This window comes from Oncorhynchus gorbuscha, linkage group LG17 (assembly GCF_021184085.1).
Source record: "Oncorhynchus gorbuscha isolate QuinsamMale2020 ecotype Even-year linkage group LG17, OgorEven_v1.0, whole genome shotgun sequence".
In the NCBI taxonomy this organism is placed as follows: Eukaryota; Metazoa; Chordata; class Actinopteri; order Salmoniformes; family Salmonidae; genus Oncorhynchus; species Oncorhynchus gorbuscha.
Genome location: NC_060189.1, coordinates 278255 through 422433, shown reverse-complemented (window position 1 = coordinate 422433; position 144179 = coordinate 278255). Strand labels below are relative to the sequence as shown.

The following is a 144179-nucleotide window of genomic DNA, read 5'->3' as shown; positions in this document are numbered from 1 at the left end:
AAACCCAGACTTGGACTGAACAGCAGGCTAGTCACTGCTTTTAAACTTGGAAAAGAGACCCTAAACCCACTGAACAGCAGGCTAGTCACTGCTTTTAAACTTGGAAAAGAGACCCTTAAACCCAGACTTGGACCACACACCCACTCCACTGAACAGCAGGCTAGTCACTGCTTTTAAACTTGGAAAAGAGACCCTTAAACCCAGACTTGGACCACACACCCACTCCACTGAACAGCAGGCTAGTCACTGCTTTTAAACTTGGAAAAGAGACCCTTAAACCCAGACTTGGACCACACACCCACTCCACTGAACAGCAGGCTAGTCACTGCTTTTAAACTTGGAAAAGAGACCCTTAAACCCAGACTTGGACCACACACCCACTCCACTGAACAGCAGGCTAGTCACTGCTTTTAAACTTGGAAAAGAGACCCTTAAACCCAGACTTGGACCACACACCCACTCCACTGAACAGCAGGCTAGTCACTGCTTTTAAACTTGGAAAAGAGACCCTTAAACCCAGACTTGGACCACACACCCACTCCACTGAACAGCAGGCTAGTCACTGCTTTTAAACTTGGAAAAGAGACCCTTAAACCCAGACTTGGACCACACACCCACTCCACTGAACAGCAGGCTAGTCACTGCTTTTAAACTTGGAAAAGAGACCCTTAAACCCAGACTTGGACCACACACCCACTCCACTGAACAGCAGGCTCGTCACTGCTTTTAAACTTGGAAAAGAGACCCTTAAACCCAGACTTGGACCACACACCCACTCCACTGAACACCCAGCTTTTAAACTTGAGACCCTTAAACCCAGACTTGGACACACACCCACTCCACTGAACAGCAGGCTAGTCACTGCTTTTAAACTTGGAAAAGAGACCCTTAAACCCAGACTTGGACCACACACCCACTCCACTGAACAGCAGGCTAGTCACTGCTTTTAAACTTGGAAAAGAGACCCTTAAACCCAGACTTGGACCACACACCCACTCCACTGAACAGCAGGCTAGTCACTGCTTTTAAACTTGGAAAAGAGACCCTTAAACCCAGACTTGGACCACACACCCACTCCACTGAACAGCAGGCTAGTCACTGCTTTTAAACTTGGAAAAGAGACCCTTAAACCCAGACTTGGACCACACACCCACTCCACTGAACAGCAGGCTCGTCACTGCTTTGCTGTGCTTGCACTCATTTCTTCCAAACCACTTATTGTTGAATTTGCGATTTCCAACTTGTGTAATGTTTATGGCCGATGAGCACCGATGCAATTTATCTATCAGTTCACTTCATAAGACAAGGATGGAAAAGTATTTGCCTGCAGATTGTCGACGTGATTCATGTTGGTGACTGCTTGTCTAGTTAAGATTTTGAAAGTATGATTCATCAGTCCAATCAAAGCTACGGTAGCTATAACGTGATTTGACTATTTTATCTGTGGTCAATTACCTTGAGCCTTCTTGGATGAGAATTTCTAATGTAACTCTATGGCAACACCCAAGGTGCTTGAATTGTCGAGCTCTAGAACAATCCTCCTGTATTCCTGACCCTGAGATGGCTCTAAAACATTCCTCCTGTATTCCTGACCCTGAGATGGCTCTAGAACATTCCTCCTGTATTCCTGACCCTGAGATGGCTCTAGAACATTCCTCCTGTATTCCTGACCCTGAGATGGCTCTAGAACATTCCTCCTGTATTCCTGACCCTGAGATGGCTCTAAAACATTCCTCATGTATTCCTGACCCTGAGATGGCTCTAGAACAATCCTCCTGTGTTCCTGACCCTGAGATGGCTCTAAAACATTCCTCCTGTATTCCTGACCCTGAGATGGCTCTAAAACATTCCTCCTGTATTCCTGACCCTGAGATGGCTCTAGAACAATCCTCCTGTATTCCTGACCCTGAGATGGCTCTAAAACATTCCTCCTGTATTCCTGACCCTGAGATGGCTCTAGAACATTCCTCCTGTATTCCTGACCCTGAGATGGCTCTAGAACATTTCTCCTGTATTCCTGACCCTGAGATGGCTCTAGAACATTCCTCCTGTATTCCTGACCCTGAGATGGCTCTAGAACATTCCTCCTGTATTCCTGACCCTGAGATGGCTCTAGAACATTCCTCCTGTATTCCTGACCCTGAGATGGCTCTAGAACATTCCTGACCCTGAGATGGCTCTAGAACAATCCTCCTGTATTCCTGACCCTGAGATGGCTCTAGAACATTCCTCCTGTATTCCTGACCCTGAGATGGCTCTAGAACATTCCTCCTGAACCCTGAGATTCTAAAACATTCCTCCTGTATTCCTGACCCTGAGATGGCTCTAAAACATTCCTCCTGTATTCCTGACCCTGAGATGGCTCTAGAACAATCCTCCTGTATTCCTGACCCTGAGATGGCTCTAGAACATTCCTCCTGTATTCCTGACCCTGAGATAGCTCTAGAACAGATTGGGAATATGACTGAATAACAAATAGGCCTTGGAACAGATTGGGAATATGACTGAATAAAGGATAGGCCCTGGAACAGATTGGGAATATGACTGAATAACTAAAGATCTTTAAAAAAAATGTAAATGCTTTTTGAGTAATAGGTAGATTATATCAATTGTAGTTGCCCTGGCAACATCAGCAATAAAATGGTACCAACGTCTGTTCAATGTGACGCTGACGATGACAGATGACCGAGAAACATAATGAAGAACACTGCAGAATTCAATTATTGGGCTTCAGCTGTAATCTTCCCCACTTGTTATGGAACCAACCACGGATATAATGGGAACCAACCACGGATATAATGGGAACCAACCACGGATATAATGGGAACCAACCACGGATATAATGGGAACCAACCACGGATATAATGGGAACCAACCACGGATATAATGGGAACCAACCACAGATATAATGGGAACCAACCACTGATATAATGGGAACCAACCACAGATATAATGGGAACCGACCACTGATATAATGGGAACCAACCACAGATATAATGGGAACCAACCACAGATATAATGGGAACCGACCACTGATATAATGGGAACCAACCACAGATAATGGGAACCAACCACAGATATAATGGGAACCAACCACAGATATAATGGGAACCAACCACAGATATAATGGGAACCAACCACAGATATAATGGGAACCAACCACTGATATAATGGGAACCAACCACAGATATAATGGGAACCAACCACAGATATAATGGGAACCAACCACAGATATAATGGGAACCAACCACAGATATAATGGGAACCAACCACAGATATAATGGGAACCAACCACAGATATAATGGGAACCAACCACAGATATAATGGGAACCAACCACTGATATAATGGGAACCGACTACGGATATAATGGGAACCAACCACGGATATAATGGGAACCAACCACAGATATAATGGGAACCAACCACGGATATAATGGGAACCAACTACGGATATAATGGGAACCAACCACTGATATAATGGGAACCAACCACGGATATAATGGGAACCAACCACGGATGTAATGGGAACCAACCACGGATGTAATGGGAACCAACCACGGATATAATGGGAACCAACTACGGATATAATGGGAACCAACCACTGATATAATGGGAACCAACCACAGATATAATGGGAACCAACCACAGATATAATGGGAACCAACCACAGATATAATGGGAACCAACCACTGATATAATGGGAACCGACCACAGATATAATGGGAACCAACCACAGATATAATGGGAACCAACCACAGATATAATGGGAACCAACCACTGATATAATGGGAACCAACCACAGATAATGGGAACCAACCACAGATATAATGGGAACCAACCACAGATATAATGGGAACCAACCACAGATATAATGGGAACCAACCACAGATATAATGGGAACCAACCACAGATATAATGGGAACCAACCACTGATATAATGGGAACCGACCACAGATATAATGGGAACCGACCACGGATATAATGGGAACCAACCACAGATATAATGGGAACCAACCACTGATATAATGGGAACCGACTACGGATATAATGGGAACCAACCACGGATATAATGGGAACCAACCACGGATATAATGGGAACCAACCACGGATATAATGGGAACCAACCACGGATGTAATGGGAACCAACCACGGATATAATGGGAACCAACTACGGATATAATGGGAACCAACCACGGAAATAATGGGAACCAACCACTGATATAATGGGAACCAACCACAGATATAATGGGAACCAACCACAGATATAATGGGAACCAACCATGGTTTATAATGGGAACCAACCACGGATATAATGGGAACCAACCACGGATATAATGGGGAACCAACCACGGATATAATGGGAACCAACCACGGATATAATGGGAACCAACCACTGATATAATGGGAACCAACCACAGATATAATGGGAACCAACTACGGATATAATGGGAACCAACTATGGATATAATGGGAACCAACCACGGATATAAAGGGAACCAACCACTGATATAATGGGAACCAACCACAGTTCTGGGCGACTTTAACCTCCCCACGTCTACCTTTGACTCATTCCTCTCTGCCTCCTTCTTTCCACTCCTCTCCTCTTTTGACCTCACCCTCTCACCTTCCCCCCCTACTCACAAGGCAGGTAATACGCTCGACCTAATCTTTACTAGATGCTGTTCTTCCACTAACCTCATTGCAACTCCCCTCCAAGTCTCCGACCACTACCTTGTATCCTTTTCCCCCTCGCTCTCATCCAACACTTCCCACACTGCCCCTACTCGGATGGTATCGCGCCGTCCCAACCTTCGCTCTCTCTCCCCCGCTACTCTCTCCTCTTCCATCCTATCATCTCTTCCCTCCGCTCAAACCTTCTCCAACCTATCTCCTGATTCTGCCTCCTCAACCCTCCTCCCCTCCCTTTCTGCATCCTTTGACTCTCTATGTCCCCTATCCTCCAGGCCGGCTCGGTCCTCCCCTCCCGCTCCGTGGCTCGACGACTCATTGCGAGCTCACAGAACAGGGCTCCGGGCAGCCGAGCGGAAATGGAGGAAAACTCGCCTCCCTGCGGACCTGGCATCCTTTCACTCCCTCCTCTCTACATTTTCCTCCTCTGTCTCTGCTGCTAAAGCCACTTTCTACCACTCTAAATTCCAAGCATCTGCCTGTAACCCTAGGAAGCTCTTTGCCACCTTCTCCTCCCTCCGGAACCCTCCTCCCCCTCCTCCCTCTCTGCAGATGACTTCGTCAACCATTTTGAAAAGAAGGTCGACGACATCCGATCCTCGTTTGCTACGTCAAACGACACCGCTGGTTCCGCTCACACTGCCCTACCCTGTGCTCTGACCTCTTTCTCCCCTCTCTCTCCAGATGAAATCTCGCGTCTTGTGACGGCCGGCCGCCCAACAACCCGCCCGCTTGACCCTATCCCCTCCTCTCTTCTCCAGACCATTTCCGGAGACCTTCTCCCTTACCTCACCTCGCTCATCAACTCATCCCTGACCGCTGGCCACGTCCATTCCGTCTTCAAGAGAGCGAGAGTTGCACCCCTTCTGAAAAAACCTACACTCGATCCCTCCGATGTCAACAACTACAGACCAGTATCCCTTCTTTCTTTTCTCTCCAAAACTCTTGAACGTGCCGTCCTTGGCCAGCTCTCCCGCTATCTCTCTCAGAATGACCTTCTTGATCCAAATCAGTCAGGTTTCAAGACTAGTCATTCAACTGAGACTGCTCTTCTCTGTATCACGGAGGCGCTCCGCACCGCTAAAGCTAACTCTCTCTCCTCTGCTCTCATCCTTCTAGACCTATCGGCTGCCTTCGATACTGTGAACCATCAGATCCTCCTCTCCACCCTCTCCGAGTTGGGCATCTCCGGCACGGCCCACGCTTGGATTGCGTCCTACCTGACAGGTCGCTCCTACCAGGTGGCGTGGCGAGAATCTGTCTCCTCACCACGCGCTCTCACCACTGGCGTCCCCCAGGGCTCTGTTCTAGGCCCTCTCCTATTCTCGCTATACACCAAGTCACTTGGCTCTGTCATAACCTCACATGGTCTCTCCTATCATTGCTATGCAGACGACACACAATTAATCTTCTCCTTTCCCCCTTCTGATGACCAGGTGGCGAATCGCATCTCTGCATGCCTGGCAGACATATCAGTGTGGATGACGGATCACCACCTCAAGCTGAACCTCGGCAAGACGGAGCTGCTCTTCCTCCCGGGGAAGGACTGCCCGTTCCATGATCTCGCCATCACGGTTGACAACTCCATTGTGTCCTCCTCCCAGAGCGCTAAGAACCTTGGCGTGATCCTGGACAACACCCTGTCGTTCTCAACTAACATCAAGGCGGTGGCCCGTTCCTGTAGGTTCATGCTCTACAACATCCGCAGAGTACGACCCTGCCTCACACAGGAAGCGGCGCAGGTCCTAATCCAGGCACTTGTCATCTCCCGTCTGGATTACTGCAACTCGCTGTTGGCTGGGCTCCCTGCCTGTGCCATTAAACCCCTACAACTCATCCAGAACGCCGCAGCCCGTCTGGTGTTCAACCTTCCCAAGTTCTCTCACGTCACCCCGCTCCTCCGCTCTCTCCACTGGATTCCAGTTGAAGCTCGCATCCGCTACAAGACCATGGTGCTTGCCTACGGAGCTGTGAGGGGAACAGCACCTCAGTACCTCCAGGCTCTGATCAGGCCCTACACCCAAACAAGGGCACTGCGTTCATCCACCTCTGGCCTGCCCGCCTCCCTACCACTGAGGAAGTACAGTTCCCGCTCAGCCCAGTCAAAACTGTTCGTTGCTCTGGCCCCCCAATGGTGGAACAAACTCCCTCACGTCGCCAGGACAGCGGAGTCAATCACCACCTTCCGGAGACACCTGAAACCCCACCTCTTTAAGGAATACCTAGGATAGGATAAAGTAATCCTTCTCACCCCCCCCCCTTAAAAGATTTAGATGCACTATTGTAAAGTGGCTGTTCCACTGGATGTCATAAGGTGAATGCACCAATTTGTAAGTCGCTCTGGATAAGAGCGTCTGCTAAATGACTTAAATGTAAATGTATAATGGGAACCAACCGCAGATATAATGAGAACCAACTATGGTTTATAATGGGAACCAACCACGGATATAATGGGAACCAACCACTGATATAATGGGAACCAACCACGGATATAATGGGAACCAACCACGGATATAATGGGAACCAACCACTGATATAATGGGAACCAACCACAGATATAATGGGAACCAACCACGGATATAATGGGAACCAACCACTGATATAATGGGAACCAACTACGGATATAATGTGAACCAACCACGGATATAATGGGAACCAACCACGGATATAATGGGAACCAACCACGGATATAATGGGAACCAACCACAGATATAATGAGAACCAACTATGGTTTATAATGGGAACCAACCATGGATATAATGTGAACCAACCACAGATATAATGGGAACCAACTACGGATATAATGGGAACCAACCACTGATATAATGGGAACCAACCACTGATATAATGGGAACCAACCACGGATATAATGGGAACCAACTACGGATATAATGGGAACCAACTACAGATATAATGGGAACCAACCACGGATTTAATGGGAACCAACCACGGATATAATGGGAACCAACCACGGATATAATGGGAACCAACCACGGATATAATGGGAACCAACTACGGATATAATGGGAACCAACTACGGATATAATGGGAACCAACTACGGATATAATGGGAACCAACCACAGATATAATGGGAACCAACTACGGATATAATGGGAACCAACCACTGATATAATGGGAACCAACCACGGATATAATGGGAACCAACCACGGATATAATGGGAACCAACCACGGATATAATGGGAACCAACCACGGATATAATGGGAACCAACCACAGATATAATGGGAACCAACCACGGTTTATAATGGGAACCAACCACGGATATAATGGGAACCAACCACGGATATAATGGGAACCAACCACGGATATAATGGGAACCAACTATGGTTTATAATGGGAACCAACTATGGTTTATAATGGGAACCAACCACAGATATAATGGGAACCAACTACGGATATAATGGGAACCAACTACGGATATAATGGGAACCAACCACGGATATAATGGGAACCAACTACGGATATAATGGGAACCAACCACAGATATAATGGGAACCAACCACGGATATAATGGGAACCAACTACGGATATAATGGGAACCAACTACGGATATAATGGGAACCAACCACGGATATAATGGGAACCAACCACGGATATAATGGGAACCAACTACGGATATAATGGGAACCAACCACGGATATAATGGGAACCAACTACGGATATAATGGGAACCAACCACGGATATAATGGGAACCAACCACGGATATAATGGGAACCAACCACGGATATAATGGGAACCAACCACAGATATAATGGGAACCAACCACTGATATAATGGGAACCAACCACGGATATAATGGGAACCAACCACAGATATAATGGGAACCAACTATGGTTTATAATTGGAACCAACCACGGATATAATGGGAACCAACCACGGATATAATGGGAACCAACCACGGATATAATGGGAACCAACCACGGATATAATGGGAACCAACCACGGATATAATGGGAACCAACCACGGATATAATGGGAACCAACCACGGATATAATGGGAACCAACCACAGATATAATGGGAACCAACCACGGATATAATGGGAACCAACTACGGATATAATGGGAACCAACTACGGATATAATGGGAACCAACCACGGATATAATGGGAACCAACCACGGATATAATGGGAACCAACTACGGATATAATGGGAACCAACCACGGATATAATGGGAACCAACTACGGATATAATGGGAACCAACCACGGATATAATGGGAACCAACCACGGATATAATGGGAACCAACCACGGATATAATGGGAACCAACCACAGATATAATGGGAACCAACCACGGATATAATGGGAACCAACCACAGATATAATGGGAACCAACTATGGTTTATAATTGGAACCAACCACGGATATAATGGGAACCAACCACAGATATAATGGGAACCAACCACGGATATAATGGGAACCAACCACAGATATAATGGGAACCAACTATGGTTTATAATTGGAACCAACCACGGATATAATGGGAACCAACCACGGATATAATGGGAACCAACCACGGATATAATGGGAACCAACCACGGATATAATGGGAACCAACCACGGATATAATGGGAACCAACCACGGATATAATGTCATGTTTTGTCATATATTGTCATGTCTTGTCCTTGTGCTTCCCCTTCTGTTCGTTTCCCCCTGCTGGTCTTATTAGGTTCTTTCCCTCTTTCTATCCCTCTCTCTCCCCCTCCCTCTCTCCCTCTCTCTCTCTCTCTCTCTCTCTCTCTCTCTCTCTCTCTATCGTTCCGTTCCTGCTCCCAGCTGTTCCTCATTCTCCTAACTACCTCATTTACTCTTTCACACCTGTCCCCTATTTTGCCCTCTGATTAGAGTCCCTATTTCTCCCTCTGTTTTCCGCTTCTGTCCTTGTCGGATCATTGTTTGATGTGTGCTGTGCTGTGTTCTTGTTCCGTCGTGTTTTTGCCTTCTTCAGATGCTGCGTGTGAGCAGGTGTCTATGTCAGCTACGGCCGGTGCCTTCCCGAAGCGACCTGCAGTCTGTGGTCGCGTCTCCAGTCATTCCTCTCTACTGACGAGTGGATTTCAGTTTTCCTGTTTTGCTTTCACCTAGATAATATCCAGGATTATCGCTTTTGTCTAAGACTGGAATAAAGACTCTGTTTTCGTTAAGTCGCTTTTGGGTCCTCATTCACCTGCATAACATATAATGGGAACCAACCACTGATATAATGGGAACCAACCACTGATATAATGGGAACCGACCACGGATATAATGGGAACCAACTACTGATATAATGGGAACCAACCACTGATATAATGGGAACCAACCACGGATATAATGGGAACCAACTACGGATATAATGGGAATGTTATTATGCTGTTATCACAAAGAGCCTCAAAGGTTGACATGAAATGACAATAACTGCTTTTCTGTGAAAAAAAAGTAGTACTTTCTTTGAAGAGAAGTCATAGGTTAAAACCAGAACAGGACACATTGATTTCACTACAATAGCCTAACTGTCCTCAATCATTTAGGGCTCAATATGTGATATTTTGTTTCTGTCTGACGGTCGTTTCTCATTTTCTGGTTGAGACCAGATGTATGTTTATCTCCAAATCACGAGGCTCCTTAGAAACTGCAAGCCCTTTTCACAGTTCAATGTTTCTGCCAAAGTTCAAACTTGTCATCCTACAGGACAGACATCAAATTTAATGTTAACGTTAATGAGTTAATGTTGATTTTTATAACCATAAATATGTTATTAGTGACGCAGAACCCACCAAATGGAACAAGAGGGGTAACTAACTTCCTCTGCAGTTTCAGAGGAAGTGACACTGCATATTTACACTGTCTACTGTACATCACACGGAAGGTTCATCTCTGAGGGTGAAGGTCACATCTCAGACGGGGACTATCCTATCTCTCTGAGGGTGAAGGTCACACCTCAGACGGGGACTATCCTATCTCTCTGAGGGTGAAGGTCACACCTCAGACGGGGACTATCCCCTATCTCTCTGAGGGTGAAGGTCACACCTCAGACGGGGACTATCCCCTATCTCTATACTAATTCAGCCTTGATTTTCATGACAATGTGTGTGCATTTCTCTAAACAGCCAATGAATTAAGTTTAATTGGTCTAGGCTATTACCAGTAATTAACTAATTATAATGATCTGAAAACGTCAAGGCTGCTAGCTGTAAAATGAGCTGAGAATGAAAAAGGAAACCCCAGGAAGTATTTGATGTTTGCCAGTGGATAGGCTGTTAGGTATACTATCCAGAATGATTCACAGCTCCAAAAGTACCTTTTATCTGGTTGAAATGAGGTTGAAAGATAAACAGGGAAACATGAGCTGACCCACCACCCCAAGGATTACCTCTCTCTGCTGGCCTTCAGCACAGAAGGATAGAAAAAAAGGACCATCTCTCCGTGTTACATTGCATCAGTCGGCTTTATGACCACGACAATGGCTGACCACCAAATGTCAGTGTGTCCGTTTTGGAGGTCAGTCGCCACGGTCATGACAAGGTGAAGTGGTGGACAATCCTTTGGTTCAGAGATGTCTGTGGGAGCAGGCCCCAGGAACCTGCCCCAGGAACCTGCTCTAAGGGCCCCTTTTGTTGGGTCCCTTAGAGCAGAGAGATGGGTAGCAGGCCCCAGGAACAGGGGGTCCTTTGGTTGGGGCCCTTGGAGCAGGGAGATGGGTAGCAGGCCCCAGGAACAGGGTGTCCTTTTGTTGGGGCCCTTAGAGCAGGGAGATGGGTAGCAGGCCCCAGGAACAGGGGGTCCTTTTGTTGGGGCCCTTAGAGCAGGGAGATGGGTGGTTATTGGGCCTGTCATGACAAATAATGTCCCCCAGACAAATAAATGTCCCCCAGACAAAAAGTCCCCCCCGTGTCACAATGGGATTCCCAAGAGTAAAAATACTGTTGTAATCCTGACCTTCACAGCAGCCATGACATGAGGAGAGTTGATCGTGGTAGCTAAGGCGAGTATAAACAGGATTAACACAGGCCTTAAAACCCGGCCAAGACCACGTACATAGACTTCTGGTGGGACAGGGCCAGAAGCTGGGGCCGGACAGAGGCTGGGGCTGGACAGAGGCTGGGGCTGGACAGAGACTGGTGCCGGACAGAAGCTGGTGCTGGACAGAGGCTGGGGCTGGACAGAGGCTGGGGCTGGACAGAGCCTGGGACTGGACAGAGCCTGGGGCTGGACAGAGACTGGGGCTGGACAGAGACTGGGGCTGTACAGAGGCTGGAGCTGGAGAGAGACTGGGGCTGGACAGAGACTGGGGCTGGACAGAGGCTGGGGCTGGACAGAGACTGGGGCTGGACAGAGACTGGGGCTGGACAGAGGCTGGGGCTGGACAGAGACTGGGGCTGGACAGAGACTGGGGCTGGACAGAGGCTTGGCGCACGAGCAGTGTGGGTGCAATAATTGAATAACATGGATTTCTAAATTTATTTTGCGACGCACGCGACGAGTCCGGTCTGGTCAGCATGTTACCTGTTACCCCCCCAGTGACTGACAGATACCACCTCTTCCCTCCCAGTGACTGACAGATTCCTCCTCTTCCCTCCCAGTGACTGACAGATTCCACCTCTTCCCTCCCAGTGACTGACAGATTCCACCTGTTTTGCTGCTTTTTGTTCTATGTTGCTCTGTCTGTATGCTATGTCTTGCTTGTCCTATGTTGCTATGTCTTGCTTGTTCTATGGTGCTATTGTCTATATTGTAATTGTTTTTAATAACCTGCCCAGGGACTGCGGTTGAAAATTAGCCGGCTGGCTAAAACCGGCACTTTTACTGAAATGTTGATTAATGTGCACTGTCCCTGTAAAAATAAAATAAACCAAACTAAACTAAACTAAACCTCTTCCCTCCCAGTGACTGACAGATTCCTCCTCTTCCCTCCCAGTGACTGACAGATTCCTCCTCTTCACCCCCAGTGACTGACAGATTCCTCCTCTTCCCTCCCAGTGACTAACAGATTCCTCCTCTTCCCTCCCAGTGACTGACAGATTCCACCTCTTCCCTCCCAGTGACTGACAGATTCCACCTCTTCCCTCCAGTGACTGACAGATTCCACCTCTTTCCTCCCAGTGACTGACAGATTCCTCCTCTTCCCCCCAGTGACTGACAGATTCCACCTCTTCCCCCCCAGTGACTGACAGATTCCTCCTCTTCCCCCCAGTGACTGACAGATTCCTCCTCTTCCCCCCAGTGACTGACAGATTCCACCTCTTCCCCCCAGTGACTGACAGATTCCACCTCTTCCCCCAGTGACTGACAGATTCCTCCTCTTCCCCCAGTGACTGATAGATTCCACCTCTTCCCCCAGTGACTAACAGATTCCTCCTCTTCCCCCCAGTGACTGACAGATTCCTCCTCTTCCCCCAGTGACTGACAGATTCCTCCTCTTCCCCCAGTGACTGACAGATTCCACCTCTTCCCCCCAGTGACTGACAGATTCCTCCTCTTCCCCCAGTGACTGACAGATTCCTCCTCTTCCCCCAGTGACTGACAGATTCCACCTCTTCCCCCAGTGACTGACAGATTCCTCCTCTTCCCCCAGTGACTGACAGATTCCTCCTCTTCCCCCAGTGACTGACAGATTCCACCTCTTCCCCCCAGTGACTAACAGATTCCTCCTCTTCCCCCCAGTGACTGACAGATTCCACCTCTTCCCCCAGTGACTGACAGATTCCTCCTCTTCCCCCAGTGACTGACAGATTCCACTTCTTCCCCCCAGTGACTGACAGATTCCTCCTCTTCCCCCCAGTGACTGACAGATTCCTCCTCTTCCCCCAGTGACTGACAGATTCCTCCTCTTCCCCCAGTGACTGACAGATTCCACCTCTTCCCCCAGTGACTGACAGATTCCTCCTCTTCCCCCCAGTGACTGACAGATTCCTCCTCTTCCCCCAGTGACTGACAGATTCCACCTCTTCCCCCAGTGACTGACAGATTCCACCTCTTCCTCCCAGTGACTAACAGATTCCTCCTCTTCCCTCCCAGTGACTAACAGATTCCTCCTCTTCCCTCCCAGTGACTGACAGATTCCACCTCTTCCCTCCCAGTGACTGACAGATTCCTCCTCTTCACCCCCAGTGACTGACAGATTCCACCTCTTCCCTCCCAGTGACTGACAGATTCCACCTCTTCCCCCCAGTGACTGACAGATTCCACCTCTTCCCTCCCAGTGACTGACAGATTCCTCCTCTTCACCCCCAGTGACTGACAGATTCCACCTCTTCCCTCCCAGTGACTGACAGATTCCACCTCTTCCCCCCAGTGACTGACAGATTCCACCTCTTCCCTCCCAGTGACTGACAGATTCCACCTCTTCCCCCCAGTGACTGACAGATTCCACCTCTTCCCTCCAGTGACTGACAGATTCCTCCTCTTCCCTCCCAGTGACTGACAGATTCCACCTCTTCCCTCCCAGTGACTGACAGATTCCTCCTCTTCCCCCCAGTGACTGACAGATTCCACCTCTTCCCTCCCAGTGACTGACAGATTCCACCTCTTCCCTCCCAGTGACTGACAGATTCCACCTCTTCCCTCCCAGTGACTGACAGATTCCACCTCTTCCCTCCCAGTGACTGACAGATTCCACCTCTTCCCTCCCAGTGACTGACAGATTCCACCTCTTCCCTCCCAGTGACTGGCAGATTCCACCTCTTCCCTCCCAGTGACTGACAGATTCCTCCTCTTCACCCCCAGTGACTGACAGATTCCTCCTCTTCACCCCCAGTGACTGACAGATTCCACCTCTTCCCTCCCAGTGACTGACAGATTCCACCTCTTCCCTCCCAGTGACTGACAGATTCCACCTCTTCCCTCCCAGTGACTGACAGATTCCTCTTCTTCACCCCCAGTGACTGACAGATTCCACCTCTTCCCTCCCAGTGACTGACAGATTCCTCCTCTTCCCCCCAGTGACTGACAGATTCCTCCTCTTCCCCCCAGTGACTGACAGATTCCACCTCTTCCCCCCCAGTGACTAACAGATTCCTCCTCTTCCCCCCCAGTGACTGACAGATTCCTCCTCTTCCCCCCAGTGACTGACAGATTCCTCCTCTTCACCCCCAGTGACTGACAGATTCCACCTCTTCCCTCCCAGTGACTGACAGATTCCACCTCTTCCCCCAGTGACTGACAGATTCCACCTCTTCCCTCCCAGTGACTGACAGATTCCACCTCTTCCCCCAGTGACTGACAGATTCCACCTCTTCCCTCCAGTGACTGACAGATTCCTCCTCTTCCCTCCCAGTGACTGACAGATTCCACCTCTTCCCTCCCAGTGACTGACAGATTCCTCCTCTTCCCCCCAGTGACTGACAGATTCCACCTCTTCCCTCCCAGTGACTGACAGATTCCACCTCTTCCCTCCCAGTGACTGACAGATTCCACCTCTTCCCTCTCAGTGACTGACAGATTCCACCTCTTCCCTCCCAGTGACTGACAGATTCCACCTCTTCCCTCCCAGTGACTGACAGATTCCACCTCTTCCCTCCCAGTGACTGACAGATTCCACCTCTTCCCTCCCAGTGACTGACAGATTCCTCCTCTTCACCCCCAGTGACTGACAGATTCCTCCTCTTCACCCCCAGTGACTGACAGATTCCACCTCTTCCCTCCCAGTGACTGACAGATTCCACCTCTTCCCTCCCAGTGACTGACAGATTCCACCTCTTCCCTCCCAGTGACTGACAGATTCCTCTTCTTCACCCCCAGTGACTGACAGATTCCACCTCTTCCCTCCCAGTGACTGACAGATTCCTCCTCTTCCCCCCAGTGACTGACAGATTCCTCCTCTTCCCCCCAGTGACTGACAGATTCCACCTCTTCCCCCCCAGTGACTAACAGATTCCTCCTCTTCCCCCCAGTGACTGACAGATTCCTCCTCTTCCCCCAGTGACTGACAGATTCCACCTCTTCCCCCCAGTGACTGACAGATTCCACCTCTTCCTCCCAGTGACTAACAGATTCCTCCTCTTCCCTCCCAGTGACTAACAGATTCCTCCTCTTCCCTCCCAGTGACTGACAGATTCCACCTCTTCCCTCCCAGTGACTGACAGATTCCTCCTCTTCACCCCCAGTGACTGACAGATTCCACCTCTTCCCTCCCAGTGACTGACAGATTCCACCTCTTCCCCCAGTGACTGACAGATTCCACCTCTTCCCTCCCAGTGACTGACAGATTCCACCTCTTCCCCCAGTGACTGACAGATTCCACCTCTTCCCTCCAGTGACTGACAGATTCCTCCTCTTCCCTCCCAGTGACTGACAGATTCCACCTCTTCCTCCCAGTGACTGACAGATTCCTCCTCTTCCCCCAGTGACTGACAGATTCCTCCTCTTCCCCCAGTGACTGACAGATTCCACCTCTTCCCCCAGTGACTAACAGATTCCTCCTCTTCCCCCAGTGACTGACAGATTCCTCCTCTTCCCCCAGTGACTGACAGATTCCTCCTCTTCCCCCAGTGACTGACAGATTCCACCTCTTCCCCCAGTGACTGACAGATTCCTCCTCTTTCCCCCCAGTGACTGACAGATTCCTCCTCTTCCCCCAGTGACTGACAGATTCCATCTCTTCCCCCCAGTGACTGACAGATTCCTCCTCTTCCCCCAGTGACTGACAGATTCCTCCCTTCCCCCAGTGACTGACAGATTCCACCTCTTCCCCCAGTGACTAACAGATTCCTCCTCTTCCCCCAGTGACTGACAGATTCCACCTCTTCCCCCAGTGACTGACAGATTCCTCCTCTTCCCCCAGTGACTGACAGATTCCACCTCTTCCCCCAGTGACTGACAGATTCCTCCTCTTCCCCCCCAGTGACTGACAGATTCCTCCTCTTCCCCCAGTGACTGACAGATTCCTCCTCTTCCCCCAGTGACTGACAGATTCCACCTCTTCCCCCCAGTGACTGACAGATTCCTCCTCTTTCCCCCAGTGACTGACAGATTCCTCCTCTTCCCCCAGTGACTGACAGATTCCACCTCTTCCCCCAGTGACTGACAGATTCCACCTCTTCCCTCCCAGTGACTAACAGATTCCTCCTCTTCCCTCCCAGTGACTAACAGATTCTTCCTCTTCCCTCCCAGTGACTGACAGATTCCACCTCTTCCCTCCCAGTGACTGACAGATTCCTCCTCTTCACCCCCAGTGACTGACAGATTCCACCTCTTCCCTCCCAGTGACTGACAGATTCCACCTCTTCCCCCCAGTGACTGACAGATTCCACCTCTTCCCTCCCAGTGACTGACAGATTCCACCTCTTCCCCCCAGTGACTGACAGATTCCACCTCTTCCCTCCAGTGACTGACAGATTCCTCCTCTTCCCTCCCAGTGACTGACAGATTCCACCTCTTCCCTCCCAGTGACTGACAGATTCCTCCTCTTCCCCCCAGTGACTGACAGATTCCACCTCTTCCCTCCCAGTGACTGACAGATTCCACCTCTTCCCTCCCAGTGACTGACAGATTCCACCTCTTCCCTCCCAGTGACTGACAGATTCCACCTCTTCCCTCCCAGTGACTGACAGATTCCACCTCTTCCCTCCCAGTGACTGACAGATTCCACCTCTTCCCTCCCAGTGACTGACAGATTCCACCTCTTCCCTCCCAGTGACTGACAGATTCCACCTCTTCCCTCCCAGTGACTGACAGATTCCACCTCTTCCCTCCCAGTGACTGACAGATTCCTCTTCTTCACCCCCAGTGACTGACAGATTCCACCTCTTCCCTCCCAGTGACTGACAGATTCCTCCTCTTCCCCCCAGTGACTGACAGATTCCTCCTCTTCCCCCAGTGACTGACAGATTCCACCTCTTCCCCCAGTGACTGACAGATTCCTCCTCTTCCCCCAGTGACTGACAGATTCCACCTCTTCCCCCAGTGACTGACAGATTCCTCCTCTTCACCCCCAGTGACTGACAGATTCCACCTCTTCCCTCCCAGTGACTGACAGATTCCACCTCTTCCCCCAGTGACTGACAGATTCCACCTCTTCCCTCCCAGTGACTGACAGATTCCACCACTTCCCCCAGTGACTGACAGATTCCACCTCTTCCCTCCAGTGACTGACAGATTCCTCCTCTTCCCTCCCAGTGACTGACAGATTCCACCTCTTCCCTCCCAGTGACTGACAGATTCCTCCTCTTCCCCCAGTGACTGACAGATTCCACCTCTTCCCTCCCAGTGACTGACAGATTCCACCTCTTCCCTCCCAGTGACTGACAGATTCCACCTCTTCCCTCCCAGTGACTGACAGATTCCACCTCTTCCCTCCCAGTGACTGACAGATTCCACCTCTTCCCTCCCAGTGACTGACAGATTCCACCTCTTCCCTCCCAGTGACTGACAGATTCCACCTCTTCCCTCCCAGTGACTGACAGATTCCTCCTCTTCACCCCCAGTGACTGACAGATTCCTCCTCTTCACCCCCAGTGACTGACAGATTCCACCTCTTCCCTCCCAGTGACTGACAGATTCCACCTCTTCCCCCCCAGTGACTGACAGATTCCACCTCTTCCCCCCAGTGACTGACAGATTCCACCTCTTCCCTCCAGTGACTGACAGATTCCTCCTCTTCCCTCCCAGTGACTGACAGATTCCACCTCTTCCCTCCCAGTGACTGACAGATTCCTCCTCTTCCCCCAGTGACTGACAGATTCCACCTCTTCCCTCCCAGTGACTGACAGATTCCACCTCTTCCCTCCCAGTGACTGACAGATTCCACCTCTTCCCTCCCAGTGACTGACAGATTCCACCTCTTCCCTCCCAGTGACTGACAGATTCCACCTCTTCCCTCCCAGTGACTGACAGATTCCACCTCTTCCCTCCCAGTGACTGACAGATTCCACCTCTTCCCTCCCAGTGACTGACAGATTCCTCCTCTTCACCCCCAGTGACTGACAGATTCCTCCTCTTCACCCCCAGTGACTGACAGATTCCACCTCTTCCCTCCCAGTGACTGACAGATTCCACCTCTTCCCTCCCAGTGACTGACAGATTCCACATCTTCCCTCCCAGTGACTGACAGATTCCTCTTCTTCACCCCCAGTGACTGACAGATTCCACCTCTTCCCTCCCAGTGACTGACAGATTCCTCCTCTTCCCCCCAGTGACTGACAGATTCCTCCTCTTCCCCCAGTGACTGACAGATTCCACCTCTTCCCCCAGTGACTAACAGATTCCTCCTCTTCCCCCCAGTGACTGACAGATTCCTCCTCTTCCCCCAGTGACTGACAGATTCCTCCTCTTCACCCCCAGTGACTGACAGATTCCACCTCTTCCCTCCCAGTGACTGACAGATTCCACCTCTTCCCCCAGTGACTGACAGATTCCACCTCTTCCCTCCCAGTGACTGACAGATTCCACCTCTTCCCCCAGTGACTGACAGATTCCACCTCTTCCCTCCAGTGACTGACAGATTCCTCCTCTTCCCTCCCAGTGACTGACAGATTCCACCTCTTCCCTCCCAGTGACTGACAGATTCCTCCTCTTCCCCCAGTGACTGACAGATTCCACCTCTTCCTCCCAGTGACTGACAGATTCCACCTCTTCCCTCCCAGTGACTGACAGATTCCACCTCTTCCCTCCCAGTGACTGACAGATTCCACCTCTTCCCTCCCAGTGACTGACAGATTCCTCCTCTTCACCCCCAGTGACTGACAGATTCCTCCTCTTCACCCCCAGTGACTGACAGATTCCACCTCTTCCCTCCCAGTGACTGACAGATTCCACCTCTTCCCTCCCAGTGACTGACAGATTCCACCTCTTCCCTCCCAGTGACTGACAGATTCCCTCTTCTTCACCCCCAGTGACTGACAGATTCCACCTCTTCCCTCCCAGTGACTGACAGATTCCTCCTCTTCCCCCCAGTGACTGACAGATTCCTCCTCTTCCCCCAGTGACTGACAGATTCCACCTCTTCCCCCAGTGACTAACAGATTCCTCCTCTTCCCCCAGTGACTGACAGATTCCTCCTCTTCCCCCAGTGACTGACAGATTCCTCCTCTTCCCCCCAGTGACTGACAGATTCCACCTCTTCCCTCCCAGTGACTAACAGATTCCTCCTCTTCCCTCCCAGTGACTAACAGATTCTTCCTCTTCCCTCCCAGTGACTGACAGATTCCACCTCTTCCCTCCCAGTGACTGACAGATTCCTCCTCTTCACCCCCAGTGACTGACAGATTCCTCCTCTTCCCTCCCAGTGACTGACAGATTCCACCTCTTCCCCCAGTGACTGACAGATTCCACCTCTTCCCTCCCAGTGACTGACAGATTCCACCTCTTCCCCCAGTGACTGACAGATTCCACCTCTTCCCTCCAGTGACTGACAGATTCCTCCTCTTCCCTCCCAGTGACTGACAGATTCCACCTCTTCCCTCCCAGTGACTGACAGATTCCTCCTCTTCCCCCAGTGACTGACAGATTCCACCTCTTCCCTCCCAGTGACTGACAGATTCCACCTCTTCCCTCCCAGTGACTGACAGATTCCACCTCTTCCCTCCCAGTGACTGACAGATTCCACCTCTTCCCTCCCACTGACTGACAGATTCCACCTCTTCCCTCCCAGTGACTGACAGATTCCACCTCTTCCCTCCCAGTGACTGACAGATTCCACCTCTTCCCTCCCAGTGACTGACAGATTCCTCCTCTTCACCCCCAGTGACTGACAGATTCCTCCTCTTCCCCCCAGTGACTGACAGATTCCTCCTCTTCCCTCCCAGTGACTGACAGATTCCTCCTCTTCCCCCCAGTGACTGACAGATTCCTCCTCTTCCCTCCCAGTGACTGACAGATTCCTCCTCTTCCCTCCCAGTGACTGACAGATTCCTCCTCTTCCCTCCCAGTGACTGACAGATTCCTCCTCTTCCCTCCCAGTGACTGACAGATTCCTCCTCTTCCCTCCCAGTGACTGACAGATTCCTCCTCTTCCCTCCCAGTGACTGACAGATTCCTCCTCTTCCCTCCCAGTGACTGACAGATTCCTCCTCTTCCCTCCCAGTGACTGACAGATTTGGAGGTCATTCTGCCATGCCCCCCAACCACAGTTTAGCGGATAATAAAAATACAAACCCAACCAAGACGACTAAGTCCTCTGTGAAATGGCACAAAGGATCCCACGTCCCCGGGCTCTTAAACCAACACCAACGTTAAGTACAGAAAGAAAAACACACCTCGTTCTGCAGCCAGCTGCTCGGGACAAGAGTTCAGTGGCGTAGATGGGTCCCAGGCCAAAAGGCAGCAGGGAGGGGAGGCAGGGAGGGGAGGCAGGGACGGCTGATAGGGCCTTGGCTGCTCCCTCCATCGGATATGCGGCTCCGCTCACCTCGCTCACCTCGGCGCGGGATGGATTAATCCGTTGTCCTGTTTAGATCCGTTTATATACCGACAGACAATGGCTGTGTCTCAAATGACACCCCATTCCCTTTAAAGTGTAGTGACCAGGGCTCGTAGTGACCAGGGCCCGTTGTGACCAGGGCGCATTGTGACCAGGGCTCGTAGTGACCAGGGCCCGTTGTGACCAGGGCGCATTGTGACCAGGGCTCGTAGTGACCAGGGCCTGTTGTGACCAGGGCGCATTGTGACCAGGGCCCGTTGTGACCAGGGCCCGTAGTGACCAGGGCTCGTAGTGACCAGGGCTCGTATTGACCAGGGCGCGTATTGACCAGGGCGCGTAGTGACCAGGGCGCGTAGTGACCAGGGCTCGTAGTGACCAGGGCCCGTTGTGACCAGGGCGCGTAGTGACCATGGCCCATAGTGACCAGGGCCCGTAGTGACCAGGGCCCATAGTGACCAGGGCTCGTAGTGACCAGGGCTCGTAGTGACCAGGGCTCGTAGTGACCAGGGCCCGTAGTGACCAGGGAGCATTGTGACCAGGGCCCGTAGTGACCAGGGCCCGTTGTGACCAGGGCTCATAGTGACCAGGGCTCGTAGTGACCAGGGCCCGTAGTGACCAGGGCCCGTAGTGACCAGGGCTCGTAGTGACCAGGGCCCGTTGTGACCAGGGCCCGTAGTGACCAGGGCTCGTAGTGACCAGGGCCCGTAGTGACCAGGGCCCGTAGTGACCAGGGCTCGTAGTGACCAGGGCTCGTAGTGACCAGGGCCCGTTGTGACCAGGGCCCGTAGTGACCAGGGCTCGTAGTGACCAGGGCCCGTTGTGACCAGGGCCCGTAGTGACCAGGGCCCGTAGTGACCAGGGCTCGTAGTGACCAGGGCTCGTAGTGACCAGGGCCCGTATTGACCAGGGCCCGTAGTGACCAGGGCCCGTAGTGACCAGGGCCCGTAGTGACCAGAGCCCGTAGTGACCAGGGCTCGTAGTGACCAGGGCCCGTAGTGACCAGGGCCCGTAGTGACCAGGGCCCGTAGTGACCAGGGCCCGTAGTGACCAGGGCTCGTAGTGACCAGGGCTCGTAGTGACCAGGGCCCGTAGTGACAAGGGCCCGTAGTGACCAGGGCCCGTAGTGACCAGGGCCCGTAGTGACCAGGGCCCGTAGTGACCAGGGCCCGTTAGTGACCAGGGCTCGTAGTGACCAGGACCCGCTGCTAAGCAAGCTGCTAAATCATTCAGTTTACACCTTCCCTACATCTTGTCAAAGCTATTGTAGATCTGAAATTAATGTAGGCCTATCAGGGGCTATAGGCTACCGAGTTTATCTAAGCAAACCATGGCAACATTTAATTAGAATCATAAGCCCAGGCCTCCTGAGCGGTGCAGTGGTCTAAGGCACTGCATCACTGTGCCACCAGAGATTCTGGGTTCGAGGCCAGGCTTGAGACTGATGGGGCGGCGCAAATTTGGTACAGCGTCGTCAGGGTTAGGGGAGGATTTAGGTGTAGGTGTTTCCTCCGACACATTGGTGCGGTTGTAACTACCAATTGGATACCACAAAAGAGGGGTAAAAAGAATCATAAACCCAGATTTATGTCTGTATTCTATGCCTATTGAAATGACAAGTCAATCTCTGAAAAGGGATATTTATTTTTTTACATTTACATTTACATTTAAGTCATTTAGCAGACGCTCTTATCCAGAGCGACTTACAAATTGGTGCATTCACCTTATGACATCCAGTGGAACAGTCACTTTACAATAGTGCATCTAAAACTTAAGGGGGGGTGAGAGGGATTACTTATCCTATCCTAGGTATTCCTTAAAGAGGTGGGGTTTCAGGTGTCTCCGGAAGGTGGTGATTGACTCCGGTACCTAAAGAAATAGCACTACATCACTGACTATAATTGGTTGTCATTTTTTTTTCTTTCTCCGGTACCTAAAGAAATAGCACCACATCACTGACTATAATTGGTTGTCATTTTTTTTTCTTTTTCCCTCCGGTACCTAAAGAAATAGCACTACATCACTGACTATAATTGGTTGAATCTGTAATGCCACTATAGTTACACATTTTTGTTTAGAATTTTTACTTTTTGTAAAGACTGAAAAGTCTCCTCATAAAAGTATTTTGTTAAAACTGACTACCTGTCTCTTTGCGGGACATAATACATTCTTATGGGATTTTACCTAAAGTGACGTGTTCAGGGCAGGTTTTCTGTCATTTTAATTAAAATTGAAACAGAACAGAATATCATTGCAATCAGTAGAATCCAGGGAACACCCATATTTATGACTTTTTAGAGGATTTTCATGTCAACTATTGAAACTAGGAATGAAAACAGTCATTTGGCGTTTTCACCACTTTTTGACTAAAAGTTAAAAGGACACATATATATGGCATGTTGTGTTTATTGTGTTTTCCAGACCCTCTCGGATATTGTTTTATCATTGGGCTGTATGTATCAATTATTTATGGAGATATGGCCATGTAAATCCTGTCCAGTATAGCCCTCTGGTTGGTGGCCATACTAGAAAAGCAGGGGCTGAACAAGCTAGCAGTTAGCAGACCGGGTTAGCAAGCAAGCAGTTAGTAGGGGCTAGCAGTTAGCAGACCGGGGCAGGCAAGCTAGCAGTTAGCAGACCGGGGCAGGCAAGCTAGCAGTTAGCAGAACAGGGCAGGCAAGCTAGCAGTTAGCAGACCGGGGCAGGCAAGCTAGCAGTTAGCAGAACAGGGCAGGCAAGCTAGCAGTTAGCAGACCGGGGCAGGCAAGCTAGCAGTTAGCAGAACGGGGCAGGCAAGCTAGCAGTTAGCAGACCGGGGAGGGCAAGTTAGCCTATGGGGGACGTAGCGATGGGGGTAAATCTGTGTTTGCCTCTTCGTGCGGTGACGTTGATAGACCAGTCGTCACAAACTTCTACAGATGCACAATCGAGAGCATCCTGGCGGGCTGTATCACCGCCTGGTACGGAAACTGCTCCGCCCTCAACCGTAAGGCTCTCCAGAGGGTAGTGAGGTCTGCACAACGCATCACCGGGGGCAAACTACCTGCCCTCCAGGACACCTACACCACCCGATGTTACAGGAAGGCCATAAAGATCATCAAGGACATCAACCACCCGAACCACTGCCTGTTCACCCCGCTATCATCCAGAAGGCGAGGTCAGTACAGGTGCATCAAAGCTGGGACCCAGAGACTGAAAAACAGCTTCTATCTCAAGGCCATCAGACTGTTAAACAGCCACCACTAACATTGAGTGGCTGCTGCCAACACACTGTCATTGACACTGACCCAACTCCAGCCACTTTAATAATGGGAATTGATGGGAAATGATGTAAATATATCACTAGCCACCTTAAACAATGCTACCTTATATAATGTACTTACCCTACATTATTCATCTCATTTGCATACGTATATACTGTACACTAGCCACTTTAACTATGCCACTTTGTTTACTTTGTCCACATACTCATCTCATATGTATATACTGTACTCGATACCATCTACTGTATGCTGCTCTGTACCATCACTCATTCATATATCCTTATGTACATATTCTTTATCCCCTTACACTGTGTATAAGACAGTAGTTTTGGAATTGTTAGTTAGATTACTTGTTGGTTATCACTGCATTGTCGGAACTAGAAGCACAAGCATCTCGCTACACTCGCATTAACATCTGCTAACCATGTGTATGTGACAAATAAAATTGGATTTGATTTGAATTCGTAGGGTTCCAAGTAGCTCTAGGAAGCTAGCAGGCCTAGCAGGTTAGCAGAATGGGCCTTCAGCGGGTGTCGCACCTGAGGGGCCTGTTGGAATCCTCTGGCAGATTATGTCGGTGTTACAGTCGTAGAGGATCGGTGGGGTTCCGTGCCCCGTACCGGCAGTAGAAAGGGTCCGGATATTGTAGCCCAGGAGTGAGCTGGGAGATGGGTCTAGCATGGGCTAGCCCCAGGCTAGTTGGTGCTAGCTCCGGGACGGAAACATTAGCCAGGAGTAGTCAACCCGGGTTGCGGTTAGCTAGCTGTGATGATCCAGATGAAAAGGTTCAGAGTTTGTGGTAGGAATTTGGGGATATGGAGAGAAAAATAGGTCCGGTATGCTCTGGTATGAAACGCGAACTAACTCTAGCAGAGGTACAGTAGTCCTTCCCAAAGAGCAGTAACTTTAGCAGAGGTCCAATAGAACTTCCCAAAGAGCAGTAACTCTAGCAAAGGTCTAATAGTCCTTCCCAAAGAGCAGTAACTCTAGCAGAGGTCCAATAGAACTTCCAGAGAGCAGTAACTCTAGCAGAGGTCCAATAGAACTTCCAGAAGAGCAGTAACTCTAGCAGAGGTGAGGTTTAACTGTATAAGGACTTTCTCAGTACATCTGCTGAGCTTTCTACCAGCTCTAAAATAATAAAGTTATCATCAAGCATTTGATTTGAATCATGTGTATTAGTTCAGCCCTTTGGGTTCCTAGGACCAGGATTATAACCAGGATCAGGATTAGAACCAGGATCAGGATTAGAACCAGGATCAGGATTAGAACCAGGACTAGAATCAGGATCAGGATCAGGATTAGAACCAGGATCAGGATTAGAACCAGGATCAGGATTAGGATCAGGATTAGAACCAGGATCATGATTAGAACCAGGATCAGGATTAGAACCAGGATCATGATTAGAACCAGGATCATGATTAGAACCAGGATCATGATTAGAACCAGGATCAGGATTAGAACCAGGACCAGGATTAGAACCAGGATCAGGATTAGAACCAGGATCAGGATTAGAACCAGGATCAGGATTAGAACCAAGACTAGAATCAGGATCAGGATTAGAACCAGGATCAGGATTAGAACCAGGATCAGTATTAGAACCAGGATCAGGATTAGAACCAGGATCAGGATTAGAACCAGGATTAGAACCAGGACCAGGATTAGAACCCGGATAAGGATTAGAACCAGGACCAGGATTAGAACCAGGACCAGGATTAGAACCAGGATCAGAACCAGGACCAGGATTAGAACCAGGATCAGGATTAGAACCAGGACTATAATCAGGATCAGGATTAGAACCAGGATCAGTATTAGAACCAGGATCAGGATTATAACCAGGACCAGGATTAGAACCCGGATAAGGATTAGAACCAGGACCAGGATTAGAACCAGGATCAGTATTAGAACCAGGATCAGGATTAGAACCAGGATCAGGATTAGAACCAGGACCATGATTAGAACCCGGATAAGGATTAGAACCAGGATTAGAACCAGGATTAGAACCAGGATTAGAACCAGGACCAGGATTAGAACCAGGATCAGGATTAGAATCAGGACCAGGATTAGAACCAGGATCAGGATTAGAACCAGGACCATGATTAGAACCCGGATAAGGATTAGAACCAGGACCAGGATTAGAACCAGGACCAGGATTAGAACCAGGATCAGAACCAGGACCAGGATTAGAACCAGGATCAGGATTAGAACCAGGACTATAATCAGGATCAGGATTAGAACCAGGATCAGTATTAGAACCAGGATCAGGATTATAACCAGGACCAGGATTAGAACCCGGATAAGGATTAGAACCAGGACCAGGATTAGAACCAGGATCAGTATTAGAACCAGGATCAGGATTAGAACCAGGATCAGGATTAGAACCAGGACCATGATTAGAACCCGGATAAGGATTAGAACCAGGATTAGAACCAGGATTAGAACCAGGATTAGAACCAGGACCAGGATTAGAACCAGGATCAGGATTAGAATCAGGACCAGGGTTAGAACCAGGATCAGGATTAGAACCAGGACCATGATTAGAACCCGGATAAGGATTAGAACCAGGACCAGGATTAGAACCAGGATTAGAACCAGGATCAGGATTAGAACCAGGACTAGAATCAGGATCAGGATTAGAACCAGGACCAGGATTAGAACCAGGATCATGATTAGAACCAGGATCAGGATTAGAACCAGGACTAGAATCAGGATTAGAACCAGGACCATGATTAGAACCAGGATCAGGAAACACTTCCTCTGTTATAACGTCCTGCGTTGGAGCTGAGCAGTGAGAGAACAGAACCCAGCAGCCAGCCAGAACCCAGCAGCCAACCAGAACCCAGCAGCCAACCAGAACCCAGCAGCCAGCCAGAACCCAGCAGCCAACCAGAACCCAGCAGCCAACCAGAACCCAGCAGCCAACCAGAACCCAGCAGCCAACCAGAACCCAGCAGCCAACCAGAACCCAGCAGCCAACCAGAACCCAGCAGCCAACCAGAACCCAGCAGCCAGCCAGAACCCAGCAGCCAGCCAGAACCCAGCAGCCAGCCAGAACCCAGCAGCCAACCAGAACCCAGCAGCCAGCCAGAACCCAGCAGCCAGCCAGAACCCAGCAGCCAACCAGAACCCAGCAGCCAGCCAGAACCCAGCAGCCAACCAGAACCCAGCAGCCAGCCAGAACCCAGCAGCCAGCCAGAACCCAGCAGCCAACCAGAACCCAGCAGCCAACCACGCCTCACTGACCAGGTGGTAAATTCTCTTCTTCCATAACAGCGTAAAGACACTAATGAAATCAGCTAAATTAATTAAGCCCTCCAGCTCCCTCACTCTTTCCCTCTCGGTCTCTTTTTTTCTGCAACTCATCTGCCAGATGCAGCAGGTATCAGGAATATGACTGACAGTCACTACAGTCAGTGGATTCTCACCTGCTGCTAAATAGTAAACCAGGGGTGTCAAACGTATTCCATGGAGGACCTAGTGTCTGCTGGATATGGGGTTCCCTTTCAATGAAGCTCTAGACCACCAGGTGAGGGGAGTTCATTACTAATTAGTGACCTTCATTCATCAATCAAGGACATGGACGGAGCAAAAACCCATCGACAATCGGCCCTCCATGGAATGATTTTGACACGTGCTGTAGGTGATTGACTGTAGGCCACAGTATATATATATATATTTTATTTATTTATTTATTTATTTTATTTATTTAACCAGGCAAGTCGGTTAAAGAACACATTCTTATTTACAATGACGGCCTACCAAAAGGCCTCCTGCGGGGACGTGGGCTGAGATTTAAAAAATATATATATAGGAGAAAACACACAATACACCAAAACATAGACCACAACACTACATAAAGAGAGACCTAAGACAACAACACAGCATGTTAGCAACACATAACACAGCAACACATAACACAGCAACACATAACACAACATGGCAGCAACACATAACACAGCAACACATAACACAGCAACACATAACACAGCAACACATAACACAGCAAAGCAGCAACACATAACACAACATGGCAGCAACACATAACACAGCAACACATAACACAACATGGCAGCAACACATAACACAGCAACACATAACACAGCAACACATAACACAGCAACACATAACACAGCAAAGCAGCAACACATAACACAACATGGCAGCAACACATAACACAGCAACACATAACACAGCAACACATAACACAGCAAGGCAGCAACACATGACACAGCAACACATAACACAGCAACACATAACACAGCAACACATACCACAGTAACACATAACACAGCAACACATAACACAGCAACACAACACAGCAAGGCAGCAACACAGCAACACATGACACAGCAACACATAACACAGCAAGGCAGCAACACATAACACAGCAACACATAACACAGCAACACATAACACAGCAACACATAACACAGCAAGACATAACACAGCAACACATAACACAGCAATGCAGCAACACATAACACAGCAACACATAACACAGCAACACATAACACAGCAACACATAACACATAACACAGCAAGGCAGCAACACATAACACAGCAACACATAACACAGCAAGGCAGCAACACAGCAACACATAACACAGCAACACATACCACAGCAACACATAACACAGCAACACATAACACAGCAACACATACCACAGCAACACATAACACAGCAACACATAACACAGCAAGGCAGCAACACATAACACAGCAACACATAACACAGCAAGGCAGCAACACAGCAACACATGACACAGCAACACATAACACAGCAACACATAACACAGCAACACATAACACAGCAACACATACCACAGCAACACATAACACAGCAACACATAACACAGCAACACATAACACAGCAAGGCAGCAACACATAACACAGCAACACATAACACAGCAACACATAACACAGCAAAGCAGCAACACATAACACAGCAACACATAACACAGCAACACATAACACAGGAATACATAACACAGCAACACATAACACAGCAACACATAACACAGCAAGGCAGCAACACATAACACAGCAACACATAACACAGCAACACATAACACAGCAACACATAACACAGCAATACATAACACAGCAACACATAACACAGCAACACTTAACACAGCAACACATAACACAGCAACACATAACACAGCAAAGCAGCAACACATAACACAGCAAGGCAGAAACACATAACACAGCAAGGCAGCAACACATAACACAGCAACACATAACACAGCAACACATAACACAGCAATACATAACACAGCAACACATAACACAGCAACACATAACACAGCAACACATAACACAGCAACACATAACACAGCAAGGCAGCAACACATAACACAGCAACACATAACACAGCAACACATAACACAGCAACACATAACACAGCAATACATAACACAGCAACACATAACACAGCAACACATAACACAGCAAGGCAGCAACACATAACACATAACACAGCAACACATAACACAGCAAGGCAGCAACACATAACACAGCAACACATAACACAGCAACACATAACACAGCAACACATAACACAGCAACACATAACACAGCAAGACATAACACAGCAACACATAACACAGCAATGCAGCAACACATAACACAGCAACACATAACACAGCAACACATAACACAGCAACACATAACACATAACACAGCAAGGCAGCAACACATAACACAGCAACACATAACACAGCAAGGCAGCAACACAGCAACACATAACACAGCAACACATACCACAGCAACACATAACACAGCAACACATAACACAGCAACACATACCACAGCAACACATAACACAGCAACACATAACACAGCAAGGCAGCAACACATAACACAGCAACACATAACACAGCAAGGCAGCAACACAGCAACACATGACACAGCAACACATAACACAGCAACACATAACACAGCAACACATAACACAGCAACACATACCACAGCAACACATAACACAGCAACACATAACACAGCAACACATAACACAGCAAGGCAGCAACACAAAACACAGCTACACATAACGCAGCAACACATAACACAGCAAAGCAGCAACACATAACACAGCAACACATAACACAGCAACACATAACACAGGAATACATAACACAGCAACACATAACACAGCAACACATAACACAGCAAGGCAGCAACACATAACACAGCAACACATAACACAGCAACACATAACACAGCAACACATAACACAGCAATACATAACACAGCAACACATAACACAGCAACACTTAACACAGCAACACATAACACAGCAACACATAACACAGCAAAGCAGCAACACATAACACAGCAAGGCAGAAACACATAACACAGCAAGGCAGCAACACATAACACAGCAACACATAACACAGCAACACATAACACAGCAATACATAACACAGCAACACATAACACAGCAACACATAACACAGCAACACATAACACAGCAACACATAACACAGCAAGGCAGCAACACATAACACAGCAACACATAACACAGCAACACATAACACAGCAACACATAACACAGCAATACATAACACAGCAACACATAACACAGCAACACATAACACAGCAAGGCAGCAACACATAACACATAACACAGCAACACATAACACAGCAAGGCAGCAACACATAACACAGCAACACATAACACAGCAATACATAACACAGCAAGGCAGCAACACATAACACAGCAAGGCAGCAACACATAACACAGCAACACAGCAACACATAACACAGCAACACATAACACAGCAATACATAACACAGCAACACATAACACAGCAACACATAACACAGCAACACATAACACAGCAACACATAACACAGCAAGGCAGCAACACATAACACAGCAACACATAACACAGCAACACATAACACAGCAACACATAACACAGCAATACATAACACAGCAACACATAACACAGCAACACATAACACAGCAACACATAACACAGCAACACATAACACAGCAACACATAACATAGCAACACATAACACAACAAGGCAGCAACACATAACACAGCAACACATAACACAGCAACACATAACACAGCAACACATAACACAGCAACACATACCACAGCAACACATAACACAGCAAGGCAGCAACACATAACACAGCAACACATAACACATAACACAGCAAGGCAGCAACACATAACACAGCAACACATAACACAGCAACACATAACACAACAACACATAACACAGCAACACATAACACAGCAACACATAACACAGTAACACATAACACAGCAACACATAACACAACATGGCAGCAACACATAACACAGCAACACATAACACAGCAACACATAACACAACATGGCAGCAACACATAACACAGCAACACATAACACAGCAACACATAACACAGCAAAGCAGCAACACATAACACAACATGGCAGCAACACATAACACAGCAACACATAACACAGCAACACATAACACAGCAACACATAACACAGCAAGGCAGCAACACAGCAACACATGACACAGCAACACATAACACAGCAACACATAACACAGCAACACATACCACAGTAACACATAACACAGCAACACATAACACAGCAACACAACACAGCAAGGCAGCAACACAGCAACACATGACACAGCAACACATAACACAGCAAGGCAGCAGCACATAACACAGCAACACATAACACAGCAACACATAACACAGCAACACATAACACAGCAGGACATAACACAGCAACACATAACACAGCAACACATAACACAGCAACACATAACACAGTAACACATAACACATAACACAGCAAGGCAGCAACACATAACACAGCAACACATAACACAGCAAGGCAGCAACACAGCAACACATACCACAGCAACACATAACACAGCAACACATAACACAGCAACACATACCACAGCAACACATAACACAGCAACACATAACACAGCAACACATAACACAGTAACACATAACACAGCAACACATAACACAGCAAGGCAGCAACACAGCAACACATGACACAGCAACACATAACACAGCAACACATAACACAGCAACACATAACACAGCAACACATAACACAGCAACACATACCACAGCAACACATAACACAGCAACACATAACACAGCAACACATAACACAGCAAGGCAGCAACACATAACACAGCAACACATAACACAGCAACACATAACACAGCAAAGCAGCAACACATAACACAGCAACACATAACACAGCAACACATAACACAGCAATACATAACACAGCAACACATAACACAGCAAGGCAGCAACACATAACACAGCAACACATAACACAGCAACACATAACACAGTAATACATAACACAGCAACACATAACACAGCAACACATAACAGAGCAACACATAACACAGCAACACATAACACAGCAAAGCAGCAACACATAACACAGCAAGGCAGAAACACATAACACAGCAACGCAGCAACACATAACACAGCAACACATAACACAGCAACACATAACACAGCAAGGCAGCAACACATAACACAGCAACACATAACACAGCAACACATAACACAGCAAGGCAGCAACACATAACACAGCAACACATAACACAGCAACACATAACACAGCAACACATAACACAGCAATACATAACACAGCAACACATAACACAGCAACACATAACACAGCAAGGCAGCAACACATAACACAGCAACACATAACACAGCAACACATAACACAGCAATACATAACACAGCAACACATAACACAGCAACACTTAACACAGCAACACATAACACAGCAACACATAACACAGCAAAGCAGCAACACATAACACAGCAAGGCAGAAACACATAACACAGCAAGGCAGCAACACATAACACAGCAACACATAACACATCAACACATAACACAGCAATACATAACACAGCAACACATAACACAGCAACACATAACACAGCAACACATAACACAGCAACACATAACACAGCAAGGCAGCAACACATAACACAGCAACACATAACACAGCAACACATAACACAGCAACACATAACACAGCAATACATAACACAGCAACACATAACACAGCAACACATAACACAGCAAGGCAGCAACACATAACACAGCAACACATAACACAGCAAAGCAGCAACACATAACACAGCAAGGCAGAAACACATAATACAGCAAGGCAGCAACACATAACACAGCAACACATAACACAGCAACACATAACACAGCAATACATAACACAGCAACACATAACACAGCAACACATAACACAGCAACACATAACACAGCAACACATAACACAGCAAGGCAGCAACACATAACACAGCAACACATAACACAGCAACACAACACAGCAACACATAACACAGCAATACATAACACAGCAACACATAACACAGCAACACATAACACAGCAACACATAACACAGCAACACATAACACAGCAACACATAACATAGCAACACATAACACAGCAAGGCAGCAACACATAACACAGCAACACATAACACAGCAACACATAACACAGCAACACATAACACAGCAACACATAACACAGCAACACATAACACAGCAAGGCAGCAACACATAACACAGCAACACATAACACAGCAACACATAACACAACAACACATAACACAGCAACACATAACACAGCAACACATAACACAGCAACACATAACACAGCAACACATAACACAACATGGCAGCAACACATAACACAGCAACACATAACACAGCAACACATAACACAGCAACACATAACACAGCAAAGCAGCAACACATAACACAACATGGCAGCAACACATAACACAGCAACACATAACACAGCAACACATAACACAGCAACACATAACACAGCAAGGCAGCAACACAGCAACACATGACACAGCAACACATAACACAGCAACACATAACACAGCAACACATACCACAGTAACACATAACACAGCAACACATAACACAGCAACACAACACAGCAAGGCAGCAACACAGCAACACATGACACAGCAACACATAACACAGCAAGGCAGCAACACATAACACAGCAACACATAACACAGCAACACATAACACAGCAACACATAACACAGCAAGACATAACACAGCAACACATAACACAGCAACACATAACACAGCAACACATAACACAGCAACACATAACACATAACACAGCAAGGCAGCAACACATAACACAGCAACACATAACACAGCAAGGCAACAACACAGCAACACATAACACAGCAACACATACCACAGCAACACATAACACAGCAACACATAACACAGCAACACATACCACAGCAACACATAACACAGCAACACATAACACAGCAACACATAACACAGTAACACATAACACAGCAACACATAACACAGCAAGGCAGCAACACAGCAACACATGACACAGCAACACATAACACAGCAACACATAACACAGCAACACATAACACAGCAACACATACCACAGCAACACATAACACAGCAACACATAACACAGCAACACATAACACAGCAAGGCAGCAACACATAACACAGCAACACATAACACAGCAACACATAACACAGCAAAGCAGCAACACATAACACAGCAACACATAACACAGCAACACATAACACAGCAATACATAACACAGCAACACATAACACAGCAAGGCAGCAACACATAACACAGCAACACATAACACAGCAACACATAACACAGCAACACATAACACAGTAATACATAACACAGCAACACATAACACAGCAACACATAACACAGCAACACATAACACAGCAACACATAACACAGCAAAGCAGCAACACATAACACAGCAAGGCAGAAACACATAACACAGCAACGCAGCAACACATAACACAGCAACACATAACACAGCAACACATAACACAGCAATACATAACACAGCAACACATAACACAGCAACACATAACACAACATGGCAGCAACACATAACACAGCAACACATAACACAGCAACACATAACACAGCAAAGCAGCAACACATAACACAACATGGCAGCAACACATAACACAGCAACACATAACACAGCAACACATAACACAGCAACACATAACACAGCAAGGCAGCAACACAGCAACACATGACACAGCAACACATAACACAGCAACACATAACACAGCAACACATACCACAGTAACACATAACACAGCAACACATAACACAGCAACACAACACAGCAAGGCAGCAACACAGCAACACATGACACAGCAACACGTAACACAGCAAGGCAGCAACACATAACACAGCAACACATAACACAGCAACACATAACACAGCAACACATAACACAGCAAGACATAACACAGCAACACATAACACAGCAAGGCAGCAACACATAACACAGCAACACATAACACAGCAACACATAACACAGCAACACATAACACATAACACAGCAAGGCAGCAACACATAACACAGCAACACATAACACAGCAAGGCAGCAACACAGCAACACATAACACAGCAACACATACCACAGCAACACATAACACAGCAACACATAACACAGCAACACATACCACAGCAACACATAACACAGCAACACATAACACAGTAACACATAACACAGCAACACATAACACAGCAAGGCAGCAACACAGCAACACATGACACAGCAACACATAACACAGCAACACATAACACAGCAACACATAACACAGCAACACATAACACAGCAACACATACCACAGCAACACATAACACAGCAACACATAACACATCAACACATAACACAGCAACACATAACACAGCAACACATAACACAGCAACACATAACACAGCAAAGCAGCAACACATAACACAGCAACACATAACACAGCAACACATAACACAGCAATACATAACACAGCAACACATAACACAGCAACACATAACACAGCAAGGCAGCAACACATAACACAGCAACACATAACACAGCAACACATAACACAGCAACACATAACACAGTAATACATAACACAGCAACACATAACACAGCAACACATAACACAGCAACACATAACACAGCAACACATAACACAGCAAAGCAGCAACACATAACACAGCAAGGCAGAAACACATAACACAGCAAGGCAGCAACACATAACACAGCAACACATAACACAGCAACACATAACACAGCAATACATAACACAGCAACACATAACACAGCAACACATGACACAGCAACACATAACACAGCAACACATAACACAGCATGGCAGCAACACATAACACAGCAACACATAACACAGCAACACATAACACAGCAACACATAACACAGCAATACATAACACAGCAACACATAACACAGCAACACATAACACAGCAACACATAACACAGCAACACATAACACAGCAAGGCAGCAACACATAACACAGCAACACATAACACAGCAAAGCAGCAACACATAACACAGCAAGGCAGAAACACATAACACAGCAAGGCAGCAACACATAACACAGCAACACATAACACAGCAACACATAACACAGCAACACATAACACAGCAACACATAACACAGCAACACATAACACAGCAACACATAACACAGCAACACATAACACAGCAAGGCAGCAACACATAACACAGCAACACATAACACAGCAACACATAACACAGCAACACATAACACAGCAATACATAACACAGCAACACATAACACAGCAACACATAACACAGCAACACATAACACAGCAACACATAACATAGCAACGCATAACACAGCAAGGCAGCAACACATAACACAGCAACACATAACACAGCAACACATAACACAGCAACACATAACACAGCAACACATACCACAGCAACACATAACACAGCAACACATAACACAGCAAGGCAGCAAAACAGCAACACATGACACAGCAACACATAACACAGCAAGGCAGCAACACATAACACATAACACAGCAAGGCAGCAACACATAACACAGCAGCAACACATAACACAGCAACACATAACACAACAACACATAACACAGCAACACATAACACAGCAACACGTAACACAGCAACACATAACACAGCAAGGCAGCAAAACAGCAACACATGACACAGCAACACATAACACAGCAAGGCAGCAACACATAACACAGCAAGGCAGCAACACATAACACAGCAACACATAACACAGCAACACATAACACAGCAATACATAACACAGCAAGGCAGCAACACATAACACAGCAAGGCAGCAACACATAACACAGCAACACATAACACAGCAATACATAACACAGCAACACATAACACAGCAACACATAACACAGCAACACAGCAACACATAACACAGCAAGGCAGCAACACTTAACACAGCAACACATAACACAGCAAGGCAGCAACACATAACACAACATGGTAGCAACACAACATGACAACAACATGGTAGCAACACAACATGACACCAACATGGTAGCAACACAACATGACAACAACATGGTAGCAACACAACATGACAACAACATGATAGCAACACAACATGACAACAACATGGTAGCAGCACAACAAGATAACCAAAATGGTAGCAACACAACATGACAACAACATGGTGGCAACACAGCATGACAACAACATGGTAGCAACACTACACTATTAGACAGACTGCTGTCTAATAAAGCAATGAGAGGCCCTAGACTAAGGACCAATATAAAGGGTGGCTGGCAAACATTTTAAGGGCCAATCTGGAATTTATACATACATTTTACCAGCATCATCCCTCAACTGTTTATCAAAACAGTGGCTGGGTTTCCACTTGGTTTAAATCCCAGATTACCCCTTTATCGTGTGGGCTACATTGTTGAATAGCATGTGTTGCTTAGTTTGAAGATGAGGCTGAAGGCGAAAGGCTTGTATTTTCAGTCTATGAAAACTTCCCATTGGCTGTAAAGGGTGTACCACCACTCCGGACTACAATAGTCCTGGTTGGGAGATAAAACACGAATCTGCCAAAGTGTGTCCATTCATTTTTAAGAGTTCAAACGTACTACTGGCATAACAAACCACAACAACTACCCATGTTGGCCCTGCAGAAGGAGTGACAGAGTACCCATGTTGGCCCTGCAGAAGGAGTGACAGAGTACCCATGTTGGCCCTGCAGAAGGAGTGACAGAGTACCCATGTTGGCCCTGCAGAAGGAGAGACAGAGTACCCATGTTGGCCCTGCAGAAGGAGTGACAGAGTACCCATGTTGGCCCTGCAGAAGGAGAGACAGAGTACCCATGTTGGCCCTGCAGAAGGAGAGACAGAGTACCCATGTTGGCCCTGCAGAAGGAGAGACAGAGAGTACCCATGTTGGCCCTGCAGAAGGAGAGACAGAGAGTACCCATGTTGGCCCTGCAGGAGAGACAGAGAGTACCCATGTTGGCCATGCAGAAGGAGAGACAGAGTACCCATGTTGGCCCTGCAGAAGGAGTGACAGAGAGTACCCATGTTGGCCCTGCAGAAGGAGTGACAGAGTACCCATGTTGGCCCTGCAGAAGGAGAGACAGAGTACCCATGTTGGCCCTGCAGAAGGAGTGACAGAGTACCCATGTTGGCCCTGCAGAAGGAGAGACAGAGTACCCATGTTGGCCCTGCAGAAGGAGAGACAGAGTACCCATGTTGGCCCTGCAGAAGGAGAGACAGAGAGTACCCATGTTGGCCCTGCAGGAGAGACAGAGTACCCATGTTGGCCCTGCAGAAGGAGAGACAGAGTACCCATGTTGGCCCTGCAGAAGGAGTGACAGAGTACCCATGTTGGCCCTGCAGAAGGAGTGACAGAGAGTACCCGGGTTGGCCCTGCAGAAGGAGAGACAGAGTACCCATGTTGGCCCTGCAGAAGGAGAGACAGAGAGTACCCATGTTGGCCCTGCAGAAGGAGAGACAGAGTACCCATGTTGGCCCTGCAGAAGGAGTGACAGAGAGTACCCATGTTGGCCCTGCAGAAGGAGAGACAGAGTACCCATGTTGGCCCTGCAGAAGGAGTGACAGAGTACCCATGTTGGCCCTGCAGAAGGAGTGACAGAGAGTACCCGGGTTGGCCCTGCAGAAGGAGAGACAGAGTACCCATGTTGGCCCTGCAGAAGGAGAGACAGAGAGTACCCATGTTGGCCCTGCAGAAGGAGAGACAGAGTACCCATGTTGGCCCTGCAGAAGGAGTGACAGAGAGTACCCATGTTGGCCCTGCAGAAGGAGTGACAGAGAGTACCCGGGTTGGCCCTGCAGAAGGAGTGACAGGGAGGTTGTCTTTCCTACCGATCATCTGGCGGACCCACTGGGCACAGACATCTAGTGTTGTCAACTAACGTGATTTTTTTATTTTATTTTTTACTTTAAGTTAAAAGTTTAGTAAAAAAATAGTAAATGCCCTAACATTGATGCCTTTTTTCAAATCCAATTAGATATTCACTTTGATTCAATGTCATCAACACATAGATTTTTACTCCAGTTGAAATGACGTGGAAACGACGTTGATTCAACCCATTTTCTGCCCAGTGGGGAGCAACAGAGCATCTGCAATGTTATGTCATCCCAGGGCTGTGTGTACTCTAGAAACTGTTCTCACAGCGCAGTACCCTGGAGGGGAAGGTGGTTTCCCTGCGTCCAATGGGTCTGATCTGAGAGACAGGCCGCAGTCTGGACGGGATAGTTATCACTGCAACTCTTTAAAAACAAAGGATCTTTGTAATATACGTTTCACGTTATCATATTACTAGAGATTCTGATAAACTGAGCCGCGGGTATTGTGGTGGAAGCTGTTTTCTACTACCCTTTCCTGTAGAGAGAGGATAAAGGCGTGACATTGGCACTGCCTTGGTTTCAACCATAGAGAATGATAGAGAAAACATCCTTATATAGTTCTATTATGGCGTCTGTAAGTGCATGGGAAACGCCACTGAGGCAATCTCCATTTTGAAGAAGTCCATTTTTTGTTTATTTTTTTACGATTGGCTGATCCCTCCTGGTGAGCCAATGAAGTTGAAATGTCCCACCCAGTTGAAATTGGTGGAAGCCCTCAATGGCGCTGCGCATTTTGACGTCGGCCTTTTTGCCACTAGAGACCTCTATCATTGTCTATGGTTTGAACAATTCTGACTGCAGAGAGGGGGACGCGGAGACGCGCGTCGTTCCGTCAATAGGTTTATTTGCATAGCCGAGCATACGCCACGGTACACATGCTGGGGCAACGAACAGTGAAGACACTACAGACAGACCGGTCAATACCGACAACTTAAAGGATAAAATAATGCCGTGCCGCGACTAGGCTGGACGGCTAGCGGTGCATCTCTGAGAGACGCTGAGGGAAACGGCAGGGTGTCCTCCCTCCCATTTCCACGTTTACATTTGAGCCTGTCCTCACTCTCTGTTGTGTTTCTTTGGACATGTCCTCGCTAAATATAGACTACGACGAAGACCAGAGATGGGTTCCTACACACGTCCAGGTCACCGTTCTGCGGGGCAGGGGCTTGCGGGCGAAGGGCAAACACGGTACCAGCGACGTCTACACCATTATCCAGGTGGGCAAGGAGAAATACTCCACTTGTGTTCTGGAAAAGACCACTGTTCCCGAATGGAAGGAGGAATGTTCTTTCGAGTTGTTACCGGGTGTTCTGGAGCAGGTTGGGGACGGGGGCGCATACCCTCCCGGGAGCAGCGACTTGGTCCTGACGGTGATGCACCGGGCGCTCATGGGACTGGACGTGTTTCTGGGCCAAGCCGTGATCCCTCTGGATAAGGTGTTTCAGGACAGAATATGCATGAAAAACGAGTAGGTTTCATTTTTTTGTTGAGGTTTGAAGTCTTTTTCCTGTATATTCCATTTGATTTCAGCGCTTCGGGGAGACGAGAGAACACCGGCCCTGTCCTGCATGGTGGTCTGTTCTAGAAACAGTCTCACAGTGTTTCAAAGATATTTTTTTAAACTCCCAAAGCCTTACATTGTACGACAACATTAGTAAACTTTACCTTTCTTTTAATGGGGTTTAGAGGGTTTATTCTAAAGTTGACTTCTATAAACACAACAACTGTCAGATCATTCTGCAGCTTCAACCCAGGGCCTCTGCACTACCAGACACGCCCTCTACATGCAGCCAGACATCACAACTAGTTTGTCAAACAGACTATGAAAAGGGGACTATGCTATTTGATAGCCATTCTAGACAGCAGTGTTATTACTTTTTAGCCTACAGAGCTGGGCTATGATGAGGGAGGTTAGACTACAGAGCTGGGCTATGATGAGGGAGATTAGCCTACAGAGCTGGGCTATGATTAGGGAGGTTAGCCTACAGAGCTGTGCTATGATTAGGGAGGTTAGCCTACAGAGCTGGGCTATGATGAGGGAGGTTAGACTACATGAGGTTAGCCTACAGAGCTGGGCTATGATGAGGGAGGCTAGCCTACAGAGCTGGGCTATGATGAGGGAGGTTAGCCTACAGAGCTGGGCTATGATGAGGGAGGTTAGCCTACAGAGCTGGGCTATGATGAGGGAGATTAGCCTACAGAGCTGGGCTATGATGAGGGAGGTTAGACTACAGAGCTGGGCTATTATGAGGGAGGTTAGCCTACAGAGCTGGGCTATGATGAGGGAGGTTAGACTACATGAGGTTAGCCTACAGAGCTGGACTATGATGAGGGAGGTTAGACTACATGAGGTTAGCCTACAGAGCTGGGCTATGATGAGGGAGGTTAAACTACAGAGCTGGACTATGATGAGGGAGGTTAGACTACATGAGGTTAGCCTACAGAGCTGGCCTATGATGAGGGAGGTTAGACTACATGAGGTTAGCCTCCAGAGCTGGGCTATGATGAGGGAGGTTAGCCTACAGAGCTGTGCTATGATGAGGGAGGTTAGCCTACAGAGCTGGGCTATGATGAGGGAGGTTAGACTACATGAGGTTAGCCTACAGAGCTGGGCTATGATGAGGGAGGTTAGACTACATGAGGTTAGCCTACAGAGCTGTGCTATGATGAGGGAGGTTAGGCTACAGAGCTGGCCTATGATGAGGGAGGTTAGGCTACAGAGCTGGCCTATGATGAGGGAGGTTAGGCTACAGAGCTGGCCTATGATGAGGGAGGTTAGGCTACAGAGCTGGCCTATGATGAGGGAGGTTAGCCTACAGAGCTGGGCTATGATGAGGGAGGTTAGGCTACATGAGGTTAGCCTACAGAGCTGGGCTATGATGAGGGAGGTTAGGCTACAGAGCTGGCCTATGATGAGGGAGGTTAGCCTACAGAGCTGGCCTATGATGAGGGAGGTTAGCCTACAGAGCTGGCCTATGATGAGGGAGGTTAGCCTACAGAGCTGGCCTATGATGAGGGAGGTTAGCCTACAGAGCTGGGCTATGATGAGGGAGGTTAGACTACATGAGGTTAGCCTACAGAGCTGGGCTATGATGAGGGAGGTTAGGCTATAAGAGGTTAGCCTACAGAGCTGGGCTATGATGAGGGAGGTTAGGCTACATGAGGTTAGGCTACAGAGCTGTGCTATGATGAGGCAGGTTAGCCTACAGAGCTGTGCTATGATGAGGGAGGTTAGACTACATGAGGTTAGCCTACAGAGCTGGACTATGATGAGGGAGGTTAGACTACATGAGGTTAGCCTACAGAGCTGGGCTATGATGAGGAAGATTAGCCTACAGAGCTGGGCTATGATGAGGGAGGTTAGCCTACAGAGCTGGGCTATGATGAGGGAGGTTAAACTACAGAGCTGGACTATGATGAGGGAGGTTAGACTACATGAGGTTAGCCTACAGAGCTGGGCTATGATGAGGGAGGTTAGGCTACATGAGGTTAGCCTACAGATCTGGGCTATGATGAGGGAGGTTAGTCTACAGAGCTGGGCTATGATGAGGGAGGTTAGACTACAGAGCTGGGCTATGATGAGGGAGGTTAAACTACAGAGCTGGACTATGATGAGGGAGGTTAGACTACATGAGGTTAGCCTACAGAGCTGGGCTATGATGAGGGAGGTTAGGCTACATGAGGTTAGCCTACAGAGCTGGGCTATGATGAGGGAGGTTAGACTACATGAGGTTAGCCTACAGAGCTGGGCTATGATGAGGGAGGTTAGACTACATGAGGTTAGCCTACAGAGCTGGGCTATGATGAGGGAGGTTAGCCTACAGAGCTGGGCTATGATGAGGGAGGTTAGCCTACAGAGCTGTGCTATGATGAGGAAGGTTAGACTACAGAGCTGGCCTATGATGAGGAAGGTTAGACTACAGAGCTGGGCTATGATGAGGGAGGTTAGCCTACAGAGCTGGGCTATGATGAGGGAGGTTAGACTACAGAGCTGGCCTATGATGAGGAAGGTTAGACTACATGAGGTTAGCCTACAGAGCTGGGCTATGATGAGGGAGGTTAGGCTACATGAGGTTAGCCTACAGAGCTGGGCTATGATGAGGGAGGTTAGACTACATGAGGTTAGCCTACAGAGCTGGGCTATGATGAGGGAGGTTAGTCTACAGAGCTGGGCTATGATGAGGGAGGTTAGACTACAGAGCTGGGCTATGATGAGGGAGGTTAGGCTACATGAGGTTAGCCTACAGAGCTGGGCTATGACGAGGGAGGTTAGCCTACAGAGCTGGGCTATGATGAGGGAGGTTAGCCTACAGAGCTGGGCTATGATGAGGGAGGTTAGACTACAGAGCTGGCCTATGATGAGGAAGGTTAGACTACAGAGCTGGGCTATGATGAGGGAGGTTAGCCTACAGAGCTGGGCTATGATGAGGAAGGTTAGACTACATGAGGTTAGCCTACAGAGCTGGGCTATGATGAGGGAGGTTAGCCTACAGAGCTGGCCTATGATGAGGGAGGTTAGCCTACAGAGCTGGGCTATGATGAGGGAGGTTAGCCTACAGAGCTGGGCTATGATGAGGGAGGTTAGACTACAGAGCTGGGCTATGATGAGGGAGGTTAGCCTACAGAGCTGGGCTATGATGAGGAAGGTTAGACTACATGAGGTTAGCCTACAGAGCTGGGCTATGATGAGGGAGGTTAGCCTACAGAGCTGGGCTATGATGAGGGAGGTTAGCCTACAGAGCTGGGCTATGATGAGGGAGGTTAGCCTACAGAGCTGGGCTATGATGAGGGAGGTTAGCCTACAGAGCTGGGCTATGATGAGGGAGGTTAGCCTACAGAGCTGGGCTATGATGAGGGAGGTTAGCCTACAGAGCTGGGCTATGATGAGGGAGGTTAGCCTACAGAGCTGGCCTATGGTGAGAGTAATTCTAAACTCCAGAGGTAGAATAACATGTTATTCTCTGTAGTCTGTATTGTGGCCCCAGGCAGGACTATGGCAGGATGTGAAATTACTGGGGATTAGATTTTGTCCCAGTTCTCAGGATAATCCACTGGTCTCATGGCTGGAAATTTCTGATTGGCATCCCAAATGGCACGCTATTTAGTTTATAGTGGAATCTGTTGACCAGGGCCCATGGGGGGTGGGGCCTGACCAGGGCCCGTGGGGGATGGAGCCTGACCAGGGCCCATGTGGGGGTGGGGCCTGACCAGGGCCCGTGGGGGTGGGGCCTGACCAGGGCCCGTGGGGGGTGGGGCCTGACCAGGGCCCGTGGGGGGTGGGGCCTGACCAGGGCTCGTGGGGGATGGAGCCTGACCAGGGCCCGTGGGGGGTGGAGCCTGACCAGGGCCCGTGTGCATAGGGCCTGTCTCATACTATTAGGTGATAGATGTTGTTGTGACGACCCGGTCCTCTTCTCATACTATTAGGTGATAGACGTTGTTGTGACGACCCGGGCCTGCCTCATACTATTAGGTGATAGACGTTGTTGTGACGACCCGGGCCTGTCTCATACTATTAGGTGATAGATGTTGTAGTGACGACCCGGGCATGCCTCATACTATTAGGTGATAGAAGTAGTGACGACCCGGGCCTGTCTCATACTATTAGGTGATAGATGTTGTAGTGACGACCCGGGCCTGTCTCATACTATTAGGTGATAGATGTTGTAGTGACAACCCGGGCCTGCCTCATACTATTAGGTGATAGATGTTGTAGTGACAACCCGGGCCTGCCTCATACTATTAGGTGATAGATGTTGTAGTGACGACCCGGGCCTGTCTCATACTATTAGGTGATAGATGTTGTAGTGACGACCCGGGCCTGTCTCATACTATTAGGTGATAGATGTTGTAGTGACGACCCGGGCCTGTCTCATACTATTAGGTGATAGATGTTGTAGTGACAACCCGGGCCTGTCTCATACTATTAGGTGATATAAAGTGGTTTAAAGTGGTTTTTATTTTTTATAAGTATTCAGACTCTTTGCTATGAGATTCATAGTTGAGCTCAGGTGCATCCTGTTTCCATTGATCATCCTTGAGATGTTTCTACAACTTGATTGGAGTCCACCTGTGGTAAATTCAATTGATTGGACATTATTTGGAAGGTCGAAGGAATTGTCCGTAGAGCTCCAAGACAGGATTGTGTTGACACACAGTTCTGGGGAAGACCAGAACCAAAACATTTCTGCAGCATTGAATGTCTCATTGCCCTCCATCATTCTTAAATGGAAGAAGTTTGGAACCACCAATACTTCCTAGAGTTGGCCCTCCAGCCAAACTGAGTAATTGGTTGAAGGGTCTTTGTCAGGGAAGTGACCCAGAACCTGATGGTCCCTCTGATAGAGCTCCAGAGTTCCTCTGTGGAGATGGGAGAACCTTCCAGAGGGGCAACCATCTCTGCAGCACTCCACCAATCAGGCCTTTAAGGTAGAGTGGCCAGACGGAAGCCACTCCTCAGTAAAAGGAACATGACAGCCCACTTGGAGTTTTCCAAAAGGCACCTAAAGGACTCTCAGACAATGAGAAACGAGATTCTCTGGTCTGATGAAACCAAGATTGAACTCTTTAACCTGAATGCCAAGCGTCACGTCTGGAGGAAACCTGGCAACATCCCTACAGTGAAGCATGTTGGTGGCGGAAAAATGCTGTGGGGATGTTTTTCAGCAGCAGGGACTGGGAGACTAGTCAGGATCGAGGGAAAGATGAACAGAGCAAAGTACAGAGAGATCCTTGATGGAAAAACTACCTTCCAACAGGACAACAAACCTAAGCACACAGCCAAGACAGTGCAGAATTGGCTTCAGGTCACGTCTCAGAATGTGCTTGAGTTTGCCCAGCCAGAGCCCGGACTTGAACCCGATCGGACATCTCTATAGAGACCTGAAAATAGCTGTGCATCAACGCTCCCCATCTAACCTGACAGAGAATCTGCAATGAAGAATGGGAGAAACTCCCCAAATACAGGTGTGCCAAGCTTGTAGCGTCATACCGGGGGAGGCAGGGTAGCCTAGTGGTTAGAGCGTTGGATTAGTAACCAAAAGGTTGCAAGATCGAATCCCTGAGCTTGAAAAGGTACAGATATGTCGTTCTGCCCCTGAACAAGGCAGTGTTCCCCGGTTGGCCATTGTTGAAAATAAGAATTTGTTCTTAACGGACTTGTCTAGTTAAATAAAGGTATAATACCAAAGAAGACTCGAGGATGTAATCGCTGCCAAAGGTACTTCAACAAAGTACTGAGTAAAAGTACAACGAAGTACTGGATACTATTGTGATATTTCAGTTTAATTGTATTCTGCCCCTTTTTTCTCCCCAATTCGTAGTTATAGTCTTATCTCATCGCAGCAACTCCCGTACGAACACGGGAGAGGCGGAAGTCGAGAGCCAACGCGTCCTCCGAAACACGACCCAACCTAGCCGCACTGCTTCTTGACACAATGCCCACTTAACCATGAAGCCAGCCACACCAATGTGTCGGAGGAAACACCGTACACCTGGCGACTGTGTCAGCGTGCATTGTGTCCGGCCCACCACAGCAGTCACTAGTGCACGATGGGACAGGGACATCCCTGCCGGCCAAACCCTCCTCTAACCCGAACGACTCTGGGCCAATTGTGCGCCGCCCCATGTGTCTCCTGGTCGCAGCAAGCTGAGACAGAGCCTGGGCTCGAACCCAGAATCTCTAGTGGCACAGCTCTAGCTGCAAAGATTTCTAAAACAATTTTTGCTTTGTCATTATGGGGTATTGTGATGTCATTATGGGGTATTGTGATGTCATTGTGGGGTATTGTGATGTCATTGTGGGGTATTGTGATGTCATTGTGGGGTATTGTGATGTCATTATAGGGTATTGTGATGTCATTATGGGGTATTGTGATGTCATTATGGGGTATTGTGATGTCATTATGGGGTATTGTGATGTCATTATGGGGTATTGTGATGTCATTATGGGGTATTGTGATGTCATTATGGGGTATTGTGATGTCATTATGGGGTACTGTGATGTCATTATGGGGTACTGTGATGTCATTATGGGGTATCGTGATGTCATTATGGGGTACTGTGATGTCATTATGGGGTATTGTGATGTCATTATGGGGTACTGTGTGTAGATTAATGAGGATCTGTATTTATTTAATCCATTTTAGAATAACGCTGTAACGTAACAAACGTTGTAAAGGTCAAGGGGTCTGAATACTTTCTGAATGCGCTGTATATTCTAGATATGAGTGTGTTCCTTCATATAGATTGATGGTGCGTATTGCAGGGAATGATGACCGAGGCGTGCCTGGACCCAGCTCTGCCAAAGACCTGTCACTTAACTATTTCTGATATTTATAAAGCTCTTACATAGGAGGATGGGCTTAGTATAGCTCAGCCTCTGTTGGGCACTGGGACATACTGTATATTCCAGTCATCCATCTCTATTAATCTCTAGTCATCCATCGCTATCGATCTCTAGTCATCCATCTCTATTAATCTCTAGTCATCCATCGCTATCGATCTCTAGTCATCCATCTCTGTATTGTGAGAGTGATGAACAGTAGTTAACTATTTGTATTTTTATAGAACCTTTATTTAACTAGGCAAGTCAGCGAAGAACAAATTCTTATTTATAATGACTGCCTACACCGGCCAAACCTGGACGACGCTGGGCCAATGGTGCGGCGCCCTACGGGACTCCCGGTTACGGCCGGCTGGGATACAGCCTGGATAGTAGTGGGGGAGGGTCTCATCACATCCAGATGTGGAATGTGTTTCTCCTCTCATGTCCATTGTGGTTTCTGACGTTACAGCCTGTCCTGCTGAGGGTGTAGTTTACAGCCTGTCCTGCTGAGGGTGTAGTTTATAGCCTGTCCTGCTGAGGGTGTAGTTTACAGCCTGTCCTGCTGAGGAGGTTGTAGTTTACAGCCTGTCCTGCTGAGGAGGCTGTAGTTTACAGCCTGTCCTGCTGAGGGTGTAGTTTACAGCCTGTCCTGCTGAGGGTGTAGTTTACAACCTGTCCTGCTGACGAGGTAGTTTACAGCCTGTCCTGCTGAGGGTGTAGTTTACAGCCTGTCCTGCTGAGGCTATAGTTTACAGCCTGTCCTGCTGAGGAGGTTGTAGTTTACAGCCTGTCCTGCTGAGGGTGTAGTTTACAGCCTGTCCTGCTGAGGTTGTAGTTTACAGCCTGTCCTGCTGAGGGTGTAGTTTACAGCCTGTCCTGCTGAGGCTATAGTTTACAGCCTGTCCTGCTGAGGAGGTTGTAGTTTACAGCCTGTCCTGCTGAGGAGGTTGTAGTTTACAGCCTGTCCTGCTGAGGAGGTTGTAGTTTACAGCCTGTCCTGCTGAGGAGGTTGTAGTTTACAGCCTGTCCTGCTGAGGAGGTTGTAGTTTACAGCCTGTCCTGCTGAGGAGGTTGTAGTTTACAGCCTGTCCTGCTGAGGAGGTTGTAGTTTACAGCCTGTCCTGCTGAGGAGGTTGTAGTTTACAGCCTGTCCTGCTGAGGAGGTTGTAGTTTACAGCCTGTCCTGCTGAGGAGGTTGTAGTTTACAGCCTGTCCTGCTGAGGAGGTTGTAGTTTACAGCCTGTCCTGCTGAGGAGGTTGTAGTTTACAGCCTGTCCTGCTGAGGAGGTTGTAGTTTACAGCCTGTCCTGCTGAGGAGGTTGTAGTTTACAGCCTGTCCTGCTGAGGAGGTTGTAGTTTACAGCCTGTCCTGCTGAGGAGGTTGTAGTTTACAGCCTGTCCTGCTGAGGAGGTTGTAGTTTACAGCCTGTCCTGCTGAGGAGGTTGTAGTTTACAGCCTGTCCTGCTGAGGAGGTTGTAGTTTACAGCCTGTCCTGCTGAGGAGGTTGTAGTTTACAGCCTGTCCTGCTGAGGAGGTAGTTTATAGCCTGTCCTGCTGCGGGTGTAGTTTACAGCCTGTCCTGCTGAGGAGGTTGTAGTTTACAGCCTGTCCTGCTGAGGAGGTTGTAGTTTACAGCCTGTCCTGCTGAGGAGGTTGTAGTTTACAGCCTGTCCTGCTGAGGAGGTTGTAGTTTACAGCCTGTCCTGCTGAGGAGGTTGTAGTTTACAGCCTGTCCTGCTGAGGAGGTTGTAGTTTACAGCCTGTCCTGCTGAGGAGGTTGTAGTTTACAGCCTGTCCTGCTGAGGAGGTTGTAGTTTACAGCCTGTCCTGCTGAGGAGGTTGTAGTTTACAGCCTGTCCTGCTGAGGAGGTTGTAGTTTACAGCCTGTCCTGCTGCGGGTGTAGTTTACAGCCTGTCCTGCTGAGGGTGTAGTTTACAGCCTGTCCTGCTGAGGGTGTAGTTTACAGCCTGTCCTGCTGAGGAGGTAGTTTACAGCCTGTCCTGCTGAGGAGGTAGTTTACAGCCTGTCCTGCTGAGGAGGTAGTTTACAGACTGTCCTGCTGAGGAGGTAGTTTACAGACTGTCCTGCTGAGGAGGTAGTTTACAGCCTGTCCTGCTGAGGAGGTAGTTTACAGCCTGTCCTGATGAGGGTGTAGTTTACAGCCTGTCCTGCTGAGGAGGTAGTTTACAGCCTGTCCTGCTGAGGAGGTAGTTTACAGCCTGTCCTGCTGAGGAGGTAGTTTACAGCCTGTCCTGCTGAGGAGGTAGTTTACAGCCTGTCCTGCTGAGGAGGTAGTTTACAGCCTGTCCTGCTGAGGAGGTAGTTTACAGCCTGTCCTGCTGAGGAGGTAGTTTACAGCCTGTCCTGCTGAGGAGGTAGTTTACAGCCTGTCCTGCTGAGGAGGTAGTTTACAGCCTGTCCTGCTGAGGGTGTAGTTTACAGCCTGTCCTGCTGAGGAGGTAGTTTACAGCCTGTCCCGCTGAGGAGGTAGTTTACAGCCTGTCCCGCTGAGGAGGTTGTAGTTTACAGCCTGTCCCGCTGAGGAGGTTGTAGTTTACAGCCTGTCCCGCTGAGGAGGTTGTAGTTTACAGCCTGTCCCGCTGAGGAGGCTGTAGTTTACAGCCTGTCCCGCTGAGGAGGCTGTAGTTTACAGCCTGTCCCGCTGAGGAGGCTGTAGTTTACAGCCTGTCCCGCTGAGGAGGCTGTAGTTTACAGCCTGTCCTGCTGAGGGTGTAGTTTACAGCCTGTCCTGCTGAGGAGGCTATAGTTTACAGCCTGTCCTGCTGAGGAGGGTGTAGTTTACAGCCTGTCCTGCTGAGGAGGCTGTAGTTTACAGGCTGTCCTGCTGAGGGTGTAGTTTACAGCCTGTCCTGCTGAGGAGGCTGTAGTTTACAGGCTGTCCTGCTGAGGAGGCTGTAGTTTACAGCCTGTCCCGCTGAGGAGGCTGTAGTTTACAGCCTGTCCCGCTGAGGCTGTAGTTTACAGCCTGTCCCGCTGAGGCTGTAGTTTACAGCCTGTCCCGCTGAGGAGGCTGTAGTTTACAGCCTGTCCCGCTGAGGAGGCTGTAGTTTACAGCCTGTCCCGCTGAGGAGGCTGTAGTTTACAGCCTGTCCCGCTGAGGAGGCTGTAGTTTACAGCCTGTCCCGCTGAGGAGGCTGTAGTTTACAGCCTGTCCCGCTGAGGAGGCTGTAGTTTACAGCCTGTCCTGCTGAGGGTGTAGTTTACAGCCTGTCCTGCTGAGGAGGCTATAGTTTACAGCCTGTCCTGCTGAGGAGGGTGTAGTTTACAGCCTGTCCTGCTGAGGAGGCTGTAGTTTACAGGCTGTCCTGCTGAGGGTGTAGTTTACAGCCTGTCCCGCTGAGGAGGCTGTAGTTTACAGCCTGTCCCGCTGAGGAGGCTGTAGTTTACAGCCTGTCCCGCTGAGGAGGCTGTAGTTTACAGCCTGTCCCGCTGAGGAGGCTGTAGTTTACAGCCTGTCCCGCTGAGGAGGCTGTAGTTTACAGCCTGTCCCGCTGAGGAGGCTGTAGTTTACAGCCTGTCCCGCTGAGGAGGCTGTAGTTTACAGCCTGTCCTGCTGAGGGTGTAGTTTACAGCCTGTCCCGCTGAGGAGGCTGTAGTTTACAGCCTGTCCCGCTGAGGAGGCTGTAGTTTACAGCCTGTCCCGCTGAGGAGGCTGTAGTTTACAGCCTGTCCTGCTGAGGCTGTAGTTTACAGCCTGTCCCGCTGAGGCTGTAGTTTACAGCCTGTCCCGCTGAGGAGGCTGTAGTTTACAGCCTGTCCCGCTGAGGAGGCTGTAGTTTACAGCCTGTCCCGCTGAGGAGGCTGTAGTTTACAGCCTGTCCCGCTGAGGAGGCTGTAGTTTACAGCCTGTCCCGCTGAGGAGGCTGTAGTTTACAGCCTGTCCCGCTGAGGAGGCTGTAGTTTACAGCCTGTCCCGCTGAGGAGGCTGTAGTTTACAGCCTGTCCCGCTGAGGAGGCTGTAGTTTACAGCCTGTCCCGCTGAGGAGGCTGTAGTTTACAGCCTGTCCCGCTGAGGAGGCTGTAGTTTACAGCCTGTCCCGCTGAGGAGGCTGTAGTTTACAGCCTGTCCCGCTGAGGCTGTTGTTTACAGCCTGTCCCGCCGAGGAGGCTATAGTTTACAGCCTGTCCAGCCGAGGAGGCTGTAGTTTACAGCCTGTCCTGCTGAGGAGGTTGTAGTTTACAGCCTGTCCTGCTGAGGAGGTTGTAGTTTACAGCCTGTCCTGCTGAGGAGGTTGTAGTTTACAGCCTGTCCTGCTGAGGAGGTTGTAGTTTACAGCCTGTCCTGCTGAGGAGGTTGTAGTTTACAGCCTGTCCTGCTGAGGAGGTTGTAGTTTACAGCCTGTCCTGCTGAGGAGGTTGTAGTTTACAGCCTGTCCTGCTGAGGAGGTTGTAGTTTACAGCCTGTCCTGCTGAGGAGGTTGTAGTTTACAGCCTGTCCTGCTGAGGAGGTTGTAGTTTACAGCCTGTCCTGCTGAGGAGGTTGTAGTTTACAGCCTGTCCTGCTGAGGAGGTTGTAGTTTACAGCCTGTCCTGCTGAGGAGGTAGTTTATAGCCTGTCCTGCTGCGGGTGTAGTTTACAGCCTGTCCTGCTGAGGAGGTTGTAGTTTACAGCCTGTCCTGCTGAGGAGGTTGTAGTTTACAGCCTGTCCTGCTGAGGAGGTTGTAGTTTACAGCCTGTCCTGCTGAGGAGGTTGTAGTTTACAGCCTGTCCTGCTGAGGAGGTTGTAGTTTACAGCCTGTCCTGCTGAGGAGGTTGTAGTTTACAGCCTGTCCTGCTGAGGAGGTTGTAGTTTACAGCCTGTCCTGCTGAGGAGGTTGTAGTTTACAGCCTGTCCTGCTGAGGAGGTTGTAGTTTACAGCCTGTCCTGCTGCGGGTGTAGTTTACAGCCTGTCCTGCTGAGGGTGTAGTTTACAGCCTGTCCTGCTGAGGGTGTAGTTTACAGCCTGTCCTGCTGAGGAGGTAGTTTACAGCCTGTCCTGCTGAGGAGGTAGTTTACAGCCTGTCCTGCTGAGGAGGTAGTTTACAGACTGTCCTGCTGAGGAGGTAGTTTACAGCCTGTCCTGCTGAGGGTGTAGTTTACAGCCTGTCCTGCTGAGGAGGTAGTTTACAGCCTGTCCTGATGAGGGTGTAGTTTACAGCCTGTCCTGCTGAGGAGGTAGTTTACAGCCTGTCCTGCTGAGGAGGTAGTTTACAGCCTGTCCTGCTGAGGAGGTAGTTTACAGCCTGTCCTGCTGAGGAGGTAGTTTACAGCCTGTCCTGCTGAGGAGGTAGTTTACAGCCTGTCCCGCTGAGGAGGCTGTAGTTTACAGCCTGTCCCGCTGAGGAGGCTGTAGTTTACAGCCTGTCCTGCTGAGGGTGTAGTTTACAGCCTGTCCCGCTGAGGAGGCTGTAGTTTACAGCCTGTCCCGCTGAGGAGGCTGTAGTTTACAGCCTGTCCCGCTGAGGAGGCTGTAGTTTACAGCCTGTCCCGCTGAGGAGGCTGTAGTTTACAGCCTGTCCCGCTGAGGAGGCTGTAGTTTACAGCCTGTCCCGCTGAGGAGGCTGTAGTTTACAGCCTGTCCCGCTGAGGAGGCTGTAGTTTACAGCCTGTCCCGCTGAGGAGGCTGTAGTTTACAGCCTGTCCCGCTGAGGAGGCTGTAGTTTACAGCCTGTCCCGCTGAGGAGGCTGTAGTTTACAGCCTGTCCCGCTGAGGAGGCTGTAGTTTACAGCCTGTCCCGCTGAGGAGGCTGTAGTTTACAGCCTGTCCCGCTGAGGAGGCTGTAGTTTACAGCCTGTCCCGCTGAGGAGGCTGTAGTTTACAGCCTGTCCCGCCGAGGAGGCTGTAGTTTACAGCCTGTCCCGCCGAGGATGTTGTTTACAGCCTGTCCAGCCGAGGAGGCTGTAGTTTACAGCCTGTCCAGCCGAGGAGGCTGTAGTTTACAGCCTGTCCTGCTGAGGAGGTTGTAGTTTACAGCCTGTCCTGCTGAGGAGGTTGTAGTTTACAGCCTGTCCTGCTGAGGAGGTTGTAGTTTACAGCCTGTCCTGCTGAGGAGGTTGTAGTTTACAGCCTGTCCTGCTGAGGAGATTGTAGTTTACAGCCTGTCCTGCTGAGGAGGTTGTAGTTTACAGCCTGTCCTGCTGAGGAGGCTGTAGTTTACAGCCTGTCCTGCTGAGGAGGCTGTAGTTTACAGCCTGTCCTGCTGAGGAGGCTGTAGTTTACAGCCTGTCCTGCTGAGGAGGCTGTAGTTTACAGCCTGTCCTGCTGAGGAGGCTGTAGTTTACAGCCTGTCCTGCTGAGGAGGCTGTAGTTTACAGCCTGTCCTGCTGAGGAGGCTGTAGTTTACAGCCTGTCCTGCTGAGGAGGCTGTAGTTTACAGCCTGTCCTCCTGAGGAGGTTGTAGTTTACAGCCTGTCCTGCTGAGGAGGTTGTAGTTTACAGCCTGTCCTGCTGAGGAGGTTGTAGTTTACAGCCTGTCCTGCTGAGGAGGCTGTAGTTTACAGCCTGTCCTGCTGAGGAGGCTGTAGTTTACAGCCTATCCAGCTGAGGAGGCTGTAGTTTACAGCCTGTCCTGCTGAGGAGGTTGTAGTTTACAGCCTGTCCTGCTGAGGAGGTTGTATTTTACAGCCTGTCCTGCTGAGGAGGTTGTAGTTTACAGCCTGTCCTGCTGAGGAGGCTGTAGTTTACAGCCTGTCCTGCTGAGGAGGCTGTAGTTTACAGCCTGTCCTGCTGGTCAACAGTAGGGCACTATACTGTATAGGCCTCTGGTCAACAGTAGGGCACTATACTGTAGAGGACTCTGGTCAACAGTAGGGCACTATACTGTAGAGGACTGGTCAACAGTAGGGCACTATACTGTATAGGACTGGTCAACAGCAGGGCACTATACTGTAAAGGACTCTGGTCAACAGCAGGGCACTATACTGTAAAGGACTCTGGTCAACAGTAGGGCACTATACTGTATAGGACTCTGGTCAACAGTAGGGCACTATACTGTAGAGGACTCTGGTCAACAGAAGGGCACTTTACTGTAGAGGACTGGTCAACAGTAGGGCACTACTGTAGAGGACTGGTCAACAGTAGGGCACTATACTGTATAGGACTGGTCAACAGTAGGGCGCTATACTGTAGAGGACTCTGGTCAACAGTAGGGCACTATACTGTAGAGGACTGGTCAACAGTAGGGCACTATACTGTAGAGGACTGGTCAACAGTAGGGCACTATACTGTAGAGGACTCTGGTCAACAGTAGGGCACTATACTGTATAGGACTCTGGTCAACAGTAGGGCACTATACTGTATAGGACTGGTCAACAGTAGGGCACTATACTGTAGAGGACTGGTCAACAGTAGGGCACTATACTGTAGAGGACTGGTCAACAGTAGGGCACTATACTGTAGAGGACTCTGGTCAACAGTAGGGCACTATACTGTATAGGACTGGTCAACAGTAGGGCACTATACTGTAGAGGACTGGTCAACAGTAGGGCACTATACTGTAGAGGACTGGTCAACAGTAGGGCACTATACTGTAGAGGACTGGTCAACAGTAGGGCACTATACTGTAGAGGACTGGTCAACAGTAGGGCACTATACTGTATAGGACTGGTCAACAGTAGGGCACTATACTGTATAGGACTCTGGTCAACAGTAGGGCACTATACTGTATAGGACTGGTCAACAGTAGGGCACTATACTGTAGAGGACTGGTCAACAGTAGGGCACTATACTGTAGAGGACTGGTCAACAGTAGGGCACTATACTGTAGAGGACTCTGGTCAACAGTAGGGCACTATACTGTATAGGACTGTTCAACAGTAGGGCACTATACTGTAGAGGACTGGTCAACAGTAGGGCACTATACTGTAGAGGACTGGTCAACAGTAGGGCACTATACTGTAGAGGACTGGTCAACAGTAGGGCACTATACTGTATAGGACTCTGGTCAACATTAGGGCACTATACTGTAGAGGGCTCTGGTCAACAGTAGGGCACTATACTGTAGAGGACTCTGGTCAACAGTAGGGCACTATACTGTAGAGGACTCTGGTCAACAGTAGGGCACTATACTGTATAGGACTGGTCAACAGTAGGGCACTATACTGTATAGGACTCTGGTCAACAGTAGGGCACTATACTGTATAGGACTGGTCAACAGTAGGGCACTATACTGTATAGGACTGGTCAACAGTAGGGCACTATACTGTATAGGACTCTGGTCAACAGTAGGGCACTATACTGTATAGGACTGGTCAACAGTAGGGCACTATACTGTAGAGGACTGGTCAACAGTAGGGCACTATACTGTAGAGGACTGGTCAACAGTAGGGCACTATACTGTATAGGACTGTAGTAGGACTGTATAGGACTGGTCAACAGTAGGGCACTATACTGTATAGGACTGGTCAACAGTAGGGCACTATACTGTATAGGACTGGTCAACAGTAGGGCACTATACTGTATAGGATTCTGGTCAACAGTAGGGCACTATACTGTATAGGACTGGTCAACAGTAGGGCACTATACTGTAGAGGACTGGTCAACAGTAGGGCACTATACTGTAGAGGACTGGTCAACAGTAGGGCACTATACTGTATAGGACTGGTCAACAGTAGGGCACTATACTGTAGAGGACTGGTCAACAGTAGGGCACTATACTGTAGAGGACTGGTCAACAGTAGGGCACTATACTGTAGAGGACTGGTCAACAGTAGGGCACTATACTGTAGAGGACTGGTCAACAGTAGGGCACTATACTGTATAGGACTGGTCAACAGTAGGGCACTATACTGTATAGGACTCTGGTCAACAGTAGGGCACTATACTGTATAGGACTGGTCAACAGTAGGGCACTATACTGTAGAGGACTGGTCAACAGTAGGGCACTATACTGTAGAGGACTGGTCAACAGTAGGGCACTATACTGTAGAGGACTCTGGTCAACAGTAGGGCACTATACTGTATAGGACTGTTCAACAGTAGGGCACTATACTGTAGAGGACTGGTCAACAGTAGGGCACTATACTGTAGAGGACTGGTCAACAGTAGGGCACTATACTGTAGAGGACTGGTCAACAGTAGGGCACTATACTGTATAGGACTCTGGTCAACATTAGGGCACTATACTGTAGAGGGCTCTGGTCAACAGTAGGGCACTATACTGTAGAGGACTCTGGTCAACAGTAGGGCACTATACTGTAGAGGACTCTGGTCAACAGTAGGGCACTATACTGTATAGGACTGGTCAACAGTAGGGCACTATACTGTATAGGACTGGTCAACAGTAGGGCACTATACTGTATAGGACTCTGGTCAACAGAAGGGCACTTTACTGTAGAGGACTGGTCAACAGTAGGGCACTACTGTAGAGGACTGGTCAACAGTAGGGCACTATACTGTATAGGACTGGTCAACAGTAGGGCGCTATACTGTAAAGGACTCTGGTCAACAGTAGGGCACTATACTGTAGAGGACTGGTCAACAGTAGGGCACTATACTGTAGAGGACTCTGGTCAACAGTAGGGCACTATACTGTAAAGGACTCTGGTCAACAGTAGGGCACTATACTGTAGAGGACTCTGGTCAACAGTAGGGCACTATACTGTATAGGACTGGTCAACAGTAGGGCACTATACTGTAGAGGACTGGTCAACAGTAGGGCACTATACTGTAGAGGACTCTGGTCAACAGTAGGGCACTATACTGTATAGGACTCTGGTCAACAGTAGGGCACTATACTGTATAGGACTCTGGTCAACAGTAGGGCACTATACTGTATAGGACTGGTCAACAGTAGGGCACTATACTGTATAGGACTGGTCAACAGTAGGGCACTATACTGTATAGGACTGGTCAACAGTAGGGCACTATACTGTATAGGACTCTGTAGAGGACTGGTCAACAGTAGGGCACTATACTGTAGAGGACTCTGGTCAACAGTAGGGCACTATACTGTATAGGACTCTGGTCAACAGTAGGGCACTATACTGTATAGGACTGGTCAACAGTAGGGCACTATACTGTAGAGGACTGGTCAACAGTAGGGCACTATACTGTAGAGGACTCTGGTCAACAGTAGGGCACTATACTGTATAGGACTCTGGTCAACAGTAGGGCACTATACTGTATAGGACTCTGGTCAACAGTAGGGCACTATACTGTATAGGACTGGTCAACAGTAGGGCACTATACTGTATAGGACTGGTCAACAGTAGGGCACTATACTGTATAGGACTGGTCAACAGTAGGGCACTATACTGTATAGGACTCTGGTCAACAGTAGGGCACTATACTGTAGAGGACTGGTCAACAGTAGGGCACTATACTGTAGAGGACTGGTCAACAGTAGGGCACTATACTGTATAGGACTCTGGTCAACAGTAGGGCACTATACTGTATAGGACTGGTCAACAGTAGGGCACTATACTGTATAGGACTGGTCAACAGTAGGGCACTATACTGTATAGGACTCTGGTCAACAGTAGGGCACTATACTGTATAGGACTGGTCAACAGTAGGGCACTATACTGTAGAGGACTGGTCAACAGTAGGGCACTATACTGTAGAGGACTGGTCAACAGTAGGGCACTATTTGTAGAGGACTCTGGTCAACAGTAGGGCACTATACTGTATAGGACTGGTCAACAGTAGGGCACTATACTGTAGAGGACTGGTCAACAGTAGGGCACTATACTGTAGAGGACTGGTCAACAGTAGGGCACTATACTGTTAGGACTCTGGTCAACAGAGGGCAGTTATACTGTAGTTTGCTATGGTCAACAGAGGGCACTATACTGTAGAGGACTCTGGTCAACAGTAGGGCACTATACTGTAGTTTGGACTCTGGTCAACAGTAGGGCACTATACTGTATAGGACTGGTCAACAGTAGGGCACTAGTTGTAGTTACTCTGCTTTCCAAGAACAGTGTACAACTACTGGCTACAGACCAGTTGACTGATCCTAGTTCTAGTTTGTTATACAGGCCAGTGTGTAAAATTGATAGTTGAAGTTAGTTTGCTATGGGCCAGACCCAGTTGATAGTTAGTTTGCTATGGGCCAGACCCAGTTGATAGTTAGTTTGCTATGGGCCAGACCCAGTTGATAGTTAGTTTGCTATGGGCCAGACCCAGTTGATAGTTAGTTTGCTATGGGCCAGACCCAGTTGATAGTTAGTTTGCTATGGGCCAGACCCAGTTGATAGTTAGTTTGCTATGGGCCAGACCCAGTTGATAGTTAGTTTGCTATGGGCCAGACCCAGTTGAAAGTTAGTTTGCTATGGGCCAGACCCAGTTGATAGTTAGTTTGCTATGGGCCAGACCCAGTTGTTAGTTGATAGTTAGTTTGCTATGGGCCAGACCCAGTTGATAGTTAGTTTGCTATGGGCCAGACCCAGTTGATAGTTGATAGTTAGTTTGCTATGGGCCAGACCCAGTTGATAGTTGATAGTTAGTTTGCTATGGGCCAGACCCAGTTGATAGTTAGTTTGCTGTGGGCCAGACCCAGTTGATAGTTAGTTTGCTGTGGGCCAGACCCAGTTGATAGTTGAAGTTAGTTTGCTATGGGCCAGACCCAGTTGATAGTTAGTTTGCTGTGGGCCAGACCCAGTTGATAGTTGATAGTTAGTTTGCTATGGGCCAGACCCAGTTGATAGTTGATAGTTAGTTTGCTATGGGCCAGACCCAGTTGATAGTTAGTTTGCTATGGGCCAGACCCAGTTGATAGTTGATAGTTAGTTTGCTATGGGCCAGACCCAGTTGATAGTTGATAGTTAGTTTGCTATGGGCCAGACCCAGTTGATAGTTGATAGTTAGTTTGCTGTGGGCCAGACCCAGTTGATAGTTGATAGTTAGTTTGCTATGGGCCAGACCCAGTTGATAGTTGATAGTTAGTTTGCTGTGGGCCAGACCCAGTTGATAGTTGAAGTTAGTTTGCTATGGGCCAGACCCAGTTGATAGTTAGTTTGCTATGGGCCAGACCCAGTTGATAGTTAGTTTGCTATGGGCCAGACCCAGTTGATAGTTAGTTTGCTATGGGCCAGACCCAGTTGATAGTTAGTTTGCTGTGGGCCAGACCCAGTTGATAGTTAGTTTGCTATGGGCCAGACCCAGTTGATAGTTGAAGTTAGTTTGCTATGGGCCAGACCCAGTTGATAGTTAGTTTGCTATGGGCCAGACCCAGTTGATAGTTAGTTTGCTATGGGCCAGACCCAGTTGATAGTTAGTTTGCTGTGGGCCAGACCCAGTTCATAGTTAGTTTGCTATGGGCCAGACCCAGTTGATAGTTAGTTTGCTATGGGCCAGACCCAGTTGATAGTTAGTTTGCTATGGGCCAGAGTTAGTTTGCTATGGGCCAGACCCAGTTGATAGTTAGTTTGCTATGGGCCAGACCCAGTTGATAGTTAGTTTGCTGTGGGCCAGACCCAGTTGATAGTTGAAGTTAGTTTGCTATGGGCCAGACCCAGTTGATAGTTAGTTTGCTGTGGGCCAGACCCAGTTGATAGTTAGTTTGCTATGGGCCAGACCCAGTTGATAGTTAGTTTGCTATGGGCCAGACCCAGTTGATAGTTAGTTTGCTGTGGGCCAGACCCAGTTGATAGTTAGTTTGCTATGGGCCAGACCCAGTTGATAGTTAGTTTGATGGGCCAGACCCAGTTGATAGTTTAGTTAGTTTGCTATGGGCCAGACCCAGTTGATAGTTGAAGTTAGTTTGCTATGGGCCAGACCCAGTTGACAGTTGATAGTTAGTTTGCTGTGGGCCAGACCCAGTTGATAGTTAGTTTGCTATGGGCCAGACCCAGTTGATAGTTGATAGTTAGTTTGCTGTGGGCCAGACCCAGTTGATAGTTAGTTTGCTATGGGCCAGACCCAGTTGATAGTTGATAGTTAGTTTGCTATGGGCCAGACCCAGTTGATAGTTGATAGTTAGTTTGCTGTGGGCCAGACCCAGTTGATAGTTGATAGTTAGTTTGCTATGGGCCAGACCCAGTTGATAGTTGAAGTTAGTTTGCTATGGGCCAGACCCAGTTGATAGTTAGTTTGCTATGGGCCAGACCCAGTTGATAGTTAGTTTGCTATGGGCCAGACCCAGTTGATAGTTGATAGTTAGTTTGCTATGGTGTAACGGTTTTGACTTGAGGTTATTATTTATAGGGGTGCCAGGTAGGTTGTGCCTACCAGAGAAAACATTGGTTTCTCCTTTTAGTTTGGGTGGGAATGAGTCCCATCTGGTCCGTCAAGTCTACACCAATACAAAGGACTTATGTAAAAGTCAGGATGGAAATAAACTTTTCATAAACCCTTAAAACATTGGAAAGAACTTCAAAAACAACTATACTCTTTTGCGTGGGTTGTATTAACAACATCAATGATTACACACACATATAATAATATAACACAATGAGTTCTGGTTCCTCCAGAAATGTCCTGTACCTCGGGCCTAAAAAGAGTCCTGCCCGGTAGAGTTCAGGGAACTCAAGTGACTTCTGTCACGCAATGTTTGTCCGTTCATTCCGTGTAGCATAAACCCAGTATTAATCATACCATCAATAGAACAATAAGTTTACCACAGAACTTTAAAGCGTATCACTCTTAATAAGTCCTCAACTACAACTAACTACATAAATCACAGTATACATCACATCAAAACAAATGAAATACCGTATACAAAAAGGTGGTAGTCAGTCGGTCAGTCAGACAATCCAATCCGCCAATAGATCTCCAGCGGAGAAAGGCCACGAAGAACGGAGAGGTGTAGTCCAGGGACGCAAAGAGTGGATCCGATCCTGGGTAAACTCTATTAGGCAACAAAACACACGTTTAACGGCAACAAAACAACGGAATAGAGAAGCTTCGAGAACTGAGGGTTGAACACATCCTCAGTCACGTCTCCATCACAACCCCACTTTTGCGCAGCTGATACTGGCTATTTAATTGGGAATTAAAGGGAAAGCGCCCTATTGGAAGGAGCTGCACTGAGACGGTTCAGAAAAATTCAGGGCCGTCACACACCCCTCCCCTGGAAAAAGCCGACCATTGCCCTGGAAGGCACATCTTGGTCGGGGAAACCGAGAAAGGTCTCCTCATCGCTTTCCTCTACAAAAATATTCATTACTTTTTGGAGCTCACGCTCCTCAGCTGAGGGGCCACAGGCCTTAAGGTGCGAGACTTCTGGGTCTGGGAATCCGAGAAAAGTCTCCTCACTTTCCTGTTCAAAGATATCCAGGACCTTGCGGCGCTCAATCGCCTCCATTTCCTCAGCCGAGGGGTAACAGGCCTTAAGGCGTGAGACATGAACAACGCGCATATCTTCACCTGTGTCCTCTTTCACCACTCGGTAGTTCAAAGGGCCCATCTGCTCCACAATCCTATATGGTCCTTGCCATTTAGGAGCGAGCTTGGCCGAGAAGAATTGTTCAGCTTTCGAGTAAGGATGAGAGCGAAGCCACACCCGATCACGAAGCTGGAACTGCATGTCTCGTCTGTTCTTATCATAATTTCTCTTCTGCTTGAGTCGAGCCTGGATCATGTTCTTTGAGACAAGAGCTCTCCAAGTCATGGAGATGGCCTACCTGGTCATAGCAAGCAGCGTCTGGAGTAAGCTGCTGGGGCTGTAGCACCATATCCAAGGGTCCTCGGAGAGGACGACTTAGGTTCAGCTCTGCAGGTGTGACTCCAGTGGACTCTTGCACAGCAGAATTCAGGGCAAATCGAAACTCATGAAGGTGCTTGTCCCAGTGTTTGTGCTGGGTCCCTACATAGGAAGCAATCATTGTCTTCAAGGTTCGATTTACTCTCTCAGTGAGATTGGTCTGTGGGTGATAGGCCGTGGTCAACTTCTGCCTCAGGTTCCATCTTTGGCAGGTCTCCTCAAAGAGATCAGAGACAAATTGGGAACCTCGATCAGACAGGATGTAATCAGGCACTCCCCAGCGAGTCAGGATCTCTTTCGTAAGGATGTTAGAGACGGTCCTTGCTGTGGCCTGACGCAGGGAAAAGAGTTCCACCCACTTTGAATAATAATCAACAAAAACAAGCATGTACACATTCTGATTGGAGCTTCTAGGAAATGGACCCATCAAATCCACTCCTAACATTTCCCAAGGTCGGGTAACCACCGTTTGCTGCAACATGCCAGCAGGCTTTCTACCTTCTGGTTTGTACATTTGACAAACCTGACAATTTCGGATGTGTGACTTCACATCCATGCTCAGATGTGGCCAGTAGAGTAACGCTTGCAACCGCTTGTAGGTTTTGAACCTGCCCAAATGACCAGCTAATGGGTCTTCATGGAAATGTTGAAGCAGTTGTAGGCGTAGAGTGTCCGGTATGTACATTTGGTAGAGTGTTCTGTGAGGTAGTTGTACGACTCGGTAGACTTTATCTTCAATGATGGTCAGCTTTGTGGTAGGATTGACCATCTTTTCTCCATCTTCCAGGATAGTCTGGTACAAAGCCTGTACTTCTGGATCATCCTGTTGGGCTTTCCATATGGCCTCATCAGAGATGGGAAAGTCTGTTTTGGGCGAGTCTCGACTGCTTGACAGGACAGTAGCACATGTAAGATCAGGGCCACCGTTATCACAAGTAGGAGCTCTGGACAAGGCATCTGGAACAGTGTTGTATTTTCCTTTCCTGTATTCCACTGCAAATGTGAACTCTTGCAACCGTAGAGCCCATCTTATGAGTCTGGTGCTTGGTTTGTTGGTCTTGAACACCCACACAAGGGAGGAATGGTCAGTGACCACAGTGAAGTGTCTTCCCTCCAAGTAGTACCTCCACTTTTCCAAAGCCCAGACCACTGCAAGGCACTCTTGCTCTGTTGTGGAGTAGTTCCGTTCTGCTCCATTCAATGTCCGACTGGCGAATGCTAGCACTTCTTCAGTGCCAAGTCCAGTCTGTTGGACTAGGACAGCACCAAGTCCAACATCACTTGCATCAGTGTAAACAACAAAAGGGCAATCAAAGTTGGGATGACCTAAAATGGGAGGTGTGACGAGATGTCGTTTCAGGGTTTCAAAGGAGGTCTGGCACTCTGCCGTCCATTGGAATTTCGCTCCTTTTCGCTTCAACGCGTTGAGGGGTTCTGCCACCTGGGAGAAGTTCGACACAAACCGATGGTACCATCCAGCCATACCAAGGAACCGTTGAAGGGCCTTGAGTGTGGTTGGCACAGGGAAGTCTTGTACAGCCTTTGTCTTTTCAGAATCCACATGAATGCCGTCGAAAGACACAATATGGCCAAGGAACTTCAGGGAGGTTTGGCAGAAGTTGCTCTTCATATTTAAGGTCAGACCAGCTTCTCTTAGCTTGTCCAACACTGCTTGAAGATCTTGAAAGTGTCTTTCTCTGTTCTGAGAGTAGATAATTATATCGTCCAGGTAGACGAAACAGATCTTCCCTTTGAGCTCACCTAACGCAATCTCCATGAGTCTTTGGAAAGTGGCAGGGGCATTCTTTAATCCAAAGGGCATCACCTTAAAGGAAAACAAGCCCTCGGCACAGACAAACGCAGTCTTGTCCTTGCTTTCCTGGTCCATCTCAACCTGCCAATAACCACTATTGAGGTCAAGGGTAGTGAACACAACAGCGCCAGACAATGACTCCAGGATCTCATGGATGGTGGGAAGAGGATAGGCATCAGTCTGGGAAACATTGTTGGTCTTCCTATAGTCCACACAAAATCTAAGACCACCAGTCTTTTTTTGGATGAGGACAACAGGAGCAGCCCAGGGAGAGGAGGAACGTTCTATTATATCTTGTGCTAACATATCATTAATGAGTCCCTTTTGGATGATTAGCGTCGCTGGGGACAAACGATATGGCTTTTGCTTGATCGGCATTTCCTGTGTAAGGAATATTTTGTGCTTCAGGAGCCTGGTGCATCCCAGCTTTGAAGTACATACATCAGCATTATTCTGCAGCTGTTCCAACAGCCTTAACTCCTCTGGCTGTTCCAGCTGAGCTCTTCTCACAGCCTGTAAAAGGAGATCGTCAGAAGGATTATCGAGGGTTAGTGGTACCGGAGCAATGGCAGAGAAGACTGCCACATTTGAACCCCAATCATGTAACTTCATAGCTTCTGATTGGAAGAAATGCTTCTCGCTCGGATTGTATGGAAACCAGTAGCAATTGTGTGCGATATCAATCTGGACACCACTGAAGTACATGAAATCAATTCCCAACACGACAGGAAAAGCAAGGTTCCTGGTTTGTAGGATAACAGAAGGAATCATATAGGAGCGGTTACACAGGCGGAACTCTACCTCACTCCATCCAAGGGGTCGTCTAGCCTCACCATCAGCCAGATAGAGTGGACCTTCTGTCCACGGCTTCAAGTTGTATTGTGGACCGTTAACCTCCTTCCACAGTTTCTCATTGAGCAGTGTGTAGGATGACCCGGTATCCAAGATGGCTCTTCCTGTCCATGGGCCTATGGACAGGGGTAACACCAGTTGGTGCGGTATTAACTGAAAGGAAGGGGATGTCGATGGGGGGCGTAGGCAGTGACTCTTGGGGTTTCAGCTCTGGTTAAAGCACCCAGAGAAGGATGGTCATTGCTGCGAAGAGAGTTAGGTGTGTTGGCCTGTTGTGATTTGTGGTTTCTGGAAGGGTTTACTTGATACGGTCTTGGACATGTAGCTGAAGAATGTCCCTTTTGGCTACATCTCCAACAAAACATGAGAGGGGTCTTGGCTGGAGACTCTGGCTGTTGTTGAGGGTCTGTCTTGGGTAACTGTTTGGGTGTCTGTTTCTTTCTCTGGTCATATTGCTGTTGGCATTCTCTGTCCTTCTCAAACTGCTGTCCCAAGCGAACCAGTCCATCGACAGTGGTGACTCGTTCTCGGAGTTGACTGGCTAGTAGTGGGTTGATGTTCTTCAAGATCAATTTAATGACCTCTTCCTCCTCAATGCCAGGTTTCCACCTTCTGCACAGGGAGTGGTAACCGTATGCAAAGTCACGGATACTCTCTTTCTCTCCTTGTACTCGATTTCTGACTCTGTCTGCCAATTCATCTGTGTAGTCCTCAGATAGAAATGCAGAGGAAAACTTGGCCTCAAAGTCAGCCCAGGAGGTAGTGGTGAGACGTGCCACATCCCACCAGTCTCGAGCTGTCCCATGCAACACATTCCTCAATGTGGCAAGGAGTTCTTCGTCAGCCAGGGGATTGAGGGCAAGAAAGTCACGACATCTTTCTAGATACATTAGCGGATCAGGACTGTCATCTTTTTTCCCAAAGGTGGGAAATTGCAATTTAATGGGCATCGCCCCCACATGACGTCTACTCAAATCACCATGAACAAACGAGCTAGGAGGGATTGAGGAAGTAGAGGGGGAGGGCGTTATCGGACAATGAAAATGAACACCAGGATGCATGGTGGATTGCATCCTGCAAGGGGTGGCTGCAGCATGGCCTGGTCTTGGCTGTTCAGAGGTGCCAGCTTGGCCCTCAGTGGTCTGAACTGAAGTGGACACCAGGGAAACTCTGTGTAAGGAGTTGTGCCTAATGGAGGCCATGTCCACAGACACGTCATCCAACATTTTAACACAATTAGAGAGCTCTGTCTGCAAGTGGTCTACAGTGTTAACCATGGGAGAAAAACAGAATTAACGTCCTTGAGGACCTCAGTGTGGTGATGTTGCAGGCGCCATTGGAGAGTGGCAGTGAGTTGGTTTCGTTGGTAGTCAAACTGCCTGTCCATGGCACCAGTCATTTCCCGTCTTCCACTCTCACTGAGCTCTGTCAGCGTGTGGGTTAGAGTGCTCAGTGAGTTTCTGAATTCCATGGCACTCTGTTGTTGCTCTTCCCTCAGACATTTGAATTTATGGTGGATAAGAGTTTGGAGATGTTGTTGAGTCCGACGAATATCAAGGATGTCACCTTGAAGTTGTAAGACTACAACCTCTGGAGATAAACCAGACAATGGAGGAAGGTTGGGTGTCAGAGGGAGGACTAGCTCAGTACTTCCACACAGATCCATGTCAATAAGTGAGTAACTGGTTAGACCTCCTGTGGCCTGTGGCTCAGGCCGAGCATTCAGATTCCCAGGGCTCTGGCCCAAATCAACTCCATTATCTCCATTCACATTATGATTTGTATTGTCAGCTTGATGGTCAGAATGGCCCTGTGTATTCCCATTGACAGGTATGACATGGATGAGCACATTATCTTGGGGTGAATCCATTGTTTTAATTCCACACAAAATATTTGCTTTGGTTAGTTCTCAATGTTGAGCTGTCCCATCTGGGGTGCCATTTTTTATGTAACGGTTTTGACTTGAGGTTATTATTTATAGGGGTGCCAGGTAGGTTGTGCCTACCAGAGAAAACATTGGTTTCTCCCTTTTAGTTTGGGTGGGAATGAGTCCCATCTGGTCCGTCAAGTCTACACCAATACAAAGGACTTATGTAAAAGTCAGGATGGAAATAAACTTTTCATAAACCCTTAAAACATTGGAAAGAACTTCAAAAACAACTATACTCTTTTGCGTGGGTTGTATTAACAACATCAATGATTACACACACATATAATAATATAACACAATGAGTTCTGGTTCCTCCAGAAATGTCCTGTACCTCGGGCCTAAAAAGAGTCCTGCCCGGTAGAGTTCAGGGAACTCAAGTGACTTCTGTCACGCAATGTTTGTCCGTTCATTCCGTGTAGCATAAACCCAGTATTAATCATACCATCAATAGAACAATAAGTTTACCACAGAACTTTAAAGCGTATCACTCTTAATAAGTCCTCAACTACAACTAACTACATAAATCACAGTATACATCACATCAAAACAAATGAAATACCGTATACAAAAAGGTGGTAGTCAGTCAGTCAGACAATCCAATCCGCCAATAGATCTCCAGCGGAGAAAGGCCACGAAGAACGGAGAGGTGTAGTCCAGGGACGCAAAGAGTGGATCCGATCCTGGGTAAACTCTATTAGGCAACAAAACACACGTTTAACGGCAACAAAACAACGGAATAGAGAAGCTTCGAGAACTGAGGGTTGAACACATCCTCAGTCACGTCTCCATCACAACCCCACTTTTGCGCAGCTGATACTGGCTATTTAATTGGGAATTAAAGGGAAAGCGCCCTATTGGAAGGAGCTGCACTGAGACGGTTCAGAAAAATTCAGGGCCGTCACAATGGGCCAGACCCAGTTCATAGTTAGTTTGCTATGGGCCAGACCCAGTTCATAGTTAGTTTGCTATGGGCCAGACCCAGTTGATAGTTGAAGTTAGTTTGCTATGGGCCAGACCCAGTTGATAGTTGATAGTTAGTTTGCTATGGGCCAGACCCAGTTGATAGTTAGTTTGCTATGGGCCAGACCCAGTTGATAGTTGATAGTTAGTTTGCTATGGGCCAGACCCAGTTGATAGTTGAAGTTAGTTTGCTATGGGCCAGACCCAGTTGATAGTTGAAGTTAGTTTGCTATGGGCCAGACCCAGTTGATAGTTGAAGTTAGTTTGCTATGGGCCAGACCCAGTTGATAGTTGAAGTTAGTTTGCTATGGGCCAGACCCAGTTGATAGTTGAAGTTAGTTTGCTATGGGCCAGACCCAGTTGATAGTTGAAGTTAGTTTGCTATGGGCCAGACCCAGTTGATAGTTGAAGTTAGTTTGCTATGGGCCAGACCCAGTTGATAGTTGAAGTTAGTTTGCTATGGGCCAGACCCAGTTGATAGTTAGTTTGCTATGGGCCAGACCCAGTTGAAAGTTAGTTTGCTATGGGCCAGACCCAGTTGATAGTTGATAGTTAGTTTGCTATGGGCCAGACCCAGTTGATAGTTGAAGTTAGTTTGCTATGGGCCAGACCCAGTTGATAGTTGAAGTTAGTTTGCTATGGGCCAGACCCAGTTGATAGTTGAAGTTAGTTTGCTATGGGCCAGACCCAGTTGATAGTTGAAGTTAGTTTGCTATGGGCCAGACCCAGTTGATAGTTAGTTTGCTGTGGGCCAGACCCAGTTGATAGTTAGTTTGCTATGGGCCAGACCCAGTTGATAGTTGATAGTTAGTTTGCTATGGGCCAGACCCAGTTGATAGTTGAAGTTAGTTTGCTATGGGCCAGACCCAGTTTATAGTTAGTTTGCTGTGGGCCAGACCCAGTTGATAGTTAGTTTGCTATGGGCCAGACCCAGATGATAGTTAGTTTGCTATGGGCCAGACCCAGTTCATAGTCAGTTTGCTATGGGCCAGACCCAGTTGATAGTTAGTTTGCTATGGGCCAGACCCAGTTGATAGTTAGTTTGCTATGGGCCAGACCCAGTTGATAGTTAGTTTGCTATGGGCCAGACCCAGTTGATAGTTAGTTTGCTATGGGCCAGACCCAGTTGATAGTTGATAGTTAGTTTGCTATGGGCCAGACCCAGTTGATAGTTAGTTTGCTATGGGCCAGACCCAGTTGATAGTTGAAGTTAGTTTGCTATGGGCCAGACCCAGTTGATAGTTAGTTTGCTATGGGCCAGACCCAGTTGATAGTTAGTTTGTTATGGGCCAGACCCAGTTGATAGTTAGCTTGCTATGGGCCAGACCCAGTTGATAGTTGAAGTTAGTTTGCTATGGGCCAGACCCAGTTGATAGTTAGTTTGCTATGGGCCAGACCCAGTTGATAGTTAGTTTGCTATGGGCCAGACCCAGTTGATAGTTAGTTTTCTCCCTTCTGTGTGGATCAGAGAGGGAGTGAGGAGGCTGCGTCCCAATTGGCACCCTATTCCTTATAAAGTGCACGTCAGAAGTAGTGCACTATAAAGGGAAAAGTGCTATTTGGTCCGCAGACAGGAGATGGTCTCAGATGGGGAGATGGGGACAGGGTGGAGTGTTGTGGTTTCCTGTTTTAGGGAGATTCCGGAACAGATGGGGAGTGTTTTACAATCTGTCTGTACAGACTCCCAGAAATGCCCAGGAGCAGGCAGCCCCATACCCGTCCTTCTGCCCCATACCCATGCTTCTGCCCCACTACAGACCTGTACTGTCTCTCCTGTGTGTCTGCCCCATACCCATCCTTCTGCCCCACTACAGACCTGTACTGTCTCTCCTGTGTTTCTGCCCCATACCCATCCTTCTGCCCCACTACAGACCTGTACTGTCTCTCCTGTGTGTCTGCCCCATACCCATCCTTCTGCCCCATACCCATCCTTCTGCCCCACTACAGACCTGTACTGTCTCTCCTGTATGTCTGCCCCATACCCATGCTTCTGCCCCACTACAGACCTGTACTGTCTCTCCTGTATGTCTGCCCCATACCCATCCTTCTGCCCCACTACAGACCTGTACTGTCTCTCCTGTGTGTCTGCCCCATACCCATCCTTCTGCCCCACTACAGACCTGTACAGTCTCTCCTGTGTGTCTGCCCCATACCCATCCTTCTGCCCCACTACAGACCTGTACTGTCTCTCCTGTGTGTCTGCCCCATACCCATCCTTCTGCCCCACTACAGACCTGTACTGTCTCTCCTGTGTGTCTGCCCCATACCCATCCTTCTGCCCCATACCCATCCTTCTGCCCCACTACAGACCTGTACAGTCTCTCCTGTGTGTCTGCCCCATACCCATCCTTCTGCCCCACTACAGACCTGTACAGTCTCTCCTGTGTGTCTGCCCCATACCCATCCTTCTGCCCCACTACAGACCTGTACAGTCTCTCCTGTGTGTCTGCCCCATACCCATCCTTCTGCCCCACTACAGACCTGTACTGTCTCTCCTGTGTGTTCCGGTTCCAAAACTATTTGCCTTAACAGCAGTTCTACTTTCGATTACATTTTAGTTTTGTGAGTTTAAAAAAACAACATTTTATTCAAGCATCATGATTCTATGCAGCTGCAAGGCCACAAATAGACCATGCAGCTTTATTGTGCACATAGCAAAGATTGCAACTATTTGAACAATTTGGAGAACAGAAGCTGTAGACCATGTTGATCCACACTCAAGTATAATTTGTTAGCGCTTTTATTGAAAATGAAACACAGAAATATCTCACTTATTCAATAAGTAGGAAATCTGGAATCCTCCAACAAGGACTTCTGGAAAATAAAAAACATGTTGGTAGACCCTAGTTTCAGATGTTACGGTCGGGAAAAGTATTGTACTGTTTCAGATGTATTGGGAAAAGTATTGTACTGTTTCAGATGTATTGTTAATACCAGGCTATGTTCTGTACTGTTTCAGATGTATTGTTAATACCAGGCTATGTTCTGTACTGTTTCAGATGTATTGTTAATACCAGGCTAAGAACTGTCTGGGTGACACTGCTTCTCCAACACGCTTCGCCTTCCTTCCACTGTGCATTATTAAATCAACACAATTTATTATAGAGACAAAATAATGCTTAGAAACATGATTTCTTATAGCAACAAAACGATGCTTAGAAACATGATTTCTTATAGCAACAAAACAATGCTTAGAAACATACTGGTACTTGACTCCCCTCTGCCTGTCTCTCTGTCCCTGTATGTCCCCCCCATTCCCTGTGCTTGAGCTAAAGCATGCCTACTACGACTAATAATGCTGTCAGGTGTCTTCCTAAAGGGATCTATAACGTATCTACAGCATACAGTTGAAGTCGGAAGTTTACATACACTTAGGTTGGAGTCATTAACTCGTTTTTCAACCACTCCACAAATGTCTGATATCAAACTATAGTTTTGCCAAGTTGGTTAGGACATCTACTTTGTGCATGACAAAAGTCATTTTTCCAACAATTGTTTACAGACAGATTATTTCACTTATCACAATTCCAGTGGGTCAGAAGTTCACATACACTAAGTTGACTGTGCCTTTAAATCAGCTTAGAAAATTCCAGAAAATGATGTCATGGCTTTAGAAGCTTCTGATAGGCTAATTGACATCATTTGAGTCAATTGAAGATATATCTGTGGATGTTTCAAGGTCTACCTTCAAACTCAGTGCTTCTTTGCTTGACACCATGGGGAAATCAAAAGAAATCAGCCAAGACCTCCACAAGTCAGGGTATGAGCAGGAACCCCATTGTGTTCATACTAACAGGGTATGAGCAGGAACCCCATTGTGTTCATACTAACAGGGTATGAGCAGGAACCCCATTGTGTTCATACTAACAGGGTATGAGCAGGAACCCCATTGTGTTCATACTAACAGGGTATGAGCAGGAACCCCATTGTGTTCATACTAACAGGGTATGAGCAGGAACCCCATTGTGTTCATACTAACAGGGTATGAGCAGGAACCCCATTGTGTTCATACTAACAGGTTATGAGCAGGAACCCCATTGTGTTCATACTAACAGGGTATGAGCAGGAACCCCATTGTGTTCATACTAACAGGGTATGAGCAGGAACCCCATTGTGTTCATACTAACATACTAACACGGTATGAGCAGGAACCCCATTGTGTTCATACTAACAGGGTATGAGCAGGAACCCCATTGTGTTCATACTAACAGGTTATGAGCAGGAACCCCATTGTGTTCATACTAACAGGGTATGAGCAGGAACCCCATTGTGTTCATACTAACAGGGTATGAGCAGGAACCCCATTGTGTTCATACTAACAGGGTATGAGCAGGAACCCCATTGTGTTCATACTAACAGGTTATGAGCAGGAACCCCATTGTGTTCATACTAACAGGGAACCCCATTGTGTGCATACTAACAGGAGCAGGAACCCCATTGTGTTCAGCAGGAACCCCATTGTGTTCATACTAACAGGGTATGTGCAGGAACCCCATTGTGTTCATACTAACAGGTTATGAGCAGGAACCCCATTGTGTTCATACTAACAGGGTATGAGCAGGAACCCCATTGTGTTCATACTAACAGGGTATGAGCAGGAACCCCATTGTGTTCATACTAACAGGGTATGAGCAGGAACCCCATTGTGTTCATACTAACAGGGTATGAGCAGAAACCCAGGGTATGAGCAGAAACCCCATTGTGTTCATACTAACAGGGTATGAGCAGGAACCCCATTGTGTTCATACTAACAGGGTATGAGCAGAAACCCCATTGTGTTCATACTAACAGGTTATGAGCAGAAACCCCATTGTGTGCATACTAAGAGGTTATGAGCAGAAACCCCATTGTGTGCATACCAACAGGTTATGAGCAGAAACCCCATTGTGTGCATACTAACAGGTTATGAGCAGGTTATATGGAGGTTTGATTCACTGTAGTTATTGTGAAGCCACTGTTGCTAAATGGGTTCCAGTCTGTTGAGCTGTCATTCCCTTTCCTTGTCATAGTGGAATGTCAGCACAAAGGGACTGGATTTCTCCAGGCTAAACTGTTACAGCATTTCTAGATGTTCTTGCACTACCCTCCTCTTCAGAAGCGTAGAAATAGAATGGTCAGAATATACAGAGCCTTAAGAAAGTATTCAATCTTCGATCTTGATTTGGTAAGTGTTGAACCCGATTACAGCTGGGAGTCTTTGAGTCTCTAAAAGCTTTTCACACCTGGATTGTTCAGCATTTTGCTCATTATCCTTTTAAAAACTCTGCTGAAAGGTGAATTCATCTCCTAGTGTCTGTTGGAAGCAGACTGAACCAGATTTTCCTCTAGGATTTTGCCTGTGTTTATGGCAAGCATACCCAAAACATGATGCAGCCACCACCATGTTTGAAAATATAAAGAGTGGTACTCAGTGATGTGTTGGATTTTCCCCAAACGTACCGCTTTTTATTCAGAACGAAACGTTTGTTTCTTTACCAATTTGTTTGCAGTATTACTTTAGTGCCTCATTGCAAACAGGAAGCATGTTTTGAAATGTGTTCTATTCTCTACACTCTTCCTATTATTCACTCTGTCAGTTAGTATTGTGGAGTTACTACACTTGTTGATCCATCCTCAGTTTTCTCTTATCACAATCATTGAACTCTGTAACTGTTTTAAAGTCACCATTGGCCTCATGGTGAAATCCCTGAGTGGTTTCCTTCCTCTCCAGCAACTGAGTTAGAAAGCACGCCTGTGTTTTTGTAGTGACTGGGTGTTTTGATAGAATTAATAACTTCACCAACGTCTGCTTTAAAAAAAGACATATAAAATCAAATCAAATGTATTTATATAGCCCTTCGTACATCAGCTGATATCTCAAAGTGCTGTACAGAAACCCAGCCTAAAACCCCAAACAGCAAGCAATGCAGGTGTAGAAGCACGGTGGCTAGGAAAAACTCCCTAGAAAGGCCAAAACCTAGGAAGAAACCTAGAGAGGAACCAGGCTATGTGGGGTGGCCAGTCCTCTTCTGGCTGTGCCGGGTGGAGATTATAACAGAACATGGCCAAGATGTTCAAATGTTCATAAATGACCAGCATGGTCGAATAATAATAAGGTAGAACAGTTGAAACTGGAGCAGCAGCACGGTCAGGTGGACCGGAGACAGCAAGGAGTCATCATGTCAGGTAGTCCTGGGGCATGGTCCTAGGGCTCAGGTCCTCCGAAAGAGAGAAGGAGAGAATTAGAGAACGCACACTTAGATTCACACCGGACACCGAATAGGACAGGAAAAGTACTCCAGATATAACAAACTGACCCTAGCCCCCCGACACATAAACTACTGCAGCATAAATACTGCTCTTCTTTGCGAGTCATTGGGAAACGTCCCTGGTCTTTGTGGTTATATCTGTGAAATTCACTGCTAGACTGAGGGACTTTACAGATAATTGTATGTGTGGAGTACAGAGATGAGGTAGTCATTCAACCATCATGTTAAACACTTAGTGCACACAGAGTGAGTCCATGCAATGTATTATGTGACTTGTTAAAAGCACATTTTTACTCCTGAACTTATTTAACTAACTATAGACTGTAGACTTGCATAATAAAGGGATTGAACACTTTGAATTGACTCAAAATACATTTAAAACAGGCAGTAGCTCTAAAACAGGCAGTAGCTCTAAACAGGCAGTAGCTCTAAACAGGCAGTAGCTCTAAACAGGCAGTAGCTCTAAAACAGGCAGTAGCTCTAAAACAGGCAGTAGCTCTAAACAGCAGTAGCTAAAACAGGCAGTAGCTCTAAAACAGGCAGTAGCTCTAAAACAGGCAGTAGCTCTAAACAGGCAGTAGCTCTAAAACAGGCAGTAGCTCTAAAACAGGCAGTAGCTCTAAAACAGGCAGTAGCTCTAAAACAGGCAGTAGCTCTAAAACAGGCAGTAGCTCTAAAACAGGCAGTAGCTCTAAACAGGCAGTAGCTCTAAAACAGGCAGTAGCTCTAAACAGGCAGTAGCTCTAAAACAGGCAGTAGCTCTAAACAGGCAGTAGCTCTAAAACAGGCAGTAGCTCTAAACAGGCAGTAGCTCTAAAACAGGCAGTAGCTCTAAACAGGCAGTAGCTCTAAACAGGCAGTAGCTCTAAACAGGCAGTAGCTCTAAACAGGCAGTAGCTCTAAACAGGCAGTAGCTCTAAAACAGGCAGTAGCTCTAAAACAGGCAGTAGCTCTAAACAGGCAGTAGCTCTAAACAGGCAGTAGCTCTAAACAGGCAGTAGCTCTAAACAGGCAGTAGCTCTAAACAGGCAGTAGCTCTAAAACGGGCAGTAGCTCTAAAACAGGCAGTGTATCAAAATACATTTCAGCTTTTCTTTTGTAAAAAAAACATTCTAAAACATGAATCTACTTTGACATTATGGAGTATTGTGTGTGTAGATCAGTGACCATTTTAAATGTTAAATTCAGGCTTTAACACAACAACATGTGAAAGATGTCAAAGGGTGTGACTTCCTGAAGGCCCAGTGTATGACGGTATGCAATGACTTGTTCTTCCACCACACCTTGCTTAATATAATAATAATATAATAATATATGCCATTTAGCAGACGCTTTTATCCAAAGCGACTTACAGTCATATGTGCATACATTCTACGTATGGGTGGTCCCGGGAATCGAACCCACTACCCTGGCGTTACAAGCGCCATGCTCTACCAACTGAGCTACAGAAGGACCAATGACACGCTGCATGACTTGTTCTTCCACCACACCTTGCTTACAATGACAACACGGCTTCTATTTTCGTCTGAATACAGAAGAGCTGACCGATCTGTAGAACATCTATTAGAGGGTTGGTTTTTCAGGCAGTTATTTTTCTGACTGGGCCTTTAGGGGCTTTTGTCATTGACGAGAGGGACTGGGATGAAATTTAAATTGACATGATATGTAGATAAACTTTTCAATTGACATTTGTGACGGGAATGTAATGCGCCTAGAGGAGTCAGTAGGCTAAGCTAAGCATTCATATTCATCTATTAGCTAAGCTAAGCATTCATATTCATCTATTAGCTAAGCTAAGCATTCATATTCATCTATTAGCTAAGCTAAGCATTCATATTCATCTATTAGCTAAGCTAAGCATTCATATTCATCTATAAGCTAAGCATTCATATTCATCTATTAAGCTAAGCATTCATATTCATCTATTAGCTAAGCTAAGCATTCATATTCATCTATTAGCTAAGCTAAGCATTCATATTCATCTATTAGCTAAGCTAAGCATTCATATTCATCTATTAGCTAAGCTAAGCATTCATATTCATCTATTAGCTAAGCTAAGCATTCATATTCATCTATTAGCTAAGCTAAGCATTCATATTCATCTATTAGCTAAGCTAAGCATTCATATTCATCTATTAGCTAAGCTAAGCATTCATTCATCATATTCATATTAATCTATTATTAAGCATTCATATTAATCAGCTAAGCATTCATATTCATCTATTAGCTAAGCTAAGCATTCATATTCATCTATTAGCTAAGCTAAGCATTCATTGCAAACTAATATCAAATATTCAACTATTAACTAAGATGTAAACCTTTTTTAATGCATGTGACACCTGAATAATGCAACAATTCACAAAAAAAAAAAAGTTATTTTTTCAGGACCCTGTCTTTCAAAGATAATTTGTAAAAATCTAAAACTTCACAGATCTTCATTGTAACGGGTTTTAAACACTCTTTCCCATGCTTGTTCAATGAACAATAAACAATGAATGAACATGCACCTGTGGAACGGTCGTTAAGACTCGAACAGCTTACAGACGGTAGGCAAACAAGGTCACAGTTATGAAAACTTAGGACACTAAAGGGGCCTTTCTACTGACTTTGAAAAACACCAAAAGAAAGATGCCCAGGGTCCCTGCTCATCTGCGTGAACGTGCCTTAGGCATTCTGCAAGGAGGCATGAGGACTGCAGATGTGGCCAGGGCAATAAATTGCAATGTCCGTACTGTGAGACGCCTAAGACGGCGCTACAGGGATACAGGACGGACAGCTGATCGCCCTCATACTGGCAGGCCACATGTAACAACACCTGCACATGATCGGTACATCCGAACATCACACTTGCGGGACAGGTACAGGATGGCAACAACAACTGCCCGAGTTACACCAGTAACGCACAATCCCTCCATCAGTGCTCAGACTGTCCGCAATAGGCTGAGAGAGGCTGGACTGAGGGCTTGTAGGCCTGTTGTAAGGCAGGTCCTCAATAGGCTGAGAGAGGCTGGACTGAGGGCTTGTAGGCCTGTTGTAAGGCAGGTCCTCACCAGACATCACCGGCAACAACGTCCCCTATGGGCACAAAGCCACCGTCGCTGGACCAGACAGGACTGGCAGAAAGTGCTCTTCACTGACGAGTCGTGGTTTTTTCTCACCAGGGGTGATGGTCGGATTCACGTTTATCGTCTAAGGAATGAGCGTTACACTGAGGCCTGTACTCTGGAGCAGGATCGATTTGGAGATGGAGGGTCCATCATGGTCTGGGGCGGTGTGTCACAGCATCATCGGACTGAGCTTGTTGTCATTGCAGGCAATCTCAATGCTGTGCGTTACAGGGAAGACATCTTCCTCCCTCATGTGGTACCCTTCCTGCAGGCTCATCCTGACATGGCCCTCCAGCATGACAATGCCACCAGCTGTACTGCTCGTTCTGTGTGTGATTTCCTGCAAGACAGTAATGTCAGTGTTGTCATGGCCAGCGAAGAACCCGGATCTCAATCCCATTGAGCACGCCTGGGACCTGTTGGATCGGAGGGTGAGGGCTAGGGCAATTCCCTCAAGAAATATCCGGGAACTTGCAGTTACCTTGGTGGAAGAGTGAGGTAACATCTCACAGCAAGAACTGGCAAATCTGGTGCAGTCCATGAGGAGGAGATGCACTGCAGTACTTAATTCAGCTGGTGGCCACACCAGATACTGACTGTTACTTTTGATTTTGACCCCCCCTTTGTTCAGGGACACATTATTCCATTACTTCTAGTCACGTGTCTGTGGAATTTGTTCAGTTTATGTCTCAGTTGTTGAATCTTGTTATGTTCATACAAATATTTACACATGTTAAGTTTGCTGAAAATAAACGCAGTTGATAGTGAGAGGACATTTTCTTTTTTTGCTGAGTTTACAATGCTAAGGTTCCATTGTGATGTCACACCTGTCAGAGGTTTGCGACTGGGGGATCTACTTTTATCGGATGTCTCTGGGTAATAAGATGGGGAGGACGTCTGGTCGTAGATCTGCTCTCAACGGACTCTTGGAACTGCAATATTCTCTGCTTTTCTGAAATATGGATTCCGGACTAGATACCCCACATCGCTATCCACCTCGATGGATTCTCCATTTCCCGAGTTGACAGAACATTGTATTTGGGGAAATCGAGAGTTGGAGGGGTATGCCTCTTCATCAACAGCCAATGGTGTGCTGACCATTGTACACTCGTCTTGGAATACCAGATGGTCAAATGCCAACCCTTCTAACCTCCCGAGAGAGTTTTCATCTGTTATCATGACTGCTGTATATATTCCACCTCGGGACAAGAAAAACAACAAGCTGGTACTTAACAAACTGTACAAGGCTGTAAACAAGCAGGAAAGCATTAGTGCTGAGCGATTTAACCAACATTTTCTGTAATCATTAAGTGCTTTTAAAGGTTGGTTATGACACATCAACTTCATCATCCCAGATAGGTATTCATCTTATCTAAGTGGGTGAAGGCAGTGTGGAGAGCAATAGGCTATGTGAGAATGCTGTTCATTGATGAGAGCTCGGGGGTTCAACACCATAGTCCCCTCCAAGCTCGTCACCAAGCTTGACCCTGGGACTGAACACCTCCCTCTGCAACTAGATCCTAGACTTCCTGATGGGCTGACCACAAGGGCAGCGAACATTACCTCCTCCACACTGACCCTCAACACGGGGGCCCCACATGGGGTGTGTGCTTAGTCCCCTCCTGTACTCCCTGCTCACCCACAACTCCGTGGCCACGCATGACTCCAACACCATCAAATTTACAGACGACACGACGGTGGTAGGCCTGACCACTGGTGACGATGGGACTGCCTACAGGGAGGTTAGGTGACCTGTCAGTAAGACCAAGGAGCTGATCGTGGACTACAGGAAAGGAAGGCGAGTACGACGGGGCTGCATTGGAGCTGGTCGAGAGCTTCAAGTTCCTTGGTGTCGAAATCATTAAGGACTTAAAATGGTCCACACACACGCAAACAATCGTGAAAAAGGGGCACCGGCACCTCTTCCCCCCTCAGGTGGAAATGGCTCTTCATGCTGACTCTATACACACGCTAATATACCATCTTAATTTACGCTGCTGCTACTCTGTTTATCTATCCTGATGCCTAGTCACCTTACCCCTATACTTATCTAACCCTGCCACTCCATTTCCATTGGAAATTTGGCACTGACTCTGGAACTGACCCTGTACATCTATGGTTTACGTTCTCATGTTATTTTTTCTCGTCTGTTTTTGTTCTACTTGACTTTTTTGTGTGTATTTTATTGATTGTTGGGAAAGAGTTAGCAAGAAAGGCATTTCATTGTACTTGTGCACGTAACAAACTTGAAACATGAGAAGTATATTTTTAGGGAGGTTATGTGTCAGAGGTGTATTTCTGGTGGGGTAATTCTCTTTACCAGTCATAATCCTGTGTCCTGGCTGTCAGCCAGTCATATTAAAGCAGATGATACTTTCCCATGAGTCATTCTGTATGTCACTGAGTTTAACTGTATCACACCAGTTTATTAGGTATACCACCTCGTTAACACAAAAATGGTTCGTGTACAGACAGTGAGTCACGTGACTTGCTACTTGAAACAGGCAGACAGCCATCCAGGTTCGATTGAACGTTAGAATGGGGCAAAACAAGTGACCTAAGCGAATTTGAGCGTGGTATGATCGTCGGTGCCAGGCGTGCCTGTTCCAGTATCTCAGAAATATCCGACAAAAGAAAAATAAAATAATTCCAGTCATCCAGTGATGAGAGGTCAAAAGAGAATGGCAAGAATTTCGCAAGCTAACATGTGGGCTACAAACAGGCAAATAACGGCATCTCAGAACGCACAACTCGTACAGATGGGCTATTGCAGCAGGTGACCACCTCGGGTTCCACTCTTATCATCTAAAAACAAGAAGAATTGGCTCCAGGGGGGTTCACCAACAATTGAGCAGTGGATAAACCTTGCCTGGTCCAACGAATCCCGGCTCCTGTTGCATCATGCTGATGAAGGATTTGGCATAAACAGCATGAGTCCATGGCCCCATCACGCCTGGTGTCAATGGTGACGGTGGTGTAATGGTTTGGGGAATGTTTTCCTGGCACTCAGTACTCAGTACTGGTACTCTGTGTATAGAGCCAAGTTATCATTGACTCAGTACTGGTACTCTGTGTATAGAGCCATGTTATCATTGACTCAGTACTGGTACTCTGTGTATAGAGCCAAGTTATCATTGACTCAGTACTGGTACTCTGTGTATAGAGCCATGTTATCATTGACTCAGTACTGGTACTCTGTGTATAGAGCCAAGTTATCATTGACTCAGTACCTGTACTCTGTCTATAGAGCCATGTTATCATTGACTCAGTACTGGTACCCTGTGTATAGAGCCATGTTATCATTGACTCAGTACTGGTACTCTGTGTATAGAGCCATGTTATCATTGACTCAGTACTAGTACTCTGTGTATAGAGCCATGTTATCATTGACTCAGTACTGGTACTCTGTGTATAGATGTTATCATTGACTCAGTACTGGTACTCTGTGTATAGAGCCATGTTATCATTGACTCAGTACTGGTACTCTGTGTATAGATCCATGTTATCATTGACTCAGTACTGGTACTCTGTGTATAGAGCCATGTTATCATTGACTCAGTACTAGTACTCTGTGTATATAACCATGTTATCATTGACTCAGTACTGGTACTCTGTGTATAGATGTTATCATTGACTCAGTACTGGTACTCTGTGTATAGAGCCATGTTATCATTGACTCAGTACTGGTACTCTGTGTATAGAGCCATGTTATCATTGACTCAGTACTGGTACTCTCTGTATATAACCTAGTTATCATTGACTCAGTACTGGTACTCTGTGTATAGAGCCATGTTATCATTGACTCAGCACTGGTACTCTGTGTATAGAGCCATGTTATCGTTACTCAGTACTGGTACTCTGTGTATAGAGCCATGTTATCATTGACTCAGTACTGGTACTCTGTGTATATAACCTAGTTATCATTACTCAGTACTAGTACTCTGTGTATAGAGCCATGTTATCATTGACTCAGCACTGGTACTCTGTGTATAGAGCCATGTTATCATTGACTCAGTACTGGTACTCTGTGTATAGAGCCATGTTATCATTGACTCAGTACTGGTACTCTGTGTATAGAGCCATGTTATCATTGACTCAGTACTGGTACTCTGTGTATAGAGCCATGTTATCATTGACTCAGTACTGGTACTCTGTGTATAGAGCCATGTTATCATTGACTCAGTACTGGTACTCTGTGTATAGAGCCATGTTATCATTGACTCAGTACTGGTACTCTGTGTATAGAGCCATGTTATCATTGACTCAGTACTGGTACTCTCTGTGTATAGAGCCATGTTATCATTGACTCAGTACTGGTACTCTGTGTATAGAGCCATGTTATCATTGACTCAGTACTGGTACTCTCTGTGTATAGAGCCATGTTATCATTGACTCAGTACTGGTACTCTGTGTATAAAGCCATGTTATCATTGACTCCGTACTAGTACTCTCTGTGTATAGAGCCATGTTATCATTGACTCAGTACTAGTACTCTCTGTGTATAGAGCCATGTTATCATTGACTCAGTACTAGTACTCTCTGTGTATAGAGCCATGTTATCATTGACTCAGTACTAGTACTCTCTGTGTATAGAGCCATGTTATCATTGACTCAGTACTGGTACTCTCTGTGTATAGAGCCATGTTATCATTGACTCAGTACTGGTACTCTCTGTGTATAGAGCCATGTTATCATTGACTCAGTACTGGTACTCTCTGTGTATAGAGCCATGTTATCATTGACTCAGTACTCTGTGTAGAGCCATGTTATCTCTGTACTCTCTGTGTATAGAGCCATGTTATCATTGACTCAGTACTGGTACTCTCTGTGTATAGAGCCATGTTATCATTGACTCAGTACTGGTACTCTCTGTGTATAGAGCCATGTTATCATTGACTCAGTACTGGTACTCTCTGTGTATAGAGCCATGTTATCATTGACTCAGTACTGGTACTCTCTGTGTATAGAGCCATGTTATCATTGACTCAGTACTGGTACTCTCTGTGTATAGAGCCATGTTATCATTGACTCAGTACTGGTACTCTGTGTATAGAGCCATGTTATCATTGACTCAGTACTGGTACTCTCTGTGTATAGAGCCATGTTATCATTGACTCAGTACTAGTACTCTCTGTGTATAGAGCCATGTTATCATTGACTCAGTACTGGTACTCTCTGTGTATAGAGCCATGTTATCATTGACTCAGTACTAGTACTCTCTGTGTATAGAGCCATGTTATCATTGACTCAGTACTGGTAGTAGAGCCATGTTATCATTGACTCAGTACTGGTACTCTGTGTATAGAGCCATGTTATCATTGACTCAGTACTGGTACTCTGTGTATAGAGCCATGTTATCATTGACTCAGTACTGGTACTCTGTGTATAGAGCCATGTTATCATTGACTGACTAGAGCCATGTTATCATTGACTCAGTACTGGTACTCTGTGTATAGAGCCATGTTATCATTGACTCAGTACTGGTACTCTGTGTATAGAGCCATGTTATCATTGACTCAGTACTGGTACTCTGTGTATAGAGCCATGTTATCATTGACTCAGTACTGGTACTCTGTGTATAGAGCCATGTTATCATTGACTCAGTACTGGTACTCTGTGTATAGAGCCATGTTATCATTGACTCAGTACTGGTACTCTAGAGCCATGTTATCATTGACTCAGTACTGGTACTCTGTGTATAGAGCCATGTTATCATTGACTCAGTACTGGTACTCTGTGTATAGAGCCATGTTATCATTGACTCAGTACTGGTACTCTGTGTATAGAGCCATGTTATCATTGACTCAGTACTGGTACTCTGTGTATAGAGCCATGTTATCATTGACTCAGTAGTACTAGAGCCATGTTATCATTGACTCAGTACTGGTACTCTGTGTATAGAGCCATGTTATCATTGACTCAGTACTGGTACTCTGTGTATAGAGCCATGTTATCATTGACTCAGTAGTACTCTGTGTATAGAGCCATGTTATCATTGACTCAGTACTGGTGACTGTGTATAGAGCCATGTTATCATTGACTCAGTACTGGTACTCTGTGTATAGAGCCATGTTATCATTGACTCAGTACTGGTACTCTGTGTATAGAGCCATGTTATCATTGACTCAGTACTGGTACTCTGTGTATAGAGCCATGTTATCATTGACTCAGTACTGGTACTCTGTGTATAGAGCCATGTTATCATTGACTCTCTGGTACTCTGTGTATAGAGCCATGTTATCATTGACTCAGTACTGGTACTCTGTGTATAGAGCCATGTTATCATTGACTCAGTACTGGTACTCTATAGAGCCATGTTATCATTGACTCAGTACTGGTACTCTGTGTATAGAGCCATGTTATCATTGACTCAGTACTGGTACTGGTACTCTGTGTATAGAGCCATGTTATCATTGACTCAGTACTGTACTCTGTGTATAGAGCCATGTTATCATTGACTCAGTACTGGTACTCTGTGACTCATACTGGTAGCCATGTTATCATTGACTCAGTACTGGTACTCTGTGTATAGAGCCATGTTATCATTGACTCAGTACTGGTACTCTGTGTATAGAGCCATGTTATCATTGACTCAGTACTGGTACTCTGTGTATAGAGCCATGTTATCATTGACTCAGTACTGGTACTCTGTGTATAGAGCCATGTTATCATTGACTCAGTACTGGTACTCTGTGTATAGAGCCATGTTATCATTGACTCAGTACTGGTACTCTGTGTATAGAGCCATGTTATCATTGACTCAGTACTGGTACTCTGTGTATAGAGCCATGTTATCATTGACTCAGTACTGGTACTCTCTGTGTATAGAGCCATGTTATCATTGACTCAGTACTGGTACTCTGTGTATAGAGCCATGTTATCATTGACTCAGTACTGGTACTCTGTGTATAGAGCCATGTTATCATTGACTCAGTACTGGTACTCTGTGTATAGAGCCATGTTATCATTGACTCAGTACTGGTACTCTGTGTATAGAGCCATGTTATCATTGACTCAGTACTGGTACTCTGTGTATAGAGCCATGTTATCATTGACTCAGTACTGGTACTCTGTGTATAGAGCCATGTTATCATTGACTCAGTACTGGTATCATTGACTGTGTATCTGTGTATAGAGCCATGTTATCATTGACTCAGTACTGGTACTCTGTGTATAGAGCCATGTTATCATTGACTCAGTACTGGTACTCTGTGTATAGAGCCATGTTATCATTGACTCAGTACTGGTACTCTGTGTATAGAGCCATGTTATCATTGACTCAGTACTGGTACTCTGTGTATAGAGCCATGTTATCATTGACTCAGTACTGGTACTCTGTGTATAGAGCCATGTTATCATTGACTCAGTACTGGTACTCTGTGTATAGAGCCATGTTATCATTGACTCAGTACTGGTACTCTGTGTATAGAGCCATGTTATCATTGACTCAGTACTGGTACTCTGTGTATAGAGCCATGTTATCATTGACTCAGTACTGGTACTCTGTGTATAGAGCCATGTTATCATTGACTCAGTACTGGTACTCTGTGTATAGAGCCATGTTATCATTGACTCAGTACTGGTACTCTGTGTATAGAGCCATGTTATCATTGACTCATACTGACTCTGTGTATAGAGCCATGTTATCATTGACTCAGTACTCTGTGTATAGAGCCATGTTATCATTGACTCAGTACTGGTACTCTGTGTATAGAGCCATGTTATCATTGACTCAGTACTGGTACTCTGTGTATAGAGCCATGTTATCATTGACTCAGTACTGGTACTCTCTGTATCATTGATAGAGCCATGTTATCATTGACTCAGTACTGTACTCTGTGTATAGAGCCATGTTATCATTGACTCAGTACTGGTACTCTGTGTATAGAGCCATGTTATCATTGACTCAGTACTGGTACTCTGTGTATAGAGCCATGTTATCATTGACTCAGTACTGGTACTCTGTGTATAGAGCCATGTTATCATTGACTCAGTACTGGTACTCTGTGTTAGAGCCATGTTATCATTGACTCAGTACTGGTACTCTGTGTATAGAGCCATGTTATCATTGACTCAGTACTGGTACTCTGTGTATAGAGCCATGTTATCATTGACTCAGTACTGGTACTCTGTGTATAGAGCCATGTTATCATTGACTCAGTACTGGTACTCTGTGTATAGAGCCATGTTATCATTGACTCAGTACTGGTACTCTGTGTATAGAGCCATGTTATCATTGACTCAGTACTGGTACTCTGTGTATAGAGCCATGTTATCATTGACTCAGTACTGGTACTCTGTGTATAGAGCCATGTTATCATTGACTCAGTACTGGTACTCTGTGTATAGAGCCATGTTATCATTGACTCAGTACTGGTACTCTGTGTATAGAGCCATGTTATCATTGACTCAGTACTGGTACTCTGTGTATAGAGCCATGTTATCATTGACTCAGTACTGGTACTCTGTGTTATCATTGATAGAGCCATGTTATCATTGACTCAGTACTGGTACTCTGTGTATAGAGCCATGTTATCATTGACTCAGTACTGGTACTCTGTGTATAGAGCCATGTTATCATTGACTTACTGGTACTCTCTGTGTATAGAGCCATGTTATCATTGACTCAGTACTGGTACTCTGTGTATAGAGCCATGTTATCATTGACTCAGTACTGGTACTCTCTGTGTATAGAGCCATGTTATCATTGACTCAGTACTGGTACTCTGTGTATAGAGCCATGTTATCATTGACTCAGTACTGGTACTCTGTGTATAGAGCCATGTTATCATTGACTCAGTACTGGTACTCTGTGTATAGAGCCATGTTATCATTGACTCAGTACTGGTACTCTGTGTATAGAGCCATGTTATCATTGACTCAGTACTGGTACTCTGTGTATAGAGCCATGTTATCATTGACTCAGTACTGGTACTCTGTGTATAGAGCCATGTTATCATTGACTCAGTACTGGTACTCTGTGTATAGAGCCATGTTATCATTGACTCAGTACTGGTACTCTGTGTATAGAGCCATGTTATCATTGACTCAGTACTGGTACTCTGTGTATAGAGCCATGTTATCATTGACTCAGTACTGGTACTCTGTGTATAGAGCCATGTTATCATTGACTCAGTACTGGTACTCTGTGTATAGAGCCATGTTATCATTGACTCAGTATCTGGTACTCTGTGTATAGAGCCATGTTATCATTGACTCAGTACTGGTACTCTGTGTATAGAGCCATGTTATCATTGACTCAGTACTGGTACTCTGTGTATAGAGCCATGTTATCATTGACTCAGTACTGGTACTCTCTGTGTATAGAGCCATGTATCATTGACTCAGTACTGGTACTCTGTGTATAGAGCCATGTTATCATTGACTCAGTACTGGTACTCTGTGTATAGAGCCATGTTATCATTGACTCAGTACTGGTACTCTGTGTATAGAGCCATGTTATCATTGACTCAGTACTGGTACTCTGTGTATAGAGCCATGTTATCATTGACTCAGTACTAGTACTCTGTGTATAGAGCCATGTTATCATTGACTCAGTACTGGTACTCTGTGTATAGAGCCATGTTATCATTGACTCAGTACTGGTACTCTGTGTATAGAGCCATGTTATCATTGACTCAGTACTGGTACTCTGTGTATAGAGCCATGTTATCATTGACTCAGTACTGGTCCTCTGGTACTCTGTGTATAGAGCCATGTTATCATTGACTCAGTACTGGTACTCTGTGTATAGAGCCATGTTATCATTGACTCAGTACTGGTACTCTGTGTATAGAGCCATGTTATCATTGACTCAGTACTCTAGTACTCTGTGTATAGAGCCAAGTTACTCATTGTGTATTCATTATTACATGCTTTACTTTTCTATTATTTCTCTATTTGCTTTCTCTACTGTTTTGGGAAGGGCCCTGGCGTAAGCATTTCACTGCTAGTCCACACCTAGCATCTAATTGAAGTGGTTCAGATCTACCTGCCAATTACTATAACACTAGCTAATAGCAGTTGGTCTGGTTTCAACAGCAGCATATCTACACAATGAATGTAATAATTTCCCATGAGTCATTCAGTACCTGACACAGTTCAAGGCTACTATATGTTTTAGAGCTACTGCCTGTTTTAGAGCTACTGCCCGTTTTAAAGCTACTGCCTGGTTTAAAGCTACTGCCTGTTTTAGAGCTACTGCCCGTTTTAGAGCTACTGCCTGTTTTAGAGCTACTGCCTGTTTAGAGCTACTGCCTGTTTAGAGCTACTGCCTGTTTTAGAGCTACTACCTTTTTTAGTTTTAGAGCTACTGCCTGTTTAGAGCTACTGCCCGTTTTAGAGCTACTACCTTTTTTAGTTTTAGAGCTACTGCCTGTTTTAGAGCTACTACCTTTTTTAGTTTTAGAACTACTGTCTGTTTTAGAGCTACTGCCCCTTTTAAAGCTACTGCCTGTTTTAGAGCTACTGCCCGTTTTAGAGCTACTGCCTGTTTTAGAGCTACTGCCTGTTTTAGAGCTACTACCTTTTTTAGTTTTAGAACTACTGTCTGTTTTAGAGCTACTGCCCGTTTTAAAGCTACTGCCTGTTTTAGAGCTACTGCCCGTTTTAGAGCTACTGCCTGTTTTAGAGCTACTGCCTGTTTTAGAGCTACTGCCTGTTTAGAGCTACTGCCTGTTTAGAGCTACTGCCTGTTTTAGAGCTACTACTTTTTTTAGTTTTAGAGCTACTGCCTGTATTAGAGCTACTGCCCGTTTTAGAGCTACTACCTTTTTTAGTTTTAGAGCTACTGCCTGTTTTAGAGCTACTACCTTTTTTAGTTTTAGAACTACTGTCTGTTTTAGAGCTACTGCCCCTTTTAAAGCTACTGCCTGTTTTAGAGCTACTGCCCGTTTTAGAGCTACTGCCTGTTTTAGAGCTACTGCCTGTTTTAGAGCTACTGCCTGTTTAGAGCTACTGCCTGTTTTAGAGCTACTACTTTTTTTAGTTTTAGAGCTACTGCCTGTATTAGAGCTACTGCCCGTTTTAGAGTTACTACCTTTTTTAGTTTTAGAGCTACTGCCTGTTTTAGAGCTACTGCCTTTTTTAGTTTTAGAGCTACTGCCAATTTTAGAGCTACTGCCCGTTTTAGAGCTACTGCCCGTTTTAGAGCTACTGCCTGTTTTAGAGCTACTGCCCATTTTAGAGCTACTGCCCGTTTTAGAGCTACTGCCCATTTTAGAGCTACTGCCTGTTTAGAGCTAATGCCTGTTTAGAGCTACTGCCAGTTTTAGAGCTACTGCCTGTTTTAGAGCTACTGCCCGTTTTAGAGCTACTGCCCGTTTTAGAGCTACTGCCCGTTTTAGAGCTACTGCCCCTTTTTAAAGCTACTGCCCCTTTTTAAAGCTACTGCCCGTTTTAGAGCTACTGCCCATTTTAGAGCTACTGCCTGTTTAGAGCTACTGCCTGTTTAGAGCTAATGCCTGTTTAGAGCTACTGCCAGTTTTAGAGCTACTGCCTGTTTTAGAGCTACTGCCCGTTTTAGAGCTACTGCCTGTTTTAGACCTACTGCCTGTTTTAGAGCTACTACCCATTTTAGAGCTACTGCCCCTTTTTAAAGCTACTGCCCCTTTTTAAAGCTACTGCCTGTTTTAGAGCTACTACCCATTTTAGAGCTACTGCCCCTTTTTAAAGCTACTGCCTGGTTTAAAGCTACTGCCCATTTTAGAGCTACTGCCTGTTTAGAGCTACTGCCTGTTTAGAGCTACTGCCTGTTTAGAGCTACTGCCTGTTTTAGAGCTACTGCCTGTTTTAGAGCTACTGCCTGTTTTAGAGCTACTGCCTGTTTTAGAGCTACTGCCTGTTTTAGAGCTACTGCCTGTTTTAGAGCTACTGCCTGTTTAAAGCTACTGCCTGTTTTAGAGCTACTGCCTGTTTTAGAGCTACTGCCTGTTTTAGAGCTACTGCCTGTTTTAGAGCTACTGCCTGTTTAAAGCTACTGCCTGTTTTAGAGCTACTGCCCGTTTTAGAGCTACTGCCTGTTTTAGAGCTACTGCCTGTTTTAGATCTACTGCCTGTTTAGAGCTACGACCTGTAGCTGTTTTTTAAAACTCTATATTTCATTAGCAGCAGCCTATATATGAATGGTTAAGTCGTCTCCTGTTTGAAGCTACTACCTGTTTGGGGATGTTTTCAGCAGCACAGCGGCATGTCTATGAATGGCCTGCCAATGGCGGTGACCGTGTTATGCTGTTTTGACATGGCCATTGTATCAAGGCCAGCCAGTAGCCACTCATTGTTAGTGTTTTCCTGGTGGTTGTTTTGCCAGGGTTTAGAACTGCATGTGTCCCAAATGGCACCGTATTCTCTATTTAGTGCCCTTCACTACTTTTGTTTTTACCAGAGCCCTATGTAGGGAATGGGGTGTCATTTGGGATGCACAATATGTCTGGGTGAGGAAAACAGGTCTGATAACAATAACAAGGTGCCAGAATGTATCATGGGAGATCTGAACAACACACACACACACACACACACACTGGAGCGTGGTCTCGGGGTGTGTGTGTAGTCCCTCCTTGGACGTGAGGCCAGATTAACCTCATTCAGATGAACAATAGGTTAATTCAGTCTCTACTCGTTACCAGCTCAAGGAAACAGTCCATTAATCCACTCGATTGGAGTCTATTGGGGTATTTGTTTGCATAGTTATTGTTTTAAGACCAGATTGCCATTGTTTTAAAACAAGATTGCCATTGTTTTAAGACCAGATTGTAGAATAATAGTGAACACATCAAAACTATGAAATAACACACAAGGAATCATGTAGTAGCCAAAACAGTGTTGAACAAATCAAAATATATTTACATTTGAGATTCTTCAAAGTAGCCTTGTTGACAACATTGCAAACTCTAGGAATTCTCTCAACCAGCTTCATGAGGTATTATCAGGTGTGCCTTAATGAGGACCGTCACAGGAAATGAAGACCCAGAGTTACCTCTGCTGCAGAGCCTCAGAAATTGCAACCCGAATTAATGCTTCACAGAGTTCAAGTAACAGACACATCTCAACATCAACTGTTCAGAGGGGACGATGTGAATCAGGCCTTCATGGTCGAATTGCTGCGAAGAAACCACTACTAAATAACACCAATAATAAGAAGAGACTTGCTTGGGCCAAGAAACATGAGCAATGGACACTAGACCGGTAGAAATCTGTCCTTTGGTCTGATGAGTACAAATTTGAGATTTTTGGTTCCAATTGCCGTGTCTTTGTGAGACGCAGAGTAGGTGAACGGATGATCCCTGCATGTGTGGTTCCCACCGTGAAGCATGGAGGAGGAGGTGTGATGGGTGCTTTGCATCCCATCAGATGACCTTGTCTCCACAATCACCCGACCTCAACCCAATAGAGATGGTTTGGGATGACCGCAGAGTGAAGGAAAAGCAGCCAACAAGTGCTCAGCATGTGGGAACTCCTTCAAGACTGTTGGAAAAGCATTCCAGGTGAAGCTGGTTGAGAGAATGCTGAGACTGTGCAAAGCTGTCATCAAGGCAAAGGGTGGCTACTTTAAACAATCTAAAATATATTTGGATTTGTTTAATACTTTCCTGGTTACTACATGTTTCCATATGTGTTAGTTCACAGTTTTGATGTCTTCAATATTATTCTAGTAATAAATCAAGAAAAAAACCTTGAATGAGTAGGTTTGTCCAAACTTTTGACTGATATTGTATGTTTAGAAATCCCTTTTGCCATCTCTACCTTGCTCATGTATCTATATATGATCCAGTCTGAAGTGATCTTGTTCTTGTCCCTGTCTCTGTTCCAGGTGGTACAAGCTGAACTCCAAGACTGGGAAGAAGGAGAAAGAGCGAGGGGACATTCAGGTGACGGTGCAGTTCACCAAAAACAACCTGACAGCCAGCATGTACGACCTCTCCCTGGGTAAGGACACGCCCCGGTCCACCTTCGGCAAGATCAAGGACCGTATTAAGGGCAAGAAGAGGAGCAGCAAGGACACGGATGAAGACTCCGCCTCCACTATTGGGGGCGGCTACGGCCCCGTTTCCCGCATGAGGAACCGGTTGCCGAGCGATGGCGGCGGGGAGGAAGACTACGAGGACGATGAAGGGGGGGAGGGGCGGAGGAGTAAGATGAGGAACTTCTTCTTGCGAGGGAAACTGAGGAAGTCGTCCGATACGAGGTCGAGCACGTCGCTAGGGTCGGAGAGTAGTGAGTCGTCGTCGAGGGGAGGGAGTCTCAGTCCCACCGCTGGGATCTCTGTAGTGGTGTCTGACCTGTCTAACTCGCCTAGCAACAGCAGCAACTTCACAGCAGACAGCCCTGGTGAGAGGAAAACATCATATATATACCTAGTTATAGTGGAATATAATAAGGGTACATGGTCATAAGGCCAGATGGTTCTTCAAGATGTTCAAATGTTTATAGATGACCAGCAGGGTCAAATAAGGTTGTAGAGGGTGCAACAGGTCAGTACCTCAGGAGTAAATGTCCATAGGCTTATCATAGCCGAGCATTCGCGAGGTAGAGAGAGAGAGAGACTCAGTCAAAAAAGCAGGTCCTGGACAAGGTAGCACGTCCGGTGAACAGGTCAGGGTTCTATAGCCGCAGGCAGAACAGTTGAAACTAGAGCACCAGCACGACCAGGTGGACTGGAGACAGCAAGGAGTCATCAGGACAGGTAGTGCTGAGGCATGGTCCTCAGGTCCTCCGGGAGGGAGAGAGTTGTGAGAGACCGCTGTAGAGCTCATCACTCCCCCTAACTGGTAGGGGGCCAGAGGCAATTTCCCGATGCCAACACATCTTTCTTGCTAATTTACACGCTGAGGCTATGTTGTGCTTGGTGACCTCTGACTGTTTTATCCTAACATCGTTGGTGCCAACGTGGATAACAATATTCCTAAACTCTACACTCTGCAGTTTTAGCCAGCACTCTCTTCAGATTAGCCTTAACGTCGGTAGCCCTGCCCCCTGGTAAACAGTGTATGATCGCTGGATGATTCGTTTTAAGTCTAATACTGCGGGTAATGGAGTCGCCAATGACTAGGGTTTTCAATTTGTCAGAGCTAATGGTGGGAGGTTTTGGTGGGAGGTTTCGGCGGCCCAATAACGGGAGAAAGAGAGACCTGAGAAGGCTCAGCCTCCAATTCGTTGCTTAATGGGGAGAACCGGTTGAAAGCTTGTCGCTCTTCCCCACCAGCCTCCACTGAGAGATATATACTCTACCACCATCCCATCCCCCATCTACCACCACACTACCACCATCTACCACTCTACCACCATCTACCACTCTACCACCATCTTTCACCCCACTACCACCATCTACCACTCTACCACCATCTACCACTCTACCACCATCTTTCACCCCACTACCACCATCTTTCACCCCACTACCACCATCTACCATCTACCACCCCACTACACCATCCCCCCATCTACCACCCCACTACCACCCCACTACCCCATCTACCATCTACCACTCTACCACCATCTACCACCATCCCATCCCCCATCTACCACCACACTACCACCATCTACCACTCTACCACCATCTTTCACCCCACTACCACCATCTACCACTCTACCACCATCTTTCACCCCACTACCACCATCTACCACCCCACTACACCATCCCCCCATCTACCACCCCACTACCCCATCTACCATCTACCACCATCTACCATCTACCACCCCACTACACCATCCCCCATCTACCACCCCACTACCCCATCTACCACCCCACTTCCCCATCTACCACCCCACTACCCCATCTACCACCCCACTACCCCATCTACCACCCCACTACCCCATCCCCTATCTACCACCCCACTACCCTATCTACCACCCCACTACACCATCCCCCATCTACCACCCCACTACCCCATCTACCACCCCACTACCCCATCTACCACCCCACTACCCCATCTACCACCCCACTACCCCATCCCCTATCTACCACCCCACTACCCCATCTACCACCCCACTACCCCATCCCCTATCTACTACCCCATCTACCACCCCACTACCCCATCTACCACCCCACTACCCCATCCCCTATCTACCACCCCAATACCCTATCTACCACCCCACTACCCCATCTACCACCCCATCCCCCATCTAACACTCCACTACCACCCCAATACCCTATCTACCACCCCACTACCCTATCTACCACCCCACTACCCCATCTACCACCCCATCCCCCATCTACCACCCCACTACCCCATCTACCACCCCACTACCCCATCTACCACCCCACTACCCCATCTACCACCCCACTACCCCATCTACCACCCCACTACCCCATCTACCACCCCAATACCCCATCTACCACCCCATCCCCCATCTACCACCCCACTACCCCATCTACCACCCCACTACCCCATCTACCACCCCACTACCCCATCTACCACCCCACTACCCCATCTACCACCCCACTACCCCATCTACCACCCCAATACCCCATCTATCACCCCACTACCCCATCTACCACCCCATCCCCCATCTAACACTCCACTACCACCCCAATACCCCATCTACCACCCCACTACCCCATCTAACACTCCACTATCACCCCACTACCCCATCTACCACCCCAATACCCCATCTAACACTCCACTACCACCCCACTACCCCATCTACCACCCCATCCCCCATCTAACACTCCACTACCCCATCTACCACCCCATCCCCCATCTAACACACTACCACCCCACTACCCCATCTACCACCCCACTACCCCATCTACCACCCCACTACCCCATCTACCACCCCAATACCCCATCTACCACCCCACTACCCCATCTAACACTCCACTACCCCATCTACCACCCCAATACCCCATCTACCACCCCACTACCCCATCTACCACCCCACTACCCCATCTACCACCCCATCCCCCATCTAACACTCCACTACCACCCCAATACCCCATCTACCACCCCACTACCCCATCTACCACCCCACTACCCCATCTACCACCCCAATACCCCATCTACCACCCCAATACCCCATCTACCACTCCACTACCCCATCTACCACCCCAATACCCCATCTACCACCCCACTACCCCATCTACCACCCCACTTCCACTCCACTACCACTCCACTACCACATCTACCCCCCCATACCCCATCTAACACTCCATACCCCATCTAACACTCCATTACCCCATCCCCCATCTACCACTCCACTATCACATCCCCCTACTTTAATTGTTTAATTGCATACATTGTCGCTCTTTGCTGTCTCTTTTCCTGTCATGAAAAGACATGCTATTCAAGCACTAGCATCTCTCTCTCTTTCCCCTCCACAGATCATACGGCAGAGTCGTCTCCCAAGCTGGCCTCCTATACATGTGAGTTCACTGACGAGTCTGGAGAGATCAACATCCCTGTGCCTCAGCCTGTCTGCATCAATGGAAGCCATGTGTACAACACCTCCTTGGACCCTTGCCCGGGGAACCCTGTAGTACCCTTAGATCCTCTAGCCCTGGTGAAGAAGAACCTGCCTCTGTCCCAATCCCTCCAGAACCTCAACCAGCGGAGAGAGGAGCTCCCTGTCCTCCTCCCTAAAGGTCCCGCTGCGGATGGCCGGCGCTGGTCCTTTGACAAGGCAGGGAAGGAGGAGAAGGTGGCCATTGCAGCGGCCCTGGAGCAGGCTGGCCAGGGGATGGGTGAGGGGGCCAGGGAGTCGGACAGAGACAGCCGGAGCAGGAACTGTCTGGATGAGTCTGAACAGGCCTCGAACTCTGACTCTGGCCCGGGCGAGAAACACAAAGGATGGTTTGGATCAAAGGACAACCATAACAAACCCAGGTGAGAAAGAATGACCACTACTGGGTGTTAACAGGCTAGAACGCAGGGTGACGTAGACAGCTCAGAAAGATGAGTGACCTCCACTGACTATATTATAGATGACAACTGGTTTGTCTCAAAGATGTCCACCACAACCCAGGATACGTTTGTGTCATGTTGCTAGGAAACCAAAGGATTTAAATCGTATGATGTGTAAGGGATGGTTAGCCTTATTAGACCGTTGACAATTAGTTGAAGTGCCAGAGGTTTCTACACAGGGCAGGTTGGAGTCATTGAGTCATGTTGAAGTGCCAGAGGTTTCTACACAGGGCAGGTTGGAGTCATTGAGTCATGTTGAAGTGCCAGAGGTTTCTACACAGGGCAGGTTGGAGTCATTGAGTCATGTTGTTGAAGTGCCAGAGGTTTCTACACAGGGCAGGTTGGAGTCATTGAGTCATGTTGTTGAAGTGCCAGAGGTTTCTACACAGGGCAGGTTGGAGTCATTGAGTCATGTTGAAGTGCCAGAGGTTTCTACACAGGGCAGGTTGGAGTCATTGAGTCATGTTGAAGTGCCAGAGGTTTCTACACAGGGCAGGTTGGAGTCATTGAGTCATGTTGACGTGCCAGAGGTTTCTACACAGGGCAAGTTGGAGTCATTGAGTCATGTTGAAGTGCCAGAGGTTTCTACACAGGGCAGGTTGGAGTCATTGAGTCATGTTGAAGTGCCAGAGGTTTCTACACAGGGCAGGTTGGAGTCATTGAGTCATGTTGAAGTGCCAGAGGTTTCTACACAGGGCAGGTTGGAGTCATTGAGTCATGTTGTTGAAGTGCCAGAGGTTTCTACACAGGGCAGGTTGGAGTCATTGAGTCATGTTGAAGTGCCAGAGGTTTCTACACAGGGCAGGTTGGAGTCATTGAGTCATGTTGAAGTGCCAGAGGTTTCTACACAGGGCAGGTTGGAGTCATTGAGTCATGTTGTTGAAGTGCCAGAGGTTTCTACACAGGGCAGGTTGGAGTCATTGAGTCATGTTGTTGAAGTGCCAGAGGTTTCTACACAGGGCAGGTTGGAGTCATTGAGTCATGTTGAAGTGCCAGAGGTTTCTACACAGAGCAGGTTGGAGTCATTGAGTCATGTTGAAGTACCAGAGGTTTCTACACAGGGCAGGTTGGAGTCATTGAGTCATGTTGTTGAAGTGCCAGAGGTTTCTACACAGGGCAGGTTGGAGTCATTGAGTCATGTTGATGAAGTGCCAGAGGTTTCTACACAGGGCAGGTTGGAGTCATTGAGTCATGTTGTTGAAGTGCCAGAGGTTTCTACACAGGGCAGGTTGGAGTCATTGAGTCATGTTGTTGAAGTGCCAGAGGTTTCTACACAGGGCAGGTTGGAGTTAGTAACCATGTTTCCATCCACAGTTTTAATGCTAGCAGTCATACCATATAAAAATAAATCATGACCGAAACAGGAAGTTTTTGGTGCAATTTTTTAAATGCAGACGGATCAAAATTTATTATTTGAGAAATGCCTTTATGCACAATTATTGAAGTTAACTTGGGAGTTATGTAAAGTTTCAGCATGATAAGGCACGGCCATGTCACAAGGATCTGAACACAATTCCTGGAAGCTGAAAATGTCCCAGTTCTTCCATGGCCTGCATACTCACCAGACATGTCACCCATTGAGCATGTTTGGGATGCTCTGAATCGATCTGTATGACAGCCTGTTCCAGTTCCCGCCAATATCCAGCAACTTCACACAGCCATTGAAGAGGAATGGGACAACGTTCCACAGGCCACAATCAACAGCCTGATCAACTCTGTGTGAAGGAGATGTGTTGCGCTGCATGAGGCAAATGGTCACACCAGATACTGACTGGTTCTGATCCACGTCCCTACCTTTCTTTATGTGTGATGACTGATTACAGATGTGCATCTGTAATGTGAAATTCATAGATTTTTTTATATTTTTATTTTATTTTACTAGGCAAGTCAGTTAAGAACAAATTCTTATTTTCAATGACGGCCTAGGAACAGTGGGTTAACTGCCTGTTCAAGGGCAGAACGACAGATTTTGTACCTTGTCAGCTCGGAGATTTGAACTTGCAACCTTTCGGTTACTAGTCCAATGCTCTAACCACTAGGCTACCCTGCCGCCCCATTTGAGCCTAATTAATTTTTTTCAATTGACTGATTTCCTTCTATGAACTGTAACTTCGTAAAATATTTGAAATTGTTGCATATTGAGCTGACGTTTTTGTTCAGTGTGAAAATCTGCTGCTGATGGAGCGCATGAGCTGGGCCTCTCTGAGCTGGGCCTCTCTGAGTTGGGCCTGTCTGGGCTGGGCCTTTCTGAGCTGGGCTTCTCTGAGCTGGGCCTGTCTGAGCTGGATCCATCTAAACTGGTATGTGTCTCTGGTGTATGTAGACACCTGGGCCATGAGGGTGACATTACTGAGTACCACTCTCCATGCTTTCAAGCATAGTGGTGGCTGCATCATGTTATGGGTATGCTTGTAATCGTTAAGGACTGGGGAGTTTTTCAGAATAAAAAATAAACGGAATGGAGCTAAGCACAGGAACAATTCTAGAGGAAAACCTGGTTCAGTCTGCTTTCCACCAGACACTGGGAGATGAATTCACCTTTCAGCATTCCACCTGTGGTAAATTCAATTGATTGGACATGATTTGGAAAGGCACACACTTGTCTATACAAGGTCCCACAGTTGACAGTGCATGTCAGAGAAAATACCAAGCCATGAGGTTGAAGGAATTGTCCGTAGAGGTCTGAGACAGGATTGTGTCGAGGCACAGATCTGGGGAAGAGTACCAAAACATTTCTGCAGCATCGAAGGTCCTTAATAACACAGTGGCCTCCATCATTCTTAAATAGAAGAAGAACCACAAAGACTCTTCCTAGAGCTGGCCACCCAGGCCAAAATGAGATCATTCTGTATCAAATGTTCAATAGATTTTCTAAAAACATGTTTTTTTTACTTTGTCATTATGTTGTTTTGTGTGTAGATGGTAGGAAGAAAATGATATATAATCCATTTTGAATTCAGGTTGTAACACAACAACTTGTGGAGTAAGTCAAGAGGTGAGAATACTTTCTGAAGGAACTACCCAGAGCCCACAAGTATTTGTGACATTTGGATACTGCCTGTTGCACTTTCTTTGGTTACACGCCTGTGGTTGGTGTTTAGTGTGGCAGTAGGGTTGTGCTGTGGTGGAGAAAGAACCAGAGTTTATCTCATCCCCTGTTCCTGGTTGGAGATCCTGCTTTGCTCATTGTTGGGACATCAGGTTTGTGTTTGTGCGGTGTTAGCAGTGAGAGATCGTTGGGGTTAGCGTGGATTGGCTACCTGGACTCTTGTCTTCTTCTCTGGTAGGTTTGGTGACGTCCCGTATGACACACGTTTGGCGGTGTTAGCTCATTCTTATTTTTGTGTGGTGACCGTGGCTGGAGCAGTTGTCTCGGGAGCACATCCGTGGCTCAGAGGGGTAACCACCTGGGAGCTTTGTCTGTGACAGTGAGCAAATACCAACTGCAGTAACTGTCTGAAGACTAGGGTTGAGCTAGTAATAGGTCTTGAGGAAGCTACCCACCACCAGTAACAGTCTGAAGACTAGGGTTGAGCTAGGTCTTGGAGAAGCTACCCACCACCAGTAACTGTCTGAAGACTAGGGTTGAGCTAGTAATAGGTCTTGAGGAAGCTACCCACCACCAGTAACAGTCTGAAGACTAGGGTTGAGCTAGGTCTTGGAGAAGCTACCCACCACCAGTAACTGTCTGAAGACTAGGGTTGAGCTAGTAATAGGTCTTGGAGAAGCTACCCACCACCAGTAACAGTCTGAAGACTAGGGTTGAGCTAGGTCTTGGAGAAGCTACCCACTACCAGTAACTGTCTGAAGACTAGGGTTGAGCTAGTAATAGGTCTTGAGGAAGCTCCATTAATTGTTTTTCTCTCCTGTGTGGTTGACACTGTGCTTTTGTTTTAGTCTGGTTTGATGTACTCAATTGGGGCGAGAGCAGGTTGTTGTTCGTCCATAGTTGGTTAACTGTTTGACTATGGCTAACATTAAGGAATTCTTCCATGTCCCGAGGGAGGAGCTTCTGGTTTGCTATATTTAAGACCAATTGTTATGAATTGCGACACATTATAACATTGAGATTGATGATAAACGTCTGAAAGACACAGTTAAGTCCATACTAAAGGCCAACTTGATCGAATCCGGCATTCTAACGGAGTCGTTTTCTCCTGGTTTGGCTACATTTCGGTCCACTACAAACGCCCTTGATCCTGTCTTCTCTTTTGAACAGCAAAAGGAACTGTTGTTGCTACAACTAGATCATGATAGGTTGAAACAGCAACACGCCTTGGAAATGGAGTTGGAGGTTAAAAGGTTTAAACAAGAAACGGCGCCAAGCTGACGCTGCAACAAGTCCGTTTTAGATTTGGTCAGAGATGGTAACCTCTCTGACATGTCTATTAATGACAGTTACGGTGATTTATCCGGAGGTCGTGCTCAGCTTTCCTTCCAACGTAGCTGGAACCTTGAGGCTCCTGCCAAAATTCAGGGAAAAGGAACCAGAGTTTTTTTTTCACTGTTTGAAAGCGTAACAGATTCCAGGAATTGGCCGTACGTTGATGTTGCAATGTGTGCTATCTGGGAAAGCACAAGAAGTCGACTCAGTTCTTAACGTTGCTGATATACTAAACTATGGCAAAAGTTAAAGCTGCTGTGTTGCACGACTATGAGTTAGTTCCTGAAGCGTGTCACCAGCGGTTTAGAACCTGACGAACAGACTTATGTTGAGTTTGCACGGGACTTGCACACCCAGTTTAACTGACGGGGCACTTTGTTGGGTGTTCCAACCTACGAGCGATTTTGCAGTTTAGTTGTGCTGGAGCATTTCAAAGATGCTGTCCCTGACCGCCTTGGCACATACATAAATGAGCATAAAGTGCAGACCGTCTCAGAGGCTGCAGTGTTGGCTGATGAATATGTGCTGATGCATAAATATCACTTTGGGGAACACCGTCTTCACAGTGACTGTCGCAGGGAGAGTTTTGCGACTAAATTATTTCCTACTGGGCCTGATCTTGTCTCAAGGGTTGACTGTTGTTCCCATGTGTAATCCGATCATGGCAAAATCTGCTGTGGTAAAGGTCATTGGAAAAGTGAATGCCCTGGCCTTAAGAGTTAAAGCTAGGCCTTCTGGGATAAATGCGCCCATAAATCCTACGGCGTTAGCGGCACCTGCTTTTAAGTTAAGGGATTCAATTGTTTCACCTTTTAGGACCAGTTAAAAGAATCATTGGGTATGGTTGACAGTGCATCTATCCATTCACCGGTCATTACGGAGGGTTACGGAGGGTTACGGAGGGTTGCGGAGGGTTACGGAGGGTTACGGAGGGTTGCGGAGGGTTATGGAGGGTTACGGAGGGTTACGGAGGGTTATGGAGGGTTACGGAGGGTTATGGAGGGTTACGGGGGTTGCGGAGGGTTACGGAGGGTTACGTAATCCCTGAGGGTTCCAGTTAAAGCCTCGTGAGATACTGGTGTCTATGATCCCTCTTTCGCCAGAGACGGATACGGGACACAGTGTCTTGATCCGAGGGATAGTTTTGCATATTGTGTCTGTCCCTTTACACAAACTTGTGCTCTCCAAAGATCTGGTACAAGGTGACGTTATCATAGGAGTGGCGGTGATTCTAGGAAATGACCTTGCCGGTGGGCGGGTCTGGCGAGATGTATCACCACCTCTCATGGTTTCCTTGGGCCCATCTCAGAGAGGTGCCAGATGAAGGTGCTCAGAGTTTCCCCAAAGTGTTTACTGCTTGTGCCGTGACTCGTGCTATGAGTCCGTGTCTGAGTCCGTGTCTGAGTCTGGTGGACCACTGAGGTGGAGGACTATTCTGTAACTTGTGTACCTGACCTTCCTTTGTCTGTGACCTGGTAGCAGAACAGCAGGCTGACCCTGCTCTGAAAGGGTTGTTTGAGCAGGTCCCGATGATGTTCCAAATGTAGTACAGAGATACTACCTAAAGGATCAATTGTTGTTGAGGAAATGGCTGCCTCGTGGTGACTATTTTTTGGGTGACCTTGTCATTCAAATTGTAGTACCATATACCTTCCGTGATATGGTTTTGCAGACGTCTCATGGGGATGTTGCTGGTCACTTAGGTGTTGGGAAGACCCATGGCCATATTCATTTCTTTTGGCCTAGTCTGAAAAGAGCCGTCTCAGCATTTATCAAACTTTGCCATACTTGCCAGTTGACTGGGGAAGCCTAACCAGACGTTAAAGCCAGCACCTTTGTACCCAATATCAGTAGTAAACCAAACCTTTGAGCGTTTAACTATTGAATGTGTAGGCCCATTGCCTCGTTCCAAACCGGTAGTATTTAACTGTTGACGGTGATGTGCCCAGAGACCTGTTATCCAGCTGCTTATCCTCTTTGTACCATAACAACCACGTCCGTTGTTAGGGCATTGACTCAGTTTATTTCTGTTTTCGGGAAATACCCAAAATTATTCAAAGTGATCAAGGTTCCATCTTCACTTCTCACATGTTTGCACAGGTGTTAACGCCAACTTCGCATCAGACACAATCTTGCGACCGCATATCATACACAGAGTCATGGAGCCATGGAGCGGTTCCATCAGATCTTGAAGTCGTTGTTGCCTGGTTACTGGATTGAGTTGGAACGTGACTGGAAGGAGGCTCTTGGCCTGATCTGGGCTCTACAACACTTTGGGTGTAGAGCCTCTAGTTGTATATACTGATCACAACCCACACACCTTTTTACGCTCTATGCTGTATGGGTGGTGGTGTGACCGTCCCTCCCTGCTCTGTCTACTGTGTTTTGCTGTGCTTACTTCCTGTAGCAGATTGGTGGGCGGAGTAGGAGAGGTGGGCGGAGTTGGGAGGGTGGGCAGTGCTGATGGGGTACACCTGTGGGATAAAGCCACTGTTTCCCCATTCAGCAAGAGATTCCTCTCTCCATGCATACAGGTACCTTTTGGCTGTTTCTAATTTACTGACCTTCATGCCTGGTCTGATTATTGTTGTGAGTGCTTGCTTTATTTATGGAGAAATTCATTTAGTTATTGCTTTACTCAGAGTGTGGTTTCCCATTGGTACAATCTTGAGAGGCCCCCACCACTGAAATCTCCTCATATGCTTCATATCAATCCCCTGTAGAAAGCTGATCTGGGGTCAGGTCCCCTCCCTCTCCATATAAGGTACTGATCCCATAATATCGTCACTCTGAGACTGTGGATATGTCCCCTGGTTTCATAATGGGCTTGAAGCCTACTTCCTGTACACTGAGCATTATGGCCCCAGATCACAGAAATGGAATGTTATTCCTTTTCATGCTCTGTTCTCTCTGTGGGTTTTCTGAACTTTGAACATTGAACTGAAGAATAGCATGTTTTTATGGTTGATAAATACTTTCCTAAACCTAAATAATTTATTTTGGTGCTGAGACGGACACAACTATGCACATTTGATTTATTTTTTACTTTTATTTCTCCTTTATTTAACTAGGCAAGTCAGTTAAGAACAAATTCTTATTTACAATGACGCCCTACCAAAAGGCAAAAGGCCTCCTGTGGGGACGGGGGATTAAAAAATCAATCAATCAATACATACAATAAAAATACAGGACAAAACACACAACAACAGACACCACAACATTACATAAAGAGAGACAACACAACACTACATAAAGAGAGACAACACTACATAAAGAGAGACACCACAACACTACATAAAGAGAGACAACACAACTCTACATAAAGAGAGACAACACAACACTACATAAAGAGAGACAACACAACACTACATAAAGAGAGACAACACTACATAAAGAGAGACACCACAACACTACATAAAGAGAGACAACACAACTCTACATAAAGAGAGACAACACAACACTACATAAAGAGAGACAACACAACACTACATAAAGAGAGACAACTCTACATAAAGAGAGACAACACAACACTACATAAAGAGAGACAACACAACTCTACATAAAGAGAGACAACACAACACTACATAGAGAGACACCACAACACTACATAAAGAGAGACAACACTACATAAAGAGAGACACCACAACACTACATAGAGAGAGACACCACAACACTACATAAAGAGAGACAACACAACACTACATAAAGAGAGACAACACAACACTACATAAAGAGACACCACAACACTACATAAAGAGAGACACCACAACACTACATAAAGAGAGACGACACAACACTACATAAAGAGAGACAACACAACACTACATAAAGAGAGACACCACATCACAACAAGAGAGACACCGCAACACTACATAAAGAGAGACAACACAACACTACATAGAGAGACACCACATCACAACAAGAGACACCACATCACAACAATAGAGACACCACATCACAACAAGAGAGACGACACATCACAACAAGAGAGACGACACAACACTACATAAAGAGACACCTAAGACGACAACATAGCAAGGCAGCAACACATGACAACACAACAACAAGAGAGATGCCACAACACTACATAAAGAGAGACAACACAACTCTACATAAAGAGAGACAACACAACACTACATAAAGAGAGACACTACAACACTACATAAAGAGAGACACTACAACACTACATAAAGAGAGACACCACAACACTACATAAAGAGAGACAACACAACACTACATAAAGAGAGACAACACAACACTACATAAAGAGAGACAACACAACACTACATAAAGAGAGACAACACTACATAAAGAGAGACACCACATCACTACATAAAGAGAGACGACACAACACTACATAAAGAGAGACAACACTACATAGAGAGAGACACCACAACTCTACATAAAGAGAGACACTACAACACTACAGGAAGAGAGACACTACAATACTACATAGAGACACTACAACACTACATAAAGAGAGACACCACATCACTACATAAAGAGAGACAACACAACACTACATAAAGAGAGACAACACAACACTACATAAAGAGAGACAACACTACATAGAGACACCACAACACTACATAAAGAGAGACACCACAACACTACATAAAGAGAGACACCACAACACTACATAAAGAGAGACACCACAACACTACATAAAGAGAGACACCACAACACTACATAAAGAGAGACAACACAACACTACATAGAGACAACACAACACTACATAGAGACAACACAACACTACATAGAGAGACAACACAACACTACATAAAGAGAGACACCACAACACTACATAAAGAGAGACACCACAACACTACATAAAGCGAGACCACAACACTACATAAAGAGAGACACCACAACACTACATAAAGAGAGACGACACAACACTACATAAAGAGAGACAACACAACACTACATAAAGAGAGACACCACAACACTACATAAAGAGAGACACCACAACACTACATAAAGAGAGACGACACAACACTACATAAAGAGACAACACAACTCTACATAAAGAGAGACACCACAACACTACATAAAGAGAGACACCACAACACTACATAGAGAGACACCACAACACTACATAAAGAGAGACACTACAACACTACATAAAGAGAGACAACACTACATAAAGAGACACACACAACACTACATAAAGAGAGACGACACAACTCTACATAAAGAGAGACACCACAACACTACATAAAGAGAGACACCACAACACTACATAAAGAGAGACCCACAACACTACATAAAGAGAGACAACACAACACTACATAAAGAGAGACACCACATCACAACATAAAGAGAGACAACACAACACTACATAAAGAGAGACAACACAACACTACATAAAGAGAGACAACACTACATAGAGACACCACAACACTACATAAAGAGAGACACCACAACACTACATAAAGAGAGACACCACAACACTACATAAAGAGAGACCCACAACACTACATAAAGAGAGACACCACAACACTACATAAAGAGAGACACCACAACACTACATAAAGAGAGACACCACATCACTACATAAAGAGAGACACCACAACACTACATAAAGAGAGACAACACAACACTACATAAAGAGAGACACCACAACTCTACATAAAGAGAGACACTACAACACTACATAAAGAGAGACAACACTACATAAAGAGAGACACTACAACACTACATAAAGAGAGACAACACAACACTACATAAAGAGAGACACCACAACACTACATAAAGAGAGACACCACAACACTACATAAAGAGAGACACCACAACACTACATAGAGAGAGACAACACAACACTACATAAAGAGACAACACAACACTACATAAAGAGAGACAACACAACACTACATAAAGAGAGACACCACAACACTACATAAAGAGAGACGACACAACACTACATAAAGAGAGACACCACAACACTACATAAAGCGAGACCACAACACTACATAGAGAGACACCACAACACTACATAAAGAGAGACACCACAACACTACATAGAGAGACACCACAACACTACATAAAGAGAGACACCACAACACTACATAAAGAGAGACGACACAACACTACATAAAGAGAGACACTACAACACTACATAAAGAGAGACAACACAACACTACATAGAGAGACACCACAACACTACATAAAGAGAGACAACACAACACTACATAAAGAGAGACACCACAACACTACATAGAGAGAGACGACACAACACTACATAAAGAGACAACACAACACTACATAAAGAGAGACAACACTACACTACATAGAGAGACAACACTACATAAAGAGAGACAACACAACACTACATAAAGAGAGACAACACAACACTACATAAAGAGAGACACCACAACACTACATAAAGAGAGACACCACAACACTACATAAAGAGAGACAACACAACACTACATAAAGAGAGACACCGCAACACTACATAAAGAGAGACAACACAACACTACATAGAGACAACACAACACTACATAGAGAGACAACACAACACTACATAAAGAGAGACAACACAACACTACATAAAGAGAGACAACACAACTCTACATAAAGAGAGACAACACAACACTACATAAAGAGAGACCTAAGACAACACTACATAAAGAGAGACACCACAACACTACATAAAGAGAAACGACACAACACTACATAAAGAGAGACAACACAACACTACATAAAGAGAGACACCACAACACTACATAGAGAGACACCACAACACTACATAAAGAGAGACACCACAACACTACATAAAGAGAGACAACACAACACTACATAAAGAGAGACAACACAACACTACATAAAGAGAGACAACACAACACTACATAGAGAGACACCACAACACTACATAAAGAGAGACACCACAACACTACATAAAGAGAGACACCACAACACTACATAAAGAGAGACAACACAACACTACATAAAGAGAGACACCACAACACTACATAAAGAGAGACAACACAACACTACATAAAGAGAGACACCACAACACTACATAGAGAGACACCACAACACTACATAAAGAGAGACACCACAACACTACATAAAGAGAGACGACACAACACTACATAAAGAGAGACACTACAACACTACATAAAGAGAGACAACACAACACTACATAGAGAGACACCACAACACTACATAAAGAGAGACAACACAACACTACATAAAGAGAGACACCACAACACTACATAAAGAGAGACAACACAACACTACATAAAGAGAGACAACACAACACTACATAAAGAGAGACAACACTACACTACATAGAGAGACAACACTACATAAAGAGAGACGACACAACACTACATAAAGAGAGACAACACAACACTACATAAAGAGAGACACCACAACACTACATAAAGAGAGACACCACAACACTACATAAAGAGAGACGACACAACACTACATAAAGAGACAACACAACTCTACATAAAGAGAGACACCACAACACTACATAAAGAGAGACACCACAACACTACATAGAGAGACACCACAACACTACATAAAGAGAGACACTACAACACTACATAAAGAGAGACAACACTACATAAAGAGAGACACTACAACACTACATAAAGAGAGACGACACAACTCTACATAAAGAGAGACACCACAACACTACATAAAGAGAGACACCACAACACTACATAAAGAGAGACCCACAACACTACATAAAGAGAGACAACACAACACTACATAAAGAGAGACACCACATCACAACATAAAGAGAGACAACACAACACTACATAAAGAGAGACAACACAACACTACATAAAGAGAGACAACACTACATAGAGACACCACAACACTACATAAAGAGAGACACCACAACACTACATAAAGAGAGACACCACAACACTACATAAAGAGAGACCCACAACACTACATAAAGAGAGACACCACAACACTACATAAAGAGAGACACCACAACACTACATAAAGAGAGACACCACATCACTACATAAAGAGAGACACCACAACACTACATAAAGAGAGACAACACAACACTACATAAAGAGAGACACCACAACTCTACATAAAGAGAGACACTACAACACTACATAAAGAGAGACAACACTACATAAAGAGAGACACTACAACACTACATAAAGAGAGACAACACAACACTACATAAAGAGAGACACCACAACACTACATAAAGAGAGACACCACAACACTACATAAAGAGAGACACCACAACACTACATAGAGAGAGACAACACAACACTACATAAAGAGAGACAACACAACACTACATAAAGAGAGACAACACAACACTACATAAAGAGAGACACCACAACACTACATAAAGAGAGACGACACAACACTACATAAAGAGAGACACCACAACACTACATAAAGCGAGACCACAACACTACATAGAGAGACACCACAACACTACATAAAGAGAGACACCACAACACTACATAGAGAGACACCACAACACTACATAAAGAGAGACACCACAACACTACATAAAGAGAGACGACACAACACTACATAAAGAGAGACACTACAACACTACATAAAGAGAGACAACACAACACTACATAGAGAGACACCACAACACTACATAAAGAGAGACAACACAACACTACATAAAGAGAGACACCACAACACTACATAGAGAGAGACGACACAACACTACATAAAGAGACAACACAACACTACATAAGAGAGAGACAACACTACACTACATAGAGAGACAACACTACATAAAGAGAGACAACACAACACTACATAAAGAGAGACAACACAACACTACATAAAGAGAGACACCACAACACTACATAAAGAGAGACACCACAACACTACATAAAGAGAGACAACACAACACTACATAAAGAGAGACACCGCAACACTACATAAAGAGAGACAACACAACACTACATAGAGACAACACAACACTACATAGAGAGACAACACAACACTACATAAAGAGAGACAACACAACACTACATAAAGAGAGACAACACAACTCTACATAAAGAGAGACAACACAACACTACATAAAGAGAGACCTAAGACAACACTACATAAAGAGAGACACCACAACACTACATAAAGAGAAACGACACAACACTACATAAAGAGAGACAACACAACACTACATAAAGAGAGACACCACAACACTACATAGAGAGACACCACAACACTACATAAAGAGAGACACCACAACACTACATAGAGAGACAACACAACACTACATAAAGAGAGACAACACAACACTACATAAAGAGAGACAACACAACACTACATAGAGAGACACCACAACACTACATAAAGAGAGACACCACAACACTACATAAAGAGAGACACCACAACACTACATAAAGAGAGACAACACAACACTACATAAAGAGAGACACCACAACACTACATAAAGAGAGACAACACAACACTACATAAAGAGAGACACCACAACACTACATAGAGAGACACCACAACACTACATAAAGAGAGACACCACAACACTACATAAAGAGAGACGACACAACACTACATAAAGAGAGACACTACAACACTACATAAAGAGAGACAACACAACACTACATAGAGAGACACCACAACACTACATAAAGAGAGACAACACAACACTACATAAAGAGAGACACCACAACACTACATAGAGAGAGACGACACAACACTACATAAAGAGACAACACAACACTACATAAAGAGAGACAACACTACACTACATAGAGAGACAACACTACATAAAGAGAGACAACACAACACTACATAAAGAGAGACAACACTACATAAAGAGAGACACTGCAACACTACATAAAGAGAGACACCACAACACTACATAAAGAGAGACACCACAACACTACATAAAGAGAGACAACACAACACTACATAAAGAGAGACACCGCAACACTACATAAAGAGAGACAACACAACACTACATAGAGACAACACAACACTACATAGAGAGACAACACAACACTACATAAAGAGAGACAACACAACACTACATAAAGAGAGACAACACAACTCTACATAAAGAGAGACAACACAACACTACATAAAGAGAGACCTAAGACAACACTACATAAAGAGAGACACCACAACACTACATAAAGAGAAACGACACAACACTACATAAAGAGAGACAACACTACATAAAGAGAGACACCACAACACTACATAAAGAGAGACGACACAACACTACATAAAGAGAGACACCACAACACTACATAAAGAGAGACGACACAACACTACATAAAGAGAGACACCACAACACTACATAAAGAGAGACACCACAACACTACATAAAGAGAGACGACACAACACTACATAAAGAGAGACACCACAACACTACATAGAGACAACACAACACTACATAGAGAGACAACACAACACTACATAAAGAGAGACGACACAACACTACATAAAGAGAGACGACACAACACTACATAAAGAGACACCTAAGACGACAACATAGCAAGGCAGCAACACATGACAACACAACAACAAGAGACACCGCAACACTACATAAAGAGAGACGACACAACACTACATAAAGAGAGACCTAAGACGACAACATAGCAAGGCAGCAACACATGACAACACAACAACAAGAGAGATGCCACAACACTACATAAAGAGAGACCTAAGACGACAACATAGCAAGGCAGCAACACATGACAACACAACAACAAGAGAGACGACACAACACTACATACAGAGAGACCTAAGACGACAACATAGCAAGGCAGCAACACATGACAACACAACATGGTAGCATCACAACATGACAACAACACAACATGGTAGCAACACATGACAACAACATGGTAGCAACACAACATGGTAGCAACACATGACAACAACATGGTAGCAACACATGACAACAACATGGTAGCATCACAACATGACAACAACACAACATGGTAGCAACACAACATGGTAGCAACACATGACAACAACATGGTAGCAACACATGACAACAACATGGTAACATCACAACATGACAACAACATGGTAGCAACACAACATGGTAGCAACACAACATGACAACAACATGGTAGAAACACAACATGACAACAACATGGTAGCAACACAACATGACAACAACATGGTAGCAACACAACATGATAGCAACACAACATGGTAGCAACACAACATGGTAGCAACACATGACAACACCATGGTAGAAACACAACATGACAACAACATGGTAGCAACACAACATGACAACAACATGGTAGCAACACAACATGACAACAACATGGTAGCAACACAACATGGTAATAGCACAACATGACAACAATATGGTAGCATCACAACATGGTAGCAGCACAACATGGTAGCAACACAACATGACAACAACATGGTAGCAACACAACATCAAATCAAATCAAATCAAATTTATTTATATAGCCCTTCGTACATCAGCTGATATCTCAAAGTGCTGTACAGAAACCCAGCCTAAAACCCCAAACAGCAAACAATGCAGGTGTAAAAGCACGGTGGCTAGGAAAAACTCCCTAGAAAGGCCAAAACCTAGGAAGAAACCTAGAGAGGAACCGGGCTATGTGGGGTGGCCAGTCCTCTTCTGGCTGTGCCGGGTAGAGATTATAACAGAACATGACCAAGATGTTCAAATGTTCATAAATGACCAGCATGGTCAAATAATAATAAGGCAGAACAGTTGAAACTGGAGCAGCAGCACAGTCAGGTGGACTGGGGACAGCAAGGAGCCATCATGTCAGGTAGTCCTGGGGCACGGTCCTAGGGCTCAGGTCAGTTGAAACTGGAGCAGGAGCATGGCCAGGTGGACTGGGGACAGCAAGGAGTCCTCATGTCAGGTAGTCCTGGGACATGGTCCTAGGGCCCAGGCCAGTTGTAACTGGAGCAGCAGCATGGCCAGGTGGACTGGGGACAGCAAGGAGTCATCATGTCAGGTAGTCCTGGGGCATGGTCTTAGGGCTCAGGTCCTCCGAGAGAGAGAAAGAAAGAGAGAAGGAGAGAATTAGAGAACGCACACTTAGATTCACACAGGACACCGAATAGGACAGGAGAAGTACTCCAGATAAACAAACTGACCCTAGCCCCCCGGCACATAAACTACTGCAGCATAAATACTGGAGGCTGAGACAGGAGGGGTCAGGAGACACTGTGGCCCCATCCGAGGACACCCCCGGACAGGGCCAAACAGGAAGGATATAACCCCACCCACTTTGCCAAAGCACAGCCCCCACACCACTAGAGGGAAATCTTCAACCACCAACTTACCATCCTGAGACAAGGCCGAGTATAGCCCACAAAGATCTCCGACAACATGACAACAACATGGTAGCAACACAACATGACAACAACATGGTAGCAACACAACATGACAACAACATGGTAGCAACACAACATGACAACAACATGGTAGCAGCACAACATGACAACAACATGTTAGCAGCACAACATGGTAGCAGCACAACACGACAACAACATGGTAGCAACACAACATGACAACAACATGGTAGCAACACAACATGACAACAACATGTTAGCAGCACAACATGGTAGCAGCACAACATGACAACAACATGGTAGCAACACAACATGACAACAACATGGTAGCAGCACAACATGACAACAACATGGTAGCATCACAACATGACAACAACATGGTAGCAGCAAAACATGGTAGCATCACAACATGACAACAACATGGTAGCAGCACAACACGACAACAACATGGTAGCATCACAACATGGCAGCAACACAAAACATGGTACAAACATTATTGGGCACAGACAACAGCACAAAGGTCAAAAGGTAGAGACAATAATACATCACGCAAAGCAGCCACAGCGCTCAGTAAGAGTGTCCGTCCACAAAGCAGCCACATCGCTCAGTAAGAGTGTCCGTCCACAAAGCAGCCACAGCGCTCAGTAAGAGTGTCCGTCCACAAAGCAGCCACAGCGCTCAGTAAGAGTGTCCGTCCACAAAGCAGCCACAGCGCTCAGTAAGAGTGTCCGTCCACAAAGCAGCCACAGCGCTCAGTAAGAGTGTCCGTCCACAAAGCAGCCACAGCGCTCAGTAAGAGTGTCCGTCCACAAAGCAGCCACAGCGCTCAGTAAGAGTGTCCGTCCACAAAGCAGCCACAGCGCTCAGTAAGAGTGTCCGTCCACAAAGCAGCCACAGCGCTCAGTAAGAGTGTCCGTCCACAAAGCAGCCACAGCGCTCAGTAAGAGTGTCCGTCCACAAAGCAGCCACAGCGCTCAGTAAGAGTGTCCGTCCACAAAGCAGCCACAGCGCTCAGTAAGAGTGTCCGTCCACAAAGCAGCCACAGCGCTCAGTAAGAGTGTCCGTCCACAAAGCAGCCACAGCGCTCAGTAAGAGTGTCCGTCCACAAAGCAGCCACAGCGCTCAGTAAGAGTGTCCGTCCACAAAGCAGCCACAGCGCTCAGTAAGAGTGTCCGTCCACAAAGCAGCCACAGCGCTCAGTAAGAGTGTCCGTCCACAAAGCAGCCACAGCGCTCAGTAAGAGTGTCCGTCCACAAAGCAGCCACAGCGCTCAGTAAGAGTGTCCGTCCACAAAGCAGCCACAGCGCTCAGTAAGAGTGTCCGTCCACAAAGCAGCCACAGCGCTCAGTAAGAGTGTCCGTCCACAAAGCAGCCACAGCGCTCAGTAAGAGTGTCCGTCCACAAAGCAGCCACAGCGCTCAGTAAGAGTGTCCGTCCACAAAGCAGCCACAGCGCTCAGTAAGAGTGTCCGTCCACAAAGCAGCCACAGCGCTCAGTAAGAGTGTCCGTCCACAAAGCAGCCACAGCGCTCAGTAAGAGTGTCCGTCCACAAAGCAGCCACAGCGCTCAGTAAGAGTGTCCGTCCACAAAGCAGCCACAGCGCTCAGTAAGAGTGTCCGTCCACAAAGCAGCCACAGCGCTCAGTAAGAGTGTCCGTCCACAAAGCAGCCACAGCGCTCAGTAAGAGTGTCCGTCCACAAAGCAGCCACAGCGCTCAGTAAGAGTGTCCATGATTTGAGTCTTTGAATAAAGAGATTGAGATAAAACTGTCCAGTTTGAGTGTTTGTTGCAGCTCGTTCCAGTCGCTAGTTGCAGCGAACTGAAAAGAGGAGCGACCCAGGGATGTGTGTGCTTTGGGGACCTTGAACAGAATGTGACTGGCAGAACGGGTGTTGTATGTGGAGGATGAGGGCTGCAGTAGATATCTCAGATAGGGGGGAGTGAGGCCTATGAGGGCTGCAGTAGATATCTCAGATAGGGGGGAGTGAGGCCTATGAGGGCTGCAGTAGATATCTCAGATAGGGGGGAGTGAGGCCTATGAGGGCTGCAGTAGATATCTCAGATAGGGGGGAGTGAACAGGTGTTGTATGTGGAGGATGAGGGCTGCAGTAGATATCTCAGGTAGGGGGGAGTGAACAGGTGTTGTATGTGGAGGATGAGGGCTGCAGTAGATATCTCAGATAGGGGGGAGTGAGGCCTATGAGGGCATTGATCCCAGAACCCGTTGTCTCCATGTAGTCTAGTCTGTCGACAACATTAAAAGGTACACAGTATTTAAAGGGATGGCTTCAGATAAATATACTGAAAACCCTGTTGAATAAAAACTCCATGAGAAAATCTGTTGGGCAGCAAGTGGGAGGGTTTTCCTTGGTTGAATGACGTTTATTCAGAGCGCAAGGGAACCACGCCTGCAGAGCCTGTTAGGCACCTGCAGAAGGTACAGTGCCTTGCGAGAGTATTCGGCCCCCTTGAACTTTGCGACCTTTTGCCACATTTCAGGCTTCAAACATAAAGATATAAAACTGTATTTTTTTGTGAAGAATCAACAACAAGTGGGACACAATCATGAAGTGGAACGACATTTATTGGATATTTCAAACTTTTTTAACAAATCAAAAACTGAAAATGCTAAATTATTCAGCCCCTTTACTTTCAGTGCAGCAAACTCTCTCCAGAAGTTCAGTGAGGATCTCTGAATGATCCAATGTTGACCTAAATGACTAATGATGATAAATACAATCCACCTGTGTGTAATCAAGACTCCGTATAAATATCTTTATATATAAAAACATATCTTTATGTTTGAAGCCTGAAATGTGGCAAAAGGTCGCAAAGTTCAAGGGGGCCGAATACTTTCGCAAGGCACTGTATGTCTGAATAGAAGGGAACCACGCCTGCAGAGCCTGTTAGGCACCTGCAGAAGGTGTCTGACAGGTCTGACAGGTCTGAATACCAACTACTGAGAAGTACGTAGCAAAGGCGTAAATTCCTGAATCAGTTCCTAATGAGGTGTGTACTTTTTTTTGGTAAGACCTGTTTCTAATACAGCGAAGGTCAGGTGGATTCGGGTCCTGTATGTCGACTCCATCTGGCTAGACAACATAAACCGATCTGGCACCTGGCTACAATGGGTCTACAACTACACAGACCCATATTCAGTGGTGCCACTCAGTCTGGTGCATCGTCTCTCAGGCTAAACATTACGTTCGTCTGTCTAGCTCAACGTGTTGTCGCAGGACTGGATTTAAAGCCTGATGTTGTTTAGGGGTTGAGGTAAAGGTATCAGGGATGTTGGAAGCTACTCAGTTTTACTACATCAGGCCAACCACTGGTTGGTTTATAATAATAATATAATATATGCCATTTAGCAGACGCTTTTATCCAAAGCGACTTACAGTCATGTGTGCATACATTCTACGTATGGGTGGTCCTGGGGATCGAACCCACTACCCTGGCGTTACAAGCGCCATGCTCTACCAACTGAGCTACAGAAGGACCACAAGTCTGTCAGGGGATAACGCCTCAGAGTTTTAGATGCTAAGAAATATCTTATTATTATTTTTAGATTCAGAATTGAAGGTATTATCCCCCAGTTGTTTGGTGTTACCACTGACCATGTCCAGTAGAACTGCAGGTCTGAGGTTAGCCTTGTAAACAAACATCACTAATCAAGAGGACTGTGTGCCTTCCTTTCACAGCCCGGTGGTGTCACCTATCTCAGGCTCTCACCTCATCCCCCATACCCCTGGTCTCACCCCCCTTACCCCTGGTCTGCTGTCCTGGGGCCCCCCTCACCTCCCTGTAGATCCTAACTCACTGGGCACCCCACTCCATCACACTAACCCCTTCAGCCCGTCTCCTCCCCTCATGTCTCCCTCCAACCCGTTCCTCTCTCTCCTCCAGTGTAACCCTTTCTACGAGGAGCTCCTAGCTGACCAAGCTCTAAACCTTAACTCTGCCCAGCCCCATCTGCCTCCCTGTTGTTCTAGCTTTACCTCCTATATCTCAGTAGCACCCCAAACCTGGTCTACCAACCCTAACCCCGTACCCATCCTGCCCCCAACCCAAGACAGCCCAGTCACACCAGACTGCACTAACACTGGTATGAAGGAACAAAGAGCCTCCCTGAAACTCCCTCCAGAAGAGAAGAGCGCCAACACTAAGGATGAAGAAGAAGAAGAAGAAGCAGTCACACCAGACTGCACTAACACTGGTATGAAGGAACAAAGAGCCTCCCTGAAACTCCCTCCAGAAGAGAAGAGCGCCAACACTAAGGATAAAGAAGAAGAAGAAGAAGCAGTCACACCAGACTGCACTAACACTGGTATGAAGGAACAAAGAGCCTCCCTGAAACTCCCTCCAGAAGAGAAGAGCGCCAACACTAAGGATGAAGAAGAAGAAGAAGAAGCAGTCAAAACGAGCCAGAGACCGCTCCCTCCGCTCCCAAAGACTGAGACGGTGCCCTCTGCTAACTCTCCCCTCTGTGAGGAAGACATGTCCTATGCTAAGGCTGAGACTGCATCATTCTACTCTGCCACTGGCCCAGACAACATGGCTGCTTTAGACTTGATGGGGGAGTTCTCTGACGATCGATGCTGGGCCACTTGTGATGATGTCATCCGGTCAGACACAATAGATCGAGCCACATCCCATCTGGGAGCCACCTGTGTTGTTAAAGAGAAGACCACATCCCCTGAAGCAAGGATAGACTGGCCAATCGGCATGGACTTAGAATCATATAACTCCAATGCACTTCTACACTCTGTCAGGTCTCAAGCTCACAGTCCACTAAAAACAGTTCAGTCCACTACTGGGACATCTAGTGGTGAGAAGGTCAATGAAGACATTGAGGATTACAGATCAGAGGACCAATACTCAGAACACCCTCGTTTGGAGTCCGTTGTACATTCTCTCTCAGAAGAACACCCTCTCCAACGGTCCCTCTCAGAGGGCACAAGGAGGAACAGCGTTGAGGACCTGACTCTGTCGTTCGGCAGCGACCCTGGCGTTGTAACCCTGGGGTCGTCGTCCTTTGTCCAGCAGCATGACACTTCTGACCTCCTCGCTACCTCCTCCTTCTCCGCTCCTTCCTCTCTAACTGCTGAACGTAACACATCTTCCCCTCCAGCTCTCTCCTCTCTCCCTGCCCCGCCCCCTGCTACTGTGAGGTCATCAGTAAGCACTGTCTCGGCCGCAACCCTTTTCTCCACTGCACAGCCAGTGATTGGTGCATCGCATGCTGGCATGCCCCAGGAGACACATCCGCCAGCCAATCAGCAGATCAGGTGAGGTCACATGTTTACTGGGAAGTGGGGGGTGTCTCAACAGGGCCTCAAGTTCTTCTTCTTCTTCTTCTCTCAGCGACTGCCATAGTTGATGCAAAGATGAGCCCTCTACTTATCGCTATGGCGATTGACGATCTGGGGTTCTCCCGTCGCTTCCACTGCCTCTCCTCTGCAACCTGTCTTCATTTGCTTCTGTGTGAAAAGCTTCTACTCTTATTTGTCAACACACACCATACTCCTGTGGTTCTTGTCTCTATGGTCAGTGTGATGGGTACTGAAGTTAACCCCCCCCCCCCCCCAATGAAATGTAGTATAGAATCCTTTATGTGTTTGATACACGGGGGGCGACACGCGCAAGTTGGTGGCAGAACAAGGGGGAGTTATTCTGTAGAAAGCCAGCAAAAAAGTCTGTATTTACATGGTGCTTATGGGTGCATTTCACACTACTTTTGGATTATAATGGGATTTTCAGGCTCGTGTGAATGTCCTGCTTAACATAATGTTTGTGTCATCATCGCAAATCAACTGCATTATTCTTCAAATACACTTCGACCAGTAAAATGGCTCTTCGGCTAGCTTTTGCTACAACCTATATCATTAGAGCGTTAGCATTCTAGCTAACAAATGCTACATTCAAAATAGTTATTTTGCAAAGATCAACCCTAACCCTACATCCAAGTAGAATCTTAGCGACTGTTCAAGCAAGAATCAAAACATCATTGTAAGCGTATGAGAACCCAAAAATGATTTTGTTTAGAAGTAATAACGTAAATCTAATGTACATCTTGTAATAACAGCTAGGAGGGAGAGTACTGGAGGACAGGGTTCAATAACAGCTAGGAGGGAGAGTACTGGAGGACAGGGTTCAATAACAGCTAGGAGGGGGCGTACTGGAGGACAGGGTTCAATAACAGCTAGGAGGGAGAGTACTGGAGGACAGGTCCCAATAACAGCTAGGAGGGGGAGTACTGGAGGACAGGGTTCAATAACAGCTAGGAGGGAGAATACTGGAGGACAGGGTTCAATAACAGCCAGGAGGGGGCGTACTGGAGGACAGGGTTCAATAACAGCTAGGAGGGAGAGTACTGGAGGACAGGTCCCAATAACAGCTAGGAGGGAGAGTACTGGAGGACAGGGTTCAATAACAGCTAGGAGGGAGAGTACTGGAGGACAGGTCCCAATAACAGCTAGGAGGGAGAGTACTGGAGGACAGGGTTCAATAACAGCTAGGAGGGAGAGTACTGGAGGACAGGGTTCAATAACAGCTAGGAGGGAGAGTACTGGAGGCCAGGGTTCAATAACAGCTAGGAGGGAGAGTACTGGAGGACAGGGTTCAATCACAGCTAGGAGGGAGAGTACTGGAGGACAGGGTTCAATAACAGCTAGGAGGGAGAGTACTGGAGGACAGGGTTCAATAGCAGCTAGGAGGGGGAGTACTGGAAGACAGGGTTCAATAACAGCTAGGAGGGAGAGTACTGGAGGACAGGGTTCAATAACAGCTAGGAGGGAGAGTACTGGAGGACAGGGTTCAATAACAGCTAGGAGGGAGAGTACTGGAGGACAGGGTTCAATAACAACTAGGAGGGGGAGTACTGGAGGACCGGGTTCAATAACAGCTAGGAGGGGGAGTACTGGAGGACAGGTCCCAATAACAGCTAGGAGGGAGAGTACTGGAGGACAGGGTTCAATAACAGCTAGGAGGGAGAGTACTGGAGGACATGTCCCAATAACAGCTAGGAGGGAGAGTACTGGAGGACAGGGTTCAATAACAGCTAGGAGGGAGAGTACTGGAGGACAGGGTTCAATAACAGCTAGGAGGGAGAGTACTGGAGGACAGGTCCCAATAACAGCTAGGAGGGGGAGTACTGGAGGACAGGGTTCAATAACAGCTAGGAGGGAGAGTACTGGAGAACAGGGTTCTATAACAGCTAGGAGGGGGAGGACAGGGTTCAATAACAGCTAGGAGGGGGAGGACAGGGTTCAATAACAGCTAGGAGGGAGAGTACTGGAGGCCAGGGTTCAATAACAGCTAGGAGGGAGAGTACTGGAGGACAGGGTTCAATCACAGCTAGGAGGGAGAGTACTGGAGGACAGGGTTCAATAACAGCTAGGAGGGAGAGTACTGGAGGACAGGGTTCAATCACAGCTAGGAGGGAGAGTACTGGAGGACAGGGTTCAATAACAGCTAGGAGGGAGAGTACTGGAGGACAGGGTTCAATAACAGCTAGGAGGGGGAGTACTGGAGGACAGGTCCCAATAACAGCTAGGAGGGGGAGTACTGGAGGACAGGGTTCAATTACAGCTAGGAGGGAGAGTACTGGAGGACAGGGTTCAATAACAGCTAGGAGGGAGAGTACTGGAGGACAGGTTTCAATAACAGCTAGGAGGGAGAGTACTGGAGGACAAGTCCCAATAACAGCTAGGAGGGAGAGTACTGGAGGACAGGGTTCAATAACAGCTAGGAGGGAGAGTACTGGAGGACAGGGTTCAATAACAGCTAGGAGGGAGAGTACTGGAGGACATGGTTCAATAACAGCTAGGAGGGGGAGTACTGGAGGACAGGGTTCAATAACAGCTAGGAGGGAGAGTACTGGAGGACAGGGTTCAATAACAGCTAGGAGGGGGAGGACAGGGTTCAATAACAGCTAGGAGGGGGAGGACAGGTCCCAATAACAGCTAGGAGGGGGAGGACAGGTCCCAATAACAGCTAGGAGGGAGAGGACAGGGTTCAATAACAGCTAGGAGGGGGAGGACAGGTCCCAATAACAGCTAGGAGGGAGAGGACAGGTCCCAATAACAGCTAGGAGGGGGAGGACAGGTCCCAATAACAGCTAGGAGGGAGAGGACAGGGTTCAATAACAGCTAGGAGGGGGAGGACAGGTCCCAATAACAGCTAGGAGGGGGAGGACAGGTCCCAATAACAGCTAGGAGGGGGAGGACAGGTCCCAATAACAGCTAGGAGGGGAGGACAGGTCCCAATAACAGCTAGGAGGGAGAGTACTGGAGGACAGGGTTCAATAACAGCTAGGAGGGAGAGTACTGGAGGACAGGGTTCAATAACAGCTAGGGGGGCGTACTGGAGGACAGGGTTCAATAACAGCTAGGAGGGAGAGTACTGGAGGACAGGTCCCAATAACAGCTAGGAGGGAGAGTACTGGAGGACAGGGTTCAATAACAGCTAGGAGGGAGAATACTGGAGGACAGGGTTCAATAACAGCCAGGAGGGGGCGTACTGGAGGACAGGGTTCAATAACAGCTAGGAGGGAGAGTACTGGAGGACAGGTCCCAATAACAGCTAGGAGGGAGAGGACAGGGTTCAATAACAGCTAGGAGGGGGAGGACAGGTCCCAATAACAGCTAGGAGGGAGAGGACAGGTCCCAATAACAGCTAGGAGGGGGAGGACAGGTCCCAATAACAGCTAGGAGGGGGAGGACAGGTCCCAATAACAGCTAGGAGGGAGAGTACTGGAGGACAGGGTTCAATAACAGCTAGGAGGGAGAGTACTGGAGGACAGGTCCCAATAACAGCTAGGAGGGGGAGTACTGGAGGACAGGGTTCAATAACAGCTAGGAGGGAGAGTACTGGAGAACAGGGTTCTATAACAGCTAGGAGGGGGAGGACAGGGTTCAATAACAGCTAGGAGGGGAGGACAGGGTTCAATAACAGCTAGGAGGGAGAGTACTGGAGGCCAGGGTTCAATAACAGCTAGGAGGGAGAGTACTGGAGGACAGGGTTCAATCACAGCTAGGAGGGAGAGTACTGGAGGACAGGGTTCAATAACAGCTAGGAGGGAGAGTACTGGAGGACAGGGTTCAATCACAGCTAGGAGGGAGAGTACTGGAGGACAGGGTTCAATAACAGCTAGGAGGGAGAGTACTGGAGGACAGGGTTCAATAACAGCTAGGAGGGGGAGTACTGGAGGACAGGTCCCAATAACAGCTAGGAGGGGGAGTACTGGAGGACAGGGTTCAATTACAGCTAGGAGGGAGAGTACTGGAGGACAGGGTTCAATAACAGCTAGGAGGGAGAGTACTGGAGGACAGGTTTCAATAACAGCTAGGAGGGAGAGTACTGGAGGACAAGTCCCAATAACAGCTAGGAGGGAGAGTACTGGAGGACAGGGTTCAATAACAGCTAGGAGGGAGAGTACTGGAGGACAGGGTTCAATAACAGCTAGGAGGGAGAGTACTGGAGGACAGGGTTCAATAACAGCTAGGAGGGGGAGGACAGGGTTCAATAACAGCTAGGAGGGGGAGGACAGGTCCCAATAACAGCTAGGAGGGGGAGGACAGGTCCCAATAACAGCTAGGAGGGAGAGGACAGGGTTCAATAACAGCTAGGAGGGGGAGGACAGGTCCCAATAACAGCTAGGAGGGAGAGGACGGGTCCCAATAACAGCTAGGAGGGGGAGGACAGGTCCCAATAACAGCTAGGAGGGAGAGGACAGGGTTCAATAACAGCTAGGAGGGGGAGGACAGGTCCCAATAACAGCTAGGAGGGGGAGGACAGGTCCCAATAACAGCTAGGAGGGGGAGGACAGGTCCCAATAACAGCTAGGAGGGGGAGGACAGGTCCCAATAACAGCTAGGAGGGAGAGTACTGGAGGACAGGGTTCAATAACAGCTAGGAGGGAGAGTACTGGAGGACAGGGTTCAATAACAGCTAGGAGGGGGCGTACTGGAGGACAGGGTTCAATAACAGCTAGGAGGGAGAGTACTGGAGGACAGGTCCCAATAACAGCTAGGAGGGAGAGTACTGGAGGACAGGGTTCAATAACAGCTAGGAGGGAGAATACTGGAGGACAGGGTTCAATAACAGCCAGGAGGGGGCGTACTGGAGGACAGGGTTCAATAACAGCTAGGAGGGAGAGTACTGGAGGACAGGTCCCAATAACAGCTAGGAGGGAGAGGACAGGGTTCAATAACAGCTAGGAGGGGGAGGACAGGTCCCAATAACAGCTAGGAGGGAGAGGACAGGTCCCAATAACAGCTAGGAGGGGGAGGACAGGTCCCAATAACAGCTAGGAGGGAGAGGACAGGGTTCAATAACAGCTAGGAGGGGGAGGACAGGTCCCAATAACAGCTAGGAGGGGGAGGACAGGTCCCAATAACAGCTAGGAGGGGGAGGACAGGTCCCAATAACAGCTAGGAGGGGGAGGACAGGTCCCAATAACAGCTAGGAGGGAGAGTACTGGAGGACAGGGTTCAATAACAGCTAGGAGGGAGAGTACTGGAGGACAGGGTTCAATAACAGCTAGGAGGGGGCGTACTGGAGGACAGGGTTCAATAACAGCTAGGAGGGAGAGTACTGGAGGACAGGTCCCAATAACAGCTAGGAGGGAGAGTACTGGAGGACAGGGTTCAATAACAGCTAGGAGGGAGAATACTGGAGGACAGGGTTCAATAACAGCCAGGAGGGGGCGTACTGGAGGACAGGGTTCAATAACAGCTAGGAGGGAGAGTACTGGAGGACAGGTCCCAATAACAGCTAGGAGGGAGAGTACTGGAGGACAGGGTTCAATAACAGCTAGGAGGGAGAGTACTGGAGGACAGGTCCCAATAACAGCTAGGAGGGAGAGTACTGGAGGACAGGGTTCAATAACAGCTAGGAGGGAGAGTACTGGAGGACAGGGTTCAATAACAGCTAGGAGGGAGAGTACTGGAGGCCAGGGTTCAATAACAGCTAGGAGGGAGAGTACTGGAGGACAGGGTTCAATCACAGCTAGGAGGGAGAGTACTGGAGGACAGGGTTCAATAACAGCTAGGAGGGAGAGTACTGGAGGACAGGGTTCAATAACAGCTAGGAGGGGGAGTACTGGAGGACATGTCCCAATAACAGCTAGGAGGGAGAGTACTGGAGGACAGGTCCCAATAACAGCTAGGAGGGGGAGTACTGGAGGACAGGGTTCAATAACAGCTAGGAGGTAGAGTACTGGAGGACAGGGTTCAATAACAGCTAGGAGGGAGAGTACTGGAGGACAGGGTTCCATAACAGCTAGGAGGGAGAGTACTGGAGGACAGGGTTCAATAACAGCTAGGAGGGGGAGGACAGGGTTCAATAACAGCTAGGAGGGAGAGTACTGGAGGACAGGGTTCAATAACAGCTAGGAGGGAGAGTACTGGAGGACAGGGTTCAATAACAGCTAGGAGGGAGAGTACTGGAGGACAGGGTTCAATAGCAGCTAGGAGGGGGAGTACTGGAAGACAGGGTTCAATAACAGCTAGGAGGGAGAGTACTGGAGGACAGGGTTCAATAACAGCTAGGAGGGAGAGTACTGGAGGACAGGGTTCAATAACAGCTAGGAGGGAGAGTACTGGAGGACAGGGTTCAATAACAACTAGGAGGGGGAGTACTGGAGGACTGGGTTCAATAACAGCTAGGAGGGGGAGTACTGGAGGACAGGTCCCAATAACAGCTAGGAGGGAGAGTACTGGAGGACAGGGTTCAATAACAGCTAGGAGGGAGAGTACTGGAGGACATGTCCCAATAACAGCTAGGAGGGAGAGTACTGGAGGACAGGGTTCAATAACAGCTAGGAGGGAGAGTACTGGAGGACAGGGTTCAATAACAGCTAGGAGGGAGAGTACTGGAGGACAGGTCCCAATAACAGCTAGGAGGGGGAGTACTGGAGGACAGGGTTCTATAACAGCTAGGAGGGGGAGGACAGGGTTCAATAACAGCTAGGAGGGGGAGGACAGGGTTCAATAACAGCTAGGAGGGAGAGTACTGGAGGCCAGGGTTCAATAACAGCTAGGAGGGAGAGTACTGGAGGACAGGGTTCAATCACAGCTAGGAGGGAGAGTACTGGAGGACAGGGTTCAATAACAGCTAGGAGGGAGAGTACTGGAGGACAGGGTTCAATCACAGCTAGGAGGGAGAGTACTGGAGGACAGGGTTCAATAACAGCTAGGAGGGAGAGTACTGGAGGACAGGGTTCAATAACAGCTAGGAGGGGGAGTACTGGAGGACATGTCCCAATAACAGCTAGGAGGGAGAGTACTGGAGGACAGGTCCCAATAACAGCTAAGAGGGGGAGTACTGGAGGACAGGGTTCAATTACAGCTAGGAGGGAGAGTGCTGGAGGACAGGGTTCAATAACAGCTAGGAGGGAGAGTACTGGAGGACAGGTTTCAATAACAGCTAGGAGGGAGAGTACTGGAGGACAGGTCCCAATAACAGCTAGGAGGGAGAGTACTGGAGGACAGGGTTCAATAACAGCTAGGAGGGAGAGTACTGGAGGACAGGGTTCAATAACAGCTAGGAGGGAGAGTACTGGAGGACATGGTTCAATAACAGCTAGGAGGGGGAGTACTGGAGGACAGGGTTCAATAACAGCTAGGAGGGAGAGTACTGGAGGACAGGGTTCAATAACAGCTAGGGGGAGAGTACTGGAGGACAGGGTTCAATAACAGCTAGGTGGGGGAGTACTGGAGGACAGGGTTCAATAACAGCTAGGAGGGAGAGTACTGGAGGACAGGGTTCAATAACAGCTAGGAGGGAGAGTACTGGAGGACAGGGTTCAATAACAGCTAGGAGGTAGAGTACTGGAGGACAGGGTTCAATAACAGCTAGGAGGGAGAGTACTGGAGGACAGGGTTCAATAACAGCTAGGAGGGAGAGTACTGGAGGACAGGGTTCAATAACAGCTAGGAGGGGGAGTACTGGAGGACAGGGTTCAATAACAGCTAGGAGGGGGAGGACAGGTCCCAATAACAGCTAGGAGGGAGAGTACTGGAGGACAGGGTTCAATAACAGCTAGGAGGGGGAGTACTGGAGGACAGGGTTCAATAACAGCTAGGAGGGGAGGACAGGGTTCAATAACAGCTAGGAGGGGAGGACAGGTCCCAATAACAGCTAGGAGGGGAGGACAGGTCCCAATAACAGCTAGGAGGGAGAGGACAGGGTTCAATAACAGCTAGGAGGGGAGGACAGGTCCCAATAACAGCTAGGAGGGAGAGGACAGGTCCCAATAACAGCTAGGAGGGGGAGGACAGGTCCCAATAACAGCTAGGAGGGAGAGGACAGGGTTCAATAACAGCTAGGAGGGGGAGGACAGGTCCCAATAACAGCTAGGAGGGGGAGGACAGGTCCCAATAACAGCTAGGAGGGGGAGGACAGGTCCCAATAACAGCTTTCTCTGTGAAACTATCTTCAGGATGCCGTCTCAACATGGACAGGTTCAAGTCTGGAGACTGAAAGATGGACTTTTATTTTTGTGCCCTTTTCTATCAGTGACGCGTCTTACTGTATGTCCCTTTACAGTCCTCACCCAGTGAAGCCCCTGACCCCAGAGGAGAAGAGGCGGGCGGAACTTTCTGAGGGGCGGTCGGTGCTGGACAAACTCAAGTCCTCTATTCACCCGGGGAGGAGCAGCCAGCCCACCGAGCAGCAGCCTGAGAAGAAAAAGGTACAGCAGAGACTAGCTGGCACACACCACACAGAACTACCACACAGAACTACCACACAGAACTACCACACAGAACTACCACACAGAACAACCACACAGAACTACCACACAGAACTACCACACAGAACTACCACACAGAACTACCACACAGAACTACCACACAGGACTACCACACAGAACTACCACACAGAACTACCACACAGGACTACCACACAGGACTACCACACAGAACTACCACACAGAACTACCACACAGAACTACCACACAGAACTACCACACAGGACTACCACACAGAACTACCACACAGAACTACCACACAGGACTACCACACAGAACTACCACACAGAACTACCACACAGAACTACCACACAGAAAGCACAAACTGAAGCAATTGGCAGTTTCTCTGTTTAACTTAATCCCCCCTCTCTCGTTGTCTTTACCTCACCTTTCTCCCCCTCTCTCGTTGTCTTTACCTCGCCTTTCTCACTCTCTCTCTCTCGTTGTCTTTACCTCGCCTTTCTCCCCCACTCTCGTTGTCTTTACCTCGCCTTTCTCCCCCCTCTCTCTCGTTGTCTTTACCTCACCTTTCTCCCCCACTCTCATTGTCTTTACCTCTCCTTTCTCCCCCCTCTCTCTCGTTGTCTTTACCTCACCTTTCTCTCTCTCTCGTTGTCTTTACCTCGCCTTTCTCCCCCTCTCTCTCGTTGTCTTTACCTCTCCTTTCTCCCCCTCTCTCTCTTGTTGTCTTTACCTCACCTTTCTCTCTCTCTCGTTGTCTTTACCTCGCCTTTCTCCCCCTCTCTCTCGTTGTCTTTACCTCGCCTTTCTCCCCCTCTTGTTGTCTTTACCTCGCCTTTCTCTCGTTGTCTTTACCTCTCCTTTCTCCCCCTCTCTCTCTCGTTGTCTTTACCTCGCCTTTCTCTCCCTCTCTCTCTCGTTGTCTTTACCTCGCCTTTCTCCCCCCTCTCTCTCGTTGTCTTTACCTCGCCTTTCTCCCCCTCTCTCTCTCGTTGTCTTTACCTCTCCTTTCTCCCCCTCTCTCTCTCGTTGTCTTTACCTCGCCTTTCTCGCTCTCTCTCTCATTGTCTTTACCTCTCCTTTCTCCCCCTCTCTCTCTCGTTGTCTTTACTTCTCCTTTCTCCCCCTCTCTCTCTCGTTGTCTTTACCTCTCCTTTCTCACCCTCTCTCTCTCGTTGTCTTTACCTCACCTTTCTCCCCCTCTTGTTGTCTTTACCTCGCCTTTCTCCCCCTCTCCCTCTTGTTGTCTTTACCTCGCCTTTCTCCCCCTCTCTCTCTCGTTGTCTTTACCTCGCCTTTCTCCCCCTCTCTCTCTCGTTGTCTTTACCTCGCCTTTCTCCCCCTCTCTCTCTCGTTGTCTTTACCTCTCCTTTCTCCCCCTCTCTCTCTCGTTGTCTTTACCTCACCTTTCTCCCCCTCTTGTTGTCTTTACCTCGCCTTTCTCCCCCTCTCTCTCTCGTTGTCTTTACCTCGCCTTTCTCCCCCTCTCTCTCTCGTTGTCTTTACCTCTCCTTTCTCCCCCTCTCTCTCTCGTTGTCTTTACCTCTCCTTTCTCCCCCTCTCTCTCTCGTTGTCTTTACCTCTCCTTTCTCCCCCTCTCTCTCTCGTTGTCTTTACCTCGCCTTTCTCCCCCTCTTGTTGTCTTTACCTCGCCTTTCTCCCCCTCCCCCTCTTGTTGTCTTTACCTCGCCTTTCTCCCCCTCTTGTTGTCTTTACCTCTCCTTTCTCCCCCTCTCGTTGTCTTTACCTCGCCTTTCTCCCCCTCTCGTTGTCTTTACCTCGCCTTTCTCCCCCTCCCCCTCTTGTTGTCTTTACCTCGCCTTTCTCCCCCTCTTGTTGTCTTTACCTCTCCTTTCTCCCCCTCTCTCTCTCGTTGTCTTTACCTCTCCTTTCTCCCCCTCTCGTTGTCTTTACCTCGCCTTTCTCCCCCTCTCGTTGTCTTTACCTCGCCTTTCTCCCCCTCTTGTTGTCTTTACCTCTCCTTTCTCCCCCTCTCTCTCTCTCGTTGTCTTTACCTCTCCTTTCTCCCCCTCTCGTTGTCTTTACCTCGCCTTTCTCCCCCTCTCGTTGTCTTTACCTCGCCTTTCTCTCCCTCTCTCTCTTGTTGTCTTTACCTCGCCTTTCTCCCCCTCTTTCTTTCTCTCCAAGTCTCTGACGGAAGGAGCTGGGCCTTACTACCACCTGACCCACAGTGAGCTGGTCGCCCTCCTCCTCCAACGGGAGGCAGACCTACACCGGCAGAGGGTGGAGTTTGACCGCCAGAGGGCGTTGCTAGCGAAGCGGGAGGCGGAGTTGAAGAAGATGAAGCCTCAGGTTAGGGATCTGGAGGACTACATAGATACGCTGCTGGTTCGCATTATGGAGCAGACTCCCACCATCCTGCAGGTCGGCACCAAGCTCAAGTGACCGAGAGAGGGACTGATGGAATGGGGGTAACTAGCACCTAGGGTTGTGACATTCCCAGGTTTTCTAGAAATCCTGGTTGGAAGATTCCCGGAATCCGGAGGGAATAAGCAGGGGATCCAGGAATACTCTAACTGGGATTTCTGGGAAAACCTGAGAATTTTGTTTGACGCAATTTTGCAACCCTGCTTGCACCTCGTTACTCTGACCTCCCCCCATAACAACCTCTACTCTGACCCCCCCATAACAACCTCTACTCTGACCGCCCCCATAACAACACAACAACAATAGCTGTCTTCTTTATTAGTCTGTTCATTGCTGTGCTTCTGACATAATACTGTAGCTAGAAAACACAGCACTGACAAAGTGGATGGTTTGGAATTGACTTCACATGTATTGAAGGTGCCCTCCTTGGTTTTGAAGGGGTTTGGGTTGCGGTGGTGGGTTGTGGTTCGTAAGGTTATGGTTTGGTAGAGGTCGTGGGGTTAAACAAGAGGATCCTCAGGTTGTTTCAGGTATACCCAGTTGGTATTGAGCTAAGAGATCAAACCCAGATCACTCCGATACTGAATGACTTCCTCTTAATCACCTAGGCTACATCCAAAATGGCACCCTAGATTCTGTGTAGTGCACTACTTTTGATCGGGGCCCAAAGGGAAACCCATATAGGGCTCTGGTCAATAGTAGTGCACTATATAGGGAATAGGGTGCCATTTGGGATAGATTCTGACATTTTGTGCAGACAAGTGCACCTACCACAGTTGTCAAGCTACAAACCAAATGAGAGATAGGAACTATCACTCATGTGTTATGGGCTGTGTCCCTAAAGTAGTGCACTATGTAGGGAATAGGTTGCCATTTAGGATGTGCAAATGAATGGAATGGGAGTGGTTTTAGGGTCAAAAGTGTTCTTACAAAAACAAACAGATGAATAGTTTGATCTTTGATGCGAAGTTCAGCTTGATTTGCTTTTTCTTTCATTTCTTACAATATGCTGCTTTTAACGTGGTGTATTACAGACAGACAGACAGGCAGACAGGACAGACAGACAGACAGACAGACGGACAGACAGACGGACGGGCGGGCGGGCGGACGGACGGACGGGCGGGCGGGCGGGCGGGCGGGCGGGCGGGCGGGCGGGCGGGCAGGCAGGCAGGCAGGCAGGCAGGCAGGCAGACAGGCAGGCAGGCAGACAGGCAGACAGGCAGGCAGACAGACAGACAGACAGCAGGCAGGCAGGCAGGCAGCAGACAGACAGACAGACAGACAGACAGACAGACAGACAGACAGACAGACAGACAGACAGACAGACAGACAGACAGCAGGCAGACAGGCAGGCAGGCAGACAGGCAGGCAGGCAGGCAGGCAGACAGGCAGGCAGGCAGGCAGGCTGGCAGGCAGACAGACAGACAGACAGGCAGGCAGACAGGCAGGCAGGCTGGCAGGCTGGCAGGCAGGCAGACAGACAGACAGACAGACAGACAGACAGACAGACAGACAGACAGACAGACAGACAGACAGACAGACAGACAGACAGACAGACAGACAGACAGAATGTGTTGATACCATTAAGATAAGTACTGTAGGTCTCAATGTTAGGCCTATTACCCGGCTAGATAATATACTGTTTCAGATGATACTACCAGGCTAAGAAATTGAGTGTTGTGTAGTGCAGATAGACGTGCACAGAATGTATTGATACGATCAGGTTAAGAAATTGAGTGTTGTGTAGTGCAGATAGACGTGCACAGAATATATTGATACTACCAGGCTAAATATTGTACCTTTTCAGATAGTGTGGCAAAAATTCTGATCGGGTTTTCCAGAAATCCAGGTTGGATAATTCCGGGATTCGGAAGGGAATAAGTAGGAAATCCAGAATCCTCCAACAAGGACTTCTGGAAAATAAAAAACATGTTGGGAGACCCTAGTTTCAGATGTTACGGTCGGGAAAAGTATTGTACTGTTTCAGATGTATTGTTAATACCAGGCTATGTTCTGTACTGTTTCAGATGTATTGTTAATACCAGGCTATGTTCTGTACTGTTTCAGATGTATTGTTAATACCAGGCTATGTTCTGTACTGTTTCAGATGTATTGTTAATACCAGGCTAAGAACTGTCTGGGTGACACTGCTTCTCCAACACGCTTCGCCTTCCTTCCACTGTGCATTATTAAATCAACACAATTTATTATAGAGACAAAATAATGCTTAGAAACATGATTTATTACAGAGACAAAATAATGCTTAGAAACATGATTTCTCATAGCAACAGAACAATGCTTAGAAACATACCGGTACTTGACTCCCCTCTGCCTGTCTCTCTGTCCCTGTATGTACCCTGTACCCCTCCCATTCCCTGCACTTGAGCTAAAGCATGCCTACTACGACTAATAATGCTGTCAGGTGTCTTCCTAAAGGGATCTATAACGTATCTACAGCTGTATATGCCATCTTGAAATGCCAAATGCTGCCTTATTGTTTTCCTTACTGCTCCAGTTCACAGTTTGCTTCCAGAAGAGCACTTCATTTCACCTAAAGGAGATTGGGACACATGAAGAAAACGTCAAGCCATTGTCCCGTTATTCTGCCACAGGACACTTTGCTTTGTTGCAACGTTATTTAGTTGTTGTTTAGTTCATCACACAAGAAGAAACCCCACTGTGTGCATACTAACAGGTTATGAGCAGAAACCCCACTGTGTGCATACTAACAGGTTATGAGCAGAAACCCCACTGTGTGCATACTAACAGGTTATGAGCAGAAACCCCATTGTGTGCATACTAACAGGTTATGAGCAGAAACCCCACTGTGTGCATACTAACAGGTTATGAGCAGAAACCCCACTGTGTGCATACTAACAGGTTATGAGCAGAAACCCCATTGTGTGCATACTAACAGGTTATGAGCAGAAACCCCACTGTGTGCATACTAACAGGTTATGAGCAGAAACCCCATTGTGTGCATACTAACAGGTTATGAGCAGAAACCCCATTGTGTGCATACTAACAGGTTATGAGCAGATGATGATTACCTGTGGAATGCCAAAAAGCCAAACCTTGAACCCTAATGAACATATGGAGGTTTGATTCACTGTAGTTATTGTGAAGCCACTGTTGCTAAATGGGTTCCAGTCTGTTGAGCTGTCATTCCCTTTCCTTGTCATAGTGGAATGTCAGCACAAAGGGACTGGATTTCTCCAGGCTAAACTGTTACAGCATTTCTAGATGTTCTTGCACTACCCTCCTCTTCAGAAGCGTAGAAATAGAATGGTCAGAACATACAGAGCCTTAAGAAAGTATTCAATCTTCGATCTTGATTTGGTAAGTGTTGAACCCGATTACAGCTGGGAGTCTTTGAGTCTCTAAAAGCTTTTCACACCTGGATTGTTCAGCATTTTGCTCATTATCCTTTTAAAAACTCTTCAAGCTCTGTCAAGTTGGTTGTTGATCATTGCTAGACAACCATTTATGTCTTGCCATAGATTTCCAAGCTTGATTTAAGTAAAATGTTTAACTTGGCCACTCAGGAACCTTCAGTGTCGTCTTGGTAATCAAGTCTTGTAGATTTGGCCTTGTGTTTTAGGTTATTTTCCTGCTGAAAGGTGAATTAATCCCCCAGTGTCTGTTGGAAAGCAGACTGAACCAGATTTTCCTCTAAGATTTTGCCTGTTTTAGCTCTATTCTGTACATTTTTATCCTGAAAAACTCCCCAGTCCTTATCGATGACAAGCATACCCATAACATGATGCGGACACCACTTTGCTTGAAAATATAAAGAGTGGTACTCAGTGATGTGTTGGATTTTCCCCAAACGTACCGCTTTTTATTCAGAACAAAACTTTTGTTTCTTTACCAATTTGTTTGCAGTATTACTTTAGTGCCTCATTGCAAACAGGAAGCATGTTTTGAAATGTGTTCTATTCTCTACACACTTCCTTCTTTTCACTCTGTCAGTTAGTATTGTGGAGTTACTACAATTGTTGTTGATCCATCCTCAGTTCTCCTATCACAGCCATTAAACTCTTTTAAAATCACATTGGCCACATGGTGAAATCACTGAGCGGTTTCCTGAATTGGAAAACCTCCCTAGTCTTTGTGGTTGTATCTGTGTTTGAAATTCACTTCTCAAATTTCTTTTTAAATTTTTCCTTTATTTAACTAGGCAAGTTAGTTAATTAAGAACAGATTTGTATTTACAATGAGGGCCTAGGAACAGTGGGTTAACTGGTCTAGGAACAGTGGGTTAACTGGTCTAGGAACAGTGGGTTAACTGGTCTAGGAACAGCGGGTTAACTGCCTTGTTCAGGGGCAGAACAACATATTTGTACCGTGTCAGCTCGGGGATTTGATCTTGCAACCTTTCGGTTACCAGTCCAACGCTCTAACCACGAGGCCTCCTGCCGCCCCTACCTTACAGGTAATTGTATGTGTGGAGTACAGAGATGAGGTAGTCATTCAACCATCATGTTAAAAACTTACTGCACACGGAGTCCATGCAACTTATTATGTGACTTGTTAAGCACATTTTTACTTCTGAGCTTATTTAGGCTTGCCATGACAAAGGGGTTGAATACTTTCTGAAGGTCCTGTATTAATGGGTCGACTTCCTACCGATCCCTCTGCCTCACTGGGCTTCTTCTTCTTGACATGACACCTCAAGAAGTTGTTTAGCCAAAAAAAGGTTTCTATCCAGTTTAAAGCACATTGATTCTGAAATAGTATAATAATGCCTCCTCTCAAGTTCTGCTTTATGAATGCAAGGGTCTACACTATTCCCTAGTGCACTACTTTTGGCCTGAGCCCTGTAGGCCCTGGCCAAAAGTAGTGCACTATATTTTAGGGTGCCATTTTAGCTGCAGACGATAAATGTGACTCTGCATTTTTCTAAACTGCTAATGATTCGTCTTCCTCCTTGTCTTCCGTTTTAAAGTTCATTTCAGTTCAACTGATTGTGTATTTTGTCTCTGTTTTAGCTGGTGGGATATGCATAAGTTAGTCAAAGATTGGAAAGTTTACAATTCGTGATACAATTGTTTCACAAATTTTATATATTTAATAAAATGATTTTGTGTTTCTTGCTCACTATATGTTTGGCTGTTCAACTTTATTTTAACACTCACACACACACACAGACAGAAAAATATGGATAGGCTTGGACAATTAAAAATAGTGGAAAATTTAAGAGCTGGTTTTGCTCTGTAGTAACCACTACAGTGTCAGGTTAGACTGGTAGTAACCACTACAGTGTCAGGTTAGACTGGTAGTAACCACTACAGTGTCAGGTTAGACTGGTAGTAACCACTACAGTGTCAGGTTAGACTGGTAGTAACCACTACAGTGTCAGGTTAGACTGGTAGTAACCACTACAGTGTCAGGTTAGACTGGTAGTAACCACTACAGTGTCAGGTTAGACTGGTAGTAACCACTACAGTGTCAGGTTAGACTGGTAGTAACCACTACAGTGTCAGGTTAGGAGTGTTAGACTGGTAGTAACCACTACAGTGTCAGGTTAGGAGTGTTAGACTGGTAGTAACCACTACAGTGTCAGGTTAGACTGGTAGTAACCACTACAGTGTCAGGTTAGACTGGTAGTAACCACTACAGTGTCAGGTTAGACTGGTAGTAACCACTACAGTGTCAGGTTAGACTGGTAGTAACCACTACAGTGTCAGGTTAGACTGGTAGTAACCACTACAGTGTCAGGTTAGACTGGTAGTAACCACTACAGTGTCAGGTTGGACTGGTAGTAACCACTACAGTGTCGGGTTAGGAGGGTTAGACTGGTAGTAACCACTACAGTGTCAGGTTAGACTGGTAGTAACCACTACAGTGTCAGGTTAGACTGGTAGTAACCACTACAGTGTCAGGTTAGACTGGTAGTAACCACTACAGTGTCAGGTTAGGAGGTTTAGACTGGTAGTAACCACTACAGTGTCAGGTTAGGAGGTTTAGACTGGTAGTAACCACTACAGTCAGGTTAGACTGGTAGTAACCACTACAGTGTCAGGTTAGGAGGTTTAGACTGGTAGTAACCACTACAGTGTCAGGTTAGACTGGTAGTGACCACTACAGTGTCAGGTTAGACTGGTAGTAACCACTACAGTGTCAGGTTAGACTGGTAGTAACCACTACAGTGTCAGGTTAGACTGGTAGTAACCACTACAGTGTCAGGTTGGGAGGTTTAGACTGGTAGTAACCACTACAGTGTCAGGTTAGGAGGGTTAGACTGGTAGTAACCACTACAGTGTCAGGTTAGGAGGGTTAGACTGGTAGTAACCACTACAGTGTCAGGTTAGACTGGTAGTAACCACTACAGTGTCAGGTTAGGAGGTTTAGACTGGTAGTAACCACTACAGTGTCAGGTTAGACTGGTAGTAACCACTACAGTGTCAGGTTAGACTGGTAGTAACCACTACAGTGTCAGGTTAGACTGGTAGTAACCACTACAGTGTCAGGTTAGGAGGTTTAGACTGGTAGTAACCACTACAGTGTCAGGTTAGACTGGTAGTAACCACTACAGTGTCAGGTTAGGAGGGTTACATTTACATTACATTTAAGTCATTTAGCAGACGCTCTTATCCAGAGCGACTTACAAATTGGTGCATTCACCTTATGACATCCAGTGGGACAGTCACTTAACAATAGTGCATCTAAAACTTAGGGGGGGTGGGGTGAGAGGGATTACTTAACCTATCCTAGGTATTCCTTAAAGAGGTGGGGTTTCAGGTGTCTCCGGAAGGTGGTGATTGACTCCGCTGTCCTGGCGTCGTGAGGGAGTTTGTTCCACCATTGGGGGGCCAGGGCAGCGAACAGTTTTGACTGGGCTGAGCGGGAGCTGTACTTCCTCAGTGGTAGGGAGGCGAGCAGGCCAGAGGTGGATGAACGCAGTGCCCTTGTTTGGGTGTAGGGCCTGATCAGAGCCTGGAGGTACTGAGGTGCCGTTCCCCTCACAGCTCCGTAGGCAAGCACCATGGTCTTGTAGCGGATGCGAGCTTCAACTGGAAGCCAGTGGAGAGAACGGAGGAGCGGGGTGACGTGAGAGAACTTGGGAAGGTTGAACACCAGACGGGCTGCGGCGTTCTGGATGAGTTGAAGGGGTTTAATGGCACAGGCAGGGAGCCCAGCCAACAGCGAGTTGCAGTAATCCAGACGGGAGATGACAAGTGCCTGGATTAGGACCTGCGCCGCTTCCTGTGTGAGGCAGGGTCGTACTCTGCGGATGTTGTAGAGCATGAACCTACAGGAACGGGCCACCGCCTTGATGTTAGTTGAGAACGACAGGGTGTTGTCAGGATCACGCCAAGGTTCTTGGCGCTCTGGGAGGAGGACACAATGGAGTTGTCAACCGTGATGGCGAGATCATGGAACGGGCAGTCCTTCCCCGGGAGGAAGAGCAGCTCCGTCTTGCCGAGGTTCAGCTTGAGGTGGTGATCCGTCATCCACACTGATATGTCTGCCAGACATGCAGAGATGCGATTCGCCACCTGGTCATCAGAAGGGGGAAAGGAGAAGATTAATTGTGTGTCGTCTGCATAGCAATGATAAGAGAGACCATGTGAGGTTATGACAGAGCCAAGTGACTTGGTGTATAGCGAGAATAGGAGAGGGCCAAGAACAGAGCCCTGGGGGACACCAGTGGTGAGAGCGCGTGGTGAGGAGACAGATTCTCGCCACGCCACCTGGTAGGAGCGACCTGTCAGGTAGGACGCAATCCAAGCGTGGGCCGCGCCGGAGATGCCCAACTCGGAGAGGGTGGAGAGGAGGATCTGATGGTTCACAGTATCGAAGGCAGCCGATAGATCTAGAAGGATGAGAGCAGAGGAGAGAGAGTTAGCTTTAGCAGTGCGGAGCGCCTCCGTGATACAGAGGAGAGCAGTCTCAGTTGAATGACTAGTCTTGAAACCTGACTGATTTGGATCAAGAAGGTCATTCAGAGAGAGATAGCGGGAGAGCTGGCCAAGGACAGCACGTTCAAGAGTTTTGGAGAGAAAAGAAAGAAGGGATACTGGTCTGTAATTGTTGACATCGGAGGGATCGAGTGTAGGTTTTTTCAGAAGGGGTGCAACTCTCGCTCTCTTGAAGACGGAAGGGACGTAGCCAACGGTCAGGGATGAGTTGATGAGCGAGGTGAGGTAAGGGAGAAGGTCTCCGGAAATGGTCTGGAGAAGAGAGGAGGGGATAGGGTCAAGCGGGCAGGTTGTTGGGCGGCCGGCCGTCACAAGACGCGAGATTTCATCTGGAGAGAGAGGGGAGAAAGAGGTCAGAGCACAGGGTAGGGCAGTGTGAGCAGAACCAGCAGTGTCGTTTGACTTAGCAAACGAGGATCGGATGTCGTCGACCTTCTTTTCAAAATGGTTGACGAAGTCATCTGCAGAGAGGGAGGAGGGGGGGAGGGGGCGGAGGATTCAGGAGGGAGGAGAAGGTGGCAAAGAGCTTCCTAGGGTTAGAGGCAGCAGCTTGGAATTTAGCGTGGTAGAAAGTGGCTTTAGCAGCAGAGACAGAGGAGGAAAATGTAGAGAGGAGGGAGTGAAAGGATGCCAGGTCCGCAGGGAGGCGAGTTTTCCTCCATTTCCGCTCGGCTGCCCGGAGCCCTGTTCTGTGAGCTCGCAATGAGTCATCGAGCCACGGAGCGGGAGGGGAGGACCGAGCCGGCCTGGAGGATAGGGGACATAGAGAGTCAAGGGATGCAGAGAGGGAGGAGAGGAGGGTTGAGGAGGCAGAATCAGGAGATAGGTGGGAGAAGGTTTGAGCGGAGGGAAGAGATGATAGGATGGAAGAGGAGAGAGTAGCGGGGGAGAGAGAGCGAAGGTTGGGACGGCGCGATACCATCCGAGTAGGGGCAGTGTGGGAGGTGTTGGATGAGAGCGAGAGGGAAAAGGATACAAGGCAGTGGTCGGAGACTTGGAGGGGAGTTGCAATGAGGTTAGTGGAAGAACAGCATCTAGTAAAGATGAGGTCGAGCGTATTGCCTGCCTTGTGAGTAGGGGGGAAGGTGAGAGGTGAGGTCAAAGAGGAGAGGAGTGGAAAGAAGGAGGCAGAGAGGAAAGAGTCAAAGGTAGACGTGGGGAGGTTAAAGTCGCCCAGAACTGTGAGAGGTGAGCCGTCCTCAGGAAAGGAGCTTATCAAGGCATCAAGCTCATTGATGAACTCTCCGAGGGAACCTGGAGGGCGATAAATGATAAGGATGTTAAGCTTGAAAGGGCTAGTAACTGTGACAGCATGGAATTCAAAGGAGGCGATAGACAGATGGGTAAGGGGAGAAAGAGAGAATGACCACTTGGGAGAGATGAGGATCCCGGTGCCACCACCCCGCTGACCAGACGCTCTCGGGGTGTGCGAGAACACGTGGGCGGACGAAGAGAGAGCAGTAGGAGTAGCAGTGTTGTCTGTGGTGATCCATGTTTCCGTCAGGGCCAAGAAGTCGAGGGACTGGAGGGAGGCATAGGCTGAGATGAACTCTGCCTTGTTGACCGCAGATTGGCAGTTCCAGAGGCTACCGGAGACCTGGAACTCCACGTGGGTCGTGCGCGCTGGGACCACCAGAGTAGGGTGGCCGCGGCCACGCGGTGAGGAGCGTTTGTATGGTCTGTGCAGAGAGGAGAGAACAGGGATAAACCGACACATAGTTGACAGGCTACAGAAGAGGCTACGCTAATGCAAAGGAGATTGGAATGACAAGTGGACTACACGTCTCGAATGTTCAGAAAGTTAAGCTACGTAGCAAGAATCTTATTGACTAAAATGATTAAAATGATACAGTACTGCTGAAGTAGGCTAGCTGGCAGTGGCTGCGTTGTTGACACTACACTAATCAAGTCGTTCCGTTGAGTGTAATAGTTTCTGCAGTGTTGCTATTCGGGGGCTAGCAGGCTAGCTAGCAGTGTTGTTTACGTTACGTTGCGTTAGACTGGTAGTAACCACTACAGTGTCAGGTTAGACTGGTAGTAACCACTACAGTGTCAGGTTGGGAGGTTTAGACTGGTAGTAACCACTACAGTGTCAGGTTAGGAGGGTTAGACTGGTAGTAACCACTACAGTGTCAGGTTAGGAGGTTTAGACTGGTAGTAACCACTACAGTGTCATGTTGGACTGGTAGTAACCACTACAGTGTCAGGTTAGACTGGTAGTAACCACTACAGTGTCAGGTTAGACTGGTAGTAACCACTACAGTGTCAGGTTAGGAGGTTTAGACTGGTAGTAACCACTAAAGTGTCAGGTTAGACTGGTAGTAACCACTACAGTGTCAGGTTAGACTGGTAGTAACCACTACAGTGTCAGGTTAGACTGGTAGTAACCACTACAGTGTCAGGTTAGACTGGTAGTAACCACTACAGTGTCAGGTTAGACTGGTAGTAACCACTACAGTGTCAGGTTAGACTGGTAGTAACCACTACAGTGTCAGGTTAGACTGGTAGTAACCACTACAGTGTCAGGTTAGACTGGTAGTAACCACTACAGTGTCAGGTTGGGAGGTTTAGACTGGTAGTAACCACTACAGTGTCAGGTTAGACTGGTAGTAACCACTACAGTGTCGGGTTAGGAGGGTTAGACTGGTAGTAACCACTACAGTGTCAGGTTAGACTGGTAGTAACCACTACAGTGTCAGGTTAGGAGGGTTAGACTGGTAGTAACCACTACAGTGTCAGGTTAGACTGGTAGTAACCACTACAGTGTCAGGTTAGACTGGTAGTAACCACTACAGTGTCAGGTTAGGAGGGTTAGACTGGTAGTAACCACTACAGTGTCAGGTTAGGAGGGTTAGACTGGTAGTAACCACTACAGTGTCAGGTTGGACTGGTAGTAACCACTACAGTGTCAGGTTAGACTGGTAGTAACCACTACAGTGTCAGGTTGGGAGGTTTAGACTGGTAGTAACCACTACAGTGTCAGGTTAGACTGGTAGTAACCACTACAGTGTCGGGTTAGGAGGGTTAGACTGGTAGTAACCACTACAGTGTCGGGTTAGGAGGTTTAGACTGGTAGTAACCACTACAGTGTCAGGTTAGGAGGTTTAGACTGGTAGTAACCACTACAGTGTCAGGTTAGACTGGTAGTAACCACTACAGTGTCAGGTTAGGAGGGTTAGACTGGTAGTAACCACTACAGTGTCAGGTTAGACTGGTAGTAACCACTACAGTGTCAGGTTAGGAGGGTTAGACTGGTAGTAACCACTACAGTGTCAGGTTAGACTGGTAGTAACCACTACAGTGTCAGGTTAGGAGGGTTAGACTGGTAGTAACCACTACAGTGTCAGGTTGGGAGGTTTAGACTGGTAGTAACCACTACAGTGTCAGGTTAGACTGGTAGTAACCACTACAGTGTCAGGTTAGGAGGGTTAGACTGGTAGTAACCACTACAGTGTCAGGTTGGACTGGTAGTAACCACTACAGTGTCAGGTTGGACTGGTAGTAACCACTACAGTGTCAGGTTAGACTGGTAGTAACCACTACAGTGTCAGGTTAGGAGGTTTAGACTGGTAGTAACCACTACAGTGTCAGGTTAGACTGGTAGTAACCACTACAGTGTCAGGTTAGGAGGGTTAGACTGGTAGTAACCACTACAGTGTCAGGTTAGACTGGTAGTAACCACTACAGTGTCAGGTTAGGAGGGTTAGACTGGTAGTAACCACTACAGTGTCAGGTTGGGAGGTTTAGACTGGTAGTAACCACTACAGTGTCAGGTTAGACTGGTAGTAACCACTACAGTGTCAGGTTAGGAGGTTTAGACTGGTAGTAACCACTACAGTGTCAGGTTAGACTGGTAGTAACCACTACAGTGTCAGGTTAGGAGGGTTAGACTGGTAGTAACCACTACAGTGTCAGGTTAGACTGGTAGTAACCACTACAGTGTCAGGTTAGGAGGGTTAGACTGGTAGTAACCACTACAGTGTCAGGTTAGACTGGTAGTAACCACTACAGTGTCGGGTTAGGAGGTTTAGACTGGTAGTAACCACTACAGTGTCAGGTTAGGAGGTTTAGACTGGTAGTAACCACTACAGTGTCAGGTTAGGAGGGTTAGACTGGTAGTAACCACTACAGTGTCAGGTTAGACTGGTAGTAACCACTACAGTGTCAGGTTAGACTGGTAGTAACCACCCCAGAATTTTTGTAGGTGGGGAACATGGGGAGATTGGTGGAGCCAGGTAGGAGACCTGAGCCAACTCCACATGCTTACCGGGTGGAGCGTCCTACTGGTCAGGCACTGTGTTATGCAGTGCGTCCTGTGCCTGGGCCCCGCACGTGCAGGGCCAAAGTCACCATACAACCAGGACGGGTTGTGCAGGCTCTTTGCTCGAGACCTCCAGTGCGCCTCCACGGCACAGTGTATCCGGTGCCTCGGCCAAGGACTCCTGCATGTCTCCCCAGCCTGGTGAGTCCTGTGCCTGCTCCCAGAACCGACCCGCCCTCCTGTCTGGAGCTGCCGGACTCTCCCGCCTGTCCGGAGTTGCTGTTTTCAGTATGCTGCCTGATTCCTCCCTGTCTACAGTATGCTGTCTGATTCCTCCCTGTCTACAGTATGCTGTCTGATTCCTCCCTGTCTTCAGTATGCTGTCTGAATCCTCCCTGTCTACAGTATGCTGTCTGAATCCTCCACTGTCTACAGTATGCTGTCTGATTCCTCCCTGTCTACAGTATGCTGTCTGATTCCTCCCTGTCTACAGTATGCTGTCTGATTCCTCCCTGTCTACAGTATGCTGTGCTCTGTCTGATTCCTCCCTGTCTTCAGTATGCTGTCTGATTCCTCCCTGTCTACAGTATGCTGTCTGATTCCTCCCTGTCTACAGTATGCTGTCTGATTCTTCCCTGTCTTCAGTATGCTGTCTGATTCCTCCCTGTCTACAGTATGCTGTCTGATTCTTCCCTGTCAAATCAAATCAAATCAAATCAAATTTATTTATATAGCCCTTCGTACATCAGCTGATATCTCAAAGTGCTGTACAGAAACCCAGCCTAAAACCCCAAACAGCAAACAATGCAGGTGTAAAAGCACGGTGGCTAGGAAAAACTCCCTAGAAAGGCCAAAACCTAGGAAGAAACCTAGAGAGGAACCGGGCTATGTGGGGTGGCCAGTCCTCTTCTGGCTGTGCCGGGTAGAGATTATAACAGAACATGACCAAGATGTTCAAATGTTCATAAATGACCAGCATGGTCAAATAATAATAAGGCAGAACAGTTGAAACTGGAGCAGCAGCACAGTCAGATGGACTGGGGACAGCAAGGAGCCATCATGTCAGGTAGTCCTGGGGCACGGTCCTAGGGCTCAGGTCCTCCGAGAGAGAGAAAGAAAGAGAGAATTAGAGAGAGCATATGTGGGGTGGCCAGTCCTCTTCTGGCTGTGCCAGGTGGAGATTATAACAGAACGTGGCCAAGATGTTCAAATGTTCATAAATGACCAGCATGGTTGAATAATAGTAAGGCACTGTCTTCAGTATGCTGTCTGATTCCTCCCTGTCTACAGTATGCTGTGCTCTGTCTGATTCCTCCCTGTCTTCAGTATGCTGTCTGATTCCTCCCTGTCTTCAGTATGCTGTCTGATTCCTCCCTGTCTTCAGTATGCTGTCTGATTCCTCCCTGTCTACAGTATGCTGTCTGATTCCTCCCTGTCTTCAGTATGCTGTCTGATTCCTCCCTGTCTTCAGTATGCTGTCTGATTCCTCCCTGTCTTCAGTATGCTGTCTGATTCCTCCCTGTCTTCAGTATGCTGTCTGATTCCTCCCTGTCTTCAGTATGCTGTCTGATTCCTCCCTGTCTTCAGTATGCTGTCTGATTCCTCCCTGTCTTCAGTATGCTGTCTGATTCCTCCCTGTCTTCAGTATGCTGTCAATTAAAGCCTGTGAGACATAAGTCAGCAGTATTGATGAGCTACCACATTACCCTGTACAGCTCCTCATTAGAAGAGGAGGGTGTATCTGGGTTCCTTGCTGAGTGCGTTGTCCCACACTAGGAACAGGGTATTAGAGTAGGAGAGAGAGAAAGAGAGCTCTTACCAAAAGGGAGACTGGAACAACATTGCTGGATCATATTTACCATCCATCTCTCTCTCTCTCTCTCTCTCTCTCTCCATCCATCTCTCTCTCCATCCATCTCTCTCTCCATCTCTCCATCCCTTTCTCTCATTTCTCTTTCTCTCTCCTCTGCCAACTGTACATAGAGTCAACCAACACATGCTTTAAAAATGTTTAATATTTAATTACTTCTATAAATAGCACAGACAGCCATATGACTCAAACCTTCAGACACGTGCAGCAAAACGGTCTCCCTCCCCCTCCCTCCCTCCCTCCTTCCCCCTCCCTCCCCCTCTCCCTCCCTCCCTCCCTCCTTTCCTCCCTCCCTCCCTCGCTCCTCCCCTCTCTCCCTCCCTCCCTCCCTCCCTCCCCTCCCTCCCCCTCCCTCCCTCCCTCCCTCCCTCCCTCCCTCTATCCCTCCCTCTCTCCCTCCCCCCTCCCTCCCTCCTTCTCTCTCTCCCTCCCTCCCTCCCTCCTCTCCCTCCCTCCCTCCCTCCCTCCTTCCTTCCCTCCCTCCCTCCCTCCCTCCCTCACTCCCTCCCTCACTCCCTCCCTCCCTTGATAAGGAAAAACAACAACATTTTAGAATAAGGCTGTAACGTAACAAAATGTGGAAAAAGTCAAGGGGTCTGAATAGTTTCCCAAAGCGCTGTACGGTCCTCCAGAGCTTGACATGGACTGAAATAGGTTCTGGGACTCATGTTGGGTGCCTTTACTGTTTATATTTAGGAACAGGGGCTCCACAATACATTTGATCTAATATTCTATAAGAGGAACAGGAGCTCCACAATACATTTGATCTAAAAAAGGCTCTGGAGCAACGAACCGCCCTTGCTGTCTCTGCCTGGCCGGTTCCCCTCCTTCCACTGGGATTCTCTGCCTCTAACCCTATTACAGGGGCTGAGTCACTGGCTTACTGGGGCTCTCTCATGCCGTCCCTGCAGGGGGTGCGTCAACTGAGTGGGTTGATTCACTGTTGTGGTCATCCTGTCTGGGTTGCCCCCCTTGGGCTGTGCCGTGGCGGAGATCTTTGTGGGCTATACTCAGCCTTGTCTCAGGATGGTAAGTTGGTGGTTGAAGATATCCCTCTAGTGGTGTGGGGGCTGTGCTTTGGCAAAGTGGGTGGGGTTATATCCTTCCTGTTTGGCCCACCGTGCTTCTACACCTGCATTGCTTGCTGTTTGGGGTTTTAGGCTGGGTTTCTGTACAGCACTTTGAGATATCAGCTGATGTACGAAGGGCTATATAAATACATTTGATTTGATTTGATCTAATATTCTATGACATGAACAGGAGCTCCATAATACATTTGATCTAATATTCTATAAGAGGAACAGGAGCTCCACAATACATTTGATCTAATATTCTATAAGAGGAACAGGAGCTCCACAATACATTTGATCTAATATTCTATAAGAGGAACAGGAGCTCCACAATACATTTGATCTAATATTCTATAAGAGGAACAGGAGCTCCACAATACATTTGATCTAATATTCTATAAGAGGAACAGGAGCTCCACAATACATTTGATCTAATATTCTATAAGAGGAACAGGAGCTCCACAATAGAACATGAGGTGTCGGTACTGAGCTCCTGCCAAAGTCTAGCACTGCCTACCTCATACCATATATGGTTGTGTGCGTAACTGACTTTGTTTGATCTACTGAATCAATAAGGGCATCTGAGTGATCTACTGAATCAATAAGGGCCTCTGGGTGATCTACTGAATCAATAAGGGCCTCTGAGTGATCCACTGAATTGATAAGGGCATCTGAGTGATCTACTGAATCAATAAGAGCCTCTGAGTGATCTACTGAATCAATAAGGGCCTCTGAGAGATCTATTCAATCAATGAGGACCTCTTAGTGATCTACTGAATCTGAGGGATCTGAATTGCCTGATCTACAAGTGTTCTACTGATGGATCTACTGCCTAATTGATCCATTCACTCTGTGAAATATATTCAATAATGGCTGCTAGGTGACAGCTGTTTGCCTGCTCAG

At 47.2% G+C, this 144179-nt stretch overlaps 1 protein-coding gene across 2 annotated transcripts; it reads left to right on the top strand.

Annotated features, from left to right (window-relative positions):
* Positions 1 to 40384: 40384 nt before the first annotated feature.
* Positions 40385 to 132367, top strand: rab11fip5a (RAB11 family interacting protein 5a (class I)). 2 transcript variants are annotated; one of them, XM_046308959.1, is made up of 7 exons: positions 40385 to 41071; positions 91296 to 91813; positions 94803 to 95304; positions 115750 to 117336; positions 125600 to 125744; positions 127911 to 128194; positions 130666 to 132367. In XM_046308959.1, the coding sequence occupies exons 1-6, from the start codon at positions 40686 to 40688 to the stop codon at positions 128166 to 128168; spliced, it is 3396 nt and encodes a 1131-aa protein (XP_046164915.1). In that variant the 5' UTR covers positions 40385 to 40685; the 3' UTR covers positions 128169 to 128194; positions 130666 to 132367. The 2 variants fall into 2 exon arrangements, with proteins under 2 accessions (XP_046164915.1, XP_046164916.1); XM_046308960.1 differs by lacking the exon at positions 115750 to 117336.
* The last annotated feature ends 11812 nt before the right edge of the window (positions 132368 to 144179 follow it).

What these genes read in the sequence shown, in the direction of transcription:
- rab11fip5a (XM_046308959.1), top strand. Translation starts at nt 40,686, where the DNA reads ATGTCCTCGCTAAATATAGACTACGACGAAGACCAGAGATGGGTTCCT. An exon ending in GACAACCATAACAAACCCAG is followed by an intron (nt 95,305 to 115,749) that starts GTGAGAAAGAAT and finishes TTCCTTTCACAG; the next exon opens with CCCGGTGGTGTCACCTATCT. An exon ending in CCAGCCAATCAGCAGATCAG is followed by an intron (nt 117,337 to 125,599) that starts GTGAGGTCACAT and finishes GTCCCTTTACAG; the next exon opens with TCCTCACCCAGTGAAGCCCC.